Genomic DNA, 139,118 nt, shown 5'->3' with positions numbered 1-139,118 from the left:
GCATGTGATTCTGTATTTAAGGGGAAAGCTAAGAAAACATTTACAGACAGCAAGTGAATAAAATTAAATATCTATTTCTCTCTATCCTTCAGGAATCACTGAAGCGTGAAATCCTTCAGAGATTGCATGACCGACTGCTACACATCTTGGAGAGGCAGCCTCTCGACATGGAAGGGTTACATTTTGTTTGCCATCAGAATTTAGTTTTATTAAGTGCTCTGGATGACGCAGTGAATGTAGGAGAAGAATTACTGTCTGCACTTACAAATGTAAGTACTGTTATCCAACAGGAGATGGAGAATGAGCAGACATTTATAACACTGGATTTGCAGAAGGGCTTTCGTGGGCGTCCACGATTGACGACGTCAGTAGAGACCCTCACACATCTTCTAGAACTTGGGCTGCCATCAAAATGCATCGCTAGACTCCTTGGTGTGTCGAGAGCTACACTTTTTAGGCGGATGGCTGAAAATAATCTATCTATATCTGCCTCATACAGTGGCTGCAGTGACGATGAATTGGACTCATTGATCACAGGAATTAAGAGCACAATGCCAGATGCTGGGTGCAGAGTAGTCAAAGGTGCTCTACTTGCACAGGGACACAGAGTGCAATGGGACAGAGTGTATGCATGCATCGCGTGGACAGTGTAGGTGTACTTTCCAGGATGACTCGTCTGAGATGTGTGGTGAGGAGGACGTACACAGTTCCTTACCCAAAGTACATGGTGCACATTGACACCAATCACAAGCTCATCAGGTATGTCTGTACACTATCTGTATCTGTTTAGTTCGTTTTTGTTTCTAGTCGTGTATCTGGCATTGTGTATATTGTATCACATCAACCAGAGTAATAGATCACAGAGTTATGTAGTGTGTTTTGGACTTACTACTTGTTGTTGTTAAACTAATCTCTATAAAACTAATCAATGAACAGTAATCTTTCATATTGTAGATGAACTGATTGGAACATTCCTATCATAGTTATCATGATATGATACATGTGACATTTCTGTCACATGTATCATATCCAATCCAAATAAAAGTAATTTAAAAGTGAGATTTTCATTCTTAGCTGCATAGCCTGAATGTGTTGACAGCATTTCATAAAATACTAAATTGTATCAATTTAAAATAGAACTTTACAGTCAGTTTGAACCTAGACACCTCTTCCACTGCAAAAAAAATCATTAATAGGCTAACCTACTGGGGCGGACTGTTACTTTACAATCTATGTCTAATGTGTTTGATTAGTATTTTTATGTTCAATTATTGCCACCTGCATTTTGTCCCGTCATATTACAAATTAATAAACAGGCCTGTAGCCTTTTTAAAATAAATGTAATGGGCTCTAGGAAAATTCCAGCACTTTATCATTCATTAAGGAAAGTCCAGTCTGGTAAATGATGAATGAGCAATGCTAAAAACTACTAATGTTAACGTATTGATCCTCCACTCCTGCATTTTAACGTGAATAGCCTATCATGGTCCGCGTTGGCACACATTCATTTTTTTCCCACTCCACCCGATTTAAAATGGAGGCTCTGCCTTTATTTACCCATTGCCATGGTGAATCGTAGTATCGGGGCTCCAGTGATGATGTTTTTTTTTGTTATCCCCACACACGCGTTTCCATCAGGTTCAACATACTGGTTGACTGAACTAATTCTGATCAGCTGTTCTGGAACTTGGAGTTTCACATATCACTCAGTTTTTTAAGCCTGCTTTCTGAAACGGGGCCCAGTAATCTTGCTTATTTACCAGTTTAAGAAAGAAACAATTGAAGTTACTTGTATTTCTCATTATACTTTGTGAGCACCTACAGATCCATTATACTACATACAGTACATAAACCTGTCAGACCATATTGTATTACTAAATTATGCAAAAATGCAGGGAAATTTAAAGGATTTATGTATTATTTGTTGGCACTTCTGCATAATTGTGTCCTTGATGAGATCTAAAATTCATGTTTTTTATTTTCAGAGTGAGAGGAGATCACGGAGGAGAAAATGTGGGGATAACGGAATTAATGTTCTCAGTTCGTGGAACTGACATTAACAGCTTCATTGCGGGGAAAAGCGTACACAATCAGCGGTGAGTTAAACTTAATTTTGGAAGCCTAAAGGTAGTATTTATTAAGATGCCTACCATAAGCAATTGTAAGAACAGACAATATCCTTACCAAAAAAATCTACTGGCCATGATCGCAAATATAAAAAATAAAAAACTTTTAGAATTTAATTTATAGTATTAACTCCCATGTCAGTTGATTTCTATTAAAATGTATACAATAATCAATTTGAAACATGGCCATTTATTCAGTGGCTGGGGAAAAGTTAAGTTATTCAAAGGATCTTAAAGGACACATTATGAAAAATTTATTTTCCCCTTTTTTTCTTTTTCTTTAATACAGGATTGAGCGCCTCTGGCGTGATTTGTTCATGAGTGTTACAGGAGTGTATTACAATATCCTGCACTCTCTTGAGGACGAACACCTTCTTGACATCAGCAATGTCCTACACATATTCTGCTGCCACTATGTTTTCCTACCGCGCATTCAGGCAAGCCTAGATGTCTTCAGTGATGTATGGGACAACCATCCCATCAGGACTGAGCAGAACCTGACACCAAATCAGTTGAGGTGGGCCAGGCCCTTAACCCCGTTGCAGATCCTGATTCTGAGGTAAATAATGCTTAGTAATGTTGAGCCTAAAGCAAAAAAGACAAATGCCAAAAAATGCAAGCAAGAATAGGATTGTTTGTGTGCACCTCTAGTGAAGGGACAAGAATCTGAGCATAGCCAGAGCCCTGTTTCAGAAAGCAGGCTTAACAAACTGAGCTTATCCCTGAGCTCTGAGTTCATGTTGTGTTTAATGAAATTATGTAAAACAGACGATCAGCAGATAATGGAAAAACTCACTTTTAAACTACATTTCTTTGTTTCAGCTACACCACAGTCATCCTCACTCAGAAATATTCACATCATAGCCTATCCAACATAACTACCATATAGATGTTCCAATCAGTGCAACTACCATAAAGAAAGATTTGTTCATTGGTTTTATACAGATTAGTTTAGTGATTAGGCTACTACAGTAGGCCTAATTTTGCTGTGTTTCAGTGCAACTGTTGCCAACCTGACAGCTGCCTTAATGTCCACATAGTCTGTGTTATAAAGGACAGTGTAGCCTAACGATTTTATTCTGTGCTGAAGAGAAATCCACGTTGTCCTGAGATTCTCTGTCATCGATGACGTGCTCAAGATCATGTTTGGGTAAAAAAAAAAACTAACCGGGATTTCAATGTTTCTAAAGACGTATATGTGCTTTGATAGCGACATTATGAATGAGGAAAACTGCGTTTGTTCACAGCGTAAGTTGTGAGGGTTACTGATCTAGAGTTTATCTGATCTTGCTCTCTGAAACTGAAAACCCAGTTTCCCCTCATCTCAGGCTGAACACTGTTTTCACTAAACCCGCTTTCAGAAACAGGGCTCAGGTCTTTTATGGGTCTTGAATATGTAATTACCTTCACATTTTAACAGTGATTCATTTTTCTATATGGTCTGAAATGATTACCTGTTTTGTAATAAGTAGTGATATGGGCACAAGTGTAAATTTGTTCAATAACATTTAATATGCCTAATTTTTATACACACGTCTTTGTCAGGGAATACCCATCCCAGAGATTCAATGGGAGGAGAGTGGCTACACAAATGAGCCTCATTCCGGGGTCAATATCCCTGAACTGGACAGTCCTCTTTTGGATCTGGAAATGATGGCACTGCGAGACAACATGGATCCATTGCAGCAATCTGACTGTTTCGGGGCAGATATATACCTCAACACTGTCCAATACGTTGAGAACTTAATTGAGGCAAGATAAGAGCTAGGGCTGCCACCTCTTAGTCGATTAGTCATTTTTTATGCTTTTTTTTCATTACTTATTTCCAAGAAACTTCTGAGCACATTTATGGTAAACAAAAGATTTAAAGTGGTGCTTTTGCAGGATTAATTGTGGAGAAACTCCGTTTTACAGATGGTTAATTAACATTTATATTGTGCTTTTCTAGTCTTAACCACCTCTCAAAGCGCACAGATCTGTCAATTAAATCGATTAGTCGACAAAATCGTCTAAGAATTTCTTAGTCGAGGACAGCCCTAATAAGAGCATGTGGCTCTGTTGGCACTTTCCAGTGGCTTCCTGTGACTTGGACCAAAAATTTTACAAACTACTTTGGAACATTTCAAATATTTTGATTGTGCCTTATGCTAGGAGCCTCCATACTAATTGACACTACAAATGAATACAGTAAGTTAGTATGAATTTATAATTAAGTTTGTGTCTTGGCATTTTATTTTGAAAAGGAAAACAAATCCACCCCTAGCTTCCGCTCTACAGTGGCCATTGGATGTTTTGGAAAAGCAAGCCTCGTCCTTAGCTAGGCTGACTGAAAGCTGAGTCACATTTGGTGCTGCATCCTGGGAAAGAACGTGGTACAAAGACTTTGTCCTCCATAGACCGTGTGGACCATCGCAGAGGATTTCCAGGACTTAACAGCTGCAGCTCAGTCAGCAGAAAATTCCATAGGAAAAGCCTTTTCAGACAGATGATTATTGGAATTAAGAGTTGGTAGATACCTTTCAGCAAAAACATTAAAACCAACCTGCCATATTATTTCGGTCCCCCTTGTGCTGCCCAAACAGCCCAGACACAATTGGAGCATGGATTCAGGACCGTTGAGGTGGTACTTGAATGTTGGCACCAGGTCCTTTTAGGTCTTGTTGCTGGGTTTTTTCCCCCCAACATTCATGGAGCGTTGACTTAATAGTATGAAATGTAATTTTTTTACTTGCGCTTTGCATGCTATATGTAAATAAGACATGTTAATAAAGAACTGATTTATTGCTTTAAAAATTCCTGTATTTTTTAAACTTTGTCCCTGTAACGGTGGTGAAAACATTTTTGGAATTGGTCCAATATTGAGCGAGAAGGCAATTTAAATGGCTACATGAACCAGGGCATAAAGAATAAGACCATAAAAATGCTTGTTTAACACCTTTAATAATGTTCAAGGGGACATAAAATTCTTGTGAGCTGGGCTTTACTGTTTCTGTCAAACATTCACATCTTCTATCCCTGTGCTGTTGTAAAGCACACAGCAGACAAAGGAGGAGGGACAGAAACAATTAAAAAAAGTTTTAACATAGCTCTCTCTCTCTCTCTCTCTCTCTCTCTCTCTCTCTCTCTCTCTAGCCAGTTTTCAATTTCTGCATGGCCATTGACAAAACATGTCTGTTGACACCATCACCCACTGCTGCATCTCCTTGGGGGAACATATTTGAGGTGAAAAGGACAATCGACCAGATTATGTCAAGTAAACAGAGCATGGCTATTGTGCTAAAAGTTTCTACAACAATAAATACAGGGGGGTTAAGGGCCATGGACTCAATTCAATTCAGAGAATAACTACCTATAATGGAAAAAGAAGTTACATGCTTCATTAATACCTCTCAGCCTGCACTTGAATGGAGCTGCCCAGTTCACATTATTCTGCTTATAGAATGAAATTAATGCACTGTCCTGTTCTTCTTCTGCGTCAAACATGTCGAGTGATAGAGAGAGGCGTGGACTTTCAGAGTAACAGTTCAGTAAATCTTCTCTAAACAACTGGCATGCTTTTTGTGGGTCGACTTCAGTGGCCCAGGTTGAAGCTGTAATTTACCACAAAAAAAGTTGTTGATGCAAAGTTGATATTGGTGTATCTAATATCAACTTATTGCCAAAGCAAGAGTAAATTTGTTTCAGCAGTGACATTTTGAAATCCCCACAGGTTAATGTAATATATCATGGGAAAGTACTTGAAATCAATATTTCTTTTTTAAAATCACTTGACAAAAGTTATTTTGACATCATTTTCAACAATGCAACACTAAAGCAGTAATTGTGCATAAATTACCTGCTGACAAATGTTGAACTGACGATTGTGGAACTGAGGGTCCTGACTGGCTGCTACGCTGGGTTGAGCACAGTTCATTCTTAGAACAGATCAAATAAATGATAATAAAAAAACATTACTTGGAAGAATGGGAAACAGCCAAATCATGAGTGGTGATTATTTTAATCATTTACCATCTAGTTGGTCAGTGGTGCCAAATGTTCATATTAAAATTAAGACATGGAGTTAATATAGAAAACTAGGTTAACTAAATGTGATACAGAATTAATATGAATAAAAGAATTTGGTAATTGGGGTGCATCATTTTAATGACCAGTTATGTATATATATATATATATATATATATATATATATATATATATATATATATATATATATATAAAACAAATACTTAATACTTTGAAACAGTCATTTGAACAAACTAAAAGAGAAATGAGAGACATGTTGTAATACAGCTTACAGTCAATGTGCCATTGCATTCCTCCACATGCAACGGCAACAGCTACAAAGGCATTTGACTGCCACATGTAATGCATTTTGACTGTGGCATCTTGGCGAACTCTACTGAATCATATGAAAGTGGTTCAGTAGAAAGCTTCTCCTGTAGTGGAACTACAAATACTATGTTTTTCCCATTGTTAGATGCTGATTTAAGAAGCCTTGTGGAGTAACCCTCAGCGTCAGTTGGAATTGTGGACAGCTTGCGACGTCCGCTACCACCTATTTTAAAATGGAAAGTAGTAAGAGTTCTTTAAAACCTTGCAGTCTCACAATCATTAATATTAAAAGTTATATTTTGTCAGGCAAACAAGTCATAGTACTGCCCTATACAACTTGAATAGTGGTGTGAATGGTAATTCATCGCCAGATATCACATGACATATCTGAGGTTTTGAATTTGAAAAAATATTAACTATAATTTTCTTAATTGGACATTTAGAAAAATTCTACCTGTAGACTTGAAAAACATCCAACCTCCCTGTAAGGTCTTCAGTTTAGGAAATTCCTCCTCAAGTAGAGCTACAATCTTTAAAAAATGAAAGGATTCACTATTCTGCAAATGATTAACATTTTTAATCATTTGCCATTTTACAATATTATATACTATATGATTACCTCATCGTGTTTCAAGTGGTCTGGTATACTTAACATCCTCTTCCCAAGGCCAGCATGGGCAAGTTCTAGCTCTTCTGAGGCCTTTGGTGTGAACTGACTGGGTTCCGAAAGGACATACATATGAAAGTCTGTCCTTTTCACAATGCAAGGGGCAGGGGTCAAGAATCGTTTTTTCCTCTTGGCTGATCAGTATTAAACATACTGAAACTGCCTGATGTGGGAAAGACAAAAAGATTTGTAGGGAAACCAGATATTTTTTGTTTCATTTACCTACTTTTCAATAATTTAAATAATGTCTCAATAAAAGTATAAAATACACTAACGCTATTCATTACTGTTCCAGACACCAATATTAAATGGGTCAGAAGAATATTACTCACTGTCAGTAAAGTGAACATGTGTCACTTAATAGACAATACATGACGCTTTATCTATGTACCAAAAATTTTGGTGGACTGATTAATCTTTTCTTAAGCATCAAATGTCCATTTTTATGTGAATTTCTGCTTAATTCATAAAAATGTCACCTTTATGGAAAGATACTAGCCTGACCCTATTAGCATGCAGACGCGCTAGCGTAGCTCGCTAGCTCAGCTCGCTAGCTTATGTTGATAGTTGCACAATTAGACCGGTTAACATTAACAATTAAACAACATCTCATAACAAGGAGCTAACTAACTAAACACGTTAAGTTATACTTACCGCTCCCCTGTCGTTACCAGAAGCCATGTTGAGGGCTCAACCAACTGACTGAACTCCACCGTGACCGCGCTAGCCCGCACCACAGGCACGTAGCGCTGTGCGAACGCGTTCGTGATTGGCTTATGAGTAAACAATCCCCCACGTGGGGTGCGTTCTTGTGATTGGCTAAAATAAGGGAGCTATCTGATTGGTTGCAGATCTGTTTAAAAAAAGGCATTTGTGTGTGAGTCGAGCCACGTCAGGGGAGTCTCAAAATTCACACACAAATGCAGGGAAGTTAACAGATCGCAAGCAGTTTGTAAATCAAGATTTATTTGTGTGTGCATCAGAAATACATTTGTGAATCTTGTCCTGTGCATTTGTGAATCTTGTGTGCATTTGTAAATTTTGTTTGCATTTCTGAATTGTGTGTGCATTTATGAATTTTGTGTGCATTTATGAATTTTGTGTGCATTTATGAATTTTGTGTGCATTTGTGGATTTTCTGTGCATTTGTGAATCTTCTGTGCTTTTTAAATTTTGTGTGTGTATTTGTGAATTTTGTGCGCATTTGTGTATCCTGTGTGTGCATGTATGAATCCTGTTTGTGCATGTGTGAATGTAGTGTGTGCATTTATCTTTATTGAGACTCTTTTAGCTCCATACTACCTAACGCTAGCTAGCGCTAGCTAGAAGGGTTTGTGTTGACTTTGCCTGGAACGCTACCAAGTCGTGAGTCGTGACTGGAAGTCGTAACTTACGGGCTAAAAATTGTGTCTGGAATGCAGCATTAGTCTGGGGAGTCTGCTCTGTATTTTCTCTGCACAAGAGGCGTGATCAAAGGGCATAGTTCAAATGACTCTGTACGTAATTGGATAGTCCTTCAACCAATCAGACCAACGATCTGGGTGACGTACTTTGCAGAGCGAGGCAGAGCGAAAGCCGGTCGGTAGTAAAAAACAAACAAAAAAGCCGGTCGGTACTAAAGAAAACATCCTTCTTTTGTAGGACTTGTTCCAGGGCAACTTTCTGTTCTGTTTTCAGAGAAAAGTTGCCTTTTGAAATCTTTTAAAACAGCAGTGACAGCGGCATCGACGGGTTTCTGCGCTTTGGTGGCCGTCATGTTGAATGTAAACAAAAAGCTGCTTGCCTCCGCTTCTCTATCGCCATCGTGTTAAACCCACCAATGGCGCGCCAGGTGGATAAGCCAGTTTGTGATTGGTTCCCGCAGATTTGTAACGGAAGCAGGATAGCAAAACGGACAGGTTTCCAGCCTGACCTGTAGGGAGAAATCAAATCGTCGGCGGATCAGGCTGGGTAACGCCACCCAAACGGTGACCCTCTGTAAACGTTATGAATTCAAGCATGCCAGTTTGTAACATGTTGTATTATGCTCTTCTTGTCCTTACTAAAATCAAAACTAATCAAAGGGCAGAAAGCTCTCACAAATCACGAGGGAGCCATTTGACTTTTGGCTAACGTAATAGACACGTTGTTGTTGATGCTGACTCGCCTTTAACATACAGTACATTTATTACAAATTTAACTTTACGTTAAACGTATGTTTAAACTTCACCTGGGGAAACTGACTTCACCTTCAGAGGCTTGGGGGCAGCTCAGTCGCTCCAGTCCTTGGCGGGATGCAGGGCCAACACCCCGCAGCAGACTGGCTGTGTTCGAGCCAGACTGGGCGGACGCAGCTCTGCACGTTTGATGCAGGGACGTAGCTGAGTATTTGAGGGGCAGGAGGCTGAGATTACATCTACAATTATTATTTATTATTAATTAATATTAAATTCATATAAATTAATTGTTTGTTTCAATGTTTTAAGATTCTTATGGACATAGTGGCAGTTTGTTTTTAAAAGCACAGTTTTTTGAACACCAAAGTTAGGGGGGCAGCTGCCCCCCTGTAGATCCGCCCCTGGTTACTTTACACACGTGCAATGAAACCATCTGCTTATTAAATGAGATGGAGGGGAACAGCTTATATCCTTTCTGAAGTCCAGATCCAATAAGGTGTTTTTATTTATGTATTAGTATGTTCAGGTATTTAGTTTAGTTTCAGTTCAGGGCTACACACTGGGCTTGGCACACATTAAGCCGACTATCAGCACAGACAATATAAGAAAACACAAGATAGTTTCCATGAAGCATTATTTTACCTCAGTGTTTGAAAACAAGAAGCAAAAAGAAATGAAAGTGAAGCAGAAAGAGAGTGTGAGAGCTTCTTAAAGCCAAAGATGAGATCAGGTGATGTGTGTGTGACAGGCTGAATGCTCCTGAACTGATCTGGAGCTGTGGACTCTGAAAACTGCTCCAACAAGAGAAATGGATCACCTCTGTTGATGTTTGAACACCTGATGCTGGTTCTCATTTTGCTCTTTCTTTGGTGCTGTTTCTACTCTCTTTCTATCCTCACTTATTGTTGGTGAAGCTCTTTATAAAACATTATAGAGTTTCTGTTTAATAAGAAAACTCAGATCTTTTGTTCTCGCTTATTCATCTGAGACATTATTATACTTGATTATTACACAAACAGATCAATGTGTCACATCTTTTATCCAGACAATATTTATGTTTCTGTGACTCTTTCTACTCACTGCTGATCAATACCTGAGTCTATATCACTGCTGATCAATACCTGAGTCTATATCACTGCTGATCAATAACTGAGTCTATATCACTGCTGATCAATACCTGAGTCTATATCACTGCTGATCAATACTTGAGTTTCCTTTATATCAATTAACTAAAGATCATAAAGTTTACAGTACAAAGAACAGAAAGAAACTAAATGTAGCCAAAATATTCATATCATTTTAAGCATGTGGAATCACAAAAAGACAGAAGATTTGGAATATTTAGGACTTTATTGAAAAGCAAAACAGACGTACAAAAGGAATAAAATATCAGGACAACTTCATTCAACATTCATATTTAACCCAACACAAGAAGAGATTTGGAGCATCGCGGTTTCTTTAGGTTTATAAAAATAAGACAGAAAACGTCCCTCCTCCCAAAATAGCAACAAATATTTATAACATTTCTATCAGTGAGCTTAGAAGCTGAAAACATCCCACAACCCTTTGTCTCAGCTAAAATTAAAATATGTTTCAAAACAGATCGAAAGATAGATATTACAAAACAATGCACTCCTGATTAATCAAGAAAAATCTCAAAGACAAATTATTTCTTACTTAGGCCTGGTTGGAATCAAAATAATATCTTCAATTTTAAAGAAATATACAAACTAACTATTCACACCACTGGAAAATAAATGCTGTGTATGTGTGCAGACGGGTGGGAAACATTGATCCAACCTATCATTGTATCTGTGATTTCATGTTAATATCTGTTATCTCAAGGTTTATATCATGATATCGCTGCCACACCCTAGGAGTGGATGTATGGAGATGGGATGTATGTACGTAGATGTGTTTCATTTATCCATTAACCAGAGTTGGTGATTATTCTCAGTGGGATTGTCACTGCGAGTGTTACCTTTCACATTACACACATCAGATAACAGATATGTCAGTTCATCACTTTTTCATAAACAAATATTAATTAGTGCAGCTTTAAAGCCTGATTGTAATGCAGTTTTCTGACCCCCATAAATATAAGTGATATTCAATCCATGTTGGTGGTGAGGTGGCCCTTTTGTTTGGATTACAGATCGTGTAAAATAAATGTAAATAACAGCATTTAATGTTGCCAATTTCTTCACCCTCCTCTTCACACCGGACCTGTCCAGACAAATATAAAGAAAAAAGCATTCATAAATGAGCAGTGCAAAGAGTAATGATATGTCAATCATGTATAAATGATGGAAAGCTGTGAAACCACTGGGATGTACTGTAACAGTAAATGCTTGTAATTTCTCATAAATACAGGTGATATATTTCAGACAGACAGAGCCAGTAGTTACCTGTGGTCAATGGTGTGCTGCTGTTTACAACTTCATTAGAACCATTAGGAGAGCTATCTGAAGAAGTCTCTGACCCTGAAGAGAATAAAATATAAGATCATTTACACAATAATCAAGTAAAGGACAAAAAAACAGATAGGATAGATGTATGTACATACAGTCAGACCGACAGACCGACACATACATAGAAACCTGATGTGTTCATCTGTCAGATGAAGAGGAGATTATCTCTGTCACACATGGTGTATGAAACATGATGGCTGACACTGACAGTGAAATCTGACAGGATGGAGTGCATAACGCACTTCAAGCTGTCCTTGTCATCACTAGGGCTGCAACTAATCAATATTTTCATAGTCAAGTCCTCAAATGTCCCGTTTTGTCTACAACTCAATATTGAGTTTACTGTCATAAAGGAGCCAATAAACTAGAAAACATTTACATTTACGAAGCTGGAATCAGAGAATTTTTACTTTAATAAAGAATGACTCAAACCGATAAATCGATTATAGAAATAGTTGGCAATTAATTTAATAGTTGACAACTAATCGATGAATCTTTGTGGCTCTAGTCATGACCAAGTGTGAGTTCTGATGTTGTCACTATTCTATAGCCTTTACATATGCAATCAACATTTACTTGTATTTATCAACTTGTCTATTTAAGTCCAATTCAAATGTATTTTCTCAAAAAGCCCTATGACTAAATTATTTTTCTGCTATTCATGTGTCGGGGTATTCCAAACAGGAGAATATAATGTCCACGCTCTATGGCTGTGATTCTGAACAACTGCAGCACCATCCATGGCGCAGACAGGTTATCTAACAAGATAGCCGTTCCCCACCCCCACTTCTGTGTGTCCCTACATTAGCATCATTCACTGGACCCAATCTTGGCATTAAATGATTGGACTTGTCTCACATCAGAATAAAGGCAGGTCCTGAGGCTACCTAGCATAGTTTCAGGAGCAGGGCCACACCTCAAACACCCCTCTTCCGTTTTTCCTATAAATACCCTCCTTACCCTCTCCTCTCATTCACTCTCGCATTCTGCACCCCTCCCTCCCACCCTCTTCCTGTTCCTCTCCTTTCACCTCTTCTTTAAGTCTTAAAGGGGTCCGTCGTGCCCGGGTGCTACGGCGGATTCTCTACCGAAGACTCCCCACAACGCAGTCAATGTCAAGTCAACTGATGACTACAAGCGACTTCACTTCATCTTTCATTATTAAATTGTTCAAGACGTATGTGGTTGATGGTGTGGTCCTTGCTAGTGAGCTGACAGTTTGGTGTTGCTTTGGTACAACATGGAGATGACTGTATGCAGTGCAGCAGGTGATGTGTAAGGCAGACAGAGCCAGTACAGAGCCATTAGTTACCGTTCAGTGGCACGTTGCTGTAGGCTGCTCTAGAAGGGTTACTTGTAGTAGTTGCTGGTTCTGAACGGTAACTACTGGCTCTGTACTGTACGCAAAGGGATAAACCCAATAGTGTAGCCTTAGAGGGCGAAGCCCATACGAAATAGAACAGAACACAAAATAACGTTAAGAAGACAGACAGATCTGAATCTGATTGGCTAATCAAAGTTCTTGGATAAGTGTCAGATGAAACCATCACGTCTAAAAAAACAGAACAGAATAAATCCTCTGGCAGAGAAACCCGTCGAGCCCCCCCACCCCCATAAAAAGCATTAAGTCAATTCTGTCATAATAATAATTTATAAAAAAAACAATAACACCCCACACACACACACACCTGAGTATTTAAACAACAGGTAAATAAGTAACATTATTATCAACTCACAATAATGCTTATTAGAACAGCTGGTGTTCATTGCACATATTTATACACATCTGGGTTTATAGTTGTCATCAGAAAATGTGCCAATGTTAAGAGTCCATAATGTTACTACTCTAATAACTAATATATATATATATAACGTAATTTAAACTATTTACGTCCACTTGTCTGACTTCAGAATGAAGGCCGTTACTGACAGCAGTAGCTGAAAAAGGCTTACTTGAATGTGTGGTTGGTGTGGTTGCTTTAAATTTGGCTGAATTAGGAATTAACGATAGTTCAACTATTGCACTTAGTGTATATAGACATGAGCATCTGCTCAACTTAGAACATTTTAATACAAACAAAACGAAAGCTGCAAAACGTAGGTACAAAACAAGTTCTACTTACTGTTTTGAGTCTTTTCAGCTGAAATATAAAGAAAAAACATGATTTTTAGATGCTACAGTTGCAAATGACAGAAGATCTCTTCTCCACTAACTAACAGCCACCAGTACTCACTGGTTAGAAATACATTTTACAGTTCTGTTGGGTCTTCATTTCTACTTTTAAAAATCTACTCAAGATCTAAAATAATAGTTGTACTAGTACAATATTGTGTGCATTTGCTTGAAAAAACTTACAAATGCATTATTATTATTATAATTATAATTATTATTATTATTATTATTATTACTACTGTACATCACCATACTATTGTCATTGTAGGATCCAAAAGCAGCTCCAGAGTGTAACCCTGTAAGGTGATAGGTGTTTATCCTCAGCACACATCTCGCAAGAAAGGCTTTTATTAATCCACTCTCCCTTGTACAAAAATCGTAACTTTCCAAAAGTCCAAAAATGTATAAATATATATATAGCTATGGAAATTAATAAACAAATGAATTTGAATATAAATAAAAATGCTTCTTATTATTCTTTTATATGTAGTTATTTCTCTTTATATTTCCCACTAGAGGAGCAGTGGATCTGTTCCCTTTCTTGTCCCTTGGAACTCGTCTTGGTCGACGCGCTTCAACATCACTCAGAATCCAGGGTTTTCTTTTGTTTGTCAAATTTATTTTCCTTTACCATTCAGACTTCGTATTGATAGTTTTTTTTTCTTCCTTTCCATCAGTAAATAATAAACTGTCCTTACTAGATGGCGTACAGGGATTGACAGCAGAGCAAAACACACAGATATATAAAAAAAAATTAAATTCACAATCCCTTAGCGATACTGAGCGGTACAGCGGTAAAAAGATCATGTGGCTACAAACCAAAGAAGAAAAAGTGAAGGAGAGCTCAGCTGTTATATACCAGCTGATCCAATCACTGCCTCAATCAGCTGATTGTCAGAAGGCTGTGACGATACGCCACGTACCGAGATCAATTAACACAAACTTACCAGTTCATAATGAGTCTGGTTTACTCTCAATATCAATGGGTTTATGCCCAATTCATCCAAAAATAAGTTAATGTCAAAATCATAATCTTGGCTCCAATATCCACATTTATTTATTCTTTTATTTCTTTTTTATATTTCCAATTATTTTTGTTTATTTATTTAGCCCATTTTCTTTATGTTTCAAAATTTTTGTATTTAATTATTTATTATTTTATTTCTTACTTTTTATATTTCCACAATTTTTGTTTCTCTTTCTTTTACAGATTTATTCTTCTTTTACAGATTTCTTCTTCTTTATTGCACTCCTAAAGTTCCAAAACCAAACCAAACACTATCCACACTCAGCTGTTGGTTGAGGGCCATCAAACTGCCGGTCAGCCTTAAAGGGACAGAAATGTCTCGGAGTCGATTATCAGTAACGCTAATACATAAAATACAACTGGATTATCTAAAAGTAAACGCACATTAAACATAATATATGAAGAATAGAAGCAAATATGATGAAATATCAACAGATAAATATTAATCAACGTTTAACTAAAATATATATTTGTCTCTTCTAGTCATATCATAATGATATGCACTGAGCCTCACACCACTTACTGCTCAAGTTTGAGGTTTGCTTCACTTTTAAAGGTGCTGTAGGATTGGGAAGATCCAGGATTTAGCAAAAAAATGTGAACATCAACAACTTCTCAGTCCCTCTTCCTTTTCTGCTAAAGCCCAAAACGGTCTCATAAGCCCCTCCCCCCACAAGGGAGAATATGAATGCGTGTGCATGAGCGGTGATTGACACACAGTTAGACACCCCCCCTTGGCCCTGATTGGTGCATCCGAACAGGGAGCTGTGGATTTTTACAAATCGCACTACAGGCTGTAGGTGGAGCCAGAGGAGCCAGATTTGTTTTGTTTTTAATTACCTGCTTCATGTAGTTCTACTGGAACATAGGGTCAGTTTCAGCAAATATGACAGAAAGTTAGTTTTATAAGGCTTACCTACTGCATCTTTAAAGTCTGGATCAAAGCAATCATTTTATGTCTAAAATCTAAATACTGAGATAGAAATGAGGCAATCTTTCTGTTTGAGTGTCTCACCTTTCTTCTTTCTGTAAACTAGGACTCCGATCACAGCGAGGAGGACGAGAGCCAGAACAACCACTGCAGCAATGATGGGGATGGTCATGTTAGTGGGCTTCTCTGTTGAGCAGAAAACAACAAAAAATAGTCCCAACCTGAACAGATGAAGCAGGTTAGAAGAGAAGAACATCCATTTATCAACCAGACCACAATCCTGTATACAGACACTTTATGTTACATTTATGAAAGAGGTTAAAAAAGAAGTGTTTTGTATGTTTCATTATTGAAATGTTTCTTTTTATCATTAAATCAAAGCTATATAACCGGTGGGGAGACAGCACAAACATCATGGTGGTGGACAACAATCATTTCTCCAAAGCAGTTTAAAACTTTTAGTTTACATTACTGTAAAAGTAAAGATTGGTTCTATTTCATATAGGCTTCGCTCTCTAAGAGCTGTTGCTATTGGGTTATCCCTTCGGCTGCACATGACACCCAAAAAACTAGATAAAAGAAACTGACAACAAAACCATTTAAGGAAACAAAACTTCCCATCCAACACATAAAACACATGAACTACAGGACTGTTAGAGTAAACTAAATGTGTGTTTCCTTCATCACGTCTGATTCCAGTCTTACCTTCATTCCTCCTGATGTTTGGTTTGTCCAGTTTGGTGACGATGTCGTCCTTCATACCAGCGAGCTGAAACACACAGTCGTACCTCCTCCAGTCTTCAGCTGGGACTGATGAAAGGTCCAGGTCAACACTCATCTGGAAGGATCCATCGTGGTTGGGGAGGATCTCTCCGAGGTCCACGTCCTCATGAAGCTCCTCTCCATCTTTCCTCCAGAACATCATGGCTCTGTCAGGGTAGAAACCTGTAGCGTGGCAGCTGACTGGAGAGGAGGGAGACTTCTGGAGGAGAGACACTGAGGGAAGATCTGCACAGTGAAGACAAAGACTTTATTATTATTTACTGGAGATTAATATTCTCATTCCTGTTTGATGTCATGTCTTTTAAATGCATTTTCTTATGAAATGCAAATAAACCTCACTGGTGTAAAAAAGGGAGGTGAGATAGATTAAAAAGGGAGGACAGGGAGTGTGAAAAAGACAGAAAGAGACAGAAAGACAAACTGAGACAAACAGAAACAAAGCAGAAAGAAAGAGAGAAAAAAGTGAGGAAAAGAGTGGTGATAAATGCAAAGAGGTGAGGGAGGCAGAGAGATGAAGAGAAGTGAGAACATGAGAGAAAGAGAAATATGTGTAGACTGAGACAAAGTGGGTCTCTGTTGTTTAATATTTATTGTAATGTTACTGTTGATTAGAAACACAAGGAGAAATGTTAACATTGTTGGGTCCATTAAACTCCATCAGGTCATGTGATTGTACCTGTTCTCAGCAGAGAGCTCCTCCCATAGTTCACATACTTCTTCAGCCACTCAGGACAAATCTGGGTGAAGTAGTGTTTATTCTGAGCTATCTGAGCTTTGTCATTGTCCCACTTGTGTTTGGTGATGACAGCCTGTTGTTTTGGAGCGATGTATGTCTCTGTCTTCAGGTCAAATGATATGAAGTCTTCTCCATCATAACCCCACTGACGAAAAGCATTGACCTCTCCAGTCTCATCATCCCACTCACAGCCGTACATCTCCTGGAAAATGTGAGCACCTGAGAGAGAGAGAGAGAGAGAGAGAGAGAGAGAGAGAGAGCGAGTCAGTCATCTGTTAACAGTTGATAACTCAAACATAATTATTTTCATTATCAATTATTTTCATTATCAATTAAACAAATTTAAACAAAGAAAAGCAGCAAAATTCTCAAATTTCTTTTTAATAAAAGACTTAAATAAATATTTGATTATTAAAATTTATGTCAATTAATTTTCTGTAATCAACTAATAGATTATTGACTAATAGTTTCATCACTTTATATGTTTATTACGACACAGACACACTGTGGTCAATTAAATCTAATCTAATCTGTAGTTCTGCTAAATATTTAGGGTTCAAAATATTTATTCTTGTCATTATTGATTATGTAATGATTATTTTTGATACCTTTAAATAAATGTTTACAATGTACGTTGCAGTTACAATGAGACAACCTGTAGGGGGGGCCGAAGCTGGAAAAGTTGCATAATATACCTTTAATAAAAGACTAAAATGATGATCTGATTCTAATGATCTTGTTGATGATGGATCAATATTCTGTAATCACCAGATGTAGTAACTGACTGATTGTTTCAGCACTAGAAATGTTTATTAGACACAGACACACTGTGGTCCAGTAAAGTTCATCTAATCTGGAGTTCTCCTAAATATTTAGTGTTTAAACTAATTATTCTTGTCATTATTGATTATGTAAGGATTATTTTCGATACCTTTAATTGTTTACAATGTCAAATGAAATGTTGAAAACTGATGATCAGAAGTTGTGAGAGGAAACACTATTTCATATTAAATGATATTAAACAGAGAAAACCATGAAATTATCATATTTGAGAAACCGAAACTAGAAAATATTTGATTTTTTTCTTAATGGTGAAGAGAGAGATGAATCACATGTTTGGTGATACATTTGATTTAACATGTTTTATTCCTCTTTTTATTATTAAATTCATCTTTTTAGAAGATAAAAGACTGGAATCATGTTCCATCTGATTCTTTATAGAAATGTCCTTTTACAGTGGATTTCTCATTTCTCTTTCATTACATTTATTTAAAAAAAAAAATTGAATCATAATCATAATATCTGGCAGGAAAATCCCTTTAGATTTTTTTTTTCCAAATGGTTGAGCCCAGACCGACTGTGGTGGATGTTCATCTAATCTGGAGTTCTGCTCCATATTTAGGGTTTAAACTAATCATTCTTTTCATTATTCATTCTTTCATTTATTCATCAATCAACCATTTAATTCATTTACAATATTAAACTAAGAAAAACATTCTCATATTTGCATTATATCTCTGCTTAATAAAAGACTTAAATGATTGTTTATACATTTTTTGTGTCAATTCATTTCTGAACTCTCTGATTAGACTAATAGTTTCATCCCTTTCTCTGTTTATTAGAGCCAGACCCACTGTGGTCGGTTCAGTCTGATCTGATCAGGAGTTCTGATCAATATTTAGGGTTTAACCCTCCTGTTGTCCTCGGGTCTAATCTGACCCATTTTCTAAAAGTTTCTACATCAGAAATTTGGGTTTCTTTCAAACAAATTTTAAAACTAAATAACGTGGATGGTTCCAGACGACGCTCTTCACACGTTAAATAAATGATCACTTCACTACTTTCACTGAATTTGGGTGTTTTAGTCAATGTTATAGCATGTAAAGAAAAACTAATAATAGAACGTTGAAAAAAAAGGGAAAAAAAGAAATGTCAAAAATCGGAAAAGAAAAACTAAAAAAAAGTGACAAAACATCAAAAAAAAAAAAAAAAGTTGGAATTAAACTTGAACATTTTGAGCCAAAAAAAGTCAAAAGGTTGGAATTATTTTGAACATTTTGAGCCAGAAAAAGTCAAAGTTGCTGCAGGTCGACAGGAAGACAACACAAGAGTTCTAACTAGTTCTTCTTGTTATTATTGATTATGGAAGGAGGATTTGTTGATACATCTAAATTATTGTTTACAATGTCAAATGAAATGTTGAAAACTGTTGATCAGAAGTTGTGAGAGTGTGAGATGAAATCTTCTAATAGTTTCTTCTGTCTGATCAACACTCAACACTATTTATTATTAAATGATATTAATAACCCTCGTCTTGTCCTCGGGTCAAATCTGACCCATTTTCTAAAGATTGTTGAGAACAGAAATATGACTTTCTTTCAACCAAACTGCCCCCAAAATATAACAATGGATGCGTGGATGTACGTTGTATGGAACCCCGTACGAAATTTTGAACAAATGAATGATTACTTCCATTGCATTGTGGGAGTTTTATTCCATTTTTTTTATAGCATTTTGAAAAAAAATAATTGAAATGGTTTCAAAACAGAATCCTGAAACTAAACTTTGAAATTCTGTGATCCGCTCCACATCCTCTGATCTTTACTATTAGTCCAAATCATTCAGCAGATCTGCTTTTTTTTTTTAAACAAAAAAAAAAAAAAAAGTGGTATAATGTCATATAAATTAGGTTTATTGACCATGAATTTTTTTAAAAAGTGTCGGAAAAAGCGACAAAAACTTTTTTTTAAAAAGCATCAGAAGCATCGAAAAAGGAGTCAAAAACATATTTAAAAAAAAAAAAAGAAAAAAAAAAGGTGTTGACATTTCTTTTGGACCCTGAAGGACAACAAGTTGTTGGAGGACAGGAAGACAACACGAGGGTTAAACAGAGAGAAGAAGAACATGATCAGATCTGAGAAACTGAAACTACTAAATATTTGGACTTTTTTTCTTAAAATGTTCAGCTTCTGTCCCCCTACAGGTTGTCTCCTTGGAACTGCAGCGTACGCTGCAGTTCCAACGAGACAACCTGTAGGGGGACAGAAGCTGGAAGCTGGAAAAGTTGCATTATATACCTTTAATAAAAGACTAAAATGATGATCTGATTCTAATGATCTTGTTGATGATGGATCAATATTCTGTAATCACCAGATGTAGTAACTGACTGATTGTTTCAGCACTAGAAATGTTTATTAGACACAGACACACTGTGGTCCAGTAAAGTTCATCTAATCTGGAGTTCTCCTAAATATTTAGTGTTTTAAACTAATCATCCTCGTCATCATTGATTATGTAAGTATTATTTTCGACACATTTAAATAAATGTTTTACGACGTCAAATGAAATGTTGAAAACCGTTGATCGGAAGTTGGGAGAGTTAGGGTTGGGTACCGAACCCGGTACTTTTACCGGTACCGACCGAATCACGTCGGTACTACCGAGTATTGGTTCACGTGGAATCAAAACGCTGCCAAAATTTCGGTACCTGAGAGTAAACGCGAGCTTATCTGTCCTCTCCGCACGTAGACAGAGAAGCAGAGGTCTCCGACACACACACACACACACACACACACACACACACACACACACACACACACACACACACAGAGGTGCGGACCGAGCAACGTGGGCTCTGCAGTTTGGTTGAAGTCACAGAGAGTCACGGCGATGCCGATAAAGGTTCCAAGTGAGGTTACAGTTGTTCAGAACTTCCCCCAGACACCTTTCACCGTGACAGGAGATTAACGGCGAGCCGAAAGAGGTCGCGGTGCCGCTGACGTTACACTTCCTGTGACACGAGCAGGAACAACGGTGGTGTCTGTGCCCTGGGGACTGACTGACAGGCTGAGGTCGGAAGGCGCGACGCAACTTTATTTCTACAGCAGCTTTCAGCAACAAGGCAACTCAAAGTGCTTCACATGAATCATTAAAGAGCAGTTAAAGACGGCCGTGATTAAAATAAAACAGGCTAAAATATAATAATATACAAATACAACAATAAAAGTTACAGTGGGTAAGAAATTCATAATTATTCAATTTAATAGGTTGTAGGGACGGGTTTGGGAGGAGAGAGGGAGGGGTTTTATTTTTGTTTTTGTTTAAATAACAATTTTTTTTTTTTTTTTTTTAATTACAGAGGGAAAGTACCGAAAAAAGTACCGTTGGGTACCGGAACCGAATTCCAGGTACCGGTGTCGGTAGTGGTTCAGATGAGAAAGGTACCCAACCCTAGTGAGAGTCTGAGATGAAATCTTCTAATAGTTTCTTCTGTCTGATCAACACTCAACACTATTTATTATTAAATGATATTAAACAGAGAGAAGCAGAACATTATCAGATTTGAGAAACTGAAGCTAGAAAATATTTGACTTTTTTCTTAATAAAAGACTAAAATAATGATCTGATTATCAAAGTTTTTGACAATTAATTTCCTGTAATCAACTAATAGATTATTGACTAATAGTTTGATCCCTTTCTGTGTTTATTCTGGTCCAGACCAGGGCTGAACCATTCATGGTGTTCACATAGATCAGCTAATGGTGAAGAGAGAGATGAATCACATGTTTGGTGATACATTTGATTTAACATGTTTTATTCCTCTTTTTATTATTAAATTCATCTTTTTTAGAAGATAAATGCTGGAATCATGTTCCACGTCACAGATTCTTTACAGAAATGTCCTATTTACAGTGGATTTCTCATTTCTCTTTCATTACTTTATCTAAAAAAGAAAAAATCACAAATCGAATCATAATCATAATATCTGGCAGGAAAATTCGATTCGATTTTTTTTCTCCAAATGGTTGAGCCCAGACCCACTGTGGTGGAGTAAAGTTCATCTAATCTGGAGTTCTGCTCCATATTTAGGGTTTAAACTAATCATTCTTTTCATTATTCATTCTTTCATTTATTCATCAATCAACAATTTACTTCATTTACAATATTAAACTAAGAAAAACATTCTCATATTTGCATTATATCTCTGCTTAATAAAAGACTTAAATGATTGTTTATACATTTTTTGTGTCAATTCATTTCTGAACTCTCTGATTAGACTAATAGTTTCATCCCTTTCTCTGTTTATTAGAGCCAGACCCACTGTGGTCCGTTCAGTCTGATCTGATCAGGAGTTCTGATCAATATTTAGGGTTTAACCCTCCTGGTGTCCTCGGCTCTAATCTGACCCATTTTCTAAAAGTTTCTACATCAGAAATTTGGGTTTCTTTCAACCAAATTTTAAAACTAAATAACGTGGATGGTTCCAGACGACGCTCTTCACACGTTAAATAAATGATCACTTCACTACTTTCACTGAATTTGGGTGTTTTAGTCAATGTTATAGCATGTAAAGAAAAACTAATAATAGAACGTTGAAAAACAGGGAAAGAAATGTCAAAAAAGCGCAGAATAAAGTGACAAAACCATCGGAAAAAGTGCCAAAAAACTTGGAAAAAAAGTGACAAAAATGTCAGGAAAATCTTCCAAACCGTTCAGGAAAAGTGAAAAAAACATGGGGAAGCTTCAAAAAAATAAAAAAAAAAAAACTCTTATAAAGGTATAATGTCATATAAATTAGGTTTATTGACCATGAATTTAAAAAAAAAAGTGTTGGAAAAAAGCGATAAAAACTTTTTAAAAAAGCGTCAGAAGCATCGAAAAAGGAGTCAAAAACATATATATAAAAAAAAAAAAAAAAAAGGGTTGACATTTTTTTTTGACCCTGAAGGACAACAAGTTGTTGGTGGACAGGAAGACAACACGAGGGTTAAACAGAGAGAAGAAGAACATGACCAGATCTGAGAAACTTAAACTACTAAATATTTGGACTTTTTTTCTTAAAATGTTCCAGCTTCTGTCCCCCTACAGGTTGTCTCGTTGGAACTGCAGCGTACGCTGCAGTTCCAACGAGACAACCTGAAAAAAGTTGAATAGTATATCTTTAATAAAAGACTAAAATAATGATCTTATTATAATGATCTTGTTGATGATCGATCAGCATTCTGTAATCACCAGATGTAGTAACTGACTGATTGTTTCAGCACTAGAAATGTTTATTAGACACAGACACACTGTGGTCCAGTAAAGTTCATCTAATCTGGAGTTCTTCTATATTTCTATATATATATATATATTATGGGATGTCCAGACTGAGGTCAGTACAGTGGAGTGGTGCCTGTTGAACCTTTTAAAGCTGAGATGTGAAGGAGACATTCAGCATGCGCTCCTGTCAGCAGCTTCATTAAAACCTCCTGCTCCTCCTCTCATATGAGGACCCAGCAGAAGCAGCCTGTGGCCCGTTTACAGGCCCCTGCTCCGTAGTTTAAGAAACCAGGCAGTAATGGTCCTCTATCAGCTGGGTGTTATCAAACTGTTGGGATGAACTGGTTCCTGCAGGAGAGTTCTTCTGGACCAGCTCACTGTGGCCCGCTCCGCTCCACTTATTCTGATCTAATCTAGTGGAGATAAAGTGGTAATGGTCTCTGCTGCTTATTATGGGATGGACAGAAAACACTGGATCAGTGGAGTATAGCAGCATCCAGTCCACTCAGTCTCAGTAATGTTAATGTTGAGTCGGACTGTGTTTCAGCCACGAAAATACATCAAACTGTTTAATCTGTGTGTGTGTGTGTGTGTGTGTGTGTGTGTGTTAACGTGTTTACTAAAATAGAAGGATGAAAATATAAACAACATTTTATCAGTAGAAAGTGAAATATAAACAAACCTCCAGTTTGGTTGAAGCGCTGCTTTACAATTTCAATGTTGGCTTTGAAGACCTGCTGGTCACCCACAACGTTCCCAGTGTTCCTCTGCCAGTACTGAGGATCATCTTCTGTGACTCTGCTCATCCAGTCCTGTTTGGGTTCTGCTGTCTTGGTGTTGCTGTCATAGTGATCTATCGGAACGTCATCAACCAATCCAACAGACACAAACTCTGGGAAGTTTGGGACTCCAGAAGACGCAGTGTAGAAATACTTCAGAGAGTGAGTCACTGTAAGAAAATATGAATGTAATAATGTCAGTTTTTATATAACTAGAGATGTAACGATGCACTAAACTCATGATCTGATTCACCATTTTAAGATCAGGAGACGATTTTCTCCCGATGTGTTAACAGAACGAGCTGCAGATAAATGACTGGGAAATATTCCTTTATAAAAACTACTAAACAACAGATGTGTCCTCTTATCAAAAATAGAACTGAAATATTATTTGATCTCAAATAACAAAAATTCAAATAAAAACAATAAATGAAATAAAGAAAATAAACAATGTAATAATTAGATTTTTAAAACAAATCCCATCTCAAAATAACTAGAAAAAAAAAGTTCAAATAAAACTAAAATCTCTTCCCATAAATAAAGTAAAACCACGTAGTAACGTGTGAAGTCCAAGAAGTGAAATGTAAAGTAGACGAGGACCTTTAGGACATTTAGAGAAGAATCTCAACCAGCTGTAATCTTGAGCCAGTTCTATGATCTTTAACAGATTGACGCTGCATCGTTACGTCTCTACACACTTCTAGAAATCACTCGACTATCTGATTTTCCTGCTCACAGAATCAAAAAGAAGAAGATTCCATTCAAGACCTCCTAATAATCTCTGTGGTGAAGTCAATAAATACACAAATACATTTACTTCAGAAACTCTTCACTTTAATATTTCTGATGATTTGGTCTTGAAAATGTTTCTCATTCTGAAATCAAACTTGGACTAAGTCCCATATTTAGGTCCAGCCGTTGAGTTCCTGCCTTTCATTGGTAGAAAGCAGTTTGTAAAAACATGTCAATGTGAAGTGAAACTAGTTTAGTTTCCAGTTAGTGGAGTCATTTCTTCATCAGGAAGCATCTTTAGTAGTTTACACTCCTCATCATCTGACATCACAAACCTCGGAGCACAATACAAACGCTGCATTTTATTTTCTATATTCAACACGTTAAAAACATTTTCTATTTGATGATATAAAGTCTCTCATGGTCTCTATTTGATTCTATAAATTGTGACCAATGACGACTTCTGTTCCTTCTTCTGTAGTGTAAACCAAATATGAACTCTGAGAGTTTCTGGAAGATAAAACTTGCAGCACTTCTCTTTATACGCTTCAGAAATGGACTTCTTTAACTGTTTTATTATTATTTATTTATTCTTTCACTATTTTAATTATTTTGTCAACTTGTATAACCAAGTTTTTTTTTCTTTCTTATATATTTCTTTTTATTTATTTGTTTTCGAATTTTTCTTTTTCCTTTCACTTTTATTTTCTCTGGATTTTCAATTATGTTTAAGTATTTCGTTGCATTCTTTTCTACGTATATATTATTTATTTATTTTATTTTTTCTTTAACTCAGAAAAAGATGCATATTTGTTGTGCTGTATTATGGACATGTTTAAAATCCATAACTTTTGAACAATTGTTTTATTGTTTATTTTATTATGCATTATCATTGGTTGTTTTATTTCATGTCTTAACAATTTTAACTTTAATTTGGTATTTGATTTTATATTTTATATTTAATTCTGCCTTTTATATTGGCTAAATTGTAAATTTTCAATTTTTGTTGTGAACTGTTCTGAGACCTTGGTCCATGGTGATAATTCACTATAAATAACAATAAATTGAAATTGAATTGAATGTGTTCCTAATAAAAATGTTGAATTAAAAAAGAAAGAAATGGCTTTCTTTGCTCTTTTCTTGCTGTTTTAATTTTTCATATTCCAGTAAGAATGGATTCTACATTTTGGATGTTGTTGTCAGAGGGTTTGGGAATTTTAGATGTAGGAATAACAACAAGAAATAAATATCTGACTCAGTTTCTTATTTTAATCTTTATGTTTATATATTAAGTTTAGAATTATATTTAAATTTAACTCTAAAAATCTCTGATAACCAATTATGAGTAAAAATCTTCTGAATTTGAAGGCAATCTCATAAAAACGTGAACGGACACAACTTGATATCTGAGAAAGTTCTCTTTGTAGAAAGTGATAGATCTTTCTATTCCTCATGTAGTCATTGTGTTCAGTTTCTATTAGTATCAGTTCTAGACTGGATTCATCTCCAGCGTTTCCTCCACCATCAACTGATGTTTGTTCTCTCTCAGTCCTGACTCTCAAACTTTATTCGACATTATTTTCAGGATCAACAGAGTCAACTTTCTGCAGGTGTCTGTCTGGGAGTTTTGGATGGTCTGTTTCAGAATCCTCCACTGTCCTCTGCTCTCTCAATCAACACACACATCACATTTCTGGCTGAAGCTGCACTTTACAATTCTCCACTAGTCCCCTAAACATCTCTTACAAATCTGTCCCAGAATCAATTATCATGAATAGATCAAATATTTAAACAACCTTTGAGGCTGATACTGATATCAATACTTTTAGTTTGGTTTTAAAATTCGATATAACAGTTGATAGACTTTAAAATATAGATATGGACACATGACATAAATAATGAGTTTGACCCAGATCCACACTGATCAGAACATTTCCCAGTTTAAAGATCAACTTGTGCTCTCTGGTGGACAAACTATGTAATGATGACTCGGTTTCTAAATGAGTTCAGACCTAGTTTACTGTTTCCTGTTCTCAGCCAACATATCCACTGATACCAATATATATCTACAATAAGATGATATCAGCTAATAATATGGATGGAGGATTTATCTTCAAACTCAGTCAACTATATTCATGTATCAGTTTGTGGAGTCAAACTGTGGAATTATCTGATGAATGGCTTCAAATATTTAGTTTTTATGAGTTATTTTTATTTTATGGTGAGCGAAACAATCAGTGTAACAATCTAATGTACAACTAGCTATTCTATCTCACCTAGCTGTCCTAACCATTAAAGGAAAATGGCAAAAAGCCCAAAACATTATATTTATAAATAATAATCTAAACATACACGGACTGCTGTTCTGCTGAGTCATGCTGCCATTTTAACATTAAGATCAATCAGACAGTTTCGGTCTTAATGCTCCGGATATTATCAAATAATGGCTCAAAAACACACTTCTGTCCTTTTCACAATTTCACTAAAGGCTATCCTTCTCCTCAACAAATAATGAAAGACTGGTATCTTTAAAATAAAATGGACGGATCAACCAAAAAGACCCAATTTACTGACGTTGACGTCAACTTTAAAATAGCCTAATAGGTTTGTTACTTTTCTTTCGTTCTTTCTTTTTTTAAATTTTTGGGCAGTTCTGCCTTTATTGGACAGGAAAGTTAAGACTTGAAATGAGAGATAGAGGATGAAGACATGAAGGAAAATTGACGCAGGGCGGATTCGAACCCCCGACCTTCTGCGTCGAAGAATAAACTTCCCCATATGCGCAACTGCGCGCCCGCCACGCCAACCGAGCCAAACGGCTTTGATACTTTTCACATATTTTTTATAATAGTTTTTAAACTTCAAGACCTGGAACTAAACATCAAAGATAGAACCTTAAACGCAATAATAGACTTTATAAAAACAAGAAGCTTTTTGTTTTTTCTTTTACATTCTACTAATAAATAATAATAAAAAAATCTGAACTGACCTGCCGCAGCGTCCTGTACCATGAGTCCCAGGAGGAGAAGAACAACCACGGGCTTCATTGTGAGCTGTCTCTTCTGAACCTTTGATAGAATTATTAATAACTTGTATATTTGTTTATCCAGAGAAACACACACGTCCTATCAGTTTGAGGATTCAGGGCTAACTGAGGATAAAACCAGGAGGAGCGCTCTCATCAACCTTCATCTGAGCCAATGGGAATTTAGACTGAGCATCAACGTCACTTGTTACTCAGCAAAACTGACCCGCTGAGGTTATGAACGAAAGAGAAAGTAAAATTATGTTATTTCAGCCTGTGGAAGAGGAGGGGGAGACATGCGGAACTTTATTGTTTTTTGTTTAGTTTATTACGATCCACATAGATACACAACGTAGCTTACATAACATAAATAGTGAAAAAAAAGAAAAGAAAATAGGTCACCTTAATTCATACAGGGTCGTCTTAAGGGGAGACACCCCAGGCAAAAGTTTGTGGGTTATTTTGTTTCCATAACATTTCTTCTTTCAGACTATTGGGAAAAAAAACATATAAAATACACATTTAGGTGTTTATTTTTCTACACTTTGTCTATTTGCAACTGCAAATTTCTCCTAAATTCACCAAAAGTTAGCATTAGATTTAAAGATAACATTTCAGAAAACTTGTAATACAAATATGTATGTCTCAATGTCAGTAATTAAATGGGGACGTTTCATGTTGACATCTGTTAGTTCATTATTTTGTCCTATTCACCTGGGGTGTCTCCCCTTATCTTGTTTATAATCTAATATACTAATATAATATTAATATTAATAATAATTTCAGCCTGTGTGAGAGGATGGGGAGACATGCGGGGCTTTATTCTGGTTCCTCAGCTGTGTTCACATATGAAAGGAGTATTCTACCTTCTGCTGCTCAGATCTTCTAGAATGATCTGTAGGCTAATGTAATGTAAGATAATGTAATGCAGTGGTGTAGTTTACGTGATACGCAGGTACGCAGTATACTCACTAAGAAAGCTCCAGGATTTCCATATACTCACTTAAAAATGCTCAATGACACGTAACAACATATTTTCCATCATATTTTTGACATATTGAATTGTCATGTGTTTTTTTTTCTTTGCACAGGCTAAATAAAAAAGGTATTTCAGCTGTGAATTGGGGCATAAAAGTGTATCAAAATGCAGGAAATTAAGTTTTTGACGCTCAAAATTTCCCTGGGGGAGGACACCCAGACCCCACCCCTTAAAGTACCATTCTGGCCCATACAGTACAGTATACCCACTACAATACATTAGACTACACCACTGATGTAATGTAATATAATTGTAAGAATTACTAGCAGGATGAATATGTATATCTGTAACAGCTGTAGGCCGATACTGCCACCTAGTGGGAATAGTGGGAATTCAGGACAGTAATGTAATATAATATAATGTAATGTAATGTAATGTGCAGACATGTATTAAATCTTGTGGGAGGTCAGAGGTCATTGTCAGCTCCAGATCAGATACTCTGCAGTTTGTGGGGGGGCAGTAGTGTCTTCTTCTTCTTGTGTTCTGTGTGGCTGATTGAAAACAGTCCTGATCAAAAATATCGACAACAAACAACAACTCCAAGAGTGCTTTCATTGATGTTGAACTCCCCCCAGTGGTTCAGACCTGCAGGTGATGTGCAGCAGGACAGTTTCTCAGTGAGGACTGATAGTATCGGTTATTTTAAACTCATCTGTGTGTAATCAAACCATCTGCTTATTAAATGAGATGGAGGGGAACATCTTATATCCTTTCTGAAGTCCAGATCCAATAAGGTTTTTATTTATGTATTAGTATGTTCAGGTATTTAGTTTAGTTTCAGTTCAGGGCTACACACTGGGCTTGGCACTCATTAGGCCGACTATCAGCACAGACAATATAAGAAAACACAAGATAGTTTCCATGAAGCATTATTTTACCTCAGTGTTTGAAAACAAGAAGCAAAAAGAAATGAAAGAGAGTGTGAGAGCTTCTTAAAGCCAAAGATGAGATCAGGTGATCTGTGTGTGACAGGCTGAATGCTCCTGAACTGATCTGGAGCTGTGGACTCTGAAAACTGCTCCAACAAGAGAAATGGATCACCTCTGTTGATGTTTGAACACCTGATGCTGGTTCTCATTTTGCTCTTTCTTTGGTGCTGTTTCTACTCTCTTTCCATCCTCACTTATTGTTGCTGAAGCACTTTATAAAACATTATAGAGTTTCTGTTTAATAAGAAAACTCAGATCTTTTGTTCTCACTTCTTCATCTGAGACATTATTATTCATGATTATTACATAAACAGATCAATATGTGTCACATCTTTTATCCAGACAATATTTATATAGTTTCTGTGACTCTTTCTGCTCACTGCTGATCAATACCTGAGTCTATATCACTGCTGATCAATACCTGAGTTTGAAAATTTGAATTCAAATAAACAGATTATAACTCCACATTAGACAATTCTTTTCATCTTTATATTTTATTCACACATGATGTAAAAGGTAAACGGTAAAGGTACTTTATTTGTCACATACACGTACATGTAGCGAAATTCATTCTCTGCATTTAACCCATCCCTCAAGGGAGCAGTCATGTCTGACTGGTGTCATTTTTAAGTGAAGAACAAAACACATTTTACGTCCACTTGACTTTCATCAGAATAAAAGCTGTTGCAGTGAGTGGATATAGATAAGCTCTTCTCCTCAAAGTGTAAACATTTTAATACATACAAAACAAGAACTTACTGTGTTGAGTGGGTTCATCTGAAATATAAAAGAAAATACATGATTTTTAGAAGCCACAGTTGTAAGTGCCAGAACATCTTCTTCTGCCACAACTACTCACTTCCACTGGTTAGAAATACATTTTACTGTTTGGGTCTTCATTTCTACTTTTCAAAATCTACTCAAAATCTAAAATGTTAAATATTATAAAAACAAGTTGTACTTCTAAAATGTAGTGCATTTGCCGGATAAAGGAAAGACAACTTGTTTCAGATGCTCCTCACTCACTTAACTGGTTAAATATCCTTTACACTTTTCTGTTTAGATTTTAGCTGCAAAATGGTAATAACAACAAATACATTTCAGTCGTAACAATAATTCCAAACGTAGTTATCCTATTTATTTTGAATATTTTGTTATTTCTTAAAACATGTTACACTTTGTCTTTATAAAAGCCTGCAAAAGGAAGCTCACACCGGTGAATTAGCCGTGCGCTACCCTTGGCCACACTCGGACAATACTTGTTGGTCAAATATCGAAAAAACGGCAAAAACTTCGAAAGAAAAGTGTCAGAAATGTGGGAAAAGCACCACAAAGTTGAAAAACACAGAAATGTCGATATAAGGGGTCACAACTGTCAAAAAAAGGGCCAGACACATAAAAAATAAGCACCAAAATGTGTGGAGGCAACAAAAAAAAACACTGATGGCAAAACTATTTAAAAATGGCGGGTTTGTTCAGGACACCCCCGTCTGTCGCTATAGCAATGATGATGCAGTGATTAGTGACGATTCTCTCCGACCAATCGCCTGAGCTTGCTGGGAACCTCCACAGAGGTGATACTAAAAACAGTACCTTGCCTGCTTGCTATATCTGAAGATGCTCTCTTGTGAAGTATCCCCTGAACAGGACGTCCTGGACATGTTCTTACAGCTCTGGGTAACGTGAAGGCGTCTCCTGCTGTCGCTGCCTCCCAGCCTGGCCGACTGGAGTTTCTCCGAGAACGGACGTGAAGTTTGTTCACCATTTCCCAGGAATGGGCGTCCCGCACTCATACCACGAGACGTAGTTGATGTGGGAGTGTCCTCCGATCTGTCCAAAGTGGACGGGCTCCTGACGCTCGGCTCTGTAGAAACCTGCAACCAACCAGGAGCAACCAGACAGAGGTACACACTGGGACAAAGACTTTCTATCACACGGTTGGCTGCTTTTCCTTTCAGTAACTGTAAAATGTACATTTTATTTTTATAATATTTAATGTATTTATAATTATTTTGATTAGATTTTTAATAAGTGTAATTTATTTTTCATTATTTTATATTTTGTTTTATTTTTTATTTCAGTTTAACAATTTACTTATTTTTTATTACTTTTAATTTATTTATAATTGAATTTATTTTATTTATTATTTTCTATTTAATTATTATTTTTTTAATCATTTGTAATAATTGTAATTTGTTCATAATCTTTTTTGGTTTAATCATTTCAACAAAACAGAGGAACAAACTGTGGGAAAGACTTTCTATCAGATAGAGGTTCAAAAGAATTTATGAAAATTAATTAGCTACTTTTTTATTATTTTGATTACATCTTTAATAATTGTATTTTGTTAATATAATTTTTATATTTTTAATGGATTTTTTATTTTATTTTCTCATATTTAATTTACATTTTTTAATTACTTCACATCCCAGATGGTGCCAACGGTGGTGGCCACCGTGATTGGCTGCTCATTGTTGTGTCTTGTTTTCTGCTTCGATACCCGGAGCTCTTTCATCAGAGATGAGTTCATGAACATCAGGGAAACAACACCAGCGGACCTAATTCCCACTTTTCTTGCAACTTGCGTGGATTTATTGGACATTCTTATCAACGGTGCGTTAACAGTGGCCCGAGCAGTGAATGGCAGGAGAAGGGGACGAGGTGAAGGGCCGGTGTGCTTGTATGGCTTCGCTAGCGATGATTTCTCACTCCACTACCTGGGATATTCCTCTCCAACGTGCATTCAATGTGTAGAAGTTCCCTCATCATAAAAAAGCGCTGAAGAAGTTCAACCTGTCAAAGACAACGATGGAGCACTTCTACACCGCCATCACTGATCCATCCTCACCTGGTGCTCTGCTGCCTCTGCTGAGGACCAGAGCAGACTGCAGCGTATTATCCGCTCTGCTGAGAAGGTGATTGGCTGAAATCTGCCGTTTCTCCAGGACCTGAACGCCTCCAGGATGCTGAGGCAGACAGGTGAGACTGTAGCCGATCCCTCTCCCCCCGGACACAAACTGTTTGAACCCCTCCTCCCCTCTGGTCCATCAGGACCAAAACCTCATGCAATGAAAACTGGTTCTTCCCCTCTGCAGTCAGCCTCATCAACAAGACCCTGGACCCCCACTGACACTGACCTAACCCCTCCCCATCCCTAGTCACTCACTACCATTAACATCCATCCTGGACTGGGGATATGAGACAACGTTGTTGAATATCGCGATAAAGATATTACTTGCGATAAATAAACAGATATTAAAGTGTACTCAGGTCTGCATTTCTGCTGCTTTCATTATTCTGCTAAAATACAACAAATTGCTTGTTGAATTTTAAACAAACGAACAGAAATCATTTTTATTGAACATTGACTTGAATATAAAAGCCACCACTAAAAAAAGAATGAAAGTTTCTTTTAAGTGCAGTTTTCTACTGATATTTTCTTTTAACTAACACAAAAAATCTCTGAGTGCCTAATGTTGACATGTTGTGTAGCGTTTGAAAATCATTAGACGATGTCACGTTGCTGAATAACTACGTTCATTTGGTTTACGGTGCAGCATGAAAATGTCCATTCTTTCAGTTTTCAGTGTTAAATCTATAAACAATACCAAAAACCATTCGCCCTTCCAGGACAAATACCTGCCGACAACAATTTGGAGCTTCCCTTTATAACCTGGCCCCAGGTAATACCACAGTGACACCCAATGTTCATACAAGATACAGCACCCACAGTCTCAACACTCCAAACTACATATTTGGCTCCAACACTAAACAACTATTTTTGGATAGATTTGTTTCTGTTTCTGTATTTATTGTTTATTCCTTATTAATGTTTAATATGTGTGTGTTTGTGTATGTATGCACCAATCACAAAGGCAAGTTCCACTACGTGCAACTAACTGCGGCAATTAACTCCTTTCTGAATCGGATTCTGATTAATTTGCAATAATTGTAATTTACTTTAAATTATTTTCATATTTTTAATTTATTTATTTTATAATTTAGTTTTTTTTTTGGACGGTATCAGATGGCATTTTTTTGTCGTTGCATTTGTTTTCGGGGATTGTGTGCTTTTCTTTTTGCATTGCTTCTGGATTTGCAGCGTGTTGTGTGTATTTGGTTGTGTTGCGTGTATTTGCAGCGCGTTTGCTAAATGCTGCACATGTGTTGTCAAATTAATGAAGCGGTTTTCTTAATTTGCTTGTGTTTTGTCTATCTGTGTGTGTGTTGCAGTGTGTTGGCCCCTGTTGGCCACCGTAGGATCAGGCCTAAAGAAATCAAGGTGTTACCGGGTCTGGAGGGGAGCTGGTCAGCTGGGAGCTGGTCTCCTGTTCTTCCATCCAGGAAGGAATCGACGAACTGACAGTGATCCTCGCCGAAGCCAGTCTGATCCCCGATGTTGTAGAATTTACCTGCAGGGTCAAACCAGCAGGAAGAGATCAGAAGGATGCAGGCTCAGTGACGCTTCACATATGCTGAATTGGTATAGCTGTAATTCTAATTTAAGTTCTAACTATACGTGAAGTTACCCGATAAATCAGCTCTTGGGTCAACACAGCCGCGACAGCTTCACAGGATTGTGCCCGCTTGTTGCGTTGCCTTTCAGATTGCCCCCCATTCCCCCCCGACCTGCGCGATCGTCTCTCATTGAAAATTAATTATGAGGCACGACAACCGCTCCCCGTCTGAAAAGACCTTTAACGTATCTTGTATCTTTAACCCCTTGACGCCTGAATTTGTTCACAATTATATAAACAAAATATTATGTGTGTTTCCGGCTCCAAGCTGATGCTAAATTAAGTTGAGATTGTTAATTTGTCTATAGCATATGGAGTAGATATAAATTTAGGTATGATGCAAATTAGCGACAACAGGCATTATGGTAAAATTCTTTACAAAATGGTAAAATTAATAAAACACATAGTAGATTTCATTCATGTCACAAAGTTGTTAGAACTTCTAAACTGTAATTGACAAATACATGGATCTTGACAACGGCAAGAAAAAAAACACTCTTCTACTCCCTAACATTGACAGTAGTTTCTTTAGGGTTAGGGTTAGGGGTAGGTGTAGGGTTAGGGTTAGGGGTAGGGTTAGGTTTAATTTTGCTTCCGTGAACCGGATGTATCTCCCACTCCGACCGGTCCTACGAGAAACCAGTGCATGCAAAAGGTTCCTAGGTATGTATCGCATGTAAACAAACCGGCATTGGGGGGAATACACACGCTATCTCGCCTGCAGTCGGAATGGAAGGGGTTTGATGCAAATTAGGGACAGTCGGCGTTAAGGGGTTAACGTAATCTTGTAGTGGAGAGAGTTACACAGCTGGACGCCGACGAACTTCCTTTACCCAAAATGTAAGAAAAAAAAAATGCCGCCCAAACCTTGGAAGAAACGGCTTTTTTTTTTTTTTTTATGCCAAAAGCTTCAAAAAAGAACCTAAAACGTTGAAAAAAAAGCAACAAAACATCGGGAAAAAAGCGGCAAAAACTTATTTTTTTTTATTTGAGTCGATGAAAACAGTAAATTTATAAAATATGAAGAGAGAATTAACGGCACTCACCATTGAGCGAGTCGCTCAGGTAGATCTTGTAGCGCAGCGAGTTGCAGAGCTGGACGCCGACCAACTTCCTGTACCAGGTCCTCTTGACGTACTGCTTCCCGAGACAGTCGGAGGACGAGTCCGTCTGGAAGGGGAACTGAGTCCAGATGGCGTCTCTTCCTGCACACATCAGACACACATTCATCAGCAGAAAAAACGTTTAAAGACACTTTGGGTGTTGTTTTAACCTTCCTGTTGTCCTCGGGTCAAATTTGACCCATTTTTAAAAGTTTCCCTATCAGAATTTTTGGGTTTCTTTCAACCAAATTGTCAAAGAGAAATAGCGTGGATGGTTCCATACAGCACTCTTCACAAGTAACATAAATGATCAGTTCAGTACTTTCATTAAATTTGAGGGATTTATTAAATTTTGTAGCATTTGAAAAAAAATTAAAATGGTAAAAGATTTTTTTTAAAAAGCTTCAAAAACGTCAGAAAAAAAACGACCAAAACGTAAGAAATTGTAGAAATATAAGCGTCATAAACATAAAAAAACTGACAGAAACGTGTAAAAAAAAAGAGTGTCGAAAAAAGCTTTAATTATGAATTTTGACCCAGGAAACACAAGGGTTAACCGTATCCATATGTGTAGATTTCGGAGGGGAAGCAGAGGATATGCCCCCCAATATTTAGAAGAGGTAGATTTGTCCTCCTCAAAAAATATGAAAGACAACCCACTCCCCAAAAGTTGGGGGGAAAAAAGGGGGATTAAAGATCACAACAGGAGCGTGAAAATAAAGGAGATGGAGATTTTTAAGGTCTCATTCTCTGATTTGATTTGTTGTCGAGATGTACATCATTCCTAAAAAATAACATCTGGAAGCACGTGTGATGTTTTGAATATGCAGAAAGTTTTGAACAATACAGGAGAATAATAATTTCCATCATATTAATAAAAACAATACTAAAAAAAACACTAAGCATATCAGATGCACTTGATTTTACTCAAAATGGCACTTTAAAACTCACAGCGTCAGACGCATCACATGCAGGATGAGGAAAACCAAGTGATCCTCCATTGTATCTGGCTATGAGATGTGCGAAAAGAGCACAGCTACAGTTTGGTCCAGTTCTGCAGGAGGTGCAGCTCTGTCCAAACACAGTCTGAGACCAGGTGTAAATCATAAACATGCACTGTTGAAACCCCCAATGTTGAAATAAATCCTCCCCCCTGATCGTACCTGAAACGTTGTCGGTCACTCGAGGATCAGCTGATGAAGGAAACAAAGAGACTTTGTTAAAGGAGTTTCCAGTTTATTGTTCTACTGTATTTTAAAGCCATCCTGGAGCTGCTCAGTTTGTGAGTTAACTTTAGATTTAAACATGTAGAAATGTAGAAACTGTTACTGTACCAGACTCTGTGTCGAAGGAGACCGGCTCGCTGGGAGGACCTGCACCCAGCACGTTCTTCGGCTTCACTTTAAACTCATAACTGTCAGAAAACACAGAGAAACAGAGTAAAGAGAAATACCTGAATTTACTGAAAACTACTTTACAGAAAGAGATGAAATATCAGCAGGGTAATCCTCTCCAGCTCCTTGGCTTAGAGCTCATCTTTTGTTTAATGTATTTTTAATGTCCTTTAATTCATCTAAAAAACTTTTTTTATTTATTGTCATTTTATTTTTTTTATATATTATTTTTTATTATTTATTGTTAAATCTTTTTTTTTTTTTTAAAGAAGGGTTTAATGTTATTTTTGTAAACTCTAAATCCAGCCTACCTGGTCTCAGGTTTGAGGTTCTCCACAGAGGTGTGAGTCTGGTCGGTGGTCAGGATGGAAACCTGCTCGCCAACGGTGGAGATGACTTCATACTCTGAGGAGAGGCACATCACAACCATCAGATGCTAATCTCACACCTAAAGAGCTCGCTGGTTAAAGGTAACTGGGTTGTTTTCTTTCAACCTGGACTCGTCAGTTGTCGTCCACTAACTGTTTCAGCCCCTGACAGGCTCAGTGACTGACAACAATATGGAAAGGATCCGTACAGAGATAGAGCATTTTGGTGAAGAGGAAGATCCTTTTTGTTTAACGTGAAACCCTGAAATCCCCATCACCAAACCCACCAGACTCCATGTAAATAATCAGTCCTTTTAGCCTGTATAGAGTCAGTATAGTTCCACATGGAAATGGGTGAATTAAACAAACCAGAGTGGTGATTGGTGGAACAGTGGAAAGACGAACAAAGACAGCTTTTGAATGAAGAGTGTTTTACGATGATTAAAAAGTACTTTTGGAGTCTATTCGGGGGCAGATCTACAGGGGGGTAAGGGGGCAGCTGACCCCCCCACTGTAGGGCCTTGCCCCCCCAGCTGCCCCTCTAACTTTGGTGTTCAAAAAGCCAACTTACATTTTGGGGGTTTAGGATGCAAATCCCCTGTCCCCTGATTTATACATCAAACTATATTACACATGACTGTAGTGCAACTTAACATTTAAACAACAACAGACTCAACTCAACTAAACCAAAATGCCTCAACAGCAGCTAACTAGGATGAACTAAAGAAAACCACAAACAAGGTCCTGGTTTTATACTCACTGCAAACGAGCCCCCAACTTGTTAGGACTGGCTCACAGGCCACAACAAAAAAGGGAGATGCCCAGCGACGTAACAATAACAAAGTGACATTTATTAAATAATGATGCAAACGAGAGAAGGATGAGATGTGATTGTCAGTGTCAGTGATGAATGAAGGTGTATGGATGTGATGGAGAATGTGAGGTGCATGTTGTCAGTAGTTAACAAAGGGAAAACTCAAACAGAGAGAAAACATGTTGGTGCGCAGTCGGGAGAATGTGTCCGCCTGGCCTCGGGGCAGGGGGGGTTAAAAAGTCTGGTGGGGCCCGGCCAGGTGATCCCAGTCATCTCATTATCTCCTCCGCTACACCTGCAAGTTAACAAGACCAACCACAGTACACATGTAGGACAGGCCCAGGGCCCTCACACCAACAAACTTTAAACTTTTAAAAGATGATTTGTATAACTAGTGTTTGTGTGTATGCAGTAGTTATTATATAGTTGTGAGGACTAGTTTCAGTTTTCTCACATCGCCACAGGACTTTTTTGGGGGGTGGCGGCAAGAAGCTTTCGCATAGGTGAGGATTAAGATGAGGGTGTGGGTGTGCAGACCTCATTCCCTCCATCTTCACTCCTACCAGGTGGACCTCCAGTGGGATGAAGGAACCCATGATGACCTTTGTCTGGCAGGAGTTGCAGGGGGCTGCCGGTGGTCCGGTCAGTTGGACTCCGCCTGTGCCGGTCCCCAGGTGCAGGTTTGTCTTCGGGGGTTTGCCCCCCTAGCCACTGCACCCTCCCGATCTAACCCACGTGGCTGTGGGGTTGCCTTCCTAGTCGTTGTGGTCTTCACTATTTACCCATAGCTGGGGCTATTTATCCATAGCTGGGACAGTGTTTGACAGGCATCAGGGTGTTTCCACTCACTGATGGGCCTGCATGCCACGTCTCTGGGGCCCACTGCTGCTCTGAGATCCTGTACAACTTAGCCTGGAGCCACAAGGGACCAGTTACCGTGTGTGCCATGGGGAGGCGTGTACGAGATCTTGGCCGTGGAGAGGCGATGTACCGGCTGAGGAGGAGAACACACTCAGCTCCTCTTTTCTCCCTCTGAGAACAAAGGGCTGTCTGGTGGCAGCAGCTGAAAGCAGAGAGTGGCAGCAGAAGCAGCACGCACTAACTACAAGATCTACTACTCACACACTACTGACCTGACGCATCACACACCCTGCATGCAAACGCACACACACACGCACAGACACACACAAACACACACACACACACACACACACAGACAGACAGACAGACACAGAAATGTCATGTCCCTTAATATAACGGAGTTCAGACGGTCCCTGAATGGCCTCATCTATTTCCTTACCAGTTTGAGCTAACGGAGCAGGAAGTTTCAGAGTGGTAAGATCTTATTTTGTAGCGGTCTTATATAACTACGTTCTTTGTTTTAAACAAACAAAAACACACTGCGAACTGACCCGTCTTTCAGTAACAAACGCTCACAAAACCCGTTCTTGACCTGTGCCGAGTTCACAAAGCTATCCTTGGTAAGATGCAGAAAACACAAAAAAATGTTGGGGTGATATTGATCTGGAATTTGCCATAAATGCATTTTAGCCAATTAGTCTTCTTCTTTTGGAAATCCAAACAATGCCCTTATGCTTTTCTTCATTGTTCCCATTTTTAGTATATGTGATAGCAAACTATCCATTCAGTACCTCAGCACACAACGCCTCCACAACGACAATGTTTTCTCACTGCCAGACAGCCTCCTGCACCCCCCCTTTTATAGGGCGTGCCGCTGGGCGGGCATTCTCAGCTATCTACGTCATTGGTTGAGAAATGTGCCCCACAAATGTGGGCAAGCTGTTTCAGACAGTTGAGAAAAAGTGCTTTCTGTAGGATAGAAAGCTCTATTTGGAGTGAGTTTTTTTTCTGTTACATGCACAACAAAAGTATATAACACAGCAAAAGGTAAAAACACCAAAAAGCATAATAGGGCCACTTTAAGGTAAAAAGCTAAAAAAGTGTCAAAACTTTGAAAAAGTGTCAAAACTTTGAAAAAGTGTCAAAACTTTGAAAAAATGACAAAAACAGCCTAAAAAGCAACAAAAACAAGTGCCAAAAATCATGAAAAAAGCACCACAAAAGCATAGAAAAAAGGGCCAATAACATCGTAAAAGTGTAAAGATTGTCTAAAAAAGAGCCCCAAATTTAGAAAAAAAAACTACAAAATGTAGAAAATGCAACAAAAACGTCATAATAAATTATTTTCATAATGTTGTCAGACACTTAGAATAATAATCTGAGCCTGTCACTGGCAAAAACAGCACTTTTAGTGGACGCAAATGAGCTTGTTTCGTCTCGCTTAATACTGGACGACTTTCAAAAGATAGTTTTTAACATCAGTCACTTAGACACAGACACGTAGAAAATAGAGTCCAGGTGGAGAGAAAACCCTTGAAAGGTTACCTTTGAACTTTGAAACATCTCTGATCATAAATGGTGGTTGGTACCGGTAGTGTCGTTGTCCGTCTTCTCCCAGTCCAGGATGACGAAGGACGGGCATCCCTCCACCATCACCACGGTGACGTTGGCGGGCGGAGACTTGGGCGGAGCCGTCACGTTGACCTCGCCGGGTTCTTCTTCGGGGAAGTAGCTGAGAGAAGAGGTGATGGAGCACGGCTCGTCGGGTTTCTTCCCCGTTTGGTAGACGACGTGAGGCGCTTCGAGAGGAAGAGGGGAGGGATCAGAAAGATAAATAAATAAATATATAAATTATGATTTAATTTCAAATAATATCGGCTACATGGTGCTAGGCCTGTGACAATTATTAAATAATTGTCTAACCGAAATTTGTTTTACATAATCGCTGATATTTTGAATAACAGCAATTAAAGCTTTAGAGCATTTTTTTCATGAGATTAATATTAATAATATTTGGATCCATCAAACGCGTTTGCAATACTGGCGTAGCATCACCTAACAGTAACGTTAGCTAGCCTATGATACTATGGATTCCTACCAGAGTGAGTAAAGAGTTAGCTAAAAGTATTGCATAAGCAGCTAAAATAGTTAGCTAAAAGTTATGCTTAAACAGTTCAAATGATTCGCAAAAAGTTATGGATAAACAATAGAAATACTTGGCTAAAAGGTCTGACTGAACAATTGAAATAATTAGCTACAATTGAAATTAAATTCAAACTAAAATAGTACGATTGCTGACCAAAGCCACATTAATATTGGCAGTTCAACAATGATGTAATATTACATTAGGATCAACCTACCCACGTAGCGTTTCTTGCCCGAGGGGTCGAGGTCAGAGGCCGGCTGGGATCTGAAGAGCTCTGAATCCTCCCAGGTTTCCTGTCGACGGGCTGAAGAAAGAAACATCAGTTCTCTGGTTTAGGACACGAGGTTTATAGGAAACCGTAGCTCTAGGTGGAACTAAGGTTAACCAAGAAGGTTCTTTTTATTTGTTGGGTGTGAAACATAGACTGTAAATATTAACGGACAGAGCATGTGTGACGTCACCCATTGGTTTGTGGAGATCTGCTATAAGTCGTTGAGTTTAGGGCTGCAGCTATCGATTCTTTTTGTAATCGATTAATCTAGCACTTTATCGATCGATTAATCGGATCATTTTTTTTTGCGTTTTTAAACAACCAAAACTAGGGAAAAAAAGCAACATTTTTGGAAAAAAGCTACATTTGTATTGCCTACGTTGCTTACAATATCATCTCTCAAAAAACTAAACATAGTAAGTGCATTTAAGTGCCATATTACATTGTTTTTAAAGATTTTTTTTTCCAATATCAACCTCAAACTAAGGCATACATTAAACATACATAAACATTACATTAAGTTGTGCAACATAACTTTCTGAACTACAAGTTTCAACCTGAGACTGATCTGTATATACAGTAGGCCTATATGTCAATATTAGTTATACTCAACCTATTTTCATTTATGCATTTGATTATAATGTTACACAGCTCTGTTACACTTATGCTATTAGATTGTTGATCAGCTGTTTCTCCGTAGAGAGAGAGAGAGAGAGAGAGAGAGAGAGAGAGAGAGAGAGAGAGAGAGAGAGTCTTTGATTTTGGTAGTTGTTGTGTTTGGTGTAGTTTCATCGTCCATACGACTCTGTGATTTCCTTTAGTCGGTCCTCTTCGTGGAATGGAGGATTAAGTTAGACTCCATGTTTTCTGTTGAGATGCTAAAGCACTGACGTCGTGCTATTATCGTGCTAAGCTAGTTTGATTTTGTAGTAGACACACTGTACAGAGTTTTAGTTTTAATTACGTTTGAACTGATTCCAAACTTTGGACACTTTCTGCAGTTTTCTCCAGCCTGTCTCTTCTCTTAGCCCCTCGCTATTTATGCTCCGGCATGTGTCGTCTGGTGTGCGACAGTAATAATGCCCCGTGCGGAAACACCGTCCGTCAGCGATACAACGTTGGTAACGAAGCTTCGAGGCAAGTCATTTTGCATCGAGGATTTTTTGTAATCGAATTATTCGAGGCATCGTTTCAGCCCTAGTTGAGTTTGCCGTTACGGGCGCAGCCATCCTGGTTGCGGATGTGACGATTTTAGACGAGAGGGAGGAGTGAGGGACGAGCTGCTTACATGTGTGCATTATTTTTAGAAAACAATTAGTTTTTAGAAATGTCCGATAATATATTGCATTGTCTCTAGAAGTGTATTATTTAATTTTTTGTTGAAGAAGTAAACATAAAATCGCAATGCTCAATACTATCGAATCGCAATACTTCTAGAATTGCAATATAAATCAAATCACCACCCAGGTATCGTAAAAGAACCGTGACAAAAGCATTTCGTCCCAGCCCTAGTGTTTGCCATCTCCGCCTGATTCCAGTCTCACCTCTGTTGGTCCTGATCTCTGCTTTGTCCAGTTTGGTGACGATGTCGTCCTCCACACCAGAGAGATGAAACACACAGTCGTACCTCCTCCAGTCTCCAGCTGGGACTGATGAAAGGTCCAGGTCAACACTCATCTGGAAGGATCCATCGTGGTTGGGGAGGATCTCTCCGAGGTCCACGTCCTCATGAAGCTCCACTCCATCTTTCCTCCAGAACATCATGGCTCTGTCAGGGTAGAAACCTGTAGCGTGGCAGCTGACTGGAGAGGAGGGAGACTTCTGGAGGAGAGACACTGAGGGAAGATCTGCACAGTGAAGACAAAGACTTTATTATTATTTACTGGAGATTAATCTTTTCTGTTGATTTAACGCATTTTAAAGTTCCAATATGTAATAATTTACTGTAATAAATCAAAAAATGACCCCAATGCGCCATCAGATATTAAGGAACCATGCTAAGTTGAAATACTATCTTTTCCGACAACAATGCTAATGCCAGTATTTTCTCCTTTTGAAATTTTTGTTTGTGTTTTGGCCTGTGTGTTGTTATCAACTGCCCAGTTTGTCAGCCAGGCCGGGTTGCCAGATGTAACGTTACCTGTAAAAACGTAAAACCCAGCGCGCTACAGCTGTAACGTTAGTTCATAGATTAACGTTAGGAGATAGATTCTACCTGACCTAAAAAAAACAGCATGTTTCTAACAGTTGTGTGACCAGAGACATAACAGATGGAGACAGCTTAGAGCCCAAAAGGACGCAGAGTTGGCCAATTTGCTCCTGAACAGGTAAGCATTAGCTTCAGGCTAATTTATCACGGCTAATAGGGACCGAGGGATGTTTTTTGATCATGCACAATAAAACAAAAAAAATGCAAGAATTAAATCCCCCTTTCAATACCATGGATATAGTGTGACTCAGCCAGCCATGCCAAAACATTTATTTATCAACTTCAATATTCAATGGAAAATAATCTCAAAATGAAATAGCGCGACGTGATGCCAACATAAAACACAACATAAAACACAACGCTTCCAAGCCGGAGAGCAAAGTTCACTTCGCGGTGAAAACAAAATTCAGCAGAGGTGGGGCTATATAGACCAGAAAGGGGGAAAATCCTACGTATCCTCCCCCCCGCTAAACTCCATCAGGTCATGTGATTGTACCTGTTCTCAGCAGAGAGCTCCTCCCATAGTTCACATACTTCTTCCCCCACTCAGGACAGATCTGGGTGAAGTAGTGTTTTCTCTGAGCTATCTCAGCTGTGTTATGGTCACACTTGTGTTTGGTGATGACAGCCTGTTGGTTTGGAGCGATCCACGTCTCCGTCTTCAGGTCAAATGATATGAAGTCTTCTCCATCATAACCAAAGTGTTCATAACCATTGACCTCATTAGTCTCATCGTCCCACTCACAGCCGTACATCCACTGGAGAACGTGGACGCCTGAGAGAGAGAGAGAGAGAGAGAGAGAGAGAGAGAGAGAGACATCTATTATCAGTTGAGATCACATCTTTACCCTCACGTTATGAAGACAGATAAAGAACCAGTAACGCAAGTAACGCGATAATTATTTGATAAGTAACTGTAATGTGATTACTGAGTTATCAACAGTAATGCGTTACATTGTAGTCCGAAGAACGTTGATCTGTTTCATTAAACTTCTCAGCACTTCGAGGTCAATGCAGTGCCTCTCTGCTGATATCAGAGGAGGGTCATATAAATCCCCCTCTCTCTCTCGACCGCCTCCCCTCACCATAACCCCCCTCCTAGAGACTCCAAAAATCCAGGACTGCAACGTTTAGTCAACTTCTCTTGGCAGGTTGACTACCTTCTCAAACTTTGTGGCTTGTTCATTCCACTTTTGTGATGACACAAGCTGACACGGAGAATGACCAGAGACACTATTGGTTCACCTTGGCTGACACACTCATACCGGTAATGTTGGCTGCTGAAATGTGATCGCTGCATTTATTGTGCTCTGTGAGACTCAATAGTCTCATATTGGTCGACCCCCGTGTAAAGCCATTTTTCATCCCAGACCTTTCGCACTGACTGAAAAACATCCTCTCCTCTCCCTCTACAAGATCACACCTCACACAGGGGAACTTCTCTCTCCAGTCCGGCCTGAACGCCCGCGTTTTTCTTTTCTTTTCTGCTGGAGCCACGGGTACCACATCAGCCGTCTCTTCAGAGTAACAGACCGGCTGCTGTTTGGTTTTATGAAGTAATTTGCGATATTTCCCTGTTTTGCCACGGCTTGGGCTTTGACTTTCTTGGCTTGCTTGACACCGTTTGTAGTGTGTAAACCTACAGCAGTCTACTGCATTCAATCAGGGCGGAAGTGTGACATGTAGTTTTTTTTCCTTTACCATATACGCTAACAGTCTACATCCGTTTTCTTTATATAAATACAACAGGATTGTTAATTAGAACGAAATATATGAAAATCACTGTAGCCTGTTTTAACACAATTCTAATTGCGGAGAGGGAATTATTTCCACCGGTCATTCTGACCCGAGAATTTTCAGTCCTCAGAATTTGTTTGAAACTCTCCTGTGTGTGTGTGTGTGTTAACATCTGTTTACTAAAATACAAAATTAAAATATAAAACAACATTTTATCAGTAGAAAGTGAAACATAAACAAACCTCCAGTTTGGTTGAAGCGTTGCTTTACAATTTGGATGTTGGCTTTGAAGAGCTGCTGGTGACCCTTAGAGATCTCAGTCTCCCTCTCCCAGAACTGAGGATCATCTTCTGTGACTCTGCTCATCCAGTCCTGTTTAAGTTCTTCTCTCATGGTGTTACTGTCATAGCGAGTTATCTGAACGCCATCAACCAATCCAACAACCACAAACTCTGGGAAGTTTGGGACTCCAGAAGACACAGTGTAGAAATGCTTCAGAGAGTGAGTCACTGTAAGAAAATATGAATGTTATAATGTTAGTTTCTATAATACAGTTGTTTAAATCACTGAACAATGTATTTTTTCTGCACACAGAATCAAAAACAACTATACATTCAAGACATCCTAATAATCTCTGCTGTGCAGTCAATAAATGCAAAAAAAGAATGTATAGATAAAAAGGTTTTTCTTCAAAAACTCTTTTCTTTAATATTTCTTAGGATTTTGTCCTTAAAACTGCTTTTTCGTGATAATTTCATTTAGTTGATGTTGTTGTCAGAGGGTCTGTGGATTTCAAATGTTTGAGTATTAGTGTTTTTAAAAACAACTAACAAAAAAAGGAAATTATCTGACCCAGTCCCTTTTTATAAATCTTGATATATGTAAATTTAAGAATTATACTTAAAGCTTTAGTGCGTAACTTTTTAATATTAATGAACGTCTGTTACATTCAAGCCGTTGCCAAATGAGTTGCTACAAAGCTAATTAAGACTATCAGCTCCACACAACTCTCTCTGGATTTCTCAGTATGGATATGTTCAGAAGATTGTGGCGTCCGGTGACTTTCCCGCAGAAATTTGAGTGAAGATAATGACCTTTTCTGAAGAGTCCATCATGTTTTTGTAATCCTCCGTGTCCTCCTTGGCTACTAGCAACTGGGTGGAGGAGGGGTGGGGGTGGGGTCGCGTGTTGCGATCACGTGAAGCTTGTATCATGTGGACTCGCCAACAGTGTTGTTCTCATTACTTAGAATTCCTCATGGGGGAGACAGAAACTACGCAATATAGCTTTAAGTTATATTTGATAATTCTGTGTGAAAACCCTTTGTGTTCTAAGCAGTGACATCTCTGGCATGGAAAGCCTGGGGGGCAAAATAAACCCTATAGGGGCAGCATCTGACTCATTAATAAAACTACACACACAAACCTAAAACTACACACAAACCTAACATTACTTGCTCAATGAATCCAAACACAAACACACCTCGTACATGAAATCACAACTGCACATGTAATCGTAACGCGGTTACAATGTACTAAATTTAACTTTTAATAAATTGTCAACTTGATTCATATTGTTTCGCTGTATTTGACTCGCTATTAATAGTAGCTAACAAATGAACATAACTGACAGTTGTGCTAGCTAGTAGCTGGCTAGCAATGCCCATACCACATAAATTAAGTTTCAACATCGTCTTGACGTAGGTCGTTCTATTATGTTTTATTGGCTATGGGGCCAGCATGTTGGTGAAAGCGCGTTGAACATGCGCACAACGTTTTCATCTGCTCCCTTGATTAATGAATGCTGAGGGGCCGGCCCCATGCTCACCAGATGAACATTGCTAGAAGTAGCAGACGACTGACCTTAGGTAGATCACCTATAGGAAGATATTTCGAATGTATTGGACAGCGCTACCTTTGTTAAATGTAATAAAACGAGCAACAATGTTAGTTACAAAGAATATACAAATAAGTTATTAGGGGTGTGCATCTCTCCCTAATAGGACGATCCGATTCGTATTTAGATACATGAGCTACGATACGGTTCAGGACCATACATTTAATCTGGATCCAGTGGGATTCCATTTGTTGTTGAAACGATCCGATGATGAGATACGATTCAGTCTGATAGATACAGTTCATATGTGTTTAATTTACACACACACACACACACACACCCCCACACACACACACACACACACAAACACAGGAGAGAAAGTGCATGCTTTATGTGTGTGTGTGTGTGTGTGTGTGTGTGTGTGTGTGTGTGTGTGTGAGGTGAAATTAGTGTATGTGCATGCTTTCTATGTGTGTGTGTGTGTGTGTGTGTGTGTGTGTGTGTGTGTGTGTGTGTGTGTGTGTGTGTGGTGAAATTAGTGTATGTCCATGCTTTTTGTATGTGTGTGCGTGAGGAAAAGTGTTGCATGCGCATGCTTTTTATGAGTGTGCGTGAAAAAAGGGGTGCAAGTACACGCTTTCAATGTGTGTGTGCGAGGTAAAAGTGTAGTAATATGTGCATGCATTCTTGATATAAACGGCCCCTCAAAGTGCTGCGTAGTCATGCTGCCATTTTAGCATTAAGATCGATCAGACAGGTTCGGTAATGCTTCTGCTATTATAAAATCATGGTCGAAATAAGATCTAAAAGTTGGAGACAAAAATAACACATTTCTGCCCATTTCAGGAATACGCTAACGGCTATCCTTCTTGACAAAAAGTCTACAGTGGCTAGCTTAACAAATTTATAACTAAATGCTAATCCAACCAGAGTTGCGCAGACAGGATCTAGCATATATTAATAAACTATGATAACGGTTTGGTTACTTAACGTTTCTATAATCTGCAAGGAAGTCCTATAACTAAACAGCAACGACTATCAAAAGAACCTTAAACTCATAAATACAGTCAATAAAGACAATACGCATTTTTTATTTTACATTCAACCAACCTAAAAAAAAAAAAGGTCTAAACTCACCTGCTGCGGCGTCCTGGACCATGAGTCCCAGGAGGACCAGAACCAGCCAGGTCTTCATTGTGAGCTGTCTCTTCTGAACCTCTGATAGACTTATTAATAACTTGTTGTATGTTTGTTTATCCAGAGAAACGGACAACGTCCACCGACTCATGACCTCCTGTCTGGTGCCGCCCCCCTTTTCAAAATAAAAGCTCGAGTCTGGTCCGCTATGTCTTCCTACTTTTTTGGGTGATTTTGAACTCAACAGTAGCCTACACTAGACAGTGACAGGCCGTGGGACCAGTACCACTGCTTTGCGCTCTTACCTGCATCGTCAGTTTGGTGATGTTTATAGTGAGTTAAAAGTGTGAAACGTCTGTCTAAATTAGCTCTCCAGCATACACATACAAACCGAGGTTTTGACATTATTGAAGGTAACACCCGTGAAAACAATTAAACTAAATTCACCCCGCTGCACGCCCTCTTTAAAGCTATGTAGCTCCAAGTCGGCTAACAGGGATGGGACTAGAAAAATCCTGTCTGTTGTTTTTGTTTTTATTTTATTTTTTTTTTTTTTTAGAGCAAATTGCTTCACAATGTCAATAAAGTTTGATTATCACTTTTATTTTGTTGGTAACCGCGTTGTTGTAATGTTGTTGTTGTATAATCGCAATATTACACTCCACATGTCACTTCAGTGATGCATACGGCCCAAATGAAACTCTCATGTAATAGGCTCTTGCTTGAATAAAAGTCAACGTTAAACGCTGATGCAGTTTTAAATGGTCCCTTAATTCACCTCAAAACATTTACTTTATTTTTTATGATTTCAGAAAGAAGGTTAACCAATATTTTATTATAGCCTATATATCTTATTTTTCTTCTTGCCAAATTTCATATCCATAAATGCAGAAAAATAAGATTTATAATAAAATATTGGTTAAACTACTCTTATCTCAATTTTTAGAGAACATCAGATCCCCTTAGACATGAAAACCTTTTTTATTGTAGGCTACTCTTCTGTGGTCTCATATTAATTGTAAATGTGTATTAATTATATTAGGCTATTAAATGTGGGTGGCTTCATTGTTGAGCTAGGGCCTATATGTTTGTGCACACTAACTTAACCTTGAAAATAATTCGCGATTAAGTTTCTGACCCTCTGAATTTACCGTTGGACACACCCCGGCACGAGACGGGAGGCTTCGGGGCTGCAGACGTAGGACAACCGATTCAGAGAGACAGACAGACACCGTCCCTTCCAGCTCGAGAACCAGGGTCAACTGAGGATAAAACAAGAAGGGGCGCTAAATCTCTCTCCATCTGAGCCAATGGGAATTTAGGATAAGCATCAACGTCATCTGTTACTCCGTAAAACATACACAGTGAGGTTATGAAGAGGAAGTAAAATGATGTTATTTCAGCCTGTGTGAGAGGATGGGGAGACATGCGGGACTTTATTCTGGTTTCTCAGCTGTGTTCACATATGAAAGGAGTATTCTACCTTCTGCTGCTCAGATCTTCTAGAATGAAATGTAGGCTAATGTAATATAATATAATGCAATGTAGCCTAATGTAATGTAATGTGAAGACATGTATTAAATCTTGTGGGAGGTCAGAGGTCACTGTCAGCTCCAGATCAGATACTCTGCAGTTTGTGGGGGGGCAGTAGTGTCTTCTTCTTCTTCTTGTGTTCTGTGTGGCTGATTGAAAACAGTCCTGATCAAAAATATCGACAACAAACAACAACTCCAAGAGTGCTTTCATTGATGTTGTAGTGAGTAGATGTGCTGAGGGGCCCCTGAGAGCTTCTTAAAGCCAAAGATGAGATCAGGTGATCTGTGTGTGACAGGCTGAATGCTCCTGAACTGATCTGGAGCTGTGGACTCTGAAAACTGCTCCAACAAGAGAAATGGATCACCTCTGTTGATGTTTGAACACCTGATGCTGGTTCTCATTTTGCTCTTTCTTTGGCGCTGTTTACAATAAGTGAGGATGGAAAGAGAGTAGCTCTTTCCATCCTCACTTATTGTTGCTGAAGTACTTTATAAAAAGTTACAAATAGAGTTTACGGTTACTGTACGTGTCACATATTATAGCCTATTGAGGCAATATTTTATATTTTTTGTGACTTTAATCATTCAATCAATCAAATTTATTTATAAAGCACTTTAAAAGCAGACAACGTTGCACAAGGTGCTGTACAGAAAAATTTAAAATAATTTAAAACATTTAAAACATCTACATTTAAAACATAAAACAGTATCACAGTCAAAATAATTACACAAAAATGTCAGCCTCTGCTGGGAAAGGCCAAGGAAAAAAGGTGGGTTTTAAGAGATTTAAAAGTAGACAGTGAAGAAGCCTGTCTAAGAGGCAGAGGTAGCTCATTCCATATTTTTGGAGCTGCCACAGCAAAAGCACGATCCCCTATAAGTTTCCGCTTTGTTACGGGGAACACTCAGGCGCAGTTGATCAGCTGACCTGAGTGAGCGGGTTAGAGTATAGGGGTGAAGCAAGTCGGACAGGTATGATGGGGCAAGACCATTAAGGCTGGAACTCTTTCTGCTTGCTGAGTTTATCATGATAAACTCTGATTATATGTATTCATCATTCAATTAATAATAACACAAAATACCTTTACCAAAGAGGAATTCAGGAAAATACTTTAAATGTTATGAAAGAACTATAAACCTCATACAAACAACAAATCCTACCTGCCTGAAGAACCAAATTGGCCTTACTCTTAAATGTTGTTTTCTGAAGCACTTTATTCGTGAATAAAAACCTAATCTGTACAAGTTATAGTAAAATGGGGGTTGGTACACTTTATCACATATTAGTAAATTATTTAAAAACAGTAATCAGTGCAACCAAAAAAATGCGGCACATGAATAATAACAGATTTTTGGTGTTATTATAGAGATACATTAAACAACATTAAATCTTCACCAGACTCCAGTCTGCTCTTGTTGGCCCGGGAACATGAGCGTGGGGGGGGGATCCATCCCCTCACTCACACACCAGGGCCCAGATTTCATTGCAACATCTTTGCACATTCAAACCCCTGAAGGATTGTGGGTCAGAATAGCCAGAAATCTTTATTTTTTGTCTTCCTTTTTGTGACTTTGTGTCTATCTTGTAGGCCTATCATTTGTGGTGTCTTGTATTGTCTCATATTAGAATAAAATAAAATAAAAATATTGCAATGATTTAATAAAGTGGAAATGGACCTAAAAAAAAAAAAAGAAGAATAGCCAGAAAAGCATGCTGGCTTGCCTACTGCAACATCTGACCAGATGCAGAGGCACATCCAGAGGCCTGTACTACGAAGCAAGATCAACATGCCATACAGTCGCTGCTTCCTAAAACAGGAAGGAAAGCTGGCAAAAAATAAAAAATAAATAGCCGACGCTGTAGATGTTTAAATCACAACACTTATTAATATCACTTCCTCATCAGTCAGGACCAAGATCTGACCATAATTACACTTGGGCTTTCCATAAACTGTCGTTGATTTAGCCTATTATTTCAGTTGCAACCCTGGCAGTGGGAAGCGATCGTTAGAGCAAATAAAAAATATAAAAACATAATTCAAACCGATGTGCGCATTGGCGACACATGGCTCAAGAAGCCGATATGTAATTCCCTCCCATTAAAATATATAGGCTATATTTCATAAAAATACCCATGTTAATGGGGTTGTTGGTCTCTAAATGTTTTAACTTTTATGAGCGCACCCCTCTCCCCCCCTCTCTCTCTCTCTGCACCGAGCTCCGCCTGATCTTCTTTAAGAACGGTGACGCCGTTATCAATCGAGTATTGATTTGTCAGTAGGCGGTGCTTTTACACCGGTTGATCTCTGATCTCCAACCTAACCTGCTCCCGACCAGGTTAGGCGTTCAACATGAGTTACCACGGCGATTGAACCCGATAACAACTGATCCACCTTCGTAAAAAAATCCTGGGTTGAGCCTGAAGTTAGCTCGTTAACGCCAAATCCTGCTTCGTAGTACAGGCCTCCGGTATTTTTTGGCAAACTGCATTGGACATACTGGGATGTACTAAATCTTTTTTCTAACATACTAAATAGTACGGTAGTACTGGAACGCAGGGACTGTCGAGATTTTGTTGACTCTTCACTCAGTGGACTTCAGCATCCTCTTCTAATCTTCACTGTCACCCTGTCAAGACAAGTAGTAAATAAATAGTAAAAGTCATATTTTTCTCATATTGATGTCCACATTTTGCAGAACATTAGTTTTTATGGTGAACAGGATATTAGTTGCTTATCCACAACGGGGGAAAAAGAAAATCAATTTGAAGTATTTTAAGGTAGAATTCTTACTGTTAGCAGGCCGGAAGCCTGAAATACAGATGAGAGAAAACAATGTTAGAAAACAATTTACATTTCAGACTTTATGAAGGGAGATAAATGATAAATTCCCTATCGCCTATAAACGGATTGATTTCCCAAAAGTACCACAAATAATATGCAGGACGAGTCTATCAGCGGTATTCATATTAAAGTCATTAGTGGATTAAAACATGTTTGTTCCTCACCATTATTGTTCCTTCTCCAGATGAAGAGTCCAGAGATGCAGAGTGCCAGCAGCAGCAGCAGCAGTCCTACAGCAACTCCAACAGCAGCACCAGCAGGGAACTCTGGGGGACCAACTGGAACCAACACACAACATTCACACTTTGGCTTCATTCACATTGTTGCAACTTATCAAGCCGTGCTGAAGAGTTTGCTTCTACACTTTAGGAGTTTAGGATGTAAAAGCAAAAATGTAAAAGGTACTTTTTCAATTATCCACACAGTGGTGCTATTTGCTCTTCACTCCTTTTCATTGTTCTCTGGGGCATGGGCTAACTTAATTACCATTTTCTCGTGGCGCCATCTACATGTGAAAAGTAACTTTGCAGGAATTCTCGTGAGTAAATGTCAGCACCGGTCCTCCAATGTTTTTAAGACTTATGGCTGGTTATGTAATAAAGTATAACTTCACAGAATCTAAATCTCACAGCCAGCCATACTGGCGACAAATAGTTTGAGTGCAACCGAGACCTTTATTGCATCCGGTTGCATCTCTCTCTCCCTCATTTCTGTCATCTCAACACTGTCTCCCATACAGGGCTGCACATAGTTTTTTATGTTTATGTGGGGATTTTTTTAGCTGTTCTTTAAGATAATTGCACGTGTTACGTATTTATTATGTTTTATGTTCAAGCCTGTGTTCTGTGCTTTAATTGGCTGTGAGACAATTTTCCTCTTGTTGACAATAAGGTTGAAATTAAAATGTTGGCATTATACACACCAGTTTCTCATAAATTCTTTCTTGGATTACGGCCGAACAGATTTCTATAAATGTTGGTGGATAACATAATCCACCAACATTTATAAAAATCTGTTGCAAACAAACAAATATAAAAGACCACAAAGATAACCACCTTGGCAAAGGTAACAAAAACCAAGCTCCTCACGTCTGATTCCAGTCTCACCTCTGTTGGTCCTGATCTCTGCTTTGTCCAGTTTGGTGACGATGTCGTCCTCCACACCAGAGAGATGAAACACACAGTCGTACCTCCTCCAGTCTTCAGCTGGGACTGATGAAAGGTCCAGGTCAACACTCATCTGGAAGGATCCATCGTGGTTGGGGAGGATCTCTCCGAGGTCCACGTCCTCATGAAGCTCCTCTCCATCTTTCCTCCAGAACATCATGGCTCTGTCAGGGTAGAAACCTGCAGCGTGGCAGCTGACTGGAGAGGAGGGAGACTTCTGGAGGAGAGACACTGAGGGAAGATCTGCAGAGAGAGAGAGAGAGAGAGAGAGAGAGAGAGAGAGAGAGAGAGAGAGATGAGAAAGGTCAAAGGTGAAAGGTGAAAGGAAAGAAAACAACGGAAAAAGAAAACTGAAGAAAAATACAATAGGGAATTGGTAACAGAAGGTGTGAACATTCTTCCAAGTAAAATAAAGAAGTAAATAAACATCAACCAACAAGACTAAGAGTTTAAAGCCATGCTAGCAGCTCTGAGGTTGTTCTGATGGACAGCGACGCTTTGAGCTAATTTTAGCAGCATGTTGATGTTTGGCAGGTTATAATCTCAGTTCTGCATGTTAGCATTCTAATATTTCCTCATTAGTGCTAAACCTAAAGTACAGCTGAGGCTGAGAGAATGTCATTAGTTTTGCAGGTATTTGGTCATAAATCAAATAGCTGGATAAACAGAAGGATTTGACCTGATGATGGCGTTAGCTGAAAAGTCAGAGGTTCAAATTTTTTACAATAGATTCTCTGGGGACCATGAATATATGTACAGTATTTTACAGCCATCCAGTCAGTCTGTAACAAGCTGAAGGACAAACGGACCAACTGACAGACCACCTGTCAATGCAGTTAAACTTACTCACCGTATGCTAACTGTGCACTGGCTATCATTGGCTATTGATAGAAAGTAATGTCAGAGCACTCTAACTTGTCAGTCTCTACTGATTGAGGAGGGCTAGATCAAATCTTACCACCACAGAAAACAGCCAAAAAGAAGGTGATGTCAGACTGATTGGAGTGATAATAAAATGGCAGTTCAGTCTGAGCAGACTGTATGAACATTGTTGTGTTCATGAAACTACATCAGGAAATGTGATTCTACCTTTTCTCAGCAGAGAGATCTTTCCGTAGTCCACATACTTCTTCAGCCATTCAGGACACATCTTTGTGAGGTAAATCTCATTGTGTTTTATTCTAGATTTGTCTGCATCCCATCTTTGTTTGATGATGACAGCCTGTGGTTTTGCAGCGATCCATGTCTCTGTCTTCATGTCCAATGCTAGGAAGTCTTCTCCATCATAACCATACTGATTAAAACCATTGACCTCTCCAGTCTCATCGTCCCACTCACAACCACTCATCTCCTGGAAAATGTGGACACCTGAGAGACGGAGACTGTAATTATTAATAATGCATAATAATAATAATCAATTTTATTTATAGAGTGCTTTTGACAGTATAAAGACACTTTACATTAATTAAGATGATCATATAAAGCAACACATCAAAAATAAAACATAACAATACTCATACAATAGGGAGTTCTGCTGATTTGATTGGCTTGGTGAGGTTGCTATGGGTGATGGAACCCCATTTCTCTTTCACAGCTTAAATAGTAACTACTCTGTACATTCCCAGATGACTGCTGATGGCAATGAAACAAGTGTATATTCTGTACACCCATTTTTCCAGGTTTTTATTGAAATTCATGCAGTTCAATGTCTTATTGTACTCTGGAATTAAATAATAGAACAAATGAACAATTTAAGTTAAAAAAGAAATCATCAATTTATAAACCAAAATGTATTCTAAATCTTTGACTCATCAAAGTAGCCCCCTTTGGCAGATATAACAGCTGAACATACTCGTGGCATTCTTTCTACAATGGAAATCAAATATTCTTCAGAAAGTTCTTCCCTAACTCTGTTGCAGAAGTTCCCATAAATGTGTGGCACTTGTAGGTTGCTTTGCTTTCACTTTTCTGTCCAGTTCATCCCAAACCAGCTCAATGGGGTTAAAGTCTGGTGACTGTGCTGGCCACTCCATGTTTTTAAGCTTACCATCTTGTTCTTTTTTGCTAAGGTAGTTCTGGCATAGCTTGGACTTATGTTTTGGGTCATTATCTTGCTGTAGGATCAACCCCTGACCAACTAGGCGCATACCAGAGGGTACTGCATGGTGCTGCTAAATGCTGTGGTAGCCGTTTTGGTTCATGGTGCCAAATCACCGACCCTGGATCCAGCAAAACAGCCCCAGACCATCACGCTTCCTCCTCCATGTTTGACAGTTGATGTCACACACTGAGGAACCATCCTTTCGCCTACTCAACGGCGTACAAAAATCCTGCGTGATGAACCGAAGATTTCAAATTTTGATTCATCAGTCTATAGCACCTTCTTCCAGTCTTCAGTAGTCCATTGACGATGTTTCTTGGCCCAGGCAAGCCTCTTTTTCTTATTCTGACGTCTTAGCAATGGCTTTCTTGCTGCAACTCGACCTATTAAACCTGCATCTGGAAGTCTCCTCTTTCCAGTTGAAACTGAGACTTGCTTATTACGACCACTATTAAGCTGTGCTTGAAGCTGTTGTCCTGTGAGCCGCCTATCACGCAAGCTGTTGACTCTCAGAAACTTGTCTTCTGATTCTGTTGTGGCTTTGGGTCTGCCAGACCTCTTCCTGTCAGAGTTTCCCCCAGTTTCTAAGTGCCTTTTGATGGTGAAGAATACTGTACTCACTGACACCTTGACTTTCTTCACAATTTCTCTGTAGGAAAGACCAACATTCTTAAGTGTTATGATGGTCTGTCTCTCTTCCATTGTTAATTGTCTTTTTTATAGCAACACACTACTTTCTGCAGTACAATACTGTTCAAATAACGCTCACGAGGGTACGGTACCATAGTGTGTTCCAACAATCCTTTTATACAAACAGAGGGGGTTGTCAGTAATCCAGACAAGTTGGAACACCTGTGGGAATTGGTAGCACCAACTTTCAAAGCTTGATCAACCTCCATTGCTGCAGAACAGCTTTACATTGTTTACCCATTTCTTGTTCCCTGAAAAAGGCCTTTTTGTAAAATTCTGAAATGTACATTATTTTTCAGTTTTGGGTAACTTTACTTTTTTTAACCTCAGGCAGTTCACCACTTACCTTTTTACCATTTGAAGCTATTCATTGGACTTGAACTGCTAAAATTTCAATAAATAAAAAAAAAATTGGGGTGTTCTAAAACTTTTGACCGGTAGTGTGTGTATGTATGTGTGTGTGTATATGTATATATATATATATATATATATACAGTACAGGCCAAAAGTTTGGACACACCTTCTCATTCAATGTGCTTCTTTATTTTCATGACTATTTACATTGTAGATTCTCGCTGAAGGCATCAAAACTATGAATGAACACATATGGAATTATGTACTTAACAAAAAAGTGTGAAATAACTGAAAACATGTCTTATATTTTAGATTATTCAAAGTAGCCACCCTGCTTTTTTTTTTGATAACTCTGCAAACCCTTGGTGTTCTCTCAATGAGCTTCATGAGGTAGTCACCTGAAATGGTTTTCACTTCACAGGTGTGCTTTGTCAGGGTTAATTAGTTGAATTTTGTCCCTTATTAATAAAAAAGCAAATGGTGGCTACTTTAAAGAATCTAAAATATAAGACATGTTTTCAGTTATTTCACACTTTTTTGTTAAGTATATAATTCCATATGTGTTCATTCATAGTTTTGATGCCATCAGTGGGAATCTACAATGTAAATAGTCATGAAAATAAAAAGGAAACGCATTGAATGAGAAGGTGTGTCCAAACTTTTGGCCTGTACTGTATATATCTACAAAGTGACACCAGTGTGGGTCAGTCCATAGTTTAGGGTTTCAGATATGGAACATGAAATGAACCATCCCTGCTTGGTGTCCAGCTGAGGACCTGATCTCTCTCCTCCTTGTGTTCTGTTATCATACAACTGGTGCTAGCTAACATCTGCAGCCTTGGATGCAGTCCCAGGTTCAATTGACCAACAATTTATAGTTATTACATTATTTTCTACTTCTTGGATTACCATCTCAGTGAAAGACAGCTGAATTTCATTAGTCAGATTTTGTGTAATGAAAGCTTAGGATGAAAAAAAAAGCCTAGACAGGCTTCCAATTTTCCAACATGTAATATCAAAATCTTAGTTATTTCCCTTTTTAAGTGTTCAACACAAAGCTTCGGATGGTAAACGAAACATTTGGATTCCTGAAATCAAACCTGTCCAGACAGATGATAAGGCCCTCAATCACATTATCTGACAGGTCCATGAAGGACATGTCTTGTATTTCCTCTTCCTGTTTATGTTATTGTGAAGATATTTTGACTATTGATGTTTAGAATGTCATTACCTCAGGGTGGGAATGAGTTCAGTCCCTTTACAGTTTAGCAGTAAAAGTTAAATGTAACATGTATAAATACTGTACCTCCACTTTTGTTGAAGCGTTGCTTGAAGTTATCTATTTTAGCTTTGAAGAAGTTTGGCTCAATCTCCAAACATGTTTGAGTGTACCACTCCAACTGCTGAGGATGGTTTTCTAAACTTCTTTTAATCCAGTCCTGTTTGGGTTCTACTATCTTTATCTTGGTGTCGCAGTAACCAATCAGAACTTCATCCACCACTCCAGCAGCCACAATCTCTGGGAAGTTTGGGACTCCAGAAGATCCAGTGAGGAAAAACTTGAGTGAGTGTTTCACTACAGGACAAACAAGGTTTATACATTCAGTTTAAATAGACGCATATCATTATTTTATCATACATATGATGGCAGTATGATTCAGTTAATCTAAAACATGATAGTCTCGAGTTGAAGTAAAAGTGAAACTAAACTCCAGCTGAACACGTGTTCCAGAGCTACACAGAAACTAAACACAGAGCTGAGTTCAAAGTAAAGTAAAGATTTAAAATGTGATCTTACCTGGAGATGAGACGTGACAGAAGAGAAGCAACAACAGGAAGATTTTCATCTTGTTAGCCCTGTAAAGACGTGTTTGAGGACAGAGCTGGATTTCGGTAAAGTTAGAAAGAAAACAGATTCGAACATCCGGGATTAAATCACAAACGAGTGCTGAGGGAAACAACGAGGTACAAACTCACTTTCATCAAAACGAGCAAAACAGAGCCAGTACCTCTGAGGTCACCATATATTATAAGTAGCCTACAGTAGCAGCCGTCAGAATACGTGACCCCACTGTAACTGCTAAATTAATGAGTCAAACTTGAAAATATTGTTTTGGGGTAGTTATGTCTGGTAGGGCTGGGCGTATCGATCTAAATATCGACAGTATCCATACCAAGTATCGATACTGTCGTGATGAGATCAATACTTTTGTGGCAGTTTCTCTCCGAGTTCATGCGAGCGCTGTGCGCAGTGTGCAAACAGCGCATCTCTCTCTCTCTCTCTCTCTGCCCCCTCCCCCTCCCTGCTCTGCCGGAGGCGGTGAGTCAGAACAGTGAGAGAAGACCGTGATGATGGCGGAAAGAAAGAGAATCGCTGTGTGGAGTTTATTCACTCCAGCTGATACGGACACTGCCACATGTGATGTGTGCAAAAAAGTAATTTACCACTGTGGTTACACCACCAATTTGTATAAACACATTAAAGCAGTTCACCCGAGAGAGAACTCCGAGCTGTAAAAAAGTTGAGGAAGGAGGAGGAGGGGGGAGAACCACAAACCAGACCCCCAACACTTGGGTTAAACTGACCCGGTGAGGTTATGAACGAAAGAGAAAGTAAAATGATGTTATTTCAGCCTGTGTGAAAGGAGGGGGAGACATGCGGGACTTCATTTTTTTTGTTTAGTTTATTTCGATCCACATAGATACACAACGTAGCTTACATAACATAAATAGTAAAAAAATAAGAAAATGTGTCACCTTAATTCATACAGGGTCGTCTTAAGGGGAGACACCCCAGGCAAAACCATAATTTTTCAATTTGGAGTTTTGGGGTTATTTTGCTTCCATAGCATGTCTTCTTTCAGACTATTGGGGAAAAAATATATAAAATACACATTAAGGTGTTCATTTTACTACACTTTGTCTATTTGAACCTGCAATTTTCTGCTAAATTCACCAAAATTAGCATTAGATAAGGCCTCATTTGCATATTTAAAGAAAACATTTCAGCAAACTTGTAATACAAATATATGTCTCAATGTAAGTAATTAAGTGGGGAAGTTCATTATTTTGTCCTATTCACCTGGGGTGTCTCCCCTGAACTTGTTTATAATCTAATATACTAATATAATATTAATATTAATAACAATTTCCAACCCAGTCTCACGGCAGTTCGTGTAAATGTCAACGTTATTCTTAATCTATTGATACGTGTTCACAGAGACGTTTTTCTCGTTTTTTACGTGTAAATGTCACATTATTTTCTCGGGGAAAGGACGCCGGGAGGCGGCCGAAAAGGACACTCCATAAGCCGGGAGGCACCCGCGAGGCGGCCCGCTGGGGAGGCGCCACAAAAACGGGATGGCGGAGGTTGGGTTTAGGAAAAACCTTACGGGGAAAGGGCGCCTTAAATGCCGGGAGACGTGCCACAGTAACACGCGGGACAAAACGCCAGACAAAGTACACAGGACGCGATCCCCGCTCGCCCGTGTGAAAGTCCTGTGTTGTTTGACCCATCCACCAACCCGACCAACCTCCCTACGCGGATTTTCGGCTTTTTATATCACTCCCTACCATTTCCGTGCTGTGGCCACAAAATATGCTTCCCATTGAAATACATTACTTCAAATTTTTGTGTTGTCTGCCACGTAAAAACCGACAGAAACGTCTCCGTGAACACGTATCAATAGATTACAATAACGTCACATTTACACGAACTGCCATGAGACCGGGCTGTAATTTCAGCCTGTGTGAGAGGATGGGGAGACATGCAGGGCTTTATTCAGGCCTTCATGGTCAAATAGCTGCTAGGAAACCACTGCTAAGGAGAGGCAACAAGCAGAAGAGATTTGTTTGGGCCAAGAAACACAAGGAACGGACATTAGACCAGTTGAAATCTGTCCTTTGGTCTGATGAGTCCAAATTTGAAATCTTTGGTTCCAACCGCCGTGTCTTTGTGTGACGCAGAAAACGGATGGATTCTACATGGCTGGTTCCCACCGTGAAGCATGGAGGAGGAGGTGTGATGGTGTGGGGGTGCTTTGCTGGTGACACTGTCGGGGATTTATTCAAAATTGAAGGCATACTGAACCAGCATGGCTACCACAGCATCCTGCAGCGACATGCCATCCCATCCGGTTTGCGTTTAGTTCGACCATCATTTATTTTTCAACAGGACAATGACCCCGAACACACCTCCAGGCTGTGTAAGGGCTATTTGACCAAGAAGGAGAGTGATGGAGTGCTGCGCCAGATGACCTGTCCTCTACAGTCACCGGACCTGAACCCAATCGAGATGGTTTGGGGTGAGCTGGACCGCAGAGTGAAGGCAAAAGGGCCAACAAGTGCTAAGCATCTCTGGGAACTCCTTCAAGACGGCTGGAAAACCATTTCAGGTGACTACCTCTTGAAGCTCATCAAGAGAATGCCAAGAGTGTGCAAAGCAGTAATCAGAGCAAAGGGTGGCTACTTTGAGGAATCTAAAATATAAGACGTTTTCAGTTATTTCACACTTTTTTGTTAAGTACATAATTCCATATGTGTAGAATGAGAATCTACAATGTAAATAGTCATGAAAATAAAAAAGAAACACATTGAATGAGAAGTTGTGTCCAAACTTTTGGCCTGTACTGTAGGTGTTACATAGGCTGAGATGTTTATACTGGAGAATGACAAAAAACTCATTTTGAGAAAACGGCATTTAAAGATTTAAATGGGGGAATTTAATAAATTTCTATTGGAAAAATTGCTCAAAAACAGAATAAATGCCCAGGCCCTTAGTAATAATAATATAGAATATTTCAAGCTCATGAAAATTGATTACTTAATAAAATGGCAGGCATATAAGGCCTACAGCTGCAGTAACTCATTGAATTAACATTGGCGTATCATGCACAAAGTTGCCGACAAAACCCACGCTAGACAGTTGTATGGACACAGAACAAGACCAACAATAGATGTCACAGCTTTCTAAAGTCTAATTGTCCATTCCAGCACCATATATAGGCTATTTTAGCTATGCTTAGACTCTGTTGTCTATATACACTCACCTAAAGGATTATTAGGAACACCCTACCAAGACCTACCAATTCTTCATGGCATTGATTCAACAAGGTGCTGAAAGCATTCTTTAATAAATGTTGGCCCATATTGATAGGATAGAATCTTGCAGTTGATGGAGATTTGTGGGGTGGACATCCAGGGTACGAATATCCTGTTGATCTGGTGACTGTGGGGGCCATTTGAACTAATTGTAATGTTCAAGAAACCAATTTGAAATGATTCGAGCTTTGTGAAATGGTGCATTATCCTGCTGGAAGTAGCCATCAGAGGATGGGTACATGGTGGTCAAAAAGGGATGGACATGGTCAGAAACAATGCTCAGGTAGGCTGTGGCATTTAAACAATGCCCAATTAGTACTAAGGGGCCTAAAGTGTGTCAAGATAACATTCCCCACACCATTACACCACCTCCACCAGCCTGCACAGTGGTAACAAGGCATGATGGATCCATGTTCTCATTCGGTTTACGCAAAATTCTGACTCCACCATCTGAATGTCTCAACAGAAATCGAGACTCATCAGACCAGGCAACATTTTTACAGTCTTCAACTGTCCAATTTTGGTGAGCTCTTTTTCCTATTTTTAGTGGAGATGAGTGGTACCCGGTGGGGTCTTCTGCTGGTGTAGCCCATCCGCCTCAAGGTTGTGCGTGCTGTGGCTTCACAAATGCTTTGCTGCATACCTCAGTTGTAACGAGTTATAACGGTTATTTGAGTCAAAGTTGATCTTCTATCAGTTCTACTCAGTCGGCCCATTCTCCTCTGACCTCTAGCATCAACAAGGCATTTTCGCCCCCCAAGACTGCAGCATCCTGGATGTTTTTCCTTTTTCAGACCATTCTTTGTAAACCCTAGAAATGGTTGTTTGTGAAAATCCCAGTAACTGAGCAGATTGTGAAATACTCAGACCAGCCGGTCTGGCACCAACAACCATGCCACGCTCAAAGTTGCTTAGATCACCTTTCTTTCACATTCTGACATTCAGTTTGGAGTTCAGGAGATTGTCTAGACCTGGACGACACCCCTAAATGCATTGAAGCAGCTGCCATACAATTGGTTGCATTAACGAGAAATCTTACAAGTGTTCCTAATAATCTTTAAGGTGAGTATATGTATATATATATATATATATATATATATATATATATATATATATATATATATATATACATATAACACCACAATTTTTCTAGATTTTTATTGAAATTTTAGCCATTCAAGTCCAATGAATAGCTTGAAATGGTACAAAGGTAAGTGGTGAACTGCCTGAAGTAAAAAAAAAAAAGTAAGATTACCCAAAACTGAAAAATAATGTACATTTCAGAATTTTACAAAAAGGCCTTTTTCAGGGAACAAGAAATGGGTAAACAATGCAAAGCTGTTCTGCAGCAATGGAGGTTGATCAAGCTTTGAAAGTTGGTGCTACCAATTCCCACAGGTGTTCCAACTTGTCTGGATTACTGACAACCCCCTCTGTTTGTATAAAAGTATTGTTGGAACACACTGTGGTACGGTACCCTCGTGAGTATTATTTGAACAGTATTGTACTGCAGAAAGTAGTGTGTTGCTATAAAAATGGTGGGAAAAAGACAATAACAGTTTTTCTCGATCAAACACATTTTCTGAAAGCATGCCTCATATTCTCAGAACTCTACACACAATTCCAAAGAACACACACACAATGGGCAAAACTCCTCAATGCTCTTGCAAAATTAAACTTTACATTCAAAATAATGTTATTTCTTCTCAAAAGGGTATTTTGTTTTCAAATGACACACACAAACCATCATATGAACAGACATTTATAAGAACCAGTTGAACACTGATGTGCTCAATGTAAAACACTGAAAACACTTCTCCATTCATCATAATGACTTAGGCCTTTTTTTTGGTTCAGTGTTACACTTACTACAGACAGTACATAAGTGTGTTGTAAAATATTTGAGAATATTGTTCTTATACTCAGAAAACACAAATACACGGTAACAAATACACGGTAACAAATATATTTTTTTTATTTTGTACATCCCATTCCAAACCAACACAAAGTTACACATACAGTGGTCTACATACAAAACAACAGAAGAATTTACTGTATAGAGTTACATAAAATAATACCGTAATACATTTTTTTTTTAAAAACCTATGCTGCATCCTCTCTTCTGTTTCGGTCTGGCCACAGCACCTCATCCACGTCACAAGCAATGTTTTCCCTGGCCAAGCAGCGGGGGAAATATCGCCTAGCATGGCGATTCCAGCCATGAAAAGCATCAGCTGCTATATCTCCACATGCGTCTTCCATAGCTTGGAGAAGAGGTATACGCGTTTGTGGATTTCTGTCATACACTTTCCGTCACCAGGCAGAAAAAAATTCCTCAATAGGATTGAGGAATGGAGAATATGGAGGGAGATAAACAACTAAAAAGCGTGGGTGGGCAGTGAACCAGTTATGAACCAGAGCAGCCCTGTGGAAACGTACGTTGTCCCAAATGACAACATACCTGAGCTGCTCTGGGCCATCTACCTGATCTGGTGGAATGAGTGTGTTGTAGGGTGTCCAGGAATGTGATCAGATGGGCAGTGTTGTAGGGGCCAAGGGTAGTATGGTGATGGATGACGCCTTGGTGGGTAATCGCTGCACACATTGTGATGTTCCCTCCGCGCTGGCGAGGGACTTAAACAATGGCACGCTGGCCGATGATATTCCTTCCCCTCCTTCGTCTTTTTGTGAGGTTGAATCCAACCTCATCAATGAAGATGAACTGGTGCTCCACTGCAGCCACCTCTAGCTCGAGGACTCTCTGAAACACACAACAAGATCAGAAATAGACATGAGTGGTCACTATTGTGGAGCACAATCATTATGATTACAATACTGAAATATGTATAATCTATACAGTGTTGAGAGTATGCATCAATTGTGGGATTGTATAGGACTCACTTGCACATAGTTATGTCGCAATTCTTTGACTCTTTCTGAATTGCGTTCAAATGGCACCCTGTAGACCTGCTTCATCCTCAGATTATTTCTGCGCAAGACACGGTCCAGTGTTGATAAGCTTTCCCTATCAGTATTTTGAATCATCTCATTGTTTTCTAGTATTTTTCTTTGTATTTGCCGTAATGTTATGCCGTTATTTTCTAGGACCATGTTGATTATTTCAGTTTCCTGTTCAGGAGACAGAAGACATTCCCGACCACCTTGTGTTGGTAATCTTTCAGTTCTGCCAAACAAATAGTAAAATACTGTAAATACAAAGTAGGAATACATTTCCCAAATACTTGAAACATACTTTATTTTTACAGTCCTACAGAACAGTCCACAGGCAATACTGTACTACTGTACTCACTGAGTACTGTATTGATATGTAGTAATGCAATTTTCTAGTGAGAGTATTTCTTACCTATTCTCATTTCGGAAAGTCCAGATTATGGGTGCTACAGTGTACATGCTCAAATTTGGCTGTGCTCTTTGCCCAGCTTCCCTCATTGTAAGACCATGGTTGACCACATGATCAACCAAAGTGGCTCGGATCTCATCAGAGATTACGGTCCTTGGCCTTCCTCGTCCTCGTCCTCCCCGTCTTCCTCTTCTTACTCTCACTCCTCTGGCTCTGCTTCGGTTTCCAATGTTGGCATCCATTGCTCCAAAATAGAAGTGCTCACCTGTTGCCCTTTTATGCTAAAGCTCTGATTGCTAATTGTAAAACTGTGTGATGTGTGTTTGCCCATGTGACGAGTCAGTGGTCATATTTGAATGTCAGTGTGTTTCTTGTGAAAACAAGAGAATTTCTGCATGAAAATTGTGCCAAATGCAGAGAAATTGTGTGTAGTGTTTTGAAAAAAGTGTGTTTTAGAACTGCAATTTGAGTGTAAAGCAGGAATTGTGCTTGTAGTTTAGCAGAATTGGTTAAGGGGGTTGGTGCATGAGTTACATGTTGTGATCATTGTGCTCATTGTGTCTCAAGTACCAGTAATTGTGTGTAAACAATTGAGAAAAACTGTAACAATGGAAGAGAGACAGACCATCATAACACTTAAGAATGTTGGTCTTTCCAAAGAGAAATTGCGAAGAAAGTTAAGGTGTCAGTGAGTACAGTATTCTTCACCATCAAAAGGCACTTAGAAACTGGGGGAAACTCTGACAGGAAGAGGTCTGGCAGACCCAAAGCCACAACAGAATCAGAAGACAAGTTTCTGAGAGTCAACAGCTTGCGTGATAGGCGGCTCACAGGACAACAGCTTCAAGCACAGCTTAATAGTGGTCGTAATAAGCAAGTCTCAGTTTCAACTGGAAAGAGAAGACTTGGAGCTGCAGGTTTGATAGGTCGAGTTGCAGTAAGAAAGCCATTGCTAAGACGTCAGAATAAGAAAAAGAGGCTTGCCTGGGCCAAGAAACACTGCCAATGGACTACTGAAGACTGGAAGAAGGTGTTATGGACTGATGAATCAAAATTTGAAATCTTCGGTTCATCACGCAGGATTTTTGTACGCCGTTGAGTAGGCGAAAGGATGGTTCCTCAGTGTGTGACATCAACTGTTAAACATGGAGGAGGAAGTCTGATGGTCTGGGGCTGTTTTGCTGGATCCAGGGTCGGTGATTTGTACAGAGTGAAAGGCACCCTGAACCAAAACGGCTACCACAGCATTCTGCAGCCCCATGCAGTACCCTCTGGTATGCGCCAGCACAGTAACCAGACTGTGGCCAGCACAGTCACCAGACTTAAACCCCATTGAGCTAGTTTGGGATGAACTGGACAGAAAAGTGAAAGCAAAGCAACCTACAAGTGCCACACATTTATGGGAACTTCTGCAACAGAGTTGGGAAGAACTTTCTGAAGAATATTTGATTTCCATTGTAGAAAGAATGCCACGAGTGTGTTCAGCTGTTATATCTGCCAAAGGGGGCTACTTTGATGAGTCAAAGATTTCGAATACATTTTGGTTTATAAATTGATTCCATGATTTCTTTTTTAACTTAAATTGTTCATTTGTTCTATTCTTTAAATCCAGAGTACAATAAGACATTGAACTGCATGAATTTCAATAAAAACCTGGAAAAATGGGGCTGTTCTAAAACTTTTGACCGGTAGTGTATAGCTATGGAAATAAATAAACAAATTAATTTGAATATAAATAAAAATGCTTCTAATTATTCTTCCACTAGAGGAGCAGTGGATCTGTTCCCGTTCTTGTCCCTTGGAACTCGTTTTGGTCGACGCGCTTCAACATCACTCAGAATCCACGGATTTCTATTGTTTGTCAAATTTATTTTCCTTTATCATTCAGACTTCATATTGATACGATTTATTTTCTTTTCCACAAACACATAATAAACTGTCCTTACTAGATGGCGTACAGGGATTGACAGCAGAGCAAAACAAAAGATATATAAAAACAAATTAAATTCACAATCCCTTAGCAATACTGAGCGGTACAGCAGTAAAAAGATCATGTGGCTACAAACCAAAGAAGAAAAAGTGAAGGAGAGCTCAGCTGTTATATACCAGCTGATCCAATCACTGCCTCAATCAGCTGATTGTCAGAAGGCTGTGACGATACGCCACGTACCGAGATCAATTAACACAACTTACTAGTTCATAATGAGTCTGGTTTACTCTCAATATCAATGGGTTTATGCCCAATTCATCCAAAAATAAGTTACTATCAAAATCATAATCTCTGCTCCAATATCCACATTTATTTATTCTTTTATTCCTTTATTTCTAATTCTTTTTATTTACTTAATTAGCCCATTTATCTTTATATTTCAACATTTTTGTATTTCATTATTTATTCTTTTATTTCTTACTCTTTATAATTCCACAATTTTAGTTTCTCTTTCTTTTATTTGATTCATTCTTCTTTATGGCACTCCTAAAGTTCCAAAAACCAAACCAAACACTATCCACACTCAGCTGTTGGTTGAGGACCATCAAACTGCCGATCAGCCTTAAAGGGACAGAAATGTCTCGGAGTGGATTATCAGTAACGCTAATAAATCAAATACAACTGGATTATCTAAAAGTAAACACACATTAAACATAATATATAAAGAATAGAAGCAAATATGATGAAATATCAACACATAAATATTGATGAATGTTGTTGTTTTTTTAAGATTATTTTTTGTGCATTTAGGGCTTTATTTATATAGGACAGCTGAAGACATGATAGGGGAGAGAGAGGGGGAATGACATACAGCAATTAAACCTGCGGCCGCTGCTTCAAGGAGTAAACCTCCATATATGGGCGTCTGCTCTACCAGGTGATTAATGAATGTTTATCTAAAATATAAATTTGTCTCTTCTAGTCATATTATCATGACACTGAGCATCACACCACTTACCGTTGACGTTTGCTTTAATTTTACAATCTGGTGAAAAGCATCAACTCAAAGTCTAGAATCAAAATACTGAAACATGAGAAAATCTTTTTGTTAGAGTCTCTCACCTTTCTTCTTTCTGTAAACCAGGACTCTGATCACAGCGAGGAGGACGAGAGCCAGAACAACCACTGCAGCGATGATGTAAATGTACATAGTATTCTCTGTTGAGCAGAAAACAACAAAAAATAGTCCCAACCTGAACAGATGAAGCAGGTTAGAAGAGAAGAACATCCATCTATCAACCAGACCACTAACCTGTATACAGACACTTTATGTTACATTTATGAAAGAGGTTAAAAAATAAGTGTTTTTTATGTTTCATTATTGAAATGTTTCTTTTTATCATTAAATCAAAGCTATATAACCGGTGAGCAGACAGCACAAACATCATGGTGGTGGACAACAATCATTTCTCCAAAGCAGTTTAAAACTTTTAGTTTACATTACTGTAAAAGTAAAGATTGGTTTAATGATCTAATCCTTAAAGTTATATATATATATATATATATATATATATATATATATATATATATATATATATATATATATAAAAAACGAGATAAAAGAAACAGACAACAAAACCATTTAAGGAAACAAAACTTCCCATCCAACACATAAAATACATGAACTCCAGGACTGTTAGAGTAAACTAAATGTGTGTTTCCTTCATCACGTCTGATTCCAGTCTTACCTCTGTTGGTCCTGATCTCTGCTTTGTCCAGTTTGGTGACGATGTCGTCCTCCACACCAGCGAGCTGAAACACACAGTCGTACCTCCTCCAGTCTCCAGCTGGGACTGATGAAAGGTCCAGGTCAACACTCATCTGGAAGGATCCATCGTGGTTGGGGAGGATCTCTCCGAGGTCCACGTGCTCATGAAGCTCCTCTCCATCTTTCCTCCAGAACATCATGGCTCTGTCAGGGTAGAAACCTGTAGCGTGGCAGCTGACTGGAGAGGAGGGAGACTTCTGGAGGAGAGACACTGAGGGAACCTCTGCACAGTGAAGACAAAGACTTTATTATTATTTACTGGAGATTAATATTCGCATTCCTGTTTGATGTAATGTATTTTAAATGCATTTATTTTTGAAATGCAAATAAACCTCACTGAAGTGTAAAAAAGGGAGGACAGTTAGTGTGAGAAAGACAGAAAGAGACAGAGAGACAAACTGAGACAAACAGAAACAAAGCAGAAAGAAAGAGAGAAAAAAGTGAGGAAAAGAGAGGTGATAAATGAAAAGAGGTGAGGGAGTCAGAGAGATGAAGAGAAGTGAGAACATGAGAGAAAGAGAAAATGTGTGTAAACTGAGACAAAGTGGGTCTCTGTTGTTTAATATTTATTGTAATGTTACTGTTGGTTAGAAACACAAGAAGAAATGTTAACATTGTTGGGTCCATTAAACTCCATCAGGTCATGTGATTCTACCTGTTCTCAGCAGAGAGCTCCTCCCATAGTTCACATACTTCTTCAGCCACTCAGGACAAATCTGCGTCAGGTAGTGTTTATACTGAGCTATCTGAGCTTTGTTATTGTCCCACTTGTGTTTGGTGATGACAGCCTGTTGTTTTGGAGCGATCCATGACTCTGTCTTCAGGTCAAATGCTATGAAGTCTTCTCCATCATAACCATCCTGACGAAAACCATTGACCTCTCCAGTCTCATCATCCCACTCACAGCCGTACATCCTCTGGGCAATGTGAGCACCTGAGAGAGAGAGAGAGAGAGAGAGAGAGAGAGAGAGAGAGAGAGAGAGAGCGAGAGAGAGAGAGAGAGAGAGAGAGAGAGAGCAAGAGTGAGAGAGAGAGAGAGAGACATCTGTTAACAATTGATAACTCAAATTAATAATTATTTTCATTATAAATAATTTTTTTATTAATCAATTGACCAAACAAATAATTGACTAATTATTTAATCGCTTTATATGTTCATTACAACACAGACACACTTTGGTCAATTAAATCTAATTTAATCTGTAGTTCTACTAAATAATTAGGGTTTAAACTATTTATTCTTGTCATTATTGATTATGTAATAATTATTTGTTGATAAATCAGGAAATTATTTACAATGTAAATTGAAATAGAGAAAACTGTTGATCAGAAGTTGTGAGAGTGTGAGATGAAATCTTCTAATAGTCTCTTCTGTCTGATCAACACTATTTATTATTAAATGATATTAGGTGACTTCCGGTATGGCGTTGTGGGGGTGAGACAAGCAGTACGGAGCTCCCATTTAACTTGTGAAATGATACTGTTTTAACATCGCCCTGGTCTTCAATTTTTGTTTTTGTGGGCTCATACATTAGCGAGATAACGTTTACTACACTTTGTGTTACTGCTGGAATGAGTGGCAAACCCAAATCCTCGCAGCAAACACTGTCGACACGGCAGGCTAGTCTGTGCTTGAACACTGCTGAAGCAACTATAAACACATTGAAAGTAGCAAATCAGGAATTGTTAGATCGGGTGGATGATCTCGAAAACAGATCACACAGGTGAAATCTGCGAATTGTGAACATTGCAGAGGGCAGCGAGAATGGCAAAGATCCAGTTAACTTCATGGAAAAGCTACTTTTTCAGGCTGTACCAGGCAGTAATGGTCCTCTATCAGCTGGGTGTTTATCAAACTGTTGGGATGAACTGGTTCCTGCAGGAGAGTTCTTCTGGACCAGCTCACTGTGGCCACTCCGCTCCACTTATTCTGATCTAATCTAGTGGAGATAAAGTGGTAATGGTCTCTGCTGCTTATTATGGGATGGACAGAAAACACTGGATCAATGGAGTATAGCAGCATCCAGTCAACTCAGTCTCAGTAATGTTAATGTTGAGTCGGACTGTGTTTCAGCCACGAAAATACATCAAACTGTTTAATCTGTGTGTGTGTGTATGTATGTGTGTGTGTTTGTGTGTGTGTGTTTACTAAAATAAAAGGATGGAAATATAAACAACATTTTATCATTAGAAAGTGAAACATAAACAAACCTCCAGTTTGGTTGAAGCGCTGCTTTGCAACGTCAATGTTGGCTTTGTTGACCTGCTGTTGACCTACCAAGTACTCAGTCTCCCTCTGCCAGTACTGAGGATCATCTGCTGTGACTCTGCTCATCCAGTCCTGTTTGGGTTCGGCTCTCTTGGTGTTGCTGTCATAGTGATCTATTGGAACGTCATCAACCAATCCAACAGCCACAAACTCTGGGAAGTTTGGGACTCCAGAAGACGAAGTGAAGAAATACTTCAGAGAATGAGTCACTGTAAGAAAATATGAATGTAATAATGTCAGTTTTTATATAACTAGGGATGTGACGATTAGAGCCTGACCGATACAGGATTTTTAAGGCCGATATCGATACAAATATTTGGTGATTTAAAAATCCGATATTCCGATATATTGGCCGATATATATATTTTTTTTAAATGCGTAAAAAAACATAAACAGATTTCCCTAACATTAGTTATTTGTAGTTATTTTAGTCCTCACTAAAATAATATGATAATGAAGTTTAAAAATAAACTTTTTTTATTGTCACAACAGAACAGAGGAACATCAAAATATGTTAAAGTTCTGATAAATAAAATGTATAAAAAAACAAAATAAAATATGATTTTGAGACAGTTTTTATTAAGATATGAAAGTTAAAGTCCTTCGAACAAAAACACAATAACAATAACTGGTGGGCAAACTATGCCATGCCAGAGACCTTATTTATTGAGACATTTCAATATTGATACCAGCCTAACGTTACTAATGTGCTGGTTGACAAGTAGCTAACGTTGATTCTAATGCTTGGTGGGTAACATTATGGAGGTTACAACATCGTTCAACATGCTCATAAAGTAATTTTTAGTACGATTGTTTCGACCACGGTTAACAGCACTGGGCTAACCCACAAATAAGTTCACTAGTAGCTGTGTAGATATACGATTAATCTAATGCTAATTTGCCTCACTCCCCCTGCGCAGAGAGACTCAGTCGGGATGACAGCTGACAGCAGGCCCAGGACATATAGCTAGCTAGTAACTGTTAGCCCCCAGTCAGCTATCAGCCAGACACTTTCATTACAGCAACCCCCCCGGCCAGAACTTATCTCCAGTGCCTGGTGCTTACGACGCTAACGGCAGTTTAATGAAGCGTCGGGAAACAGACCATATCAGACCCAGCACCGAGTCACAACAGCGGCCATCCATAGCGTTAGCTACATCTCCGTAGCGCTACGGAGATGAGATCTCCCTGCTGAATTTCTCCCCCCTTCACGTTTAGCTGTCTTTACGAGTAGCTAAATTCACCTGACAAAAGCACCAAAACGAAAAGTTAAGATTACTGAAAAGTGAAGGGGAGATAATTCCGGGCAGCTGGGAGATGTTCATCGAACTTCCTCGCCGTCGCAGAGATTCTCCGGCCAATCCCCACCCACACGTCTCTCAAGCGTCGTTGAGTAGCTAGCTAGCGTTACAACAAACCCTGTTGGTTCACTAGCTAACTGGTCAGCTACCAATAAAAATCAAATCAGGAAAAACTTAATTATGTTGGGGAAACTGCAGCTATTTTATTAGAATAAAATGAATAAATGTTACTAAACCTAACGTGGAAGCATCTTTAGTAGTTTACACTCCTCATGATCTGAAATCACAAACCTCGGAACACAATACAATACAAATTTTATTCTATAAATTGTGACCAATGATGACTTCTTCCGAGGTTTTGAGAAACAAGTTTAAATTGAGTTTCTTGAAGGTAAGACTTGCAGCACTTCTCTTTATACAGTTCAGAAATGGGGTTCTTTGCTCTTTTCTTGCTGCTTTCATTTTTCATATTCAAGTAAGAATGGATTATACATTTTGGATGTTGTTGTTGTCATAGGGTTTGGCAATTTTAGATGTAGGTACCAACAAGAAATTGAAGCTGCAAGCAGCGATGGACGGGCCATCGCGCCTCTGCGCTCGTCGGGGTTACTGGCCGATGCCGCTCCTTGCGACCGTGCTCAATGTTCAATGAGTTCAATGATACCTCACACAAGACTCTACGTCATACAGTTAATTAGCTGTGAAAGGGGGCGTGGCCTAAGCATAGGGGTCAGGGCAAACCTTTACCAATAAAAAAAGAGTCTCTGCTGAGTTCATTGATACTGTCGGTACACAATCCGTTCTGCCTGCACGATCCGTTCTGCACATGCGCAAGATATTACTGTTTACGACCTGCACGATCTGTTCCACGCTAGCCTATGGCTAGCCTCCACCAGGAAGCTAACGTTAGTTTAGCTAACAGCCAATTCGGCTAACCGCTAGCTGACAGCTAGATAAACTTAATGGGAAAAGCAGACTACAGCTAAATTAAGACTTTACTTAACCACAGATATATAAGTAATAACAATAAAGACAAGTATTGAGTGATTGTATTTTAAATGAGCACAAGTAAAGCAGAACTGACGTATCAGCTGTTATATATGTTAACGTTTATTTTTACGTTTTATTTTGAGGGTCTTTTAAAGTTATTACATGCTGTCTCAGCTAACGGTTAGCCGAATTAGCTGTTAGCTAAACTAACGTTAGCTTGGCTGTCGACCGGAAGCGTGGAACAGATCGTGCAGTGTCGTAAATCGTCGTACAACAGGGCATGCATGAACATTTTGCGCATGTGCAGAACGGATCGCGCATGTGCAGAACGGATCGTGCAGGCAGAACGGATTGTGTACCGACAGATACCTCACATAAGACTTGGGTCACCAGTCATGAAAGGGGGCATCGTCTGTGTGAGTGGGCGTGGTTATACTATAGGGGCCGGCTCAGTATCACATGTAGACCACACATTAAAAGTTTCATGTAAATCGGATTATGTTTGTCATATAAGGCGCATTTCCTGTTGCCAGCGGGGGGGGCGCTATTACCAAAAGTCAATTTTGGCCTGTAGATGTCCTCAGGCCTGGACCCTTGTCAATCGTGAGAAATTTCGGGCAGATACGACAACCTACACTCAAGTTACAACAACTTCTTTGTTCTACACTCAAAATGGCTGCCACGCCACGCCCACACCGTTTGACGAAAGGTTTTTCTTTTAATAACTTTTCATCTTTAAGGTGTTGGGATGGTACAGACCAAGTTTGAAGTCCATCGGATGAAATCTCTAGGAGGAGTTGGTTAAAGTATAGCACCTTGACTTTTAGGCCTACTTCCTGTTGCCACTAGGGGGCGCTACTTTAAGGAAATATCGGCCTTTATTTGTCCTCAGGGTTGGACTCTTATGAATCCTGAAAATGTTTCGAGCCAGTTGGACAATGTACTCTCGAGTTACACCCACTTCCTGTTTTGATGGAGAAACACACAAAATGGCCGCCCCGCCACGGCCACGCCCTATGACGAAAAGTTTTTCTTTTAACAACTTTTCATCTTTAACGTCTTAAGATGGCACAGACCGAGTTTGAAGGTGATCGGATGAAATCTCTAGGAGGAGTTGGTTAAAGTACGACATGTGGAAATGGCCAAAATCACACTAATTTCGAACGTTCAATTCAAAATGGCGGACTTCCTGTTGGGTTTAGGGTATGGCTCCAATGAGCTTTTTTGTACGTCCTGATATGCTACATATGTGTACCACGTTTTGTTAGTCTACGTTAAACACACTGCAGGGGCTCAATTTTTTTAACTTTGTAGGGGGCGCTAGCGAGCTATTTTTGTGCGCCTATTCCCGAAACCCTTAAAATATGTAAAATGTCTGCGCTCGGGCCCTAATAATGAAAATTCTTAATCACCTGCCACCGTGTCTTGTACCATGAGTCCCAGGAGGAGCAGAACAAGCCAGGTCTTCATTGTGTGCTGTATCTTCTGAACCTTTGATGGACTTATTAATAACTTGTATGTTTGTTTATCCAGAGAAAAGACACTGTCCTTCCAGCTCGAGCACCAGGGTCAACTGAGGATAAAACCAGAAGGATCATTCTTCTCTTCTCTTCTCTTCTCTTCTCTTCTCTTCTCTTCTCTTCTCCTTCTTCTTCTTCAGGGTTTTACGGCAGGGGGCATCCTATGCGTTGCATTACTGCCTCCTACTGGTAATCACTCGTTATCTTTTCTAAATAGTCAAGTGCTTTTCAAAAATATAAATATGTATGTTTCCTTCCATTTACGGAAACCCCACTTTCAAGAGCATCTTTGAACCTGATTTCCACTGGCCCTAACTTATGTAATCCTGCGAACATGACCCCTCTTTCTCGATTGTATTTCCTGCATGACATCAGGACATGCTCTACTGTCTCCTTTTCCTCACACAGACTGCAGTGTCCAGTTGGGTGTTTTCCCATTATAAAAAGTATATTGTTCAATCTACTGTGACCAATTCTCAATTTATTGATAATTACTTGCTCTTTTCGGTTACCCTCCTACTTTATTTTGTATTGCATCCAAGTGTTTCCCTTTATTTCCACCATCCCAATAGTGTTGCCACTGTATGGAAATGTCCCTCCACGCAATGCTTTTCCCCTCTGATTTTGACAGTTCAATATTCAGTTCTACATTTCCTTTTTTTTTGCTAATTTATCCACTCTCTAATTTCCTGGAATTTCTGTATGTGCAGGTAGTCATCAATCTTCATCTGGCCAATGTGAATTTAGACTGAGCATCAACGTCATTTGTTACCCACTGAGGTTATGAACAAAAGAGAAAGTAAAATGATGCCTGTGTAGGATACGGAGACAGGCTTCATTTTTTTTTGTTTAGTTTATTTTAGGGCTGTCAGCATTAACACGTTAAGGGCAGAGCATGACGCGTACATTTTCAGACATGATGGAGGAAGACAGCAGCAACACAATTCTGAATGCCGCTTTTTATTTTCCAAAACTCCCGGACGGCTCGTAAACAAGTTGAAAGCCATAGGCACATTGTGTAAAGCCGAATTAAAATATCACCGAAGTACGTCAAGCTTGAGCTACCACCTACGAGCTAAGCATAGTCCAGTTAACGTGACTCAGGCTGATGCTATGTGGGCTCAGGCAAAGCACTATTTTGGAGAGTGCTACTCGCCAACCTGTTATTGAAACCAAAGTGCAAAGTGCCAACGCTGTCTCATCATCAACCCGTGATCACTGGACGTCAGTGAGTTATCAAAATTATTTAGAAGTCACTGCACACTATATTGACTCTGGTAAGTAGGGTTGGGTACCGAAACGTGAAGGATATTAGAAGCACTTTTCCGGTGATCTCTTGCTTTACTGCGCAGCCTCCAACTGAGAGAGACGACGTAAATGTGACGTGAGCAACCTGTCTGAAAGTTGTAAGTCTTCTGGTAGATGTGCCAAGAGAAATCTCAATCATTACGAATCTTGCAGAGACGGAAAGGCCAGGTATATGTAAGGAGATAACATAGGCACAGGCTAATTATTGCTAACTAAAATGATAGTTAACATTAGTAATTAAACCTAAACAGCTAACGTAAGTCGAAACTGCCTGCAAGCTTCTCCTGTACTATACGGTAATTCCTCTACTGTGCGACAGTAAGTCGTTTGGTTATGACACAATCGTTAGCCTATTTTTACAAAAACGTCTGCTACGGAGCTATAACGTGAGGTACAAGGTAATGGAGCCTTTTATACATTGTCGTGTTTCTTTAGAAATAAACAATTGGGCAAAAAGAGTCTTTAAACGCTTCAGATGTAAAGTTATACACTGTCAAAGTGATGTCAAAATGAATGGCAGTCAATGGAATGCTAACAGGAGGTGATCGCTTTGTAGCATCAAAATGGCACCATAGGAAGGTTGAGTTCTGAAGCAAAGCTTACCCCCTTGGAATTAAACAACACAGACGGTGCGTTCACTTAAAACAGGTAGCCTTGTGGTGCATTCACAGTAATTGTAAAATACCCTTTTCCTATCTGGTGGTTGTTTTTGTCGTTCAACAGCAATTTACTGGTGAAATAAGTTATTGTTATAGTTATTACATTATGATTAAATCTTTAATTTTGACCATGGCCTTAACAATAAACAAGTTGCTGACTGTTGTTTAGTACCCTTCTTTTTTTTCTTCTTTTGTTTGCAGTAAATAAATAATAAACAAATACAAATCTTAAAGTCAAGTTCATAAAGTAACTTTCTTTGCATTCATTTGATTCCCAATCAAGATACACTGGTAAGAATTGCTTTCCATTGTTAATATGTACTTTAAAACAGTTCTGAAATGCAAAACAATGGAATTTTAATCATGTGATAAAACATGCGATTAACCGCGATTAACTATACAAATTCAGCGATTAATTGCGATTAAAAAAAATGTATCGTTTGACAGCCCTAGTTTATCCACATAGATAAAAAACCTAGCTTACATAACATAAATAGTGAAAACAAAGAAAATGTGTCACCTTAATTCATACAGTGTCGTCTTAAGGGGAGACACCCCTGATAAAAACATAATTTTTCAATTTTGAGTTTTTGGGCTATTTTGCTTCCATAGCTATATGATGATAGATGATGGCGGAAAGAAAGAGGAGCGCTGTGTGGAGTTTATTCACTCCAGCTGATACGGACACTGCCACATGTGATGTGTGCAAAAAAGTAATTCACCACTGTGGTAACACCACCAACTTGCATAAACACATTAAAGCAGTTCACCCGAGAGAGAACTGCAAAAAAAGTTGAGGAAGGAGGAGGAGGGGGGAGAACCACAAACCAGACCCCCAACACTTGGGTTAAACTGACCCGGTGAGGTTATGAACGAAAGAGAAAGTAAAATGATGTTATTTCAGCCTGTGTGAGAGGAGGGGGAGACATGTGGGACTTCATTTTTTTTGTTTAGTTTATTACGATCCACATAGATACACAACGTAGCTTACATAACATAAATAGTAAAAAAATAAGAAAATGTGTCATTCATACAGGGTCGTCTTAAGGGGAGACACCCCAGGCAAAACCATCATTTTTCAATTTGGAGTTTAGGGGTTATTTTGCTTCCATAGCATGTCTTCTTTCAGACTATTGGGAAAAAAAAACATACAAAATACACATTTAGGTGTTTAATTTACTACAGTATGTCTATTTGCACCTGCAAATTTCTCCTAAAGTCACCAAAAGTTAGCATTAGATAAGACCTCATTTGCACATTTAAACATAACATTTCAGAAAACTTGTAATACAAAAATATATTTCTCAATGTAAGTAATTAAGTGGGGAAGTTTCATGTTGACATCTTTTAGTTCATTATTTTGTCCTATTCACCTTATCTTGTTTATAATCTAATATACTAATATAATATTAATATTAAAAATAATTTCAGCTTGTGTGAGAGGATGGGGAGACATGCGGGACTTTACTCTGGTTTCTCAGCTGTGTTCCCATATGAAAGGAGTATTCTACCTTCTGCTGCCCAGATCTTTTAGAATGATCTATAGGCTAATGTAATATAATGTAATATAAGTGTAAGAATTATTAGCAGGAGGAATATCTATATTTGTAACAGCTGTAGGCCGATACTGCCACCTAGTGAATAGTGGGAATTCAGGACAGTCATGTAATGTAATATAATGTAATGTAATATAATATACTGTAATGTAATGTAATATAATGTAATGTGCAGACATGTATTAAATCTTGTGGGAGGTCAGAGGTCACTGTCAGCTCCAGATCAGATACTCTGCAGTTTGTGGGGGTGCAGTAGTGTCTTCTTCTTCTTGTGTTTTGTGTGGCTGATTGAAAACAGTCCTGATCAAAAATATCGACAACAAACAACAACTCCAAGAGTGCTTTCATTGATGTTGTAGTGAGTAAATGTGCTGAGGGGCCCCTGAGAGCTTCTTAAAGCCAAAGATGAGATCAGGTGATCTGTGTGTGACAGGCTGAATGCTCCTGAACTGATCTGGAGCTGTGGACTCTGAAAACTGCTCCAACAAGAGAAATGGATCACCTCTGTTGATGTTTGAACACCTGATGCTGGTTCTCATTTTGCTCTTTCTTTGGCGCTGTTTCTACTCTCTTTCTATCCTCACTTATTGTTGGTGAAGCACTTTATAAAACATTATAGAGTTTCTGTTTATTAAAAAAACTCAGATCTTGTGTTCTCACTTCTTCATCTGAGACATAGCTATGCATGATTATTACACAAACAGATCAATGTGTCACATCTTTTATCCAGAAAATATTTATGTTTCTGTGACTCTTTCTGCTCACTGCTGATCAATACCTGAGTCTATATCACTGTTGATCAATACCTGAGTCTATATCACTGCTGATCAATACCTGAGTCTATGTCACTGCTGATCAATACCTGAGTCTATATCACTGCTAATCAATACCTGAGTCTATATCACTGCTGATCAATACCTGAGTCTATATCACTGCTGATCAATACCTGAGTCTATATCACTGCTGATCAATACCTGAGTCTATATCACTGCTGATCAATACCTGAGTCTATATCACTGCTGATCAATACCTGTCTCTAGAGCAGTCAGCAGAGTGGCAGCGCCCCCTGTGGAGGATTCTTGTATCTCCTCTGAAATTAAGGAATTTCCTTCAAACAGATATATTACTTCTACTTCACGTGAGGACCTGCTGATGAAGAGATGTGTGTTTCTGTGTATGGACAAATATTTCCTGATTGATTTTGTCCCCTCTACCCTTGTTAAAGAGTCAACGCTGTCGTATACGACAGAACAATACATCAGCCTACTTTATGTCTTAAATGGAGTCATTAAATGACAGAGTGGTGTGGCAGGTAAATATTTGTTGTTAAGATGTGCATAATTTCAAAAAAGAAAATCCTGAAACAAGTGTAATGTTCTGAAGATGCAGAAAGTTGAGAACAACCCAGCAGATTATTTAATGAATAATAATAATGATAATATTTACATGTATAAAGACATTTGCATGCAGAAAAGGCACAATTTGTTACAGAAAAGTTCACCAGAATGCAGGAAATGAAGCGTGTGAGGCTCCAAATTTCCTGGGGGACGAGCACCAGACACCCCGGTTATAATATGTCCCCCGTTATATATTATATAATATGTTAAGGACCTTATTGAAAAGAAAAACAGATGTACAAAAGGAATAAAATGTCAGGACAACTTCATTCAACATCATTCATTCTTGAAGCTTATATACTGTGTATATATATATATATATACTGCAGTCATGCAAAACTCGGTCCAGGAGGAACACAGATAGAGACCATTTACACCTCCGGGACATTTCGGCTGTCTAATCTCTGCAGCATGTGATATTCAATCCATGTTGGTGGTGAGGTGGCCCTTTTGTTTGGATTACAGATTGTGTAAAATAAATGTAAATAACAACGTTTAATGTTGCCAATTTCTTCCTCCTCCTCTTCACACCATACCTGTCCGGACAAATATAAAAAAAAAAAAAAAACATTCATAAATGAACAGTGCAAAGAGTAATGATATCTCAATAATGTATACATGATGGAAAGCTGTGAAACCACTGGGATGTACTCTAACAGTAAATTAATTTCTCAAAACATGAATAAATACAGGTGATATATTTCAGACAGACAGAGACAGTAGTTATCCGGGCTCAATGGTTTGCTGCTGTTTACAACTTTATCAGAAGCATTATGAGAGCTACCTGAAGAAGTGTCTGACCCTGAAGTAGGGCTGGGACGGTTACCATTACCGCAATAACGCATTACCGTGGTCACGTGATGCCTAGCGCGGGTCTGATGACATGGATTGATTCTAACGACATGGATTATGTCTGATGACATTGTGTCTTACATGGATTCAAGGTTTTCTAAACATAATTTATCATCAAAAGATGGACCATGTTGGAAAAAAGTGTTTCTCGCTTTTACATGTTATCCCTTGGATCCCCTTGTTGTCTTTCTATATCCATAAATAAACCAATCCAAAAACCAAATCCGACTTTTCACGAGTTGGGGAGCGTAATGTTCCATACCGTGTATTACGGTAGGAAAGACAAAGACATTTCTCCGTTCTTAGCTGAGGGTAGACACATTACAGCTGCAGTGTTTACCATTGCACGTTAGCCTAGCAGCTAGCAGAGTTTCCTTCTGTTTACAGCTTAACCCGATAAAACGGCACGTTGAATTTCAGCCTGCACGCACGTATCGTAGCCTAAAACAGAGCGGATTATATATCGGTAGAGAGAGCAACAAGTGAGCAACAACTGCCGAGTGGCCGAGTCGCCCTCTCGGCTCTCTGTCTGCTCAGCTGCTGGACGGGCTGCACTCGGGCTGCAACATGGTGGAAGGTTTAGGGTGATGTTTTTTCGGGGGTAACTCCATTCACTTTACCGGCAGTATTAACAATAGATATAGCTCTATATATATATAGTTCACTTTTAACTCACTTTACATCATCTTTGCTATCTCTTTTTCCTCTCTCTTTTCCTCACAGCGGCACTCTACTCCCCGTTACCGCTCGCTCTCCTCGCGCGACGACACGAGCACTGACGTCGCTCACTTAAGGCACCTGCCATTCTCGCTCTAACTTACGCTACTCTCGTAATGGGGTTGAGTGGGAATTTCTTGCTTTTCAAACGCGGTAGACAAAAATACATACCGCCCCAGCCCTACCCTGAAGAGAACAAAATATAAGATCATTTAGACAACGATCAAGTAAAGGACCAAAAAACAGATAGGATAGATTTATGTACATCCAGTCAGTCCGACATACCGACACATACATAGAAACCTGATGTGTTCATCTCTCAGATGAAGAGGAGATTATCTCTGTAACACATGGTGTATGAAACATGATGGCTGACACTGACAGTGAAATCTGACAGGATGGAGTGCATAACGCACAGGACTTTCACCCAGGAGACCGGGGATCGTGTCCCGCGTGTGTCTTTAACTGTCCCGTTATTGCGGCGTGTCAAGGAAGCGTGAGCCCACCCACGACCTTTTCCTAAACCTAACTGCGTCAATAAACCTGACCAAGCCCGTTTAGTTAAAGCACGTTATACGGCGCCAAAGGAGACTTTTACCGTCAATAACAACGACAAAAGCACCTGACCAAGTGTCCGTATTTTACGAGATGGGAGTGAGAATGTGTTGGCGTTATAGGACTGGTCTCAAGATTGGCTCCAAAATAAGTTGCATGTCGGTCTAATTTGCAGTCGTAATATAGCAAATTATATTCGGACTAGCAACAGAAAGAACTACAACACCCCAATACATTTTTTTTTAAAAACATTCCAAAGTGCTGCGGGAACTTTTCAATAAGCATTAGATGTAGTGTTACATTGATGTAAGAAAATGAAGACCTGTTGAAAATGATTTAAGACCTAAAACACAATACTTGAGTGAATTTAAGACTTTTTAAGGCCTAAAATTTAGATTTTGAAAACTTTTACTTTTTTAGACTTTTGAAGAGCCCGCGGTCACCCTGACTAGGGCTGCAACTAACAAATATTTTCATAGTCGTTGACGTCCTCAAATGCCCTGTTTTGTCTCCTACTCAATATTGAGTTTACTGTCATAAAGGAATAATAATAAAATAATAAACTAGAAAATATTCACATTTAAGAAGCTGGAATCCGAGAATTGTTACTGTTTTTCATAAAGAATGACTCAAACCGGTCAAAATCAATTATCAAAATAGTTGGCAATTAATTTAATAGTTGACAACTAATCAATGAATATTTGCGGCTCTAGTCATGACCAAATTCTGAGACCAAGTGAGAAAGTTCTGCCTACCCTCCCAGAACAGCATTAGGCTGTCAGGAAGTTTCTTTCTTCACTATTTAAGTAATTAACTGACAACTTTCCCCCGTCTAATGTTTCCAAGTGGTATTATTGTTGGTGCTGCTGTCAGAAACACAACCGGATCACTATCCATTTTCCTCAGAGCTTAGCAGTGAGGCTCTTTTATTTTTCCAGGTAGAGTTTCCACGGTTACTTTGGTTGTTCCACCGTCCGCTATTTCCGCTACTGGAAATTATTCTACAGCCTTTACATATGCAATCAACAATGCACCATCCGTGGTGCAGAGAGGTTATCTAACAAGATAGCCGTTCCCCACCCCCACTTCTGTGTGTCCCTACATTAGCATCATTCACTGGACCCAATCTTGGCATTAAATGATTGGACTTGTCTCACATCAGAATAAAGGCAGGTCCTGAGGCTACCTAGCATAGTTTCAGGAGCAGGGCCACAGCTCAAACACGCCTCTTCTACGGCGGATTCTCTACCGAAGCCTCCCCACAACGCAGTCAATGTCAAGTCAACTGACGACTACAAGCGACTTCACTTCATCTTTCATTATTAAATTGTTCAAGACGTATGTGGTTGATGGTGTGGTCCTTGCTAGTGAGCTGACAGTTTGGTGTTGCTTTGGTACAACATGGAGATGACTGTATGCAGTGCAGCAGGTGATGTGTAAGGCAGACAGAGCCAGTACAGAGCCATTAGTTACCGTTCAGTGGCATGTTGCTGTAGGTTGCTCTAGAAGGGTTACTTGTAGTAGTCGTTGGTTCTGAGAGGAATAAAACACAAAATGACATGAAGAAGACAGACAGATCTGAATCTGATTGGCTAATCAAAGTTCCTAGGATAAGTGTCAGATGAAATCATCACGTCTACAAAAACAGAACAGAATAAATCCCCAGGCAATAAGCTTTTTTGCCTTGTTAAAACGTTGGTCGAGTTAGCGTTATCAGCTGGTTAGCTTAGTGCAGGCGCTAATGGATCCACGTTTGTATCTCGTAAATTACCCCACTAATAATGCCCGGAATGATACCAAACTTCTACACTAGTAGAAATAGTTTCTGTACTTATAAAACGAGGCATTAGAAAGTTTGTAACTACACCAGAAGTATATTTAAATAAGACTTGCCTGATGGATACTCCTCTCGGCTGCTACTGCGCAAGATCCCGCAAGATCCCGCACAGAGCACAACATCTACTGCTTTTAAACCGCAGCCGGGATATATACAACTGTGTGGCATCTTGTCCTATCGCCTCATGCTGCAGTAGTTGCTTCTGCTGTTCACTCGCTTCTTGATTTTTCTTTACCAGTAGTCTCTTCCGGCAATAGATGTTGTGCTCTGTGCGTGATCTCGCGGGATCTCTCGTGATATTTTGTATTACATTCTGAATCTGCCACGTTTTCAGGTAAATGTAGTAGTACAATGTCTTCCTCTGATGTAGAAGTACATTGTAAGTCAGTAGTAGGCTATAAAGTGGAGTTGAATATTAAGTGGTTTGGGGTTTCTGTAAGTCATTTTGGGATTCAATTTGGTTCTGGAGAATTCTACAAGCAGAAATACCACAGGCCAAGCAATTGGCCCGTTCCAAAGAGGCACATTTTCAACAGGCACGGTACTAGGATGATTAAAAATATAAAATAAAACTCTCAGCAAATTGTCAAGCCATGACGATGGTATTGTTAATTTTGCATTAAGTTTCTGTATTATTATTTTTTCTTTTCATATTTCAACTCCAAATTCATTCAGACTTAGACATTATTAAAATGAATTTTCTCCTGTGAAGAGAGGCAGACTGTGTGTATATATGTCCAACAGATCTGGACCAATTCTAAATATGAGAAAATTGTCTCTCACTGTAAATTACTCGTACAAATCTGTTCCTAGTGATTCTTGCATGAGGCCCATTGTGTGGTAAAAATCAGTAACATTTCTTTAAATTTAGAATGTACATTTTCAGTGCCGTCCATCAGCTTAAACCATAAAAGCACGAAAGAATAAAGTTGTATTCAGCACAATTTTTTTTTAAACCACAGAACAGATTACATTTGTGTTTGCCTAATCTGGCTAATCTCCATCTCCGTCTGATTCAGTCTTACCTCTGTTGGTCCTGATCTCTGCTTTGTCCAGTTTGGTGACGATGTCGTCCTCCACACCAGAGAGATGAAACACACAGTCGTACCTCCTCCAGTCTCCAGCTGGGACTGATGAAAGGTCCAGGTCAACACTCATCTGGAAGGATCCATCGTGGTTGGGGAGGATCTCTCCGAGGTCCACGTCCTCATGAAGCTCCTCTCCATCTTTTCTCCAGAACATCATGGCTCTGTCAGGGTAGAAACCTGTAGCGTGGCAGCTGACTGGAGAGGAGGGAGACTTCTGGAGGAGAGACACTGAGGGAAGATCTGCACAGTGAAGACAAAGACTTTATTATTATTATTTACTGGAGATTAATATTAATCATTCATGTTTGATATAATGTATTTTGAATGCATTTTTTATGAAATGCAAATAAACCTCACTGAAGTGTAAAAAAGGGAGGTGAGACAGATTAAAAAGGGAGGACAGGGAGTGTCAGAAAGACAGAAAGAGACAGAGAGACAAACAGAAAGAAAGAAAGAGAAAAAAAGTGAGGAAAAGAGGAGGGAGGCAGAGAGATGAAGAGAAATGAGAACGTGAGAGCAAGAGAAAATGTGTGTAAACTTGGGCTGTCAAACAATAATTTTTTTTTAATCGTGATTAATCGCTGCATTTCTATAGTTAATCGCGATTAACAGCATGTTTTATCAAATGATTCAAATTCTATTATTTTGCATTTCAGAACTGTTTTTAAGTACATATTAGCAATGGAAAGCAATTCTTACCAGTGTATATTGACTGGGACTCAAATGAATGCAAAGAAAGTTACTTTATGAACATGACTTTAACATGACGCGTTATGCTCGGCCCTTAAAGGAACACGCCGACTTATTGGGAATTTAGCTTATTCACCGTAACCCCCAGAGTTAGACATAAGTCAATACATACCCTTCTCATCTCCGTGCGTGTTGTAACGCTGTCTCACGGCTCCAGCGGCAGCAGGCCAGCACATAACATGCAGGTGAATGGTTCCAGTAATCCTACTGCTCTGAATAAGTGACAAAATAACGCCAACATGTTCCTATTTACCTGTTCCTATTTACATGTTGTGATTTGTAGAGTCACAGCGTGTGCAAAAAAACAACGTAACATGAGACACAGCCATCTTCTAACCCTAAACACAATTGGGAGCAGTAGGATTATTGGAACCATTCACCTGCATGTTCAGTGATGGGCTGCTGCTGCTGCTGCGGCCATCAGACAGCGCTACAACACGCACGGAGATGAGAAGGGTATGTATGGACTTGTCTAACTCTGGGGGTTACGGTGAATAAGATAAAGTCCCAATAAGTCGCCGTGTTCCTTTAATCGCAACGTGATAAATGCGTTAATGCTTGCAGCCCTTGTATAAACTGAGATAAAGTGAGTTTCTGTTGTTTAATATTTATTGTAATGTTACTGTTTGTTAGAAACCCAAGAAGAAATGTTAACATTTGTTCCATTAAACTCCATCAGGTCATGTGATTCTACCTGTTCTCAGCAGAGAGCTCCTCCCATAGTTCACATACTTCTTCCCCCACTCAGGACAAATCTGGGTCAGGTAGTGTTTCAGCTGAGTTATCCGAGCTTTGTCATTGTCCCACTTGTGTTTGGTGAGGACAGCCTGTTGTTTTGTAGCGATGTATGTCTCTGTCTTCAGGTCAAATGATATGAAGTCTTCTCCATCATAACCATCCTGATAATAACCACTGACTACTCCAGTCACATCCCACTCACAGCCGAACATCCTCTGGTAAACGTGAACACCTGAGAGAGAGAGAGAGAGAGAGAGAGAGAGAGAGAGAGAGGGGGGAGAGACACAGAGAGAGAGCCATCTGTTAACAGTTGATAACTCAAACTATCAATTATTTGTATTAATCAATTAACCAAACAAATTTAAACAAAGAAAAGCAGCAACATTCTCACATTTCTTTTTAATAAAAGACTTAAATATATATTTGATTATCACAATGTATGTCAATTAATTTTCATTAATCAACGAATAGATTATTGACTAATAGTTTCATCACTTTATATGTTTATTACGATACAGACACACTGTGGTCAATTAAATCTAATCTAATCTGTAGATCTGCTAAATTTAGGGTTCAAAATATTTATTCTTGTCATTATTGATTATGTAAGGATTATTTTTGATACATTTAAATAAATGTTTACAAATGTAAAACAATGTAAATGAAATGTTGAAAACTGTTGATCAGAAGTTGTGAGAGTCTGAGATGAAATCTAATAGCTTCTTCTGTCTGATCAACACTCAACACTATTTCTTATTATTTATATTGAAACTGAAACTACAAAATATTTTGACTTTTTTCAATGAATTCAACGAAACAAACAGTGGCAGACTACGTTAGATGCAGCGTGTGGGAGAAGTATAGATAAACAAAGGCAAGAGAAGCTAACAAATGCCATAGCGAAGTGGATCGCTACAGACTACAGGCCCATTAGTGTTTCTGAGAAACATTCTGAGAATCGCGACAAATGACGACAGGTATGAGATTTTACAAGACGCACCATCACAAGAATACATGAGTTGTATGAAAAGGAGAGACCTTTACAACGTGTTACTCTCACTGGGGACTAGTGGACATCACTGGGTAACCATCATTACCTCGGAGTTACAGTGCATTATATAGATGACCAGTGCGCGCTGCATTCACATGCTCTGACTGTAATGAAAACAGAGGAGAGACATTATGCTGAAACGTTTGTGCTTCACCTCACTCTAACAGGGACATTTGGTACTGAACATAGATGGTTATGCTACTCCCTGATAAAAGAACACAAATGTTTCTGCTGTTATCTCAGAAATTGCCTGTTTTAATGTTATGATTGTGGCTCAGGATTTTGTGGGCAGTTTTATTTTATATATAACAAACAGGATAACATTAACGCCCTGGCAGTGGCAATAAGCTTTAATTTTGTATTTGCTTTGATGACATTGTTTAAGTTGAGATTTACACTAAACTGCTACTGTATAAACAAAATGCTGATGTTAAGTGTTTGCAGAACAAATGTTATGGCACTTCATATGGCAGAACATTTAAAATAAAATTGCGCTATACCCTACTTTTTAATTCATTATTGGATTTTGCGTATAACAATGTGATTAATCAGGGAAATCAATTAAAACTTTTAATCATTGCCCAGCCCTACTTTCTATATATTATGGGATGTCCAGACTGAGGTCAGTACAGTGGAGTGGTGCCTGTTGAACCTTTTAAAGCTGAGATGTGAAGGAGACATTCAGCATGCGCTCCTGTCAGCAGCTTCATTAAAACCTCCTGCTCCTCCTCTCATATGAGGACCCAGCAGAAGCAGCCTGTGGCCCGTTTACAGGCCCCTGCTCCGTAGTTTAAGAAACCAGGCAGTAATGGTCCTCTATCAGCTGGGTGTTGTCAAACCGTTGGGATGAACTGGTTCCTGCTGGTTCAACATATGTTTAAAATGATGAAAATATAAACAACATTTTATCAGTAGAAAGTGAAACATAAACAAACCTCCAGTATGGTTGAAGCGCATCTTTACAATTTCAATGTTGGCTTTGAAGAGCTGCTGGTGACCCACCAAGAGCTCCGTCTCCCTCTGCCAGTACTGAGGATCATCTTCTGTGAGTCTGCTCATCCAGTCCTGTTTGGGTTCTGTTCTCCTGATGTTACTGTCATAGTAAAACATCTCAACGCCATCAACCAATCCAACAGCCACAAATTCTGGCAAGTTTGGGACTCCAGAAGACCCAGTGTAGAAATACTTCAGAGAGTGACTCACTGTAAGAAAATATGAATGTAATAATGTCAGTTTTTATATAACTAGGGATGTAACGATGCACCAAACTCATGATCTGATTCACAATTTTAAAGGACAATTCTGGCCAATTTTGACGTTAGTCTTGATTGCTATAGCTATGCGAGTACTTTCTATAGAAAGAAACCTGACATGGATCGGCCCTAGCAAACTGGAGTTGCTTCAGCTACCTCTATGAGCATCCACTGAGCAAAAAACGGCAGCTGTCAGGGCAAGTTTTAGAGTGCCTTTGGGCCTTTTAACAGGCACAAAATGCAATGAATATGTCTGTGTCACATGAAAAGGGCCCTAACGTGACAACAAGATACCTTTTTTTAACTCAGGCATTGTTTAAATTCACCTACCCTGTCTCTATCCTGCCGGTGGATAGCTAGGCCTGTTAGCTGCTAGGTGCTAGCTGGTAAATACCGTCCATGATAAGTGTTTTCAGCCAGACTTTTGTGAAAATCATCACGCAGCAGTTCCTTGTGTATTTGTAGCTCATCCATTTTGTGTGTGATTGATCTGGTGTTGGTGAGTAGGAGGCTTGTCAGTGTCTGATCTGGGTGGTAGTTTCCTTAGCCGCGCTAGCAGCCTTTGTCCCCCCTTCCTCGCCTCCGGCAGCGAACAAAAATCCCCAGAGCGCCCGGTGGTCTGGTGGATGTCCTCCAGAGAACAGATCACGCCTTCACGGCGAACATTGTAGTAGGGGTGCACGATATTGAAAAGAAATTTATATTGCGATATCGATAATAAATATTGCGATATCGATATTAATTTAGATATTTTTAAACATATGTAAAATTACCGAAGTTATGGGAAAACGCATCAAAATAGATTTATAACAAAAAAAATAAAACAAGTTTTCTTACAACACAAGGTTTATTTCAACTGACGGTCATATTGGACTGGTAAAACATGTGTCTACAAAACAGGACATGTTTTACTGGTTGGACAATATAAAATAAATAAATACTGGTTGTATGTGTGTGTATGTCCAACAGCTCTGGACCACTTTTCAGAATTCTAAATATGGGAAAATTGGTGAATGCCACACATTTTTTTTAACCACGGAACAGATTACATTTGTGTTTGCCTATTCTGGCTAATCTCCATCACGTCTGATTCCAGTCTCACCTCTGTTGGTCCTGATCTCTGCTTTGTCCAGTTTGGTGACGATGTCATCCTTCATACCAGCGAGCTGAAACACACAGTCGTACCTCCTCCAGTCTTCAGCTGGGACTGATGAAAGGTCCAGGTCAACACTCATCTGGAAGGATCCATCGTGGTTGGGGAGGATCTCTCCGAGGTCCACGTCCTCATGAAGCTCCTCTCCATCTTTCCTCCAGAACATCATGGCTCTGTCAGGGTAGAAACCTGTAGCGTGGCAGCTGACTGGAGAGGAGGGAGACTTCTGGAGGAGAGACACTGAGGGAAGATCTGCACAGTGAAGACAAAGACTTTATTATTATTTACTGTACATTAATATTATCATTCCTCTTTAAGGTCATGTATTTTAAATGCATTTTTTTATGAAATGCAAATAAACTTCACTGAAGTGTAAAAAAGGGAGGTGAAATATATTAAAAAGGAGGACAGTTAGTGTGAGAAACACAGAAAGAGACAGAGAGACAAACTGAGACAAACAGAAACAAAGCAGAAAGAGAGAGAGAGAGAAAAAAGTGAGGAAAAGAGTGGTGATAACTGCAAAGAGGAGAGGGAGGCAGAGAGATGAAGAGAGAAGAAGAAATGTTAACATTGTTGGGTCCATTAAACTCCATCAGGTCATGTGATTCTACCTGTTCTCAGCAGAGAGCTCCTCCCATAGTTCACAAACTTCTTCAGCCACTCAGGACACTCCTGGGTCAGGTAGTGTTTTTTCTGAGCTATCAAAGCTTTGTCATTGTCCCACTTGTGTTTGGTGATGACAGCCTGTTGTTTTGGAGCGATGAATGACTCTGTCTTCAGGTCAAATGATATGAAGTCTTCTCCATCATAACCCCACTGATCATAACCATTGACCTCTCCAGTCTCATCATCCCACTCACAGCCGTACATCCTCTGGTAAATGTGAACACCTGAGAGAGAGAGAGAGAGAGAGAGTGAGAGAGTCAGTCATATGTTAACTGTTGATAACTCAAACTAATAATTATTTTCATTATCAATTTTTTTTTTTTTTTATCAATTAACCAACCACATTTAAACAAAGAAAAGCAGTGAAATTCTCACGTCTTTTAAATAAAAGACTTAAATAAATATTTGATTATCAAAATTGCTGTCAATTAATTTCCATTAATCAACTAATAGATTACTGACTAATAGTTTCATTACTTTATATGTTTATTATGACACAGACACACTGTGGTTAATTTAATCTAATCTAATCTGTAGTTCTGCTAAATATTTAGTGTTCAAACTAATTATTCTTCTCATTATTGATCATGTAAGGATTATTTTTGATACATTTAAATAAATGTTTACAATATAAAATGAAATGTTTAAAACTGTTGATCAGAAGTTGTTGTGAGATGATCTCCTCTGTCTGATCAACACTCTATGGAAGCGTATTACATTCACCATAGAAAAAAAATGTAGACACGTCATATCTCGTAATTATGAGAAATAAGATAAGCTGTCTAATTTTTTTTTTCTATGGTGAATGTTATACGCTTCCGTAACACTTAACACTATTTCATATTAAATGATATTAAACCGAGAAAAGCAGAACATTATCATATTTGAGGAAACTGAAACTACAAAATATTTTGACTTTTTTGTCAAAACGGTTGGGATGGACTGGTTCCTGCAGGAGAGTTCTTCTGGACCAGCTCACTCCACTTATTCTGATCTAATCTAGTGGAGATAAAGTGGTAATGGTCTCTGCTGCTTATTATGGGATGGACAGAAACACTGGATCAGTGGAGTATAGCAGCATCCAGTCCACTCAGTCTCAGTAATGTTAATGTTGAGTTGAGTTGAGTTTTCAGTCACGAAAATACATCAAACTGTTTAATCTGTGTGTGTGTGTGTGTGTGTGTGTGTGTGTGTGTGTGTGTGTGTGTGTGTGTGTGTGTGTGTGTGTGTGTGTGTGTGTGTGTGTGTGTTAACGTGTTTACTAAAATAGAAGGATGAAAACATAAAGAACATTTTATCACTAGGAAGTGAAACATAAACAAACCTCCAATTTGGTTGAAGCGCTGCTTTACAACTTCAATTTCGGCTTTGAAGGTCTGCTGGTCACCCCTCAAGTACTCAGTGCTCCTCTGCCAGTACTGAGGATCATCTTCTGTGACTCTGCTCATCCAGTCCTGTTTAGGTTCTGTTCTCTTGGTGTTGCTGTCATAGTGAACAATCTCAACGTCATCAACCAATCCAACAGCCACAAACTCTGGGAAGTTTGGGACTCCAGAAGAAGCAGTGTAGAAATACTTCAGAGTGTGACTCACTGTAAGAAAATTTGAATGTAATAATGTCAGTGGATGTAACAATGCACTAAACTCATGATCTGATTCACAATTTTAAAGGACAATTCCGGCCAATTTTGATGTTAATCTTGATTGCTATAGCTATGCGAGTACTTTCTATTTCTTTGTGCCTTTTAATAGGCAGGATGTCCTCCAGAGAACAGCTCATGCCTTCACGGCGAACATTGTTGTAGGGGTGCACGATATTGAAAAGAAATTTTATATTGCGATATCGATAATAAATATTGCGATATTGATATTAATTTAGACATTCTTAAACATATGTAAAATTACCGAAGTTATGGGAAAACACATCAAAATAGATTTATAACAAATAAAACTAGTTTTCTTACAACACAAGGTTTATTTCAACTGTACACTACAGTATAAAAAAACAATGTAATGCAACACCTGTTGGCTTAAAGCCAAAGTATTTCCAAGCTACCGAGGAGGATTCACTTTTGGCTTTTAAAGTCCTTACATTACACAATAAAAGTCATAATTTTTGTGTAACGATCAGAGGTGTTACAAGTTACATTTACTCCGTTACATTTACTTGAGTAAGTTTTTGAAAAAATTATACTTCTAGGAGTAGTTTTAAATCACTATACTTTTTACTTTTACTTGAGTAGATTTGTGAAGAAGAAACTGTACTCTTACTCCACTACATTAGGCTACAATGAGCTTGTTACTTTTCTTTTTACCTCTTTGGTATTCTACGCGTCATACGCCCCACGTACGCCTCATTTTAATGTTTTATTTTGACAGAGAGAGAGACTTCCGCTAAAGGCTCTACCACGTGACTGTGTTTCAACAATCAAACGCAGTTGTGCAGTCTCGTCACGTGACCGTACTCAATCTCAGCGGCGGGACCGGACCTTATATACCGTCTATGGACCGGACGGGTCAGCTTTACAGTCGTAGCAAAACAAAAATGTCAGAATCAACCGCCTGTACTACCAATCCAGATCAACATGTCCTGGATTTCTTTCAGTTATTACCCGGCTTCACCTAACCTAACAACCGCGGTCCCACATAAGCTGTGTCACGACGGTGGTTATCAACTAGTTCAACCAACCATCAGGGTTTCCCAATCCAGCGGCGCGTGTTCACATAAAAGAGGCGATGTTTGCACAAAATGACCAATAGACACATATTTTACATAAGAAGAGCAAACTATAATTCTACATAAATATGAAGAACACAGACTCGGTTTTACAGGCAAAATGCAATACAGTCGCTGCTTCCTAAAACAGGAGGACAGCTGGCAACGCTTATCAATATCACCTCCCCGTCAGTCAGGCACAAGATCTGACCATAATTACACTTGTCCATTCCATAAACTGTTGTTGCTTTAGCCTATTTGCAGTTGCAACCCTGGCAGTGGGAGCGATCGTGAGAGCAAATAAAAAATATAAAAACATAATTCAAACCGCTGTGCGCATTGGCAACACTCGGCTCAAGAAGCCAAGAAATAGCCAATATGTAATTCCCTCCCATTAAAATCAATATATTTCATAAATATACCCATCAGGGAATGTTAACGGGGTTGTTGGTCTCTAAATGTTTTTTGTATGAGCGCTATATTACCTTGTTCTAGTTCTGCCTGCAGAGCCTGGTAAAAAAGTATAAAAGTTTGGAAATTTGTGTTACTTGTTATTATTTATTTTTTATGAATTATTTTATTGATTTTATTTTTTATGTACTTGAATTTACCTGGATTATTTTCATTTAAGCTATTTTGTAATTTATTAGTTAATTTTAATTTATTTTATTGACTGGATGAAGTATAATTTGCCTAAAGATGATTATTTTGTATTTTTGTCCGTCTGACTGAATGCCTGTGTTAAAAAATAAATCAGACGTTACTCAACAGTTACTCAGTACTTGAGTAACTATTATTCTGAAGTAACTTTTCTCCTTTTCATACAACTCGTGTCTTCTTCTTGTGATGGTGCGTCTTGTAAAATCTCATACCTGTCATCATTTGTTGCGATTCTCAGAATGTTTCTCAGACCGATGTCCTCCACAACACTAATGGGCCTGTCGTCTGTAGCGATCCACTTCGCTATGTTATTTGTTAGCTTCTCTTGCCTTTGTTTATCTATACTTCTCCCACACGCTGCATCTAACGTAGGCCTAGTCTGCCGACGCGCCGCTGTTTATTTCGTTGAATGATTTGCTGGTATCAACGGTGTGTATTGCACTTAGGTGAGATTTCAGACTGGAAGTACTCCGGTGATAAGAAAATTCAACATTGCAGTGGTTACAAATAACTTTAGCTGTGTTGACTGCACCCTCTGGAAGAATTTTAAAATGAAAATGGCCATGTAAAAGTTCCGTACGTTTGTTTATCCGCCTAATTCTTCTCTTTTCCGGTTCCTGTAAGCGCGGCAGCAGTCAGCACAGACTTTCACAAAATAAAAGCCTGTGAGCAATAGACTTTTACAATAATAAAAGAAATAATAAAAACTGCATTAATGCGCGATAAAATAATGGTCTGCGTTAATTAATGAGTTAACGCGATAACGCGTTAACTTGCCCAGCCCTAGTTAAAATATAAAATATAGGCTAGACCTACTACGGGACATAGACCTGAGCCTACCGTTCATGAACGCAGCATGACTGCACTTCACCATCACACCACTAGGCTATGTGAGCACATTGCATACGATCGATTTGACAGCACTCGCAAGTCCAAAGAAGTCACCTTGCTTTTGAGGTAAATACCACCAATACATCTTAAATATAAATATATGTGGCTATCCTCTGCCATTTAAAGTTCCCAGATATTTTGAGACACCTGTCAGCAATAGGCTACAATGCAATCTCTGATGGCGGAATATTTAGTGAATAGGCTACCCAAAAACATCTCAGTGCAAATTCCAAAAATGTTCGTCTGTTTATTTCCACGGTTCAACACACAAGACGATTGAACACCCAGGTGTTGTTATCACTACGTGTAGGATTACATTATAAGACTAGAACATAGTTTGGCTGTGCAATGGATTTATTAATTTCTGCCAGTTAGTGCATTTTCCCTGTGTATAAGTTAAAGACTATGTTTGACACTGAGGATATCGGAGACTGTGGTCTGGTTCAAATGAGTTAGGCCTATGTTTTATTTCATTGTGATATTTAGAATGACACTCTAGACTTAACAACTAAATTGTTAAGTCTATTTCTTTGTATTGCGAAATTAAAATGAAATATGTAGCCTACTATTACAACCAATATTATGTTGAAATTAATTCAAAGGAATCCTCTCTCTGTCTGTTGTGTGCGTGTTGTGGGCCTAAGCCCATGGTGGCTTAGCGGAGACATGGCGCTCTTCCTGGGGGCTTGCACGAATGAGGTAAAAGGGGAAAAAAAACATAAGTGAGTCGGTTCATTGACGTATAGCACTCGATTCTCCCGGTTCAGTGACACGAGTCGGGTTAATTAACCGGCTCTTCGGTCAGTTCGTCAACACTAGCAAAAACACACACCACGACAGCTCCTGATATTATAAAATAATGGTCGAAATAAATGACACACTTCTGCCCTTTTTCAGAAATAGGCCTACACTAAAGGCTATGCGGCCATCAATGGCTAGATAAACAAATGTAACTTAGGCTAGCCAACCGATGAGTTACTGACAGGATTTACTTTAACGTTAAGATAACGGGTTTGTTACTTTCTAACATTTCTATAATCTGCAAGTAAGTCCTAAAACTACTATCAAAAGAACTGTAAACTCATGAATACAGTTTATAAAGACAAGAAGCATTTTTTTCTTTTAGCCTACAATTAAATAAAATCCTTACCTGCCGCCGCGTCCTGGACCGTGAGTCCCAGGAGGAGCAGAACCAGCCAGGTCTTCATTGTGAGTTGTCTCTTCTGAACCTCTGATAGACTTATTACTAACTTCTATGTTTACTTCTCCAGAGAAAAGACACCGCCCCGCCACGACCACCGGGGTCAACTGAGGATGAAGCGCTGTCGTCATCTGAGCCAATGGGAATTTAGCATCAACGTCACTTGTTACTCGGTGAAACTGACCCAGTGAGATATAAACGAAAGCGAAAGTAAAATTGTGTTATTTCAGCCTGTGCGAGAGGATGTGCCTTCATTCTGGTTTCTCAGCTGTGTTCACATATGAAAGGAGTATTCTACAATCTAGAAGGTGACTGTCAGCTACAGATCAGATACTACTAGTTTGTGGGGGGGCAGTAGTGTCTTCTTCTTCTTGTGTTTTGTGTGGCTGATTGAAAACAGTCCTGATCAAAAATATCGACAACAAACAACAACTCCAAGAGTGCTTTCATTGATGTTGTAGTGAGTAAATGTGCTGAGGGGCCCCTGAGAGCTTCTTAAAGCCAAAGATGAGATCAGGTGATCTGTGTGTGACCGGCTGAATGCTCCTGAACTGATCTGGAGCTGTGGACTCTGAAAACTGCTCCAACAAGAGAAATGGATCACCTCTGTTGATGTTTGAACACCTGATGCTGGTTCTCATTTTGCTCTTTCTTTGGCGCTGTTTCTACTCTCTTTCCATCCTCACTTATTGTTGCTGAAGCACTTTATAAAACATTATAGAGTTTCTGTTTCATAAGAAAACTCAGATCTTTTGTTATTCAACTGATTAGTCATGATTATTACACAAACAGATCAATATGTGTCACATATTTTATCCAGAGAACCTAGTTTTTTTTATTTTTTGACTTTGAGGCTTGAACTCTTTCTGCTCACTGCTGATCAATACAATACCTGAGTCTATCACTGCTGATCAATACCTGAGTCTATATCACTGCTGATCAATACCTGAGACTATATCACTGCTGATCAATACCTGAGTCTATATCACTGCTGATCAATACCTGAGTCTATATCACTGCTGATCAATACCTGAGTCTATATCACTGCTGATCAATACCTGAGTCTATATCACTGCTGATCAATACCTGAGTCTATATCACTGCTGATCAATACCTGAGTCTATATCACTGCTGATCAATACCTGAGTCTGTCTCCAGAGCAGTCAGCAGAGTGGCAGCGCCCCCTGTGGAGGATTCTTGTATCTCCTCTGAAAATAACAGGACAGGACACAGAGACACAGCAGCACCAGGAGGACTGGTAGAGAGGAACTCCACCATGGTGTCCAGGGGACAGGACAGGACACAGAGACACAGCAGCATCAGGAGGACTGGTAGAGAGGAACTCCACCATGGTGTCCAGGGGACAGGACAGGACGCAGAGACACAGCAGCATCAGGAGGACTGGTAGAGAGGACCTCCACCATGGTGTCCAGGGGACAGGACAGGACACAGAGACACAGCAGCATCAGGAGGACTGTTACAGTTTTGTCGATTGCTTAAACACTATTTTGAAAACAGGGACCGGTTTTTCCAAATCCTACACCCAATCAGCAGAACACCTCAGACCCGTTGCAAAATGAAACTCATGCAAAAACAATACACTAATTTATAAAAACCATATTGTGTTACCATGTGCAACACACACGGTTCATATGACTTAGTTCTGTTTGAACCAGTTAAACACTTTTAGCAATTCTACTTCAGTGGTTAGAGTACTGTAAATTAAGTACACAGAGAAAATGCAAACATACAATAAGTTCACCAAACACTACACAAGACCAATGCTGCAGACTGAGGGAAATATCATTTATTTCTCTCCATATACCCAAATCAGTCAACATGTCAACATGGAGAATACACAACAAAACATGTCCCAGTTTTCATGCTAGTAATGTGCATAACACTGTTAGCTCAGGAAACAACAGACAAACATACAATACTGTATCCCGTACAGCTTACAATTACAGTAAAAAAAAAAAACATCAAACAAACAAAAGACTGAAAATACAGGACAGAAAATACTAGACTTACCTGCTGCATTTTTATCGTGCTTAAACCTGAACGGTGTGTCTACAATTACAGTTTTTTCCAATTTATAACACATTAGAATATCATGTATAGCACAATTATGTCAACTGACACACAGAGAGCAAAACCTCTTCTCAAGTCTCCAAAAGTCTAAACACATTTTCTGCTTTACACACATTTTGCAATTCAAAATGGCACTTTTTAAATTCACCGAACACGGTTCTCTGCATAAGACACAACAATCTGACATAAAGTCACATGTTTGCCATTTCAAAACACTGCCATTCAAAATGACACTACATGAGCTAATTGGCCAATGTATGTGGCCCCTGGCCAATCACCTCAATGGTTTATTGTTACCACTTCAATCAGGAAGTAAGCACTATGAAAAGACCACAGGTGAGCACCTTTTGTTTTTACAACAATGGGAAGACCCAGCTGTGCAAGCTAATTATTTTCCTTGCCCCTTTTTTGTATATATTTTTTCTGCACATTTTTTCTGCAATTTTCTTTTTTAGTTTACTGTTTTTTGTGAGCATATTTTTGTTCAGTCCAATGTAAATATAACTGCTGTGCATATGTTGCACTGACTTGTTTGGTGAAAAATAAAAAAATAAATGTTTCAACAGCATGTGTGTGTATCTGCAAATATGTCTGTGCATGTAAACAATCTGAAGAATTTTCTACAATTTGAACTATTTTAATATTATGACAAAGCATACTAAAGATGAGAGTGCTTTTCATTATGTCCAACAGTGTGTAGTTAGTTAGACAAAAACCTGGTAATATGAATGAAGTGTGTGCGCGTGTGGTCAGTCCAGTTTATCACCAGGGCCCAGTTTTTCAAAAGTAATCCAGTGGGATTTCGGATCACGGATTGGATCAAATCTTGGAAATGGGTTTTTCAAAAGCAAAAGAGGGATTCCGAACTAAGATCAGATCATGTAATCCGATCTTACATTTGATCTGGATCAAACCCGCCCTTTGGGTTTTTCACAACTTTGAACTCGCTTTGGAATCTATTTGATCCAAAAAAAAAAACAGGATTATCCTGATCCCATCAGAAGGGTGGATTCAGTTGTGATTTTTGGAACCAAATACAATCAGAGAGGATTTTTGTTAAGTGAATGATCATAAAATAAAGGTTTACTGAAGATATATACATTTCTTCATATTTGTAGCATATATGAAGCATGTTACATCTAATGAGATATGGACTATTAGATTGTATTGTTTTTGTTTTGTTATTTAACATTATAACAAAATAAGGAATGTAAAATGTTTCTGTTTATTACAGTGTTTCTGTTTCTTAAAATTAAAACAAACAATGTCCATTTGTGGCCACCAGTATTTTGCCTACCTGTTGTTCTTTGCTAAGCCAGCAGGCTACACTGTTGGTTCCATTTAAGGCTCTGGTAAACAGGATTTGGTCATCCTGAAATTTGGTATTTGGATCACAGTGATCCAATCCAATGTTCCTTTAAAAAACTGACATAAAGTAAGATGGATCAGGTGATCCTGGATAGCAAAACATGGGATTTCCAAATCGGATCAATTTCATCCAGATGAAATCTTTAGAAAAACTGGGCCCAGGAGTAACACACATTTACATTTACACCGACACCTCCGGCACATTTCGGGTGTCTAATCTGCGCAGCATGTTTCTGGATGTTACTGACTGATTTGCAGCGTTGCCCCCGGTGATCTGATACAACCAGAGAACCTGCGGTCGCTACGACAGGGACTGAGCCTTTGTACATGGGGCGCACGCTTTACCAGGTGAGCTGTCCAGGCGCCCCAAGTCAGAGATGTTCTTTACAGCTCCAATGTGTCCCAGAGGTTTCCCAGTGGATAGAGAACCAATCCCAGAAGGTTTCACAGAGTTTATGGCAGCTTTGTGTGAATAGTTCACGTCAACTCACTGTGTGCAGGTTGATGGGTTTAGGATTTAGAGTCTGGATTCAGTTTCTCAGAGAGCTCAGAGCTGTTGTCAGGAGATGGAGGGCATTTGGCTGAAACACAAAGCAAAGACAACAATGTTTAATTTTTGGCAAAGTATCTTCTAACACCTTCATCCCAGTGGATATGATCCCCTCTTCTAGTCACTCAAATCTCTTCTCTCTTTCTGTTTTTATCTTACTTAACTTCTTTTCATATCACTTCTCTGTTGTTATGTGTATTTATTATTGCATCGCCACATTTTCAATAGTTGTAAAGACCTCAGGAAGAACAGCACCTGCAATGCAGATGACCACGATCTGCGAAACCAGGGTGGTGAGGAAATGAAAGCAATTTGCGGTGATGGGCTCCATCCCCTATTCCAGGCGTATGAGATATAGGGTACTGTCCTTACAAACCAACCAGGCTTGCAAATAATTTATTCCTACCAGCATCACACTACTGAATAAGTTAAGGAAAATAACTTGATCCTTTCTGTGTGATAATACTAACCTGACTCCACCAGATTGATTGCTTCGCATTTGCTCGGCATATCCATCTGGGAACTTACCGTTGGAGAACTTTTGGGAAGGGGCGAAAATACTGGTTAGCTGATTGGATAAACCATCTGTCTATCACCACCTATGTTGGTGATAGACGGGCCAAATCAACCAATCATATCAATGAAGCGTATGAAAATACAACCACAAGCCAGGCTACCCCTGCTGCTGCAGGCAAAGCATAGCTCGTTAGCTCAGCAAGCAAGCAACATGTCAGTAAAGGATATTTGCCGTTTGTGTAACGAGAATTTAGGAATAAAAGGCACCATTTCAGGTTCCCGGTCCATATTCCAAAAGAAGGATCCAAGAGAAAAAAGCATTAGCGAGCGGCTAACAGAATTAGGGCTACCGCTGTCTGAAAATACTGGTTAGCTGATTGGATAAACCATCTGTCTATCACCACCTACGTTGGTGATAGATGCTTCTCGTTGTGTCACACCTAAACCCGCCTCAAAACCAACGCTGATTGGCCCGGTCGTTTGGCGAACGGCTCCAAATTTTCTCTATCTCAAGATGCCAGACTGATCTGCGAGTGGAAAACTGGAGCTCACGAGATCAGGACGGTCTCACGAGGCTACGATAATACTGCACTTTGGGATAATATAAAAATGTCACTGATGATGTTTGACCATACTATTGCTAATGATACTGCACTTTACTATTTTATAATGTTGAGATATTTGGTGTTGTGTATTGTTGTTGTGTGGGGGCGAGGGGGGATTTAGTGGTCCTGTTGTTGTCTGTCTGTCTGTCTGTCTGTCTGTCTGTCCGTCCATCTGTCTGTCTGTCTGTCTGTGCACGATGAATTTCTGAAAGGATCAATAAATTTCTATCTATAAATTCATCCAAAAATAAGTTGATATCCAAATCATAATCTTGGCTCCAATATCCACATTTATTTATTCTTTTATTTCTTTTTTATGTTTCCAATTCTTTTTATTTACTAATTTAGCCCATTTCTATTTCCACAATTTTAGTTTCTCTTTCTTTTACAGATGTATTCTTCTTTATGACACTCCTAAACCAAACTCTATCCACACTCAGCTGTTGGTTGAGGGCCATCAAACTGCCAGTCAGCCTTAAAGGGACAGAAATGTCTCGGAGTGGATTATCAGTAACGCTAATAAATCAAATACAACTGGATTATCTAAAAGTAAACACACATTAAACATAATATATGAAGAATAGAAGCAAATATGATGAAATATCAACACATAAATATTAATATTTAACTAAAATATATATTTGTCTCTTCTAGTCATATCATAATGATATGCACTGAGCCTCACACCACTTATTGCTCAAGTTTGAAGTTCGCGTCACTTTTGAAGTCTGTATCAAAGCATTCATTTTAAGTCTAAAATCTAAATACTGAGAAAGAAATGAGGCAATCTTTGTGTTTGAGTGTCTCACCTTTCTTCTTTCTGTAAACCAGGACTCTGATCACAGCGAGGAGGACGAGAGCCAGAACAACCACTGCAGCGATGATGGGGATGGTCATGTTAGTGGGCTTCTCTGTTGAGCAGAAAACAACAAAAAATAGTCCCAACCTGAACAGATGAAGCAGGTTAGAAGAGAAGAACATCCATCTATCAACCAGACCACTAACCTGTATACAGATACTTTATGTTACATTTATGAAAGAGGTTAAAAAATAAGTGTTTTGTATGTTTCATTATTGAAATGTTTCTTTTTCATTAAATCAAAGCTATATAACCGGTGGGCAGACAGCACAAACATCATGGTGGTGGACAACAATCATTTCTCCAAAGCAGTTTAGTTTAGTTTACATTACTGTAAAAGTAAAGATTGGTTCTATTTCATATAGGCTTCGCCTAAAAGAAACTAGATAAAAGAAACTGATAACAAAACCATTTAAGGAAACAAAACTTCCAATCCAACACATAAAATACATGAACTACAGGACTGTTAGAGTAAACTAAATGTGTGTTTCCTTCATCACGTCTGATTCCAGTCTTACCTCTGTTGGTCCTGATCTCTGCTTTGTCCAGTTTGGTGACGATGTCGTCCTCCACACCAGAGAGATGAAACACACAGTCGTACCTCCTCCAGTCTTCAGCTGGGACTGATGAAAGGTCCAGGTCAACACTCATCTGGAAGGATCCATCGTGGTTGGGGAGGGTCTCTCCGAGGTCCACGTCCTCATGAAGCTCCTCTCCATCTTTCCTCCAGAACATCATTGCTCTGTCAGGGTAGAAACCTGTAGCGTGGCAGCTGACTGGAGAGGAGAGAGACTTCTGGAGGAGAGACACTGAGGGAAGATCTGCACAGTGAAGACAAAGACTTTATTATTATTTACTGGAGATTAATACTCTCATTCCTGTTTTATGAAATGCAAAGAAACCTCACTGAAGTGTAAAAAAAGGGAGGTGAGACAGATTAAAAAGGGAGGACAGGAAGTGTGAGAAAGACAGAAAGAGACAGAGAGACAAACTGAGACAAACAGAAACAAAGAACAAAGAAAGAGAGAGAAAAAAGTGAGGAAAAGAGTGGTGATAAATGCAAAGAGGAGAGGGAGTCAGAGAGATGAAGAGAAGTGAGAACATGAAAGAAAGAGAAAATGTGTGAGACAAAGTGGGTCTCTGTTGTTTCATATTTATTGTAATGTTACTGTTGGTTAGAAACACAAGAAGAAATGTTAACATTGTTGGGTCCATTAAACTCCATCAGGTCATGTGATTCTACCTGTTCTCAGCAGAGAGCTCCTCCCATAGTTCACATACTTCTTCACCCACTCAGGACATTTCTGGGTGTAGTAGTGTTTTCTATGAGCTATCCGAGCTTTGTCATTGTCCCAATTGTGTTTGGTGATGACAGCCTGTTGTTTTGGAGCGATGTGTGTCTCTGTCTTCAGGTCAAATACTATGAAGTCTTCTCCATCATAACCCCACTGCATAAAACCATTGACCTCTCCAGTCTCATCATCCCACTCACAGCCGTACATCCACTGGTAAGAGTGGACACCTGAGAGAGAGAGAGAGAGAGAGAAAGAGAGAGAGAGAAAGAGAGAGAGAGTCAGTCATCTGTTAACAGTTAACTCAAACTAATAATTATTTTCATTACCAATTATTTTTATTAATCAATTAACCAAACAAATTTAAACAAAGAAAAGCAGCAACATGCTCACATCTTTTTAATAAGACTTAAATAATTATTTGATTATCAATTTATATAAATCAATTTCCATTAATCAACTAATAGATTATTGACTAATAGTTTCATCACTTTCTATGTTTATTGCGACACAGACACACTGTGGTCAATTAATTCTAATCTAACCTGTAGTTCTGCTAAATATTTAGGGTTTAAACTATTTATTCTTGTCATTATTGATTATGTAAGGATTATTTGTTGATACATCTAAATAATTGTTTACATTGTAAAATGAATGTCAGAAGTTGTGAGAGTGTGAGATGAAATCTTCTAATAGTTTCTTCTGTCTGATCAACACTCAACACTATTTATTATTAAATGATATTAATAACCCTCGTCTTGTCCTCGGCTCAAATCTGACCCATTTTCTAAAGATTGTTGAGAACAGAAATATGACTTTCTTTCAACCAAACTGCCCCCAAAATATAACAATGGATGCGTGGATGTACGTTGTATGGAACCCCAAACGACATTTTAACAAATTAATGATTACTTCCATTGCATTGTGGGGGTTTTATTCCATTTTTTTATAGCATTTGAAAAAATAATTGAAATGGTTTCAAAACAGAATCCTGAAACTAAACTTTGAAATTCTGTGATCCACCAAACATCCTCTGATCTTTAATATTAGTCCAAATCATTCAGCAGTTCTGCTTTTTTTTCTTTAACTAAAAAATGTTTTGTATAATGTCATATAAATTAGGTTTATTGACCATGAATTTAACACAAAGTGTCGGAAAAAGCGACAAAAACTTTTTAAAAAGCGTCAGAAGCATCGAAAAAGGAGTCAAAAACATATTTAAAAAAAAAAAAAGCTGTTGACATCTTTTTGGACCGTGAATGACAACAAGTTGTTGGTGGACAGGAAGACAACACGAGGAGAGAAGAAGAACGTGATCATATCGGAGAAACTGAAACTACTAAATATTTTGACTTTTTTTCTTAATTAAAAGACTAAAATGATGATCTGATTATAACGATCTTGTTGATGATGGATCAATATTCTGTAATCACAAGAGGCCAGGGGCCTATTGCACAAAAGTAGAATAAAGAAATCCAGGATAAATGAAAAAGCGCAGCTTGACTTAGTGTGATCCACTCATTGCGGCTTAATCGGTTGCACGTTTGCCGAGCCAGGATAAGTAGGTGAAGCTATGTCAAGGCAGGTGTACATAGCTGGGATAAGTGCTCGTTCACGGATTTCTTAAATAGACCAAGGTATCAATCACAGATTTACTGATGCAGAAATGGAAAAGACGTGTGCAGCAGCAGCTTCTAATGGAAATTTACGAGGAGGTGAAACATATAATATGCAAAAAGGGAAATACGGCTGTTATCAAACGGAAAAAAAGCCCGACAGACAATAGCGGACCGACTGAATATGTATGGATTTAAAAAAAATCTACTTAGTCACTCCACGTTTTAATTGCTTTAATATGCATGTTTAATGTGTTGGTTTTATTGCTGTATATGTTTTTATGCGCTAAATGTGCTGGTTTTAGTGTAAAGTGTCTTTGAGTAGCCTGTAAAGCACTATATAAATAAAAAATATATATATATCTTGTTCCTGGGAAATTTATAAGGACTAGGCTTAATTTCAAAGCGTATTCAAAATGCGAGAATTTGTTTTACAACCATATGCACAAATTTCCATAAGCTATGTCTAATTCTAAATATCTTTCTACAATTAATGTTCATACAGAACAAGCATGACTGGACAAAAACTAGAAAAAAAGTGACTTCAATACACACTGTAAGCATATCTGTAAAACAATGTAGCCTGTTATTATTCATGTTTTTTTATTCTCACTCCCAAGCTCCAAGATGACAAGTGACAGCACCAAAATAAAATGATTAAGAAGCATTGTGGCATTCCAACACATTCTCACTCCCATTTGGTAAAAAAGGACATTTGATCAGGTGCCATTGTCGTCGTTATTGATGCAAAAAGTCCGCTTTTAGAGTCCGCTGCACGGTGTGGGACGATCCCCCTGCCTCCCCCCGCCTCCCCGCGTTGCACGGGCGGGGGCACATTTCACGGTGACAGCAGCGGAGGAAAAGCCCATTTCCTCTGTATCGTCCCACTTTTTACCATTACCATCTCAACAACTACAGTAGTAGGATTTAAATCAAACTCGTGACAGCAATAGTGACAAGTAATGCATGTTAATAAAATGAAGCAGAACACATTCAGAAGACAACGGAATAACTGTTAAACACGTTTATTTTGGATCAGAGCGTCAGCTGATTTAACACATCAGACTCCAGGATTAATCTTAGCCTGCCTGTTAGCCTGCTCTGGACCAGGCTAGCTGCAACGAATAAATCGCCATGGTTACTTGGCTGGGTTTAATTCAACCTGCTTTTGTGCAACCAAGTCAAAGCTAAATTCATCCAGGATAACCTGAATATCCCGGCTTAATCCCTTATCTTGGTTTTGTGCAATACCCCTCTGTACTACGAAGCAAGATCAACATGTCCTGGATTTCTTTCAGTAATCCAGCTTCACCTAACCTAACAACCGCGGTCCCGCATAACCTGTACTACGACGCTGGTTATCAACTAGTTCAGTCAACTGTTGGGGACCAAGAAGCTGGTTAAACAGTGATTTGGCTCAGATTGAGTTGACTGCAAGACAAAGGATCTTGGCCTACATGTCAATCCCAAAGCCAGTTCACCAAACTCCTACAAGCCGCCACTTTGCAAGATGGAGAAAGTGCATTCAACACGAGGACGGCAAGGCAGACTGGTGGTGAGACAAAGAACTGCTTCACACCTGTGACAAAGTTGCAGTTTTCCCATTGGCTGTCGGGTCTTTGAATGCACCACCCCGCCACTAGGAGGCAGAGGAAGGATAAAAGCTGTCGGCTTTTGTGTTTCGTTGCTTTTCACGGTAACCCCCGGTTGCTGACAGGAAGCACTAGTCCGGACTAGCTAGCCAGCATCACCTCGCTGGTCGAGTTTTGAGCTGGGACAACTTTATATCGGCCTGATATAAAAAGGGGATCCGAGGAAAATACTGTCCGAGTATTCCTTCATCTGCAGCGGGTTTAATCAGCCTGGATTCAAGAAAAGGACGGAGTTCTGTTTCTTGTTTTGTCGACCTGGATCACGTTCGTCTCCTGCTCGGGACTAAACGGATCGTTAAGCTCTGGCGAGAGATTAACTGACAAACGACGCACACAGTAAGGAGGCTTTTACACAGGTCTGGGCAGATATTAGAACTAGTGCGTTTTGGTTTGTTATTAATGAGCAAAGGGGTCGCTACCGCGTGTGCCATTAATGTGATCTGATTGTAATCATGTATTGGCCATATCTGGTTATTAATCTGTTTCTGTGAATGTATAAATTGATTACTATACTCGTTGATTAGTTTGTGTTAAGTAGCTGGGTATAACTGTAATCACTACCTGCTAAATCACTCCTTTCACGAAGTTATTAGTTACTGTCTGCGATAGAATCGCGAAAATCAGCTGTTAGCCACTGAAGTGGTTATAGTGACGTTTTCCTCAGCAAAACAAAAGTCTCAGTCTGTCCTAACTACACGTTAGCCCAGACCTGAGTGGCTGAGGGGGACTGGGTCATTATCGATAACTAAGATCAGAGTGTCTCTTTTCTTTACTCTTCTTCTCTTTCTTCTTTTACTAACACACACACACACACACACACACACACACGACACAGGCTAGCCGCATAGCTCCCGAGCTAACGCTGTAAGTTAGCCACGTGGGATCGGCCATAGACAGTATATAATGGACCAATAGACCCCGTCGCTCTGGACCGAGACCAGTGAAGGCTATTAAAAGCACTTTTCCGGTGATGGCCAGCTTTACTGCGCAGCCTCCAACTGAGAGAATGTGACGTGAGCAACGTGTCTGAAAGTTGTAAGTCTTCTGGTAGCTGTGCCGAGAGAAATCTCAATCATTCCCAATCTTACAGATACGGAGACTGTAGGTGTATGTAAGGAGATAACATGGGCACAGGCTAATTATTGATCACTAACATGCTAGTTAACATTAGTAATTAAACCTAAACATCTCATGTAAGTCGAAACTGCCTGCGAGCTTCTCCTGTACTATACGGTAGTTCCTCTATTTTGCGACAGTAAGTCACTTGGTTATGACACAATCGTTAGCCTATTTTTACAAAAACGTCTGCTACGGAGCCATAACGTGAGGTACAAGGTAATGGAGCCTTTTATACATTGTCGTGTTTCTTTGGAACTAAACAACGGACAAATAGAGTCTTTAAACGCTTCAGATGTAAAGTTATTCGCAGTCAAGAGACGTAAAAAAAAAATGGCGGTCAGCGGAATGCTAACAGGAGGTGATGGCCAGTTAGCAACAAAATGGCGCCATGATGGCTCGAGTTCTGAAGCGAAGCTTACCCCCTTGGGATCGGCTTACATTCGTACAGAGCTAACACAGGAACTAGCTACCATACCGGCTAAGCGTGCGTGTTGCCTAGCAACCCCGGCTTCTTCAGCCCCTTTTCCGTGCACCCAGCACCACTACCGCCCTCTTGAGGCTAAATAGTTTTGTGCAGCTCACAGGAGTAGCCATTTTTGGAGTTGTTTTTGTGTTAAAACTACACTTCGACACCGCCCCCCCCCCCTTTTTCACTCACTCTCTCTCACACACACACACACACACACACACACTCACACATGGACACAGACGTGTCCGTCCATGCTGCTTTGTTTTTGTTTTGTTTTTGGTTGTGATATTGGAAAAAGGTATAGAAGTTTATTATTGAAGGATTATTGATTAGCTACTGATAATTGTGACGTTAATAAATCTTATTATACTTAATTAGCAGTTGCTTGTGATTATTTGTGTACTTGTTGTAATAATTGCTGGTCGATGAGGTCCGTGCTTGGATTCACCCCTTCCTTTATTTCCTTTTTAAAGGATTTTCACAGAAATGAGACTGTCCTACAGTTTGATTATTGGTCCCTGACTTGCAGGGTGGTGCCCCGTTTTGATTGTTTGTCGATTTGATAAAGTTATTAATAACCATATTCATAACTTTATTAATATTGATAAAACATCTTTCATAATTTGCCAATGATCAAATCTGTACCCTACGAGAATCCTACACAACTCAGGGTTTCCCAATCCAGCGGCGCGCACGTTCACATAAAAGAGGCGATGTCTGCGCACCATGACCAATCACAAACATCTACCAGAGCCGCACGTTATATATAAGAAACCAAATTATAATTCTACATAAATATGAAGAACACAGACTCGGTTTTACAGGGAAAACGCAATACAGTCACTGCTTCCTAAAACAGGAAGGAAAGCTGGCAAAAAAAAAAATTGCCGATCACGCTGTAGATGCGTAAATTACTCTTATTAATATCACTTTCCCCATCAGTCAGGACCAAGATCTGACCATAATTACACTTGTGCTTTCCATAAACTGCCGTTGCTTCAGCCTATTATTTCAGTTGCAACCCTGGCAGTGGAAAGCAATCGTGAGAGCAAATAAAAAATATAAAAACATAATTCAAACCGATATGCGCATTGGCGACACATGGCTCAAGAAGCCGATATATAATTCCCTCCCATTAAAATATATATATTTCATAAAAATACCCATCAGGGAATGTTAACGGGGGTCTCTAAATGTTTTAACTTTTATGAGCGCACCCCTCTCCCCCTCTCTCTTTCTCTCTCTGCACCGAGCTCCGCCTGATCTTCTTTAAGAACGGTGACGCCGTTATCAATCTATTGATTGGTCAGTAGGCGGTGCTTTTACACCGGTTGATCTCTGATCTCCAACCTAACCTGCTCCCGACCAGGTTAGGTGTTCAGCATGAACTCCTGCAGGAGAGTTCTTCTGGACCAGCTCACTGTGGCCGCTCCGCTCCACTTATTCTAATCTAGTGGAGATAAAGTGGTAATGGTCTCTGCTGCTTATTATGGGATGGACAGAAACACTGGATCAGTGGAGTATAGCAGCATCCAGTCCACTCAGTCTCAGTAATGTTAATGTTGAGTCGGACTGTGTTTCAGCCATGAAAATACATCAAACTGTTTAATGTGTGTGTGTGTGTGTGTGTGTGTGTTTTTACTAATGAAAGGATGAAAATATAAAACAACATTTTATCAGTAGAAAGTGAAACATAAACAAACCTCCAGTTTGGTTGAAGCGCTGCTTTACAACTTCAATGTCGGCTTTGAACCACTGCTGTTGACCCACCAAGAGCTCAGTCTCCCCCTGCCAGGTCTGAGGATCATCTTCTATGACTCTGCTCACCCAGTCCAGTTTGGGTTCGTATCTCATGGTGTTACTGTCATAGTGAGTTATCTGAACACCATCAACCAATCCAACAGCCACAAACTCTGGGAAGTTTGGGACTCCAGAAGATGCAGTGTAAAAATACTTCATAGAGTGAGTCACTGTAAGAAAATATGAATGTAATAATGTCAGTTTTTATATAACTAGGTATGTAACAATGCACTAAACTCACAATCTGATTCACCATTTTAAGTTCAGGATACGATCCCGATGTGTTAACATGCTGCAGATAAATGACAAATAATATAGGAAATATCCCTTTATATAAACTACAAAACAACAGATGTGTCCTCTTAACAAAAATATAACTGATATTGTATTTTATCTCAAATAACAAAAATAATGAAATAAAAAATAAACAATGTAATAATTAGATTTTTTAAACAAATCACAAACAAACAAATTTCCACTGACTGCGGAACGTCTGCGTCCCGACTCCGTCCCAGTTCCGGAGCAGATACGCAGAGCTTCTATTTTTGACGGACGACGGAGAGCTCCGCAGCAATTCAGCACACGGCAGATAGTGCGGGACAGGAAGTCGAGCACAGAAACAAAATAAATATAAAATACACCGTGCTCACGGCGGATCATATTTCCCTGCACTACACCATGAAAACACAGCACACAGTTGTTTCCCCTCTACTCCTCTGAATGGAAACAAACTGTTGTTGGTTTTGTGGTTCTATTCTACCTGACTTTTCGAGAACTTGTGGGTCCTCGTGACTACATCTGTCAGTCAGGGCCGCAGCCGTTCCGCAACAAATCCGGACCAGGTGGGTATTGACGGACGGCGGAGCACGCAGCAGACACGCAGCGGAGCCGGTCCGCAGCCGTTACGCATCCAGTGGAAATCCCCGGTTAGGTTAGGTGAAACCGGATTACTGAAAGAGATCCAGGACAAGTTGATCTTGCTTCGTAGTACAGGCCTCTGATTAGGTTCACAGAGTCTGAGGATAAGTTACCTCTCTTTCTGAAACGGGCTGGAGTTCCCCCTCTCTCTCACGTTTGATTAACCTCTCTTTCTGAAACAGAAAACCCAGAGTTTCCCTCATCTCAGGGTTAACTAACTCAGAGTTTTCACTAAAACTGCTTTCTGGAACGGACCCCAGCTGACTGGTTGGTTCCAAACAAAAATCTAGTGGCCTGGTTGGTTCGGTGGGTAGCAAGAGCACGCGCACATATATAGCCTACTGAGAGGCTTATACCTTAACGCAGAGGTCCAGGGTTCGAGTCCGACCTGTGACGATTTCCTGCATGCCTCCCTATCTCTCCCCTTTATCACCTATCTGTCCTATCCATTAAAGGCAGAAAAGCCCCCCAAAAAAATCTAAACCTACACGGGCTGCTGTTCTGCATAGTTTTAACATTAAGATCGATCAGACAGTTTCGGTCTTAATGCTCCGGATATTATCAAATAATGGCTCAAAAACACACTTCTGTCACAATTTCACGAAAGGCTGGTATCTTTAAAAACAAATGGAGGGATCAACCAAAAAGACCCGATTTATTGACGTTAACGTCAACTTTAGCCTAATGGGTTTGTTACTTTTCTTTCTTTCTTTCTTTTTGGGCATTTGTGCCTTTATTGGATAGGAAAGTTAAGACATGAAAGGGGAGAGAGAGGATGAAGACATGCAGGAAAAGCTGTCACAGGTCGGAATAAACCTCCCCACGTGTACACCAACCGAGCCAAACGGCCACGGTTTCTTACTTTTCACATAATTTTTTTGTCCTGGAACTAAACATCACAGATAGACCCTTAAACCCAATACTATAGTTTATAAAGACAAGAAGCATTTTTTTCTTTTACATTCCACTAATAAATAATATTAAAAAGTCTGAACTGACCTGCCGCAGCGTCCTGGACCATGAGTCCCAGGAGGAGCAGAACAAGCCAGGTCTTCATTGTGAGCTGTCTCTTCTGAACCTTTGATAGACTTATTAATAACTTTTATGCTTGTGTATCCAGAGAAACAGACACCATCCTTCCAGCTCCAGCACCAGGGTCAACTGAGGATAAAACCAGGAGGAGCGCTGTCATCTGAGCCAATGGGAATTTAGACTGAGCATCAACGTCACTTGTTACTCGGTTAAATTGACCCACTGAGGTTATGAACGAAAGAGAAAGTAAAATGTTGTTATGTCAGCCTGTGTAAGAGGGGGAGACATGCGGGACTTCATTTTTTTTTTTTTTTTTTTTTTTTAGTTTATTACGATCCACATAGATACACAACGTAGCTTACATAACATAAATAGTAAAAAAGAAAATGTGTCACCTTAATTCATACAGTGTCGTGTTAAGGGGAGACACCCCAGGTAAAACCATCATTTTTCAATTTTGAGTTTTTGGGCGTTTTTGCTTCCATAGCATGTCTTCTTTCAGACTATTGGGGGGCAAACATATAAAATAACCATTTAGGTGTTTATTTTACTACACTTTGTCTATTTGCACCTGCAAATTTCTCCTAAATTCACCAAAGTTAGCATTAGATAAGGCCTCATTTTTATATTTAAACATAACATTTCAGAAAACTTGTAATACAAAAAATATATGTCTCAATGTAAGTAATTAAGTGGGGAAGTTTCATGTTGACATCTGTTAGTTCATTATTTTTTCCTATTCACCTGGGGTGTCTCCCCTTATCTTGTTTATAATCTAATATACTAATATAATATTAATATTAAAAATAATTTCAGCCTGTGTGAGAGGATGGGGAGACATGCAAGGCTTTATTCTGGTTTCTCAGCTGTGTTCACATATGAAAGGAGTATTCTACCTTCTGCTGCCCAGATCTTCTAGAATGATCTGTAGGCTAATGTAATGTAATATAATATAATATAATGTAATGTAATATAATGTAATATAAGTGTAAGAATTATTAGCAGGATGAATATGTATATCTGTAACAGCTGTAGGCCGATACTGCCACCTAGTGGGAATAGTGGGAATTCAGGAAAGGAATGGAATGTAATGTGATGTAGTATAATATAATGTAATGTGCAGACCTGTATTAAATCTTGTGGGAGGTCAGAGGTCACTGTCAGCTACAGATCAGATACTCTGCAGTTTGTGGGGGTGCAGTGGTGTCTTCTTCTTCTTGTGTTCTGTGTGGCTGATTGAAAACAGTCCTGATCAAAAATATCGACAACAAACAACAACTCCAAGAGTGCTTTCATTGATGTTGTAGTGAGTAAATGTGCTGAGGGGCCCCTGAGAGCTTCTTAAAGCCAAAGATGAGATCAGGTGATGTGTGTGTGACAGGCTGAATGCTCCTGAACTGATCTGGAGCTGTGGACTCTGAAAACTGCTCCAACAAGAGAAATGGATCACCTCTGTTGATGTTTGAACACCTGATGCTGGTTCTCATTTTGCTCTTTCTTTGGCGCTGTTTCTACTCTCTTTCCATCCTCACTTATTGTTGCTGAAGCACTTTATAAAACATTATAGAGTTTCTGTTTAATAAGAAAACTCAGATCTTTTGTTATTCAACTGATTAGTCATGATTATTACACAAACAGATTAATATGTATCACATCCTTTTATCCAGAGAAATGAGTTTTTATTTTTTGACTTTGAGGCTTGAACTATTTCTGCTCACTGCTGATCAATACCTGAGCCTATATCACTGCTGATCAATACCTGATTCTATATCACTGCTGATCAATTCCTGAGTATATATCACTGCTGATCAATACCTGAGTCTATAGCACTGCTGATGAATACCCGAGTCTATATCACTGCTGATCAATACCTGAGTCTATATCACTGCTGATGAATACCTGAGTCTATAGCACTGCTGATCAATACCTGAGTCTATATCACTGCTGATCAATACCCGAGTCTATATCACTGCTGATCAATACCTGAGTCTATAGCACTGCTGATCAATACCCGAGTCTATATCACTGCTGATCAATACCTGAGTCTATAGCACTGCTGATCAATACCCGAGTCTATATCACTGCTGATCAATACCTGAGTCTATAGCACTGCTGATCAATACCTGAGTCTATAGCACTGCTGATCAATACCCGAGTCTATAGCACTGCTGATCAATACCTGAGTCTATATCACTGCTGATCAATACCTGAGTCTATATCACTGCTGATCAATACCTGAGTCTATATCACTGCTGATCAATACCTGAGTCTATAGCCCTGCTGATCAATACCTGAGTCTATAGCACTGCTGATCAATACCTGAGTCTATATCACTGCTGATCAATACCTGAGTCAATATCACTGCTGATCAATACCTGAGTCTATAGCACTGCTGATCAATACCTGAGTCTATATCACTGCTGATCAATACCTGAGTCTGTCTCCAGAGCAGTCAGCAGAGTGGCAGCGCCCCCTGTGGAGGATTCTTGTATCTCCTCTGAAATTAAGACCAATCAAATCAGATCCATGTAGAATGGATTTAGTGTCAATGAACAGCCTCACTGCTGCCTGGAACCTTAAAATCCCTTTAACAAAGAGGAGTTCAGGAGAAATCATTTCATCTCATCAAACAACAAAATAATCTGTGAAAGTTGTAGTAAAAATGTTGGATGTTTCTCACACACACACACACACACACACACACACACACACACACACACACACACACACACACACACACACACACACACACACACACACACACACACACACACACACACACACACACACACATTATTTTCATCTTTATATTTTATTAAACATGATGTCTGACTGGTGTCATTTTTAAATGAAGAAGAAAATCCAGTTCATCACATAAAAACAGCTTCTGGTGAATAAAACCTTCTTCTAAAGACTCAGCCAGCTGCACAGACTGCAGATGATCTCGTCACCATTCAGAGAGTTTATTAGTGCTGTTGATGACAGGACAGGACACAGAGACACAGCAGCATCAGGAGGACTGGTAGAGAGGAACTCCACCATGGTGTCCAGGGGACAGGACAGGTCACAGAGACACAGCAGCATCAGGAGGACTGGTAGAGAGGAACTCCACCATGGTGTCCAGGGGACAGGACAGGACACAGAGACACAGCAGCATCAGGAGGACTGGTAGAGAGGAACTCCACCATGGTGTCCAGGGGACAGGACAGGACACAGAGACACAGCAGCATCAGGAGGACTGGTAGAGAGGAACTCCACCATGGTGTCCAGGGGACAGGACAGGACACAGAGACACAGCAGCATCAGGAGGACTGGTAGAGAGGACCTCCACCATGGTGTCCAGGGGACAGGACAGGACACAGAGACACAGCAGCATCAGGAGGACTGGTAGAGAGGACCTCCACCATGGTGTCCAGGGGACAGGACAGGACACAGAGACACAGCAGCATCAGGAGGACTGGTAGAGAGGACCTCCACCATGGTGTCCAGGGGACAGGACAGGACACAGAGACACAGCAGCATCAGGAGGACTGTTACAGTTTTGTCAATTGCTTAAGCACTATTTTGAAAACAGGGACCGGTTTTTCCAAATCCTACACCCAATCAGCAGAACACCTCAGACCCTTTGCAAAATGAAACTCATGCAAAAACAATACACTAATTTATAAAAACCATATTGTGTTACCATGTGCAACACACACGGTTCATATGACTTAGTTCTGTTTGAACCAGTTAAACACTTTTAGCAATTCTACTTCAGTGGTTAGAGTACAGTAAATTAAGTACACAGAGAAAGTGCAAACATACAATAAGTTCACCAAACACTACACAAGACCAATGCTGCAGACTGAGGGAAATATCATTTATTTCTCTCCATATACCCAAATCAGTCAACATGTCAACATGGAGAATACACAACAAAACATGTCCCAGTTTTCATGCTAGTAATGTGCATAACACTGTTAGCTCAGGAAACAACAGACAAACATAAAATACTGTATCCCGTACAGCTTACAATTACAGTAAAAAAAAAACATCAAACAAACAAAAGACTGAAAATACAGGACAGAAAATACTAGACTTACCTGCTGCATTTTTATCGTGCTTGAACCTGAACGGTGTGTCTACAATTACAGTTTTTTCCAATTTATAACACATTAGAATATCATGTATAGCACAATTATGTCAACTGACACACAGAGAGCAAAACCTCTTCTCAAGTCTCCAAAAGTCTAAACACATTTTCTGCTTTACACACATTTTGCAATTCAAAATGGCACTTTTTAAATTCACCGAACACGGTTCTCTGCATAAGACACAACAATCTGACATAAAGTCACATGTTTGCCATTTCAAAACACTGCCATTCAAAATGACACTACATGAGCTAATTGGCCAATGTATGTGGCCCCTGGCCAATCACCTCAATGGTTTATTGTTACCACTTCAATCAGGAAGTAAGCACTATGAAAAGACCACAGGTGAGCACCTTTTGTTTTTACAACAATGGGAAGACCCAGCTGTGTGGCCTAATTATTTTTCTTGCCCCTTTTTTTGTATATATTTTTTCTGGACATTTTTTTCTGCAATTTTCTTTTTCAATTTACTGTTTTTTGTGAGCATTTTTGTGACTTGTTTGGTGAAAAATAAAATAAATGTTTCAACAGCATGTGTGTGTATCTGCAAATATGTCTGTGCATGTAAACAATCTGAAGAATTTTCTACAATTTGAACTATTTTAATATTATGACAAAGCATACTAAAGATGAGAGTGCTTTTCATTATGCCCAACAGTGTGTAGTTAGTTAGACAAAAACCTGGTAATATGAATGAAGTGTGTGCCATTTGGTGCAAAAGTTTGATTTTGATAATGCTATAAGTATTTTGATAAAAACAGCCTAGTTTGCAAAATTGGAAAAAAACTGTAAGCAATCATGTGTTTGTGCACCTGATGGCTGTGTTTCACAGATTGGCTCATAGGTGTGATAATGGTACAGTCAGTGCTTTGTGTGTGTGTGCGTGTGCGTGTGTGTGTGTGTGTGTGTGTGTGTGTGTGTGTGTGTGTGTGTGTGTGTGTGTGTGTGTGTGGTCCAGTTTATCACCAGGGCCCAGTTTTTCAAAAGTAATCCAGTGGGATTTCGGATCACGGATTGGATCAAATCTTGGAAATGGGTTTTTCAAAAGCAAAAGAGGGATTCCGAACTAAGATCAGATCATGTAATCCGATCTTACATTTGATCTGGATCAAACCCGCCCTTTGGGTTTTTCAAAACTTTGAAACTCGCTTTGGAATCTATTTGATCCAAAAAAAAACAGGATTATCCTGATCCCATCAGAAGGGTGGATTCAGTTGTGATTTTTGGAACCAAATACAATCAGAGAGGATTTTTGTTAAGTGAATGATCATAAAATAAAGGTTTACTGACGATATATACATTTCTTCATATTTGAAGCATATATGAAGCATGTCACATCTAATGAGATATGGACTATTAGATAGTATTGTTTTTGTTTTGTTATTTAACATTATAACAAAATAAGGAATGTAAAATGTTTCTGTTTATTACAGTGTTTCTGTTTCTTAAAATTAAAACAAACAATGTCCATTTGTGGCCACCAGTATTTTGCCTACCTGTTGTTCTTTGCTAAGCCAGCAGGCTACACTGTTGGTTCCATTTAAGGCTCTGGTAAACAGGATTTGGTCATCCTGAAATTTGGTATTTGGATCACAGTGATCCAATCCAATGTTCCTTTAAAAAACTGGCATAAAGTAAGATGGATCAGGTGATCCTGGATAGCAAAACATGGGATTTCCAAATCCGGATAAATTTCATCCAGATGAAATCTTTAGAAAAACTGGGCCCAGGAGTAACACAGATTTACATTTACACCGACACCTCCGGCACATTTCGGGTGTCTAATCTGCGCAGCATGTTTCTGGATGTTACTGACTGATTTGCAGCGTTGCCCCCGGTGATCTGATACAACCAGAGAACCTGCGGTCGCTACGACAGGGACTGAGCCTTTGTACATGGGGCGCACGCTTTACCAGGTGAGCTGTCCAGGCGCCCCAAGTCAGAGATGTTCTTTACAGCTCCAATGTGTCCCAGAGGTTTCCCAGTGGATAGAGAACCAATCCCAGAAGGTTTCACAGAGTTTATGGCAGCTTTGTGTGAATAGTTCACGTCAACTCACTGTGTGCAGGTTGATGGGTTTAGGATTTAGAGTCTGGATTCAGTTTCTCAGAGAGCTCAGAGCTGTTGTCAGGAGATGGAGGGCATTTGGCTGAAACACAAAGCAAAGACAAGTCATGTTTAATTTTTGGCAAAGTATCTTCTAACACCTTCATCCCAGTGGATATGATCCCCTCTTCTAGTCACTCAAATCTCTTCTCACTTAACTTCTTTTCCTATCACTTCTCTGTTATTATGTGTATTTATTATTGCATCGCCACATTTTCAATAGTTGTAAAGACCTCAGGAAGAACAGCTCCTGCAATGCAGATGACCACGATCTGCGAAACCAGGGTGGTGAGGAAAGGAAAGCAATTTGCGGTGATGGGCTCCATCCCCTATTCCAGGCGTATGAGGTGCTGCCATCAGGCAGAAGATATAGGGTACTGTCCTTACAAACCAACCAGGTTTGCAAATAATTTATTCCTACCAGCATCACACTACTGAATAAGTTAAGGAAAATAACTTAATCGTTTCTGTGTGATACTACTAACCTGACTCCGCCAGATGGATTGCTTCGCATTTGCTCGGCATATCCATCTGGGAACTTACCGTTGGAGAACTTTTGGGAAGGGGCGAAAATACTGGTTAGCTGATTGGATAAACCATCTGTCTATCACCACCTATTTTGGTGATAGACGGGCCAAATCAACCAATCAGATCAACGAAGCGTATGAAAATACAACCACAAGCCAGGCTACCCCTGCTGCTGCAGGCAAAGCATAGCTCGTTAGCTCAGCAAGCACGCAACATGTCAGTAAAGGATATTTGCCGTTTGTGTAACGAGAATTTAGGAATAAAAGGCCCCATTTCAGGTTCCCGGTCCATATTCCAAAAGAAGGATCCAAGAGAAAAAAGCATTAGCGAGCGGCTAACAGAATTAGGGCTACCGCTGTCTGAAAATACTGGTTAGCTGATTGGATAAACCATCTGTCTATCACCACCTACGTTGGTGATAGATGCTTCTCGTTGTGTCACACCTAAACCCGCCTCAAAACCAACGCTGATTGGTCGGTCGTTTGGCGAACGGCTCCAAATTTTCTCTATCTCAAGATGCCAGACTGATCTGCGAGTGGAAAACTGGAGCTCACGAGATCAGGACGGTCTCACGAGGCTACGATAATACTGCACTTTGGGATAATATAAAAATGTCACTGATGATGTTTGACCATACTATTGCTAATGATACTGCACTTTACTATTTTATAATGTTGAGATATTTGGTGTTGTGTATTGTTGTTGTGTGGGGGCGAGGGGGGATTTAGTGGTCCTGTTGTTGTCTGTCTGTCTGTCTGTCCGTCCATCTGTCTGTCTGTCTGTCTGTCTGTCTGTGCACGATGAATTTCTGAAAGGATCAATAAATGTCTATCTATAAATTCATCCAAAAATAAGTTAATATCAAAATCATAATCTTGGCTCCAATATCCACATTTATTTATTCTTTTATTTCTTTTTTATGTTTCCAATTCTTTTTATTTACTAATTTAGCCCATTTCTATTTCCACAATTTTAGTTTCTCTTTCTTTTACGGATTTATTCTTCTTTATGACACTCCTAAACCAAACTCTATCCACACTCAGCTGTTGGTTGAGGGCCATCAAACTGCCAGTCAGCCTTAAAGGGACAGAAATGTCTCTGAGTGGATTATCAGTAACGCTAATAAATCAAATACAACTGGATTATCTAAAAGTAAACACACATTAAACATAATATATGAAGAATAGAAGCAAATATGGTGAAATATCAACACATAAATATTAATATTTAACTAAAATATATATTTGTCTCTTCTAGTCATATCATAATGATATGCACTGAGCCTCACACCACTTATTGCTCAAGTTTGAAGTTCGCGTCACTTTTGAAGTCTGTATCAAAGCATTCATTTTAAGTCTAAAATCTAAATACTGAGAAAGAAATGAGGCAATCTTTCTGTTTGAGTGTCTCACCTTTCTTCTTTCTGTAAACCAGGACTCTGATCACAGCGAGGAGGACGAGAGCCAGAACAACCACTGCAGCGATGATGGGGATGGTCATGTTAGTGGGCTTCTCTGTTGAGCAGAAAACAACAAAAAATAGTCCCAACCTGAACAGATGAAGCAGGTTAGAAGAGAAGAACATCCATCTATCAACCAGACCACTAACCTGTATACAGACACTTTATGTTACATTTAGGAAAGAGGTTAAAAAATAAGTGTTTTGTATGTTTCATTATTGAAATGTTTCTTTTTCATTAAATCAAAGCTATATAACCGGTGGGCAGACAGCACAAACATCATGGTGGTGGACATCAAGCATTTCTCCAAAGCAGTTTAGTTTAGTTTACATTACTGTAAAAGTAAAGATTGGTTCTATTTCATATAGGCTTCGCCTAAAAAAAACTAGATAAAAGAAACTGATAACAAAACCATTTAAGGAAACAAAACTTCCAATCCAACACATAAAATACATGAACTACAGGACTGTTAGAGTAAACTAAATGTGTGTTTCCTTCCTCACGTCTGATTCCAGTCTCACCTCTGTTGGTCCTGATCTCTGCTTTGTTCAGTTTGGTGATGATGTCGTCCTCCACACCAGAGAGATGAAACACACAGTCGTACCTCCTCCAGTCTTCAGCTGGGACTGATGAAAGGTTCAGGTCAACACTCATCTGGAAGGATCCATCGTGGTTGGGGAGGGTCTCTCCGAGGTCCACGTCCTCATGAAGCTCCTCTCCATCTTTCCTCCAGAACATCATGGCTCTGTCAGGGTAGAAACCTGTAGCGTGGCAGCTGACTGGAGAGGAGAGAGACTTCTGGAGGAGAGACACTGAGGGAAGATCTGCAGAGTGAAGACAAAGACTTTATTATTATTTACTGGAGATTAATACTCTCATTCCTGTTTTATGAAATGCAAAGAAACCTCACTGAAGTGTAAAAAAAGGGAGGTGAGACAGATTAAAAAGGGAGGACAGGAAGTGTGAGAAAGACAGAAAGAGACAGAGAGACAAACTGAGACAAACAGAAACAAAGCACAAAGAAAGAGAGAGAAAAAAGTGAGGAAAAGAGTGGTGATAAATGCAAAGAGGAGAGGGAGTCAGAGAGATGAAGAGAAGTGAGAACATGAAAGAAAGAGAAAATGTGTGAGACAAAGTGGGTCTCTGTTGTTTCATATTTATTGTAATGTTACTGTTGGTTAGAAACACAAGAAGAAATGTTAACATTGTTGTGTCCATTAAACTCCATCAGGTCATGTGATTCTACCTGTTCTCAGCAGAGAGCTCCTCCCATAGTTCACATACTTCTTCACCCACTCAGGACATTTCTGGGTGTAGTAGTGTTTTCTATGAGCTATCAAAGCTTTGTCATTGTCCCAATTGTGTTTGGTGATGACAGCCTGTTGTTTTGGAGCGATGTAGGACTCTGTCTTCACGTCAAATACTATGAAGTCTTCTCCATCATAACCCCACTGCATAAAACCATTGACCTCTCCAGTCTCATCATCCCACTCACAGCCGTACATCCTCTGGTAAGAGTGGACACCTGAGAGAGAGAGAGAGAGAGAGAGAGAGAGAGAGAGAGAGAGAGAGAGAGAGAGAGAGAGAGAGAGTCAGTCATCTGTTAACAGTTGATAACTCAAACATTTTCATTATCACTTATTTTTATTAATCAATTAACAAAACAAATTTAAACAAAGAAAAGCAGTAAAAACATTCTCACATTTCTTTTTTTTGTTTTTATTAACAGAAGTTCTTACAAGATGTTAATGGTATGTAGGAAGGGTCTACAGATTGATACATTGAAAGTCGTATTTTACAAAAGGAATATACACAAATGTATAACCTTAGACACACTGTACAAGGATGAGGATTTTCAATTTTTTAATATCAGAAGATAAAACAAGAAAAAAGAAAAAAAGCTAAGTAAATAAAATCTATACAAAACAAAAACACAAATATTACACAAACTGTTCCCATCCCGCCCCCACTCTCTTCCCTTGTATGGTTCTCAGTTTCCTTTCATTTATATATCTAAACAGTCTATATACAGTTTATACATACACCCATCTGTATACATACATACCTACTGTATATAAATCTACATATTACTCAAAAAAAATGCATCAATGAGGAAGTTATACTAGATAAACCTACGGAGGGTTAATTTGAAGCCGGTCCATGAGGGCTCATACTAGCACGGTCAGCCAAGTCCAGAGAAGGCAGAATGTCTGTGAAGGGGCCCCAGATTTCTCTAAAGGCTGCATGCTTCCCTCTCACATTATATAATATCTTTTCGGGTGTGCAGTAAGACACAAGCTCATTAATCCAATGTCTTACTGATGGTGAATTTTCAGATTTCCAGTTGATCAGAATACGTTTTTTTACTGCAGTGCTCGCAAGTAAGAAAGTATTTTTTGTAGTAGTTTACATTAATAGAGCTTGTGTCCCCCAGGATCCATAGTTTTGGGTCCTGTTCAATTTGACTTCCTATTACCCTTGAGGTTAGTTCAATGACACGTTTCCAAAATTCTTCTATCATTGGGAAACTCCGTAACATGTGTATAAGATCACCATCGGTCACTTTACATCTCTGACATTTGGAGGAAATGTTGCTGTCAATTTTATGTAATCTGTACATAAAATGTAGTATGTCCTATGAAATATATTAAATTGAATTTGCCTGTGTTTTGTGGAGGTTAGCACAGTCTGTGCTTGTTCCAATAGATGATGCCAATCTGCCTCCTCATAAATACAGCCTAGGTCTTAATCCCATTTCCCTTTTGTAGATGTTTTATCATAAACCAATAATTTTCCATTGATGATACCATATATAGAAGATATTATTAAGAGTTTCTTTTGGGATATATGGGAACGTTTCTTTGGATTTCTCCTTAGCAGTCTCTAATTTGTAGGAATTTGAAGAAACTATCTTTGGGAAGTTTGAATTTTTCGTTTAGTTGTTGGAAGTTAGCAAATGTATCATTAATGTATAAGTCAGCAACTGTTTGGATTTCTCTTTCCCTCCACCCCCGCAACACTGAGTCAGCTCTGTGGTGTGAGAGGTTGGGATTACCCCATAAAGGTGCCTTTCTAAGAAAATAAATATTTGTGTCGAGAAGTGAGTGAGATTCTTGCCAAGCAGCAAATGTATTCAGTATTGAGTTGTTTGTGAGTGTGGCTAAACATTTTGTTGTGCCTATGAATGGAATATCCTTTAAAGGAATAGACTTCATCTAGCCATGCAGCCAGATCCAAATCGATCTGTACTGGGAAGCAAGATAATAATTCCTAAAATTTGGTAAGTTGAGTCCTCCCCTTGAATATGGAGCCTGTAGAGAGATGAGTTTGACCCTAGGTTTTTTTGTTTGCTATATATGAAATAGTTAAATAAACTTAGGCAAAATGTTCATTTTGATATTATTAATTCTGCCTATGAGAGACAGTGGAAGATCAATCCATCTTAGAAGGTTACATTTGGTTTGTTCCAATAGTTTTATATAGTTCTGTTTAAATATATGCTCATCCGATTTACCAATTTGTATACCCAAATATTTGAAACCAATGCTATACCATTTTAATGGGTCAGTGAGAGCTCTAATATTATTGTCCTGTATATTTAGTGGTAAGATCTCGCTTTTAGTGTAATTTAATATATCCTGAGACTGCACTGTATTCTTTGAGGCATTTCAATAGAGGGGGGACTGATGTTTGTGGATCAGTTATATATAATAAGAGATCATCTGCATACAGTGAAAGTTTATGTTCATTTGTGCCAAATTGAATCCCTGTTATGGAGGTGTTAGAGCGGATGGCGATGGCTAATGGTTCAATTGCAAGCGCAAAGAGCAGGGGGGAGCTTGGACAGCCTTGCCTGCACCCTCTGGATAATGAGAAAGTGTTAGACAGAACGTCATTTGTTAAAATATTAGGTTTGGGGGCATTAAAAAGTGTTTTAACAAATTGAGTGAATTTCTCTCCAAAGCCCATAGCCTCTAGAGTCTGAAATAAAAAGCTTGGTTCAGTCCTGTCGAATGCTTTGTTTGCATCCAAAGACATTATTAGCATAGGATTTTGATTTTTTTTGAGCGGTGTTCAGTATGTGGAGCAGTCGCCGCACATTGTCTGCTCCGTACCCGTTTTTAACGAAGCCCTTTTGGTCAGCGTGTATTATCTTAGGTATAACATCTTGCAGTCTGAGAACAATTAGTTTGGATAGTATCTTATAATCTGCATTTAAGAGGCTGAGGGGTCTGTATGAGTCACATTTCTTTTTGTCCTTGCCCGGTTTAGGGAGCAGTGTGATTGTTGCGATTTCCAATGAGTCTGGTAATGTTCAGAGGGGAGTTAATCATTTTTTTGAAAAGGCCTTATAATACTTGACAGGGAAGCCGTCTGGTCCAGGAGTCTTGTTATTTTGTAAAGAATTAATGGCTTGGAGTACCTCCATTTCTGATATATCTACATCCAGCAGATCTCTATCCTCATCTTGTAATTTGGAGAGGGTTATTCCATCCATGAACCTTTTTGCTCCAATATTATCAGCGTCCTGCCCAGTTTTATATACATTTTCGTAAAATTGTTTGAATTCTGCATTAATGGATGGTGAATTATCAAGGAGTCTGCCGTTAATATTGAGAGTATAAATTTATCAGATGTTTCCTTTTTAATTTGCCAAGCCAAGAGTTTACTTTTTTTGTTCCCGAATTCATAATAGTGATATCTAGTTCTGGCCATAGCTGCTTCCTCTTTGCTGGTACATAGATTATTATATTGCATCCTTGTTGTGGTTAGTGTGTTAAGGTGTTCTTCCTTTTTGGTGGCAATGTATTGCTGTTCCTGCTTTTTAATATCTCTTTCCAATTTGGTTAGTCTCTCTCCAATTTGTTTTACCTTGTGGGCACTGTATGATAACATCTGACCTCTCATATAGGCTTTAAGAGCTTCCCAAATGTTGGCATGTGAGGAGGAATTTGAATTGGCATCAAGAAATATTTCAATATTGGTAGTCATATATGAAATAAACTCAGGGTCTTTCAACATGTAATTTTTAAATCTCCACCTGCGGGTTGTGGAGTATCAACCAACCAGGAGAGTTTGATGCCATTATGATCTGAGAAGGTAGCTGCTAGATAGGAGCATTCTATCAGTGTGGCTATCATACCTAGTGGCACCAGGAACATGTCAATTCTAGAGTGTGTATTATGCGTAGGTGAAAAGAAAGAGAAATCCCTCTCGTATGGATAAAGATTTCGCCACACGTCAATTATGCCTATGTCTTTCATACCTTGTTTTAGTACTGTTGCCTCCTTCGATAGTGAAGATGTTTTGGGTAATGATCGATCCAAAAAAAGGTTTAAGACCAAATTAAAGTCTCCACCCACAACACATTGATCCCCAATTGTGGCCAGTTTCATAATCAGATTGTTAAAGAACAACGGATCATCATAATTGGGTCCATATATATTCACTAATATATTGTTCCTATTTATTTCACAATCTACAAGCAAAAATCTGCTGTTTTTATCCTTTTCAACTGAATTTAATTTAAAGTTCAGGTGTTTATTAATGAGCAAGGCGACATCTCTTGATTTTGAAGAGTAGGAAGAACAGAAAACATTACCCACCCAGTCTCTGCGCAGTTTTAAATGTTCAGAGTCAGTGAGGTGGCTCTCTTGGATAAAGGCAGTGTCTACATTTAGCCTCTTTAAATATGTCAACATTTTCTTCCTCTTAATTGGTGAGTTGACCCCTCTTATATTCCAAGATATACATGTTAATTTACCCATAATATAAGTTCTTCATATAGATGTCTCAGAAGGAGAAGTGTCATTCTATTCGGCTCTAAGAATGTCTGGATACATTCCTGCACTGATTTTAGAGGTAGTAAAATAACAAACATGGGTGTACTGATAAGACTGAATCTAAACCTGAGAGTAATATGGATATGCGTGTAAGTAGAAATTCGAGTTTTAGTGACAGACCATACGTAACCCCAAAACATTAAAGTAAAAACCAGCCTAGTAAAACCCCTGTAACAAAAACGCATTAGGTAGGTAACTCTCTTAAGCAACAGTGGTGGCTCCAGCAACTGCTGATAATTAAAAACTGGCCACTCATAACAGTTTGTACATGGGAAAATATTAGAGATAAGGCAGAAATATGTAAGGGATAGAGAAGTTGGTTAAATGAAGTATGATCCCATTCTACCATTGCGGTGTAAACCATAACATCACGTTCATTAGCCCTTCACAGTCCCATTTATTTTGAACATTTAAAGATAACAGGATTAGGCTATCATGTCAAAGCTTGAATAAAAAAAAATAAAAAAAACTTTCTCATCAGTGTCTATAACGGTGGACTGTGTACTGCAGCTGGAAAAGTAGCATAATATACCTTTAGTAAAAAAAATAATGACCTGATTCTAATGATCTTGTTGATGATCGAGCAATATTCTGTAATCACCAGATGTAGTAACTGACTGATTGTTTCAGCACTAGAAATGTTTATTAGACACAGACACACTGTGGTCAAGAGACATTCAGCATGCGCTCCTGTCAGCAGCTTCATTAAAACCTCCTGCTCCTCCTCTCATATGAGGACCCAGCAGAAGCAGCCTGTGGCCCGTTTACAGGCCCCTGCTCCGTAGTTTAAGAAACCAGGCACTAATGTTCCTCTATCAAACTGTTGGGATGAACTGGTTCCTGCAGGAGAGTTCTTCTGGACCAGCTCACTGTGGCCGCTCCACTCCACTTATTCTGATCTAATCTAGTGGAGATAAAGTGGTAATGGTCTCTGCTGCTTATTATGGGATGGACAGAAACACTGGATCAGTGGAGTATAGCAGCATCCAGTCCACTCAGTCTCAGTAATGTTAATGTTGAGTCGGACTGTGTTTCAGCCACGGAAAATACATCAAACTGTTTAATCTCTCTCTGTGTGTGTGTGTGTGTGTGTGTGTGTGTGTGTGTGTGTGTGTGTGTGTGTGTGTGTGTGTGTTAACGTGTTTTCTAAAATAAAAGGATGAAAATATAAACAACATTTTATCAGTAGAAAGTGAAACAAACAAACCTCCAGTTTGGTTGAAGCGCTGCTTTACAACTTCAATGTTGGCTTTGAACCACTGCTGTTGAGCCACCCAGATCTCAGTCTCCCCCTGCCAGGTCTGAGGATCATCTTCTATGACTCTGTTCACCCAGTCCAGTTTGGGTAACAGTCTCATGGTGTTACTGTCATAGTAATGTACCTGAACGTCGTCAACCAATCCAACAGCCACAAACTCTGGGAAGTTTGGGACTCCAGAAGACGCAGTGTAGAAAATCTTCAGAGAGTGAGTCACTGTAAGAAAATATGAATGTAATAATGTCAGTTTTTATATAACTAGAGATGTAACGATGCACTAAACTCACGATCTGATTCACCATTTTAAGTTCAGGATACAATTTTCTCCCGATGTGTTAACAGAACGAGCTGCAGATAAATGACTGGGAAATATTCCTTTATATAAACTACTAAACAACAGATGTGTCCTCTTATCAAAAATAGAACTGAAATATTATTTTATCTCAAATAACAAAAATTCAAATAGAAAATAGTGAATGCAGCAGACTGTTGGACGTCTTGCTGTTGCAATCCTGTCACACTACTAGTCTCAACCGGGACAGTATGTCAGTATGAAGAGGATCCATTACTCCTGCTTTGATATATTGACACCTTGAACCCAGCACAAGTTTGAAGACTTGTCATTTAGCAACAGAAGGTGCTACACACATAAGACCAGCTGTTCTAGAAGGCTCTGGACCTCAGCTATCATGTCATCACCAAAGTTTACCCACTGTAAGCACTGTCAAATATGGTAATAAGCTATTTTCACCTATTTAGCGATTCGATTTTTAAAATCTGATTACACCAGTGTGTTCTCCATCTCAAAAAACCCCAGGGTGTATCCAAAATTATACACTGCCAACTTCTAATTATGAGAAATATAACAATATACTTTAAAACTACAACTCCCATAAGAAACGCCACAGAAGCTGTTACAAAGCTTGAGCACTTGTAGTTCTTCCGGGGTGGGTGGGGGGACTCGTTCGGCTCCTGATTCTGCTGCCCGCCGTGAAATGGCTTGATTCCATTTCAGATTGCAGCTGTCTGCCGGCCGGCCGAGCACACAATATATGAGACAAATACATGAAACTGTATTTTATTATTATGCAACATTAGAAAAAACATCAATATTACGAATATTATATATTTTTATCTTCATATCTGCTGAGGGGGACGTACTACGTCACTTCCGCGGATTCGTTTAAACGTGGCCGGCCGGCCGAGCACACATTACATGAGACAAACTCATGAAACTGTATTTTATTATTATTGCTGTCTTTATTGTGTAACTCCTCAAATGAAACGTTAGAAAAAAACATCAATATTACGAATATTATATATTTTTATCATCTTATCCGCTGAGCGGGACGTACTACGTCACTTCCGGAGTTTTCCGCGGATTCGTTTAAACGTTATTATGGTTCATAACTTACTGGAACAAAACTGAGCAACGTGTTGTTGCTGGTGACACAATCACTGACTGTATATCGGTATATTGAAGCGATCCTGGCGTTAAAGACCAGCTGATCGCTGCCCGATTCTTTGAAATGAATGGCCGCATTGCATTGGGGGACATCAGCTTTGAATGTGTCCAGCTCGGGTCATATCGTAATGTTCTGTATTACAGCATATACTGTAATATTTTACTGGTAATACGACCGAAGTAATATTATTAAAATAAAGAAATGAATACCATGATAACATCTAAATAAATGTTGATAGATGTAGCGTTATAGTTTAAAAAATATAAATAAACAAAAAAGAAACCCAGCTTCCCTGGCCAAAATAGACCGGAATAATAACATTAAAAGAAATACGTATAAACCATGATGATATCTGGTGAATAATGTTGATTAAAACAGCAGTTATTGGGCTAAAAATACCAATAATAACTGTCACAGATTTCGTTTTTTCTTTCGTCGGTATTTGACGGTGAGGGATTAACATGAATGTCTATCTCACGGACCCCCTCGTCGAAAAATAACGTCAAGGGTACACCTCTTTCGTTGAAACTTGACGCCAGGGTTCTTGACCATGCGTCATACATTTGACGAGTAGGGAGTGAAACTGTGTTGAATCAACACACAGATCACATTTCTGGCTGAAGCTGCACTTTACAATTCTCCACTAGTCACCTAAACATCTCTTACAAATCTGTCCCAGAAGAAATAAATGAATAGATCAAATATTTAAACAACAGTAGAGCTCGGTGATGCTGGATCTTTGAGGCTGATACTGATATCAATACTTTTAAAATCTGATAAATATATATATATATATATATATATATATATATATATATATATATATATATATATATATATATATATATATATATATATATATATATATATATATATATATACAGTGGTGTGAAAAAAGTGTTTGCCCCTTCCTCATTTCCTGTTCCTTTGCATGTTTGTCACACTTAAGTGTTTGAAACATCAAACCAATTTAAACAATAGTCAAGGACAACACAAGTAAACACAAAATGCAATTTGTAAATGAAGGTGTTTATCATTAAAGGAGAAAAAAAATCCAAACCATCATGGCCCTGTGTGAAAAAGTGATTGCCCCCTAAACCTAATAACTGGTTGGGCCACCCTTAGCAGCAACAACTGCAACCAAGCGTTTGCGATAACGTGCAATGAGGCTTTTACAGCGTCCTGGAGGAATTTTGGCCCACTCATCTTTGCAGAATTGTCCTAATTCAGTTACATTAGAGGGTTTTCGAGCATGAACGGCCTTTTTAAGGTCATACCACAACATCTCAATAGGATTCAGGTCAGGACTTTGGCTAGGCCACTCCAAAGTCTTCATTTTGTTTTTCTTCAGCCATTCGGTGGTGGACTTGCTGGTGTGTTTAGGATCATTGCAGAACCCAAGTTCGTTTCAGCTTGAGTACACGAACAGATGGTCGGACATTCTCCTTCAGGATCTCTTGGTAGACAGCAGAATTCATAGTTCCTTTTATCACGGCAAGTCTTCCAGGTCCTGAAGCAGCAAAACAGCCCCAGACCATCACACTGCCACCACCATATTTTACAGTTGGTATAATGTTCTTTTTATGAAATGCAGTGTTCCTTCTACGCCAGATATACTTGGACACACACCTTCCAAAGAGTTCCACTTTTGTCTCATCGGTCCACAGAATGTTGTCCCAAAAGTCTTGGGGATCATCAAGATGTGTTCTGGAGAAATTGAGACGAGCTTTGATGTTCTTTTTGCTCAGCAGTGGTTTTCTCCTTGGAACTCTGCCATGCAGGCCATTTTTGCCCAGTCTTTTCCTGATGGTGGAGGCATGAACGCTGACCTTAACTGAGGCAAGTGAGGCCTGCAGTTCTTTGGACGTTGTTGTGGGGTCTTTTGTGACCTCTTGGATGAGTCGTCGCTGCGCTCTTGGGGTAATTTTGGGCGGCCGGCCACTCCTGGGAAGGTTCACCACTGTTCCATGTCTTCGCCATTTGTGGATAATGGCTCTCACTGTGGTTCGCTGGATTCCCAAAGCTTTGGAAATGGCTTTATAACCCTTTCCAGACTGATAGATCTCAATTACTTTCTTTCTCAATTGTTCCTGAATTTCTTTGGGTCTCGGCATGATGTGTAGCTTTTAAGGATCTTCTGGTGGACCTTACTGTGTCAAGCAGCTCCTATTTAAGTGATGCCTTGATTGTGAACAGGTGTGGCAATAATCAGGCCTGGGTGTGGCTAGAGAAATTGAACTCAGGTGTGGACAACCACAGTTATAGTATGTTTTAACAAGGGGGGCAATCACTTTTTCACACAGGGCCATGATGGTTTGGATTTTTTTTCTCCTTTAATAATAAACACCTTCATTTACAAATTGCATTTTGTGTTTACTTGTGTTGTCCTTGACTTTTGTTTAAATTGGTTTGATGTTCCGAAACACTTAAGTGTGACACACATGCAAAGGAACAGGAAATGAGGAAGGGGGCAAACACTTTTTCACACCACTGTATATATATATATATATATATATATATATATATATATATATATGGACACATGACATAAATAATGAGCCTGACCCAGATCCACACTGATCAGAACATTTCCCAGTTTAAAGATCAACTTGTGCTCTCTGGTGGACAAACTATGTAAAGATGACTCGGTTTCTAAATGAGCTCAGACCTAGTTTACTGTTTCCTGTCATCAGCCAACATATCCACTGATACCAATATATATCTACAATAAGATGATATCAGCTAATAATATGGATGGAGGATTTATCTTCAAACTCAGTCAACTATATTCATGTTTCAGTTTGTGGAGTCAAACTGTGGAATTATCTGATGAATGGCTTCAAATATTTAGTTTTTGTATGAGTTGCAATTTTTATTTTATAGTGAGCAAAACAATCTGTAAGTGTAACAATCTAATGTACAACTAGCTATTCTATACTTCCCTATCACCCCCCTCCCCACCCCACCCTTGTAACCCCAACAACAAGAGGGATCAACATCAACTCAATCAATCAATACAATCTATAAATTAAATCACAAATAAATACATTAATCCTCAGCACACATGAAGACGTTTCAGATTAAAATAGATCTTAAAGATGATAGAATTAGATAGAGGTCAGCAGGTGATATGAACTTCATGTTTAAAGGGTTGTTATTGATTATGTATTTAGGTTTTTCTGTGCTCACATTTTGTCAAATTATTCTCTAAATATTTGTTTTTATTTATTATGAGAGGGTTATATAATATATATTATTAATATTTGCTTATTGCTCCTTTTTAATCCTGAAATCTGTTTTATTTGGTGCCAGATGCCAGTTGATATATATCTGGTGTGAAGTGATTGAGATCATTAATGAGTGATCTTGAATAAAGATAACTATACTATACTATATACTATACATGCTATTCGTGTCATGAGCATCAAGGCGTGGCGGCGCACATTCATCTCATGTTTAGTACATGTTAACATTGACATATATAAAACTGTTAACTCAAAGATTCATAGGAAGAATATAAACGTTGGAGGCCATTAATCGGCGCGCAAAGTCCTTGTAATCCATTCTGCAGTTAGCATCCTATAGCCATGGCAAAAAGAAAACAAGGCAGTTTAATTCATTTAGGTTTTTACTAAGAAATTGTGTAGCATGACCGTTTCACCTGCTGCATGCCCTGTTAGCACACCTCCCGCCAGGGGGGCAACGCAAGAAGAAGCTGAAGAAATAATGTCCTCTCTGGCTGAAGATGGAGGTGGTAACAACCTAACTCCTCTCGCTCCCCTCTCCCGTTAAATTAGAACAGCCAGCAGTGGAGAGACTGGAAGAGCCGATATACATGGCTGTTTGTTAAGGATGGAAGCTTTATTGAACGGAGGAATTAGGCTATGGTATTCTTTGGTAGCCTGGGTAAGTTTAACCGTTGTTCATGTGAAATCGAGTAAGCCCTGACTGCAGTACGCAGATCGAGGAGTGGCTCAACGTGGGTGGAGCTAAAACGTTTGACTCCGCCCACTTGCCCAATAGCAACCGAAGAGGAAGAATGTGTGTCTGAGGGAAAACACAGGACTTTCACCTCTTAATACATCCATGCTTTCACCCCAGAGACCGGAGCTCATTTCCCGCGAGTCACGTTTGCTATCCCCATTGTTGTTCTCCTTCACCCAACCGTCCATTGCTGTCTCACATCCCCCAGAGACCGGGGCTCATTTCCCGCGATTCAATTTATTATAATCGATATATATTTTTTATAATTAAAATATCATTATTTATTATAATCTATATATATATACACACACCTATATAATATATATTATAATCGCTGTCTGTAGGTGCTGAATTGACATTTGAGAATGTGCTGCCTGATTTCCCCCACCAGATGGCGCCCGCGCGGAGTCAAACGTCGGGCGGAGTCAATCGTTTAGCTCTGCCCACATTTAGCCCAACCCCGATCTGCGTACCGCAGTCAGTACGCTGCAATTGGTAAAATCTCAAAGACAGCCTGATGCTTTGTTTATAGACTATTTGTGGCTGGTTGTTTGCTGTTGGACTTATCAGTTCCTGTTGATAAAGTATAATAGGGTAAATCCTTTATAGTGCAACAATAGCCGTTATGTATCTTTGTAAGTCATTGTAAGTCGCAACCCCCCCTCCCCCGTGAAAAAAGGGCTCCCCCGAAGGCCACAGTACAGTTCGAACACTGCCTTTCTCACCTAGCTGTCCTTTCCATTAAAGGCGGAAAAGCCCAAAAAATAAAAATCTAAACCTACACGGAGTGCTGTTCTGCGGAGTCATGCTTTAATGGGTTTGTTACTTTTCTTTTTGGGGCATTTCTGGCTTTATTGGATAGCAGGGGCGGTTCTACGTTGAATGACGCCCCGGGCGAGACCCCCCTCCGAGTGCGCCCCCAACAATTTTTTTTTTTGTTAAGGTGCACAATCTCTACCTCCAACATTGCCAAAAGACACAATATAGGATAAATATTTGAAATAGCAAATCCTTCATCACACAAATGTGAAGACACACTAAAGAGAATCTAATTATTACACTAGCACTAAGAACAGAAAACACAAACTAGAACTAAAACCTGACCTTCCTGGCCTTCAATGATGTTATGGTATGAATTCTGCTCCCCTATTGAGTGATTGATATTGATGACGGCAAGGCCAGTGATCCGTTCCGGGGACATAGTTGACCTCAGGTAGACCGAAGACTTGATCAACTTTAGTTTGGAAAAGCTCCTCTCTGCTTGAGACACAGTGACTGGCAGGGACGGACTGGGACCAAAGATCTGCCCTGGCATTTTGGCCCAGACCAGCCCACCACATAAGATCACAAATAACTAAATAACTAAATAGATAAATAAATAAATAAATAGATAGATAGATAGATAGATAGATAGATAGATAGATAGATAGATAGATAGATAGATAGATAGATAGATAGATATTTATCCCCAAAAAATGGGAAATACCAGTGTTGCAGCAGCACAATATCAGACACACAGCACACACAGAATATAAATGAAATAATAGGATACAATATACATGAAATAATAATTTAAATGATATACAAGTTGGGAATAAAACTGTACAACTGTTTAACAAGTATTGATAAAGCTGTACCCGTCCTTGCACTCCCCTGAATATGTATACCAACTCCTACTCCTAAAACATCTAACGCCATGTAATGAGTAGGCCTAAGCAAGAATCAGTGAGAGTTGACACATTAAATACTTCAACAAAGTGCCATTTATTAATACACTAAAACTGAATACTCCTAATGAATCATAAAACAAGCTCATTTCAAGAGGCCCTATGCTATAATTTGAAGGTCTATCATGAGTTTTTGTCTGTCAATGCAGATACAAAAGCTACAATTCTCGTTAAGAAAGTTGGCATGATGTGCAACGTTTATATAGGCTACTAATGCAATCATACAGTAAAGCATGCCTACTTTTTATTGTTGTAGTGTTATCATCAACAGTTTGTCCACCACTCAGTTTTATCAAGGGGTTAAGTGTTAAAACACTCTGCTTACCGCAGGTTGTAGCCTCACTCCCTCTCTCTGTCCCTCTCCTCCTAAAGTCTCCTCCTCACTGTGCATGTCACTGTAGCCGACACCAGCACCACTATCATCGGCCACGGGAGCTGATGAAGGTCCTGTTACTGCCGAAAACATGTCTTTTCGCTTTTTTCTTTTATTTGAGCCGCTTGGGTAACTTTGTTTCATTTTGGCGTTTAGACCATTGACATAAAAGAAAGGTTTAGCCTCGTCTTGCTCCGTCCCTGTGTAACTTCCTAGTTCTCCTGTCACCGTGTGTTTATCTTTCACGCCGCGGCGCACTGTTACGGACTAGTCCATTTCATTGTGAAAGTGGGGGGTGTTCTCGTGCCGCCCCCCATGTGACATGCCGGTACGCCCGTGCCAAAAACCGACACTGTTGGATAGGAAAGTTAAGACATGAAAGAGGAGAGAGAGGATGAAGACATGCAGGAAAACCGTTACAGGGCGGATTCGAACCCTCGACCTTCTGCGTCGAGGAATAAACCTCCCCATATGCGCGCCCGCCCCACCAACCGAGCCAAACAGCCACGGTTTGTTAGTTTTCACATATTTGTTAACGCTTCAAGTCCTGGAACTAAACATCAAAGATAGAACCTTAAACGCAATAATACAGTTTATAAAAGACAAGAAGCATTTTTTCTTTCTTTTACATTCTACTAATAAATAATAAAAAAAGTTAAAACATTAAAAGAAATCTGAACTGACCTGCCGCCGTGTCTTGTACCATGAGGCCCAGGAGGAGCAGAACAAGCCAGGTCTTCATTGTGAGCTGTCTATTCTGAACCTTTAATAGACTTATTAATAACTTGTAGCTATGTTTGTTCATCCAGAGAAACAGACACCGTCCTATCAGCTCGAGCACCAGAGGTAAAATGAGGATAAAAATCAGGAGGAGCGCTGTCATCACCCTTCATCTGGCCAATGGGAATTTAGACTGAGCAACAACGTCACTCGGTGAAGCTGACCCACTGAGGTTATGAACGAAAGAGAAAGTAAAATGATGTTATTTCAGCCTGTGTGAGAGGAGGGGGAGACATGCGAGGCTTTATTTTTTTTGGTTTAGTTTATTACGATCCACATAGATACACAACGTAGCTTACATAACATAAATAGTGAAAACAAAGAAAATGTGTCACCTTAATTCATACAGTGTCGTCTTAAGGGGAGACACCCCAGCTAAAACAATTTTGAGTTTTTGGGTTATTTTACTTCCATAGCATGTCTTCTTTCAGACTATTGGGGGAAAAAACATACAAATACACATTTAGGTGTTTAGTTTAGTTGTGTCCTATTCACCTGGAGTGTCTCCCTTTATTTTGTTTATAATGTAATATACTAATATAATATTAATATTAAAAATAATTTCAGCCTGTGTGAGAGGATGGGGAGACATGCAGGGCTTTATTCTACTGTTCAGATCTTCTAGAATGATCTTTAGGCTAATGTAATATAATGTAATATAAGTGTAAGAATTATTAGCAGGATGAATATGTATATCCATAACAGCTGTAGGCCGATACTGCCAGTGGGAATAGTGGGAATTCAGTACAGTAATGTAATGTAAAGTTATATAATATAATATAATGTAATATAATGTAATGTAATATAATATAATATAATGTAATGTAATGTAATGTAATGTGCAGACCTGTATTAAATCTTGTGGGAGGTCAGAGGTCACTGTCAGCTCCAGATCAGATACTCTGCAGTTTGTGGGGGGGCAGTAGTGTCTTCTTCTTCTTGTGTTCTGTGTGGCTGATTGAAAACAGTCCTGATCAAAAATATCGACAACAAACAACAACTCCAAGAGTGCTTTCATTGATGTTGTAGTGAGTAAATGTGCTGAGGGGCCCCTGAGAGCTTCTTATAGCCAAAGATGAGATCAGGTGATCTGTGTGTGACAGGCTGAATGCTCCTGAACTGATCTGGAGCTGTGGACTCTGAAAACTGCTCCAACAAGAGAAATGGATCACCTCTGTTGATGTTTGAACACCTGATGCTGGTTCTCATTTTGCTCTTGCTTTGGTGCTGTTTCTACTCTCTTTCCATCCTCACTTATTGTTGGTGAAGCACTTTATAAACATTATAGAGTTTCTGTTTAATAAGAAAACTCAGATCTTTTGTTATTCAACTGAGACATTATTAGTCATGATTATTACACAAACAGATCAATATGTATCACATCCTTTTATCCAAAGAATTTAGTTTTTATTTTTTGACTTTGAGGCTTGAACTATTTCTGCTCACTGCTGATCAATACCTGAGTCTATATCACTGCTGATCAATACCTGAGTCTATATCACTGCTGATCAATACCTGAGTGTGTCTGCAGAGCAGTCAGCAGAGTGGCAGCATCAACCAGGAAAAAGTGATTTTGTTGTTTAGTTTTTTCATTATGATAAAAATGTTCCTAAACAAGCTGCCAATGTGAAGGTCCTCTTTTTCAAACAACTATTTCAGACGCTGTGAGTCATCCATGTTAAATTCACCTTTCCTTTATATCAATAAACCAAAGATCATAAAGTTTACAGTACAAAGGACAGAAACAAACTAAATGTAGCCACAATATTCATATAATTTTGAGTCACAGATGTGTAAGCATGTGGAATCACAAAAAGACAAAAGATTTGGAATATTTAGGACTTTATTGAAAAGCAAAACAGATGTACAAAAGAAATAAAATATCAGGACAACTTCATTCAACATTCATACTTAACCCAACACAAGAAGTGATCTGGAGCATCGCGGTTTCTTTATGTTCATAAAAATAAGACAGAAAACGTCCCTCCTCCCAAAATAGCAAAAAATATTTACAACATTTCTATCAGTGAGCTGAGAAGCTGAAAACATCTCACAACCCTTTGTCTCAGCTAAAATGAATATATAATGTTTCAAAAAAGATCGAAAGATAGATATTATAAAACAAAAAACAACAACGCACTCTTGATAAATTAAGAAAAATCTCAAAGTCATAAATAATTTCTTACTTCAGCCTGGTTGGAATCAAAACAAGGCCTTTAGTTTTAAAGAAATATACAAACTAAATATTTAAACAACTGGAAATAAATGTTTAACTGATGATTACATAGTGTGTGTGTGTGTGTGTGTGTGTGTGTGTGTGTGTGTGTGTGTGTGTGTGTGTGTGTGTGTGTTAGGGGTGGGCGATATATATTGTTTACGATAATATCGTCATTGTTGTGTTAACGATGTGCAAATTGACATTATCGAGTATTTAAAATACTTAGGAAAAAAAAACACTTCAATTGGAACGCTACACATTTACTAATGTCAAGAAAGATGGCGGCGCGCGATTGTGCAGCGGCTGCTAGCTCTCCTGTCGGTGTATATTTATACAAGTACAGCCACACTGACCTAATCAATACAGGACTACGGTACAACACAGCCGTTACCAGAGCCTTCCAGGCGGCTCATAACATCCCGGAGGACATAGCCAGACCGGCCGCTCCAGGTTGTTGTCGGCGCTAGCACGCCGAGCTAGCTAGCTACCGGCAGGATAAGAAAATAATTCCAGAGGCGGAGCGGAGGACTACATTTTTGTGCACAATGAATGGAGTACCGACCGCAGGATCGTTGCCCAGCACGTCTCACCTGACCTGGAGCCCTGTCGGTAATATACAGGCCATTTTATTTACTACTATTATTGTTTCCAGCATGTAGATTGTGTTACTAGAGGGAAGAACACACTTGACCATGTATACTCTAACATCAAGAAAGCACACAGAACTGCTCCTCTCTCTCACCTGGGCCGGTCAGATCACATAAACTAATCCTGATCCCAGCATAAGTCCCGGTCAGAAGGACTATCAGAACCTGGTCTGACCCGGCCCTATCACAGCTCCAGGACTGCTTCCAATAAGGAGATGGTTGTGTGCAATATGTTACAGAACAGAGCCCTTTGTTTATTGTTATGATTTCATCTTGCTTGTATGCTGCACAATTTACATTACAGCAGAGGTGAAAAACTGAATGTGTACT

The 139,118-nt window shown here is 39.1% G+C and overlaps 7 protein-coding genes and 1 long non-coding RNA gene across 9 annotated transcripts; all 8 read right to left on the bottom strand.

The window, feature by feature from the left end:
• Positions 1 to 10,612: 10,612 nt before the first annotated feature.
• Positions 10,613 to 28,096, bottom strand: LOC114567981 (major histocompatibility complex class I-related gene protein). The gene is made up of 9 exons (XM_028597299.1): positions 27,945 to 28,096; positions 24,127 to 24,393; positions 17,343 to 17,621; positions 16,589 to 16,891; positions 15,968 to 16,069; positions 13,872 to 13,893; positions 13,065 to 13,093; positions 11,690 to 11,764; positions 10,613 to 11,507 (listed from the first exon to the last, which is right to left on the bottom strand). Exons 1-9 carry the CDS (start codon positions 28,000 to 28,002, stop codon positions 11,497 to 11,499), a joined length of 1,146 nt encoding a protein of 381 aa, XP_028453100.1. The 5' UTR covers positions 28,003 to 28,096; the 3' UTR covers positions 10,613 to 11,496.
• Positions 28,097 to 30,470: 2,374 nt separating this feature from the next.
• On the bottom strand, positions 30,471 to 48,854 carry LOC114567956 (uncharacterized). Its single transcript, XM_028597257.1, has 12 exons — positions 48,342 to 48,854; positions 45,611 to 45,877; positions 44,128 to 44,406; positions 42,967 to 43,269; positions 41,366 to 41,455; positions 40,595 to 40,804; positions 37,274 to 37,367; positions 36,903 to 36,982; positions 36,732 to 36,761; positions 35,512 to 35,670; positions 34,238 to 34,360; positions 30,471 to 31,822 (listed from the first exon to the last, which is right to left on the bottom strand). Exons 1-12 carry the CDS (start codon positions 48,490 to 48,492, stop codon positions 31,707 to 31,709), a joined length of 1,902 nt encoding a protein of 633 aa, XP_028453058.1. The 5' UTR covers positions 48,493 to 48,854; the 3' UTR covers positions 30,471 to 31,706.
• Positions 48,855 to 52,336: 3,482 nt separating this feature from the next.
• LOC114567987 (major histocompatibility complex class I-related gene protein-like) lies at positions 52,337 to 59,271 on the bottom strand. The gene is made up of 7 exons (XM_028597304.1): positions 58,829 to 59,271; positions 58,337 to 58,606; positions 54,975 to 55,253; positions 53,826 to 54,128; positions 52,884 to 52,997; positions 52,669 to 52,686; positions 52,337 to 52,504 (listed from the first exon to the last, which is right to left on the bottom strand). The coding sequence occupies exons 1-7, from the start codon at positions 58,875 to 58,877 to the stop codon at positions 52,500 to 52,502; spliced, it is 1,038 nt and encodes a 345-aa protein (XP_028453105.1). The 5' UTR covers positions 58,878 to 59,271; the 3' UTR covers positions 52,337 to 52,499.
• Positions 59,272 to 64,082: 4,811 nt separating this feature from the next.
• On the bottom strand, positions 64,083 to 75,390 carry LOC114567982 (major histocompatibility complex class I-related gene protein-like). Its single transcript, XM_028597300.1, has 6 exons — positions 75,222 to 75,390; positions 71,461 to 71,727; positions 69,905 to 70,183; positions 69,170 to 69,472; positions 68,544 to 68,639; positions 64,083 to 64,891 (listed from the first exon to the last, which is right to left on the bottom strand). The coding sequence occupies exons 1-6, from the start codon at positions 75,277 to 75,279 to the stop codon at positions 64,839 to 64,841; spliced, it is 1,056 nt and encodes a 351-aa protein (XP_028453101.1). The 5' UTR covers positions 75,280 to 75,390; the 3' UTR covers positions 64,083 to 64,838.
• A 4,362-nt stretch (positions 75,391 to 79,752) lies between these two features.
• Positions 79,753 to 114,615, bottom strand: LOC114567989 (uncharacterized). The gene is made up of 3 exons (XR_003694243.1): positions 114,583 to 114,615; positions 97,407 to 97,518; positions 79,753 to 79,882 (listed from the first exon to the last, which is right to left on the bottom strand). It is a non-coding gene; the product is annotated as an uncharacterized LOC114567989 (long non-coding RNA).
• LOC114567957 (RT1 class I histocompatibility antigen, AA alpha chain) lies at positions 80,223 to 96,454 on the bottom strand. Of its 2 annotated transcripts, none has more exons than XM_028597258.1 (9): positions 96,326 to 96,454; positions 92,234 to 92,500; positions 90,855 to 91,133; positions 90,193 to 90,495; positions 88,773 to 89,039; positions 86,743 to 87,018; positions 85,236 to 85,538; positions 83,847 to 83,906; positions 80,223 to 80,785 (listed from the first exon to the last, which is right to left on the bottom strand). In XM_028597258.1, the coding sequence occupies exons 1-9, from the start codon at positions 96,381 to 96,383 to the stop codon at positions 80,775 to 80,777; spliced, it is 1,824 nt and encodes a 607-aa protein (XP_028453059.1). In that variant the 5' UTR covers positions 96,384 to 96,454; the 3' UTR covers positions 80,223 to 80,774. The 2 variants fall into 2 exon arrangements, with proteins under 2 accessions (XP_028453059.1, XP_028453060.1); XM_028597259.1 differs by lacking the exon at positions 96,326 to 96,454 and adding an exon at positions 94,497 to 94,518.
• LOC114567968 (major histocompatibility complex class I-related gene protein-like) lies at positions 99,119 to 112,403 on the bottom strand. The gene is made up of 6 exons (XM_028597277.1): positions 112,231 to 112,403; positions 110,217 to 110,483; positions 103,609 to 103,887; positions 102,884 to 103,186; positions 102,316 to 102,417; positions 99,119 to 100,416 (listed from the first exon to the last, which is right to left on the bottom strand). The coding sequence occupies exons 1-6, from the start codon at positions 112,286 to 112,288 to the stop codon at positions 100,346 to 100,348; spliced, it is 1,080 nt and encodes a 359-aa protein (XP_028453078.1). The 5' UTR covers positions 112,289 to 112,403; the 3' UTR covers positions 99,119 to 100,345.
• A 2,365-nt stretch (positions 114,616 to 116,980) lies between the features above and the next one.
• On the bottom strand, positions 116,981 to 136,041 carry LOC114567962 (major histocompatibility complex class I-related gene protein-like). Its single transcript, XM_028597265.1, has 6 exons — positions 135,828 to 136,041; positions 127,543 to 127,809; positions 121,739 to 122,017; positions 121,014 to 121,316; positions 120,446 to 120,547; positions 116,981 to 118,548 (listed from the first exon to the last, which is right to left on the bottom strand). The coding sequence occupies exons 1-6, from the start codon at positions 136,024 to 136,026 to the stop codon at positions 118,478 to 118,480; spliced, it is 1,221 nt and encodes a 406-aa protein (XP_028453066.1). The 5' UTR covers positions 136,027 to 136,041; the 3' UTR covers positions 116,981 to 118,477.
• Positions 136,042 to 139,118: the final 3,077 nt, after the last annotated feature.

This window comes from Perca flavescens, chromosome 14, assembly GCF_004354835.1.
Source record: "Perca flavescens isolate YP-PL-M2 chromosome 14, PFLA_1.0, whole genome shotgun sequence".
In the NCBI taxonomy this organism is placed as follows: domain Eukaryota; kingdom Metazoa; phylum Chordata; class Actinopteri; order Perciformes; family Percidae; genus Perca; species Perca flavescens.
This window is presented reverse-complemented; position numbering and strand designations above follow the sequence as displayed.

Bases quoted from the DNA above. Each gene is read 5' to 3' on its own strand.
- LOC114567982 (XM_028597300.1), bottom strand. From the start codon at position 75,279: ATGAAGACCTGGCTTGTTCTGCTCCTCCTGGGACTCATGGTACAAGAC. The intron at 70,184-71,460 runs GTTTGTTTATGT...TCTCTCTCTCAG, and splicing joins GCGCTTCAACCAAACTGGAG to GTGCTCACATTGCCCAGAGG. The intron at 68,640-69,169 runs GTAAGACTGGAA...TCTGCTCAACAG, and splicing joins AGAGATCAGGACCAACAGAG to AGAATACTATGTACATTTAC.
- LOC114567981 (XM_028597299.1), bottom strand. From the start codon at position 28,002: ATGAAGCCCGTGGTTGTTCTTCTCCTCCTGGGACTCATGGTACAGGAC. The intron at 17,622-24,126 runs GTTTGTTTATAT...TCTCTCTCTCAG, and splicing joins GCGCTTCAACCAAACTGGAG to GTGCTCACATTTTCCAGGAG. The intron at 13,094-13,871 runs GTAGAACTTGTT...TAACCCTTCTAG, and splicing joins GAAAAGACTCAAAACAGTAA to AGCAGCCTACAGCAACGTGC.
- LOC114567956 (XM_028597257.1), bottom strand. From the start codon at position 48,492: ATGAGTCGGTGGACGTTGTCCGTTTCTCTGGATAAACAAACATACAAC. The intron at 43,270-44,127 runs GTACAATCACAT...TTCACTGTGCAG, and splicing joins GAGCTCTCTGCTGAGAACAG to ATCTTCCCTCAGTGTCTCTC. The intron at 37,368-40,594 runs GTACCAACCACC...GCCTCTCCTCAG, and splicing joins GACGGACAACGACACTACCG to AGTATGAAGTCATCTCCACC.
- LOC114567968 (XM_028597277.1), bottom strand. From the start codon at position 112,288: ATGAAGACCTGGCTTGTTCTGCTCCTCCTGGGACTCATGGTCCAGGAC. The intron at 103,888-110,216 runs GTTTGTTTATGT...TCTCTCTCTCAG, and splicing joins GCGCTTCAACCAAACTGGAG to GTGTCCACTCTTACCAGTGG. The intron at 103,187-103,608 runs GTAGAATCACAT...TTCACTGTGCAG, and splicing joins GAGCTCTCTGCTGAGAACAG to ATCTTCCCTCAGTGTCTCTC.
- LOC114567987 (XM_028597304.1), bottom strand. From the start codon at position 58,877: ATGAAAATCTTCCTGTTGTTGCTTCTCTTCTGTCACGTCTCATCTCCA. The intron at 58,607-58,828 runs GTAAGATCACAT...TTTGTCCTGTAG, and splicing joins CTGTCACGTCTCATCTCCAG to TGAAACACTCACTCAAGTTT. The intron at 52,998-53,825 runs GTGAGACTGGAA...TGTTGGTTCCAG, and splicing joins AGAGATCAGGACCAACAGAG to TTGGTCCCCCAGAGTTCCCT.
- LOC114567957 (XM_028597258.1), bottom strand. From the start codon at position 96,383: ATGAAGACCTGGCTGGTTCTGCTCCTCCTGGGACTCACGGTCCAGGAC. The intron at 90,496-90,854 runs GTAGAATCACAT...TTCACTGTGCAG, and splicing joins GAGCTCTCTGCTGAGAACAG to ATCTTCCCTCAGTGTCTCTC. The intron at 87,019-88,772 runs GTTTGTTTATGT...TCTCTCTCTCAG, and splicing joins GCGCTTCAACCATACTGGAG to GTGTTCACGTTTACCAGAGG.
- LOC114567962 (XM_028597265.1), bottom strand. From the start codon at position 136,026: ATGACAGCGCTCCTCCTGATTTTTATCCTCATTTTACCTCTGGTGCTC. The intron at 121,317-121,738 runs GTAGAATCACAT...TTCACTCTGCAG, and splicing joins GAGCTCTCTGCTGAGAACAG to ATCTTCCCTCAGTGTCTCTC. The intron at 120,548-121,013 runs GTGAGACTGGAA...TCTGCTCAACAG, and splicing joins AGAGATCAGGACCAACAGAG to AGAAGCCCACTAACATGACC.